General features: G+C 36.7%; 1 protein-coding gene across 1 annotated transcript; it reads right to left on the reverse strand.

Moving 5' to 3' along the window:
• Positions 1–681: 681 nt before the first annotated feature.
• On the reverse strand, positions 682–108,772 carry STT3B (STT3 oligosaccharyltransferase complex catalytic subunit B). The gene is made up of 16 exons (XM_055321360.1): positions 108,039–108,772; positions 62,567–62,675; positions 57,981–58,268; positions 38,479–38,544; positions 36,621–36,720; positions 21,231–21,329; positions 19,589–19,735; positions 18,614–18,662; positions 17,062–17,216; positions 14,875–15,086; positions 13,057–13,244; positions 12,468–12,639; positions 11,462–11,635; positions 7,921–8,034; positions 5,481–5,693; positions 682–2,305 (listed from the first exon to the last, which is right to left on the reverse strand). Exons 1-16 carry the CDS (start codon positions 108,350–108,352, stop codon positions 2,225–2,227), a joined length of 2,481 nt encoding a protein of 826 aa, XP_055177335.1. The 5' UTR covers positions 108,353–108,772; the 3' UTR covers positions 682–2,224.
• Positions 108,773–144,179: the final 35,407 nt, after the last annotated feature.

Below are 144,179 nucleotides of genomic sequence, written 5' to 3' on the forward strand. Positions count from 1 at the left end.
CTTGGCTACATATTTCCATCCCCTGCCCTCCCTTCACTCATTCATAAAAAATATCAAATGAGATTTTAATTCTCGAGTAGAAAGAAGGAAAAATAAAATAGTATGTCTAGGTTGAAGTAATCTAGCACTTCAGTCCTCACAATTGTCCTCCCCTTATCTGTGTGGGGACATGTTCTAAGACCCCCAGTGGATACAGACAGTACCCATGCAGACAGTACCCAACCCTATATATTCTATATTTTCCTATACATAATATATAATAAAGTTTACTTTATAAATTAGGCACAGTGATTAACATAAAACAGAATGACAAAAATCTACTGTAATAAAAGTTAATGTGAATGTGGTCTCTTTCAATATCTTATTATATTATACTCACCTTTCTTCCTGTGATGATGTGAGATAATAAAATACCTATGCGATGAAGTGAGGTGAATGACGTAGGCATTGTGATATGTGTTAGGCTACTACTGACCTTCTAAAGATGCATCATAAGGAGAATCATTTGCTTCTGGATCACGGTTTACTGTGGGAAACTGAAACTAAGGAAAGCCAAACTACAAACAAGGAGAGAGGACTACTATTCTACATATTCTCTAAAATCTTTGTAAAAGTGAACAAGGAAGGAATTATGTGTTCAGTACTCTAACTCCTTTCAAAAATATTTATAAAAGACAACACTTAACACAAAATTTGAATTAACTTTATTTCCCCTACAGTCAATAACTTCTCTGCATTGAAGTTTAAAGCAACAAAGTAAAATAAAATCCCCCAAATGACAAGGTATCAGAAATCCAGATTTAGTTACACTTTATTTGTGAAAATGTTCAGCCATTTTATTGGTCTGTAAAAGAACCATCATCTGGGTCAAAATGAATTCTATAAATCAAAGAATATTCTACACTTTGGAAAAGAAAATCAGCAGTAACATTCTCACTGAATATTGTAAATTACACTCTTCTTCATAAAAGGTACATACTATTCTGCACTTTTCCACCAAAAGCAGTGGTAAGTTATGCTTGTTTATATAAAAAAAAGTTATATCCTGTGGCAGGAAAAACCCTTTCTCTTTCACTTTTACTAAACAACTGGAGAAAATTTTCAAGTCTATATAAAGTTGCCTATAAGCTGGAAAATGAACATGTTCAATCTCCATTTATATTTTAGTGCATTTTTTGACAATTGTCACATTTTTAATAAAAGTAAGAAAATGCATATAGCATTAAAGAGTGTTTCATCAAATGCTTCAGGGATTTAAAAAAATGGAGCAGAGGATAAAATCATTGTGATGAATGAAACTATTAAAAAATGAGAGAAATCCAGGCAAAGTTTACAAATCCTTTGTCATTTTGAAGAGTCACAGATAAGGAACTTTGGATACCTGTCCACTTTAAGGGTTTTTTTCCTTAATCTTTTGCATGTAAACGTAGTGCTAATCTCAGTGATACCAAAACTTATCCTGGTAAGCAACATTCTGTGCAGTTGCCATGCCTTCCAAAGGATATAAATTTAGCCCTTGAATGAACAATGCATGAGATCTGCTCTGTAAGTACCTAGTGAAAACAACTGCTAACAGCAGCAATGCGTCAACATAAAAAAAACTATTTGCATCAATTAGTTACTCAGAGGTCCATCTTTGAAACAGCAGCTTTTTCTTTGACAGAGCAAGTAGTAAGCAATAGAAGATGTACATTTGATGAAACATTCTATGCATTGGAGAAACATGAAAATAAATATAGTTCAAGGAAGTATAATTATTTTTCTAATACCTCTTTCTCAGACCTGTACTAGTTTACTGGATCAAGAAACATCACATTTGTCATTTGTATTTTACATATTGCTATTTGGGTAATTCAAATAAAATGTAGGTCTTGTAAAAAATAAAAACATTGACAAGTATGCATGTGCCAGGGACCAAATTAGAGGGTTCTTTGGTGCAATTAGTCCAAATTCTCAGATTTGAAGGATAATATGTACCAATAAAAAAAATCTGCTGTTAGTCATTTACAGCAGTGCTCTGTCTTGCTTCACATTACAAATAGAAAATAGCTGTTCTCAATAAGCCAATTTTATTTTTTAAATCAGGCATTGCCAGAGAATTTTGTACATTAATCTGGACCAGTGATGGTTCTGTACCCTCTGTTGTGAAACATGACATGAGCTAAAGGCAAAGACCGGTTCTCACAAAGACAACTGCTTCAAGTTAGGAACCAGAACAGTATATTTAAACAGTCTTCTTAGATATTTTCTTGCCTTTCTTAAAAACTAGCTTATTTTTAATGTAGCCACGCTTCCTCTTTGTAGTCTAAAAAAGAAAACAGAACACATGAGATTAGTGTAGGTTTACCATAGATTAAAAAATATATACACACATGGTTTAAAGCATTGTGATGAGAACTGTCGTTAACAAGCCTTTAGAGTGCTTCCTATGGCTGGACTGCTTGAACAATCAATGAGGCCCAATAATCGTTCTATGTTAAGTATGCTGAGAGATCCAAGGTAAATTGAACTAGGTCCCTAACTAAGATGAAAACAATACCGGAGCATTCCTTAAAAGCCTTTCATATATTCCTCACCACCAGGTAAATGAACTCCTACCTTCCTTCCCTCTCAGCCACTAAATGCTTAGCTGCAATAATTACTCACATTTCCAGCATGACAATATAACACTAGACTAAGGAATCAGGAAATGTTAATGCGGCTCTTGATTTAGCCTCCGAGAATTAGTATCAGAAATACTGATTTAATAGTATCAGAAGTACAAATTAAAACTCAGTAACTTTTGTTACATGTAAATTGAGGGTGACTGTACCTATCTATAAAAATGAAAGGAAATAAAATTACTTGGCACATTTTCCCAATTTAGGTAGAAAAATAAGAACTTAAAAAATGAAAAACAAAACAAAAACCAAACACCGAAAAAAAGAAAAAGCTGTAACATTCTTTGAGTTTCATAGATCTTTTAAAAAAAATAACATTTTTCTGAACACTTCAGGATCCCACTAAAATACTTTCAACAGATGTTTTTTGGTCTAAGATAAATCACTACAAATGTGGTGGTAGAACTTACTGCAAAAATGTTTGCTATTTTAGCATCTTAGAAGACAAATCATATAGACACATGTGTCTGACACTCTAACACATCCACAGATACTGAAAACAGCAAATATTTTTTGCAAACAAGTAATTTAAAGCACTTAGAAGTCAGAAGAGGTTGAAGACAAATACAACTGGAGATGGTTTCAGAAACTTATTAGAGTAAATGCTCTATCATGTAATTTATATTAGGTTTAAAACAATTTATAGTTTTTTCTAACAGGCACAAGAATACAAGGCAAAATGCAGTCCTTTTTAAGTTACAAAAATTAGCTACTGCTAACTTGCCCATAATTTATTTTACATTATTACTGATTTACAAGGGCAGAAAAGTAAAAAAAACCAGAGGGCATAATTAAAAAAAATTCAAACCAGGTCAAGGAGTTAGTTTCCTTATTATCTGAAGATTCTAACATGAAACCTCTTCTATAAGATCATGTAAAATGCCCCAGGTTTGTCAAGTATGTAACTAGACCCTCAGTGAACCATGCCAAAAAGTCTTTTCTCCAGCCCTGAACTACAATTCCTAGTGCCTCAGCCTTGTCAGCTTTGTAGTGGCAGGAGTAAGTTCTCAAATGACTGACTACACAGCCCCAGAAGTAAAAACTAGGGTAGGGAGAGGAAAGCAAATATTCCTCTAGTGCTGGTATAAAACAGAACATAAAGACATGGAAACTTGAAATTCAAAACTCCATGTTGGCTACTAGAACATGTTTTGGGCACACAAGGCAGACTAATATTTATCCACTTATTTATTGATTTGGGGGAAATGATGGTTTGACAGAAGAGGTCAGATTAAGAAAATTCACTATCAGTTAGACAGCAAGTTCAATGGACTTCTCAGGGTAGACTTTAACTGGGCTTAGATGTCTCAGGATTGACTGCCTTGAGACTAGCAGCATCTGTTCTCTTACACTGATGTAACTCACCAGTTTCTCCTCCCACATAGTAATGAAAAATTAGGTCATTTGATTTGCCATTTGATGTAAATAAAGGCTGTTAAGTGAATTTGATATGACTAACACATGCATGTCAGCTCCATGTAACACATTTAAATATATCAGTCTACAGTCTAGATATGGTGATCTATTTCTGAAAGTATTAATTTAAAAAGTTCCTAATAATTTTATAATACACATTGAAATAATCTTTACTTTGAATATATTTAAGTAATGCAAAGGGAAAGACAACTGCTTTAGTGATTTTAAAATACTCATCCGAGCAATGTAAACCTAAGCATCTTTCAAGACTTAAGACTGAAATGAGTCTAATAGTTAGTATTATAAGAATAGTACCTTAAAATACAATCCTAGTATTTTACCTGACTGCTCATTATTTCCCATTTCCAAAAGAGAGAAACCTATATAAATACTCATTTTTAGTTGCCTATTATAGTAAAGATTAGATCTATTTGGCTTAAGTGAGCAATAATGACCTTCAATAAAATACTTCATATCTTATTAAATATTTATTACAAAGGACTAGAATAGTCTCATCTTCATAATTCCTGTCTACAAGCTTTGTCATGATAATTACACTTAAAAATAATTGTCTTAAGATAAATGATTTTTATTTATTTATTTAAAGATTTTATTTATTTATTCGAGAGAGAGAGAGGCAGAGACACAGGCAGAGGGAAAAGCAGGCTCCACGCAGGGAGCCCGACGTGGGACTTGATCCTGGGTCTCCAGGATCATGCCCTGGGCTGAAGGCGTGCTAAACCACTGAGCCATCTGGGCTGCCCTAAATGATTTTTTTAAATTCAAGACTCTACCAATCAAATTCAAACTTAGTTGTTGTTTTTAAAGATGTTTATTTATTTATTTGAGATAGAAAGAGAACACAAGCGGGGACCCCAATATCATGACCTGAGCTGAAGGCAGATGCTTAACTAACTGAGACACCCAGGTGCCCCCTCAACTTTGGTTTTTACTTAATAAATAATAAAGTAGCAACATACTGAGAATGGAACATGAAAGTGCAATAAAAACGTGCTTTAACCAAAAGATGAAAAATCAATCACATTTTTACTTTCACAAAAGTTCAGAAAGTGATGGCCTCAGACATATCTTACCTTCAATAAGTCTTACTAATGGGAATGACCCAAACTAAAAAGCCAGAATGACTCTGGAAAATCCCAGCTTGGTTCACTGATAACCACATGCTATGCATTAAAGACTGTTGCTTGAGATATTTCAAGTGCTCAGTTTGAAAGGAATGGCCCTAGTTGGCTAGCTTGATTCTTAACTTTGTATTTAAGCTAGTCTACACAGATGGGGCAAATGAAAATTTATTAGTAATCTTTAGTAACTTTTTCAGATCAACCAACCAACTACCAACTCTGAGCTACACTTTTCATAGATATGACTTCCCTTGGCACCCACCTTCTTTGACAAATACTTCTGTTTTGGGAAAATGTTGGTGACTCGAGGTTTATGGTCTAGTGTCTCCCTGTTATCAGGTGCTTTCACTTTATATATCCTCACAAGCCAGTGTTCTGATGTAAAGGCTTCCTCCAAATGTTTGAACTTAATGTCTTTGTTTCCAATCTCAGCATTACGTGTTCGATCAAAACCTGGGGGTGTACGAAAATCCAGCTGCAAAAGTGACAGTAGTAGATGTTAACTATTTTGGAAAACATTCAGTATTAGAAGATAGTAAATGGTATAATCAGAGTGCAACTTTCTCCCTTTAAACTAGGAAACAGAATCAGAGCAATAAATCGTAACATTTCTCATATGCCGCTAACTAGATAGGAAGAAATCAGGAAGAGAGAAATTAAATACAGCAGAATTAGAATTTCACTAAACCCTTAGGAGTAGATGAGCAGACTGCGGGCATAAAAAAACCAAAACAGCCAACCAAAGGAAATCCATCAAATCCCTTTTTCTAGGTATATAGAGAAACACACAGAAGGGACGTCTTTTCTGTTTCAGGGCCTTGCACTATCTATTCTCTCAGCCCGAAAGTTCTTCATTCAGCTCTTCCGCTAGGCTGTCTCCTTTCTATCCTTTGGTCTTAGCCCAAACACTATCTATTCAAGGAATTATTTTCTTGAAATTGGTGGTTGAGAAGTCTCCTCCACTGTTTCCTTATCTTTTACTCTATAGCATTCACTGCTAACATTTTTTATTTATTTTTAAAATTACCTGTATCCTCCACCAGGAGGTAAGCTGCATGATGACTTTATCTTATTCAGAGTGTGGCTTTATCTCCCCAGTGTTATTTCTTAAATAAATGCACAAGTAAGCAGTGATACTACAACCAGAAAGTGGAAACTATAAAGGAAGTTAGAAAAGCCAAACCACGGGAGGATTTATGAGGAACGAAAAAAGGAAAAAATGGGGGGAGGGGAGAAGATTTTAAGAAGTTCTCTCAGACTATGTTTATGTTCACATAGAGCATAAGCATATTCAACTTTAAAACAAAACCATAATAAACACTAATGAGGGAATAACTTGTTCTCACATATCTACAACAATAGAAAAGTTGTATTCGTGTCTTAAACATTTATTATTCTTGAATAGGGAAGGTGTCAAAATGAACGCATGCCAGAAGCATGACTTGAAACTCTTAATAAATTTTAAGGACACACACATGAAAAAGTCTTTTGATGCTATCATTAATGACCAGAGAAACTCATCTTTGATTCATTTTCTGAGATAATTATTTAAGTGCTTTTTCTTATGAGCTTAGAGACCATGCAGTTGCCTTTAAAGAAAATCAAAACACAAAACCTTAAATCTTGTAGTAAAATTATTGTCTATTTTTAAAAAATTATTGTCACCTACAGAATATAGATAATATAGTCAATGGTTATTACAATAGCATTATATGGTGACAGATGGTAGCTATACTTGTAAACACAATGTCTAAACTTGTGGAATTACTACCTTGTACACCTGACACTAATGTAATAGTGTTGCCAACTGCACACAAAAAAGAGCCACCTATAGAGTAATTCCAAATGAATAATAATGAAACATTATCTTGACCTGTTTAAGTTCAACAAGCAATTTTTCCTCTGCCTTCTAGTATCAACCAGAAAGCAACATGAAATCAGACAGTCTTCATGAAATCTTAGTAAGAAGGTATAACTTGGTACTACAGTCTGTAATTGAAGAGCTATAAAGAACGCCAGAAACTATCAGTCCAATATCATTATATACAGATAAGGACAAAAATGAGTCCAGGGAGGATGTGACTTGTCCAAGGGTTACATACTCTGACAAAGCCAGACATAAAATCCAGGTATTATGGCAGGAAGTCCACTGTTTTCTTTTTGTCACGTGTCTGCACGTTCACTCACTAGGTGGATCCTTAAACTTTTGTACGCACATCATTCTACTATTCTAGCAAACTCTTACCCTGATAGTCCCTGTGAAACAGAACAGGGAGAGAGAATATCTGAAGTGACTATATAACTCGACTCTTCAATTTCAGGCTTTCCCTCACTGAACAGCAAAGTAGCCTACCCACTTAAGATCACATGGATTCCTCCCTAGAAGACCTCTTCCCTGCAGAAAAATATCTTCCAAAAGCATGAGGTCAAAAGGTAACATGGCAAGCAAAGGTTGAATTTGAGCCTAGTGCTAATTAGTATTTTGGAAAGAAATTTTGTTCTAAAAATATTTCCCCCTAACTTTTTACATAGTGTTCCAGAAATCTAAATTTAAGGAGGTGGGGAATATGTGGAATCTTCAGATAATGTATTTTTCTTCACAGCACAACTAAAACATTCATTATCCTGCTTTTAGAGGCAAACAAGACTGCTTTAAAAATATTACTTTGAATAAAGATTATAGGAAAACTGATGTAACCAACCTGCATTTCTCCAAATCTGTAGTATGACATTTTATACATAAGGCAATTCAACAATGTGGGGGATCCTGCTTTGTCTACACGGAATTCTCCTTGTGGGGTGAAATAGTCACTTTCCTACAAGAAAAGAAATCAAGTTTCTGTGTCAGTTCAATCCAACACATTTAAAGCTACCAGCTTTCCCCCCATTCATTTCCCCCTAAGAAGTAGCTTTTGAGGTATCTTCAAAAAGCCATTATTTAGTTATCTCAAAAAAATATGGTATTGAAAATATATATATATGGTATTAGAAGATTAATTTATAAATTTAACATGATCCCTAAAAGAAACCTGCAAAAACTATCATGGGTATTTTTTTTTTAAAGCTGAGTCTAGAAATCATTTATAAATAAGAAACAAAGAGCATCTAAGAACACACAAGAAATGGGATGTCTGGGTGGCTCAGCGGTTGAGCACCTGCCTTCGGCTCAGGGCATGATCCTGGAATCCCAGGATCAAGTCCCACATCGGGCTTCCTGCATGGAGCCTGCTTCTCCCTCTGCCTATGTCTCTGCCTCTCTGTGTGTTGTCTCTTATGAATAAATAAATAAAATCTAAAAGAAAAGAAAAGAAAACACAAGAAAAGAACAAGTTGGATGAGGGAGGGCAGATTTTAAACCACGTTATAAAATCTCATTATTTAAAAGGAATGGTCCCAACACCATGGTTTAACACCCAGGTAAGCTAGCCCCTTCCAACTGCTCCATCCTCAACTCCATTACACCTTTTCAGTTTTCCTAAAAGTTATTTATTATTCCATTTGAACTCTAAATAATCAGTTCTTTGGCTGGGGAGGAGAAATGTCTAAAAAAACTGGTAGTTTTGGGGATCCCTGGGTGGCACAGCGATTTAGCGCCTGCCTTTGGCCCAGGGCGCGATCCTGGAGACCCGGGATCGAGTCCCACGTCGGGCTCCCAGTGCATGGAGCCTGCTTCTCCCTCTGCCTGTGTCTCTGCCTCTCTCTCTCTCTCTCTCTCTCTCTGTGTGTGTGTGTGACTATCATAAATAAATAAAAAAAAATTAAAAAAAAAAACCTGGTAGTTTTTATTGGGATTATGTAAAATTTATAAATTACCCTCTAAGAGGGCCAATGTGGCAATATAGATAGAAATTTGTCTAGGAATTTATCCTATAGAGATATTTATATAAGGGCAAAATAATGAGTGTAGAAAGTTATTACACCACTATTTATAAGACTACAAACCTAAATATCCATCAAGAAGAAAAGGTTAAAAAATCACGGTACACACACACACACACACACACACACAACCAACCAACCACTGTGCAGATATGCAATAAAGGAACGAAGAAGGCTCTCCATATATTCTAAGACCGGAAGATCTCCAAGATATTGTATGAAGTGAATAAAGCAAAAACAAAGTGTATGTTTTGCTACTAGTTACCTGCTCGAATAAGAATTATAAGAATATAAAACATGGGCCTTTTTTATTCTTTTCTTGGGGAATGGGGTAAATTTTTACTGTGTATCTCTTTTTATATTTATATTTACTTTTTTAAAAAGATTTTATTTAGGGATGCTTGGGTGGCTCAGCTGGTTAAGTATCTGCCTAAGTATCTGATCCCAGGGTCCTGGATCAAGCCCCTCATCGGGCTCCCTGCTCAGCAGGAAGCCTGCTTCTTTTTCTCCCCCTCCCCAATGTTCACTCATGCTGTCTCTCTCAAATAATTTAAAAACCTTAAAAAACAAACAAGCAGATTTATTAGAGAGAGAGAGACAGAGAGAGAGAATAGTGGGAGGAGCCAGACAGGGAGAAACAGACTTCCCACTCAGCAGGGAGCCAGATGCAGGGCTTGACTGCAGGACCCTGAGAACAAAACCTGGGCAGAAAGGCAGATGCTAACCTGACTAAGCAACCCAGGCGCCCCTGTATCTTATTTTTTGAACCATGTGAATGCATTATCTATTCTCAAAGTGCAAAGAATACTTAATTTAAAAAGCATGGTAACTAGATCTATATGTCACAATTTTAACACTGTGAAAGCAAATCCACAAATGAAAATCACATACTGGAAAAATTAAATTAAGATTAATTTAATATAATGAAGTAGTGTTTTAAAATCATAGTTAAAGGAAAACATCACAGCATTACATGTGAACAGAAAGTTGGGAACTTTACTTCATCCCTATCACAGGACACACATTTTCCCCAAAGTTTCTTTTATTCTGGTTGTGATGAATTTTACTCTTATCTTTTGTCCTTTTGTGGTTACCATGTAACCACAATGCTGGCTGGGTGCCCATCCTCTATGAGCTTATAACTCAGGGGAAGAGATATCCTAGAATCTATTAACAAAACAGGCTGCATGTGATTTGATGATGAATAAAACACACAGGTGCACCAGAAGAGCTTCTGGAAAGTGGATAAATCTGTGGTAGGGAAAGTATTCCAAGAAAGAGAAGAGTATATAAACACAGGTAACACATAAGTAAAAGAAAGAAACCACAAGGTAAATTTCATGGGCTAGAGTAGATTGACAGATGGAAAAAAACTGACAGAGAGACAAGAGGTCAGTAAAGAAAAATAAAGTATGAAGGGGTTTATACTCCAAGCTAAGGAGTTTGGAAAATATACCACTACTTCATTAGAGAGATTATTTCATATCAACTCTTAGGTTGAGCTTCATCTATATCACTAACAAATTTTCATAACAGCACCACAAATCAATTATTCCTGGCCTCCCCATTAGTGACAATTTTATGCTACCTTAATCACCATTATAACACCAGAACCAAGAATCAAACCTAGTGTTTCAATCAGGTAGCCGACTGGCCAAAAACAAGCTGCCCACTGCACCAAGCTGATAGAGGCAGGGTTTTAGTTCTAACTCCTGTCTCTCTGACTTCAAGGCCGTTTATCTACTGAAGGCTTTTAAGCTGGAAAATGACATAATTAATGTCATGTTAGAGAAGGATAGGAAACAAGATTAAGGCAAAGACAGCAATCTGGTTAGCAATACTGTCCTATTTTAGGTTTACAATCATAAGGGTTAGTGTCAGAGTAGAAGCAATATAAATGGAAAGAAAGGGCAGAACTGAAAGGCTGTAATGGAGAAAAAAGAGTCTTGAGAGGGAACAGTTTCACAGGGGAGAACAGAAGTATCAATGAACTTCATAATTTTTATTTTTTTTTTTTAAGATTTTATTTATTCATGAGAGACAGAGAGAATGAGAGGCAGAGACATAGGTAGAGGGAGAAGCAGGCTCTCTGCAGGAGCCCAATGTGGGACTTGATCCCAGACCCCAGGATCATGCCCTGAGTCAAAAGCAGATGCTCAACCGCTGAGCCACCCAGCTGTCCCAAACTTCAAAAATTTTAAACCGGGAAAAATGCTCATAGTATATCTTTAATAAATAGTAAAGTCGGAGTGAGGGACTAATTTAGGGGAAAAGATGATGAGAAAAACATGATACAATTAGCAAGATAAGAAAATTCCTCGGACACTGGAACTTTTATACGTGTAGAATGACCTCGTTTCTTACCCGAATGTCTTTTGGATGTTCTCCTTCAGCTATCCTAACCATCCAGAGAAACTTGTTGATGTCATCACCAGAATAGCCAATAACTCCTCCAAAAATAACCAAAACATAATCTACATCCAGACTCCTCATGATTTTATAGGCTGCTGATTCATTTGAAGACATAGCTTTTCCCACCTATAGAATAAAAAATGACAAAGTGTGTACTCATTCCCACGGTACATTAAAAATAAAAATGAATGTATATCGGACAGAATGTACCTCAAGAGTTTGATTTACATTGGAATTCTTTCTAAAGAGATGATTTGCTACGAATTCAACAAATTTACCAGGATCTAGAACCACCTCACTTACTATAACCAATTATAGCAGAAATGTCACCATCTGAATACATGTTCTAATATTGTGCTACTAATTAAGTTCCAAAGCAGGCAAGAAAAGAAACGCAATTTCTCATAACCTCAAGGCCAGGAATGACCAGTGATATAGCTGGTACAAATATATTCTTCTCAGTCTACCAGATGATTAGCTACAACACTAATACAAATAGAACTCATTTGGTTAATATCCATTATCTATTTAAAATCTTTAATAGAGACATGATTACCTTAATTTATGCAAATTACTTACTTAATAGAGTGAACATAATTTACATGCCCATAAAATGCAGTACATTTGGCTTTATATACTTACAAAAAATTTTTAATTTAATAATGGAAAATACAAGTTAAACAATACTTTAAAAGTTTCAGATTTTGCCTAATTCTTCAGTGAGCTAAATTTATCATGTGATGTGCCAGAAATCAGCCTACGATTCTGAATATTTCAACAAGTATATACCATTCTTAAAAACAAAGTATATAAGCATAGCTTGCGTTTACTTTATTGAATGTGTGAAATACCATTTTGAGAATTCAGCAAACAGTACTTTTACCCACATTTCCAAAGTGAAACCTGCTTACTAAGTAAATAAAAATTTATAATTTTTAATCTTTTATCAAATTCTTACCAGTGCTATGTGGCTGTTATTCCAGGTGTTATTATCCACCAAAGTAGTTCTATTAGCCATTCCAGCTATCTGATATCCATAATCCCACCAAGACATTACTCGGGCATGTTCATCTGTATTTTGCCTTAGCCAAAAGTAAGCTTCTCTAAAATCATCTAAGATATTCCTGGTGCTGAAAGGAATCAGAATATTTTTAAAAATAAGATCTTAAATGTGAAGAGGATCACTTAAAACCTTGAGGGGATAAAACCATTAAATAATTTCACATTTTAGAAGCCTCAACAGTAGGGAGGAGGAAGACATCCAAAAAGAGCTAGGTTAGTAATTTTTTATTAAACTGTAATATGCACACAAATCACCTATCTTGAAAAAAAAGCAGATTCTGGTTTAGTAGTTCTGGGGTGGGGTCTGATATTCTCCGCAAGTATAACAAGTATTCAAGTGAAGTGGAAGCTGGGGAAGAAGTGTCATTGGGGAGGTAAAAGAAAAACATGGTGGATTCAAATGTAGAGCCTCACAAATATCATTCTATCTTTTCAGAAAGAAAAAAAGGTTGGTAAAAAATCTTATAGCTAAGTTACTTTCTTACCCATCATGATTATAAGAGGCCAGGACCACACTTGGACTGGAGTAGGCATTGCTTGTGACCCAGGTACAGTGAACTGCAAACATCATCAGCAGCATCAGCATCAACATGGTGACAATGCTTTTTATATTAGGACCTAATCCTTCTTCAGTTTTTTCCTGTTCAGTTACATGTTTCCTCACTTTACCTGCCTGAAGATAGAAAAACTGGTTAAACAAACTCATTATTTCACTTCCTTCACTAAGACATTCAGGAAAAATGTGAGAATGTTAAATAAATTTAATTCTTTAAGAAGGAAAATGTATAACCATAGGTATTCTTGTGTGAGTGATACAATGTTTTCTAAAAATTATCAAGGTAGATTCTAAAATCAAATGTGAATAAGAAGGATTTCTGGAACTATATCCAATTCAGGAGCTGATCACAGAGCATAGTATCTTTAGTAAGAAACTTTCAAACCCAGGTACCCTTAGGTTTTATTTAAATACAAAGGGAAAAAAAAACCAAAACAAAGACAAAGGAGATAACCAAATTGTCTCATTTTGGCAACCTTTCTTATATAAAATCTACATTTGTCATCCTGAAAATGGCAATGTCCATCTATAATTCAGACCTGGACTTTAGTATAGGAAAAACCTCCATTATCATAATCTTCTAATTACCAAAGCCTCAAAATAACAGATTGGTTAAGATTACATTTTTGTAAACAGCAATAACAAAATCCCACCCAAAACTAAAAAAACAGAGCCACAGGTTCTAAACTGCAAGACTCGTTTAAAAAACCACATAACAAAACATAACCACCACAAAAGCAAGAACATGCTTTATTAACACAAAGATGTATGAATTCTCTTGGACTTGTAATAAGGAAAGGAAGAATTTCAAAGTTGATATTTATACCAGGAATTTCATTGCTTATTGGTTGGTATTTTAAAACCTAGTTAATACTCAAATAGTGAAGTTTAATATGTCCCCTACACAAGGATGATATGCAATTTTGTGACATATTTTATATTTTTTCATAAAAGGTTGCCCCCTCCATGAAAATAAAAAACAACATAGGATTAAAAAATATATCACTCAAGACATGTGCTGTTAACAAGTCTTTTCTATACCTGCACCAAATATTACCTTGCTGTGGTAGGTGAGCGGTTAAAAGTAAATTACAGTAATATTGGCCAGCTATCTGTTGCTAAGGCTTTTTTTTTTTTTTCTAAGAGAGAGACATTGTATGTGCACACTCACATAAGTGAAGGAGAGAGAGAATCTTAATCACTCTTCACCAGTGTGGAGCCTGAGGGAGGGCTCAATCTCATGACCCTGAGATCATGATCTGAGCCAAATCAAGAGTCAGATGCTTAATCAACTTATCACTCACATCACCAAGAGGCTTGTTTTTTTAAAGGTACTTTATTCCCTTTATTTTTAAATCAACCAAATATTTAAAAAGTTTACACTGAATATGGACCTAAAGGATTAGTATGCTTGTGCACATCGTTTCAAAAGGGCTTATAGTGCTAAATTTTGCATAATTAAGTAGAGCACAAGGTTGTTACTCTCAAAAGTAGAGAGGTTTCAGATAAAACTTGACCAATAAGAAATGAGAATCCCTTCTCTGATTACATTATATTTTCTTATTCTAAGCTAAAAGACCAAAAGACCAAATAGGACCCAAATTTTGAGGCAAACAATAAAGACCAACTAGAAATGTCACAGGTGGTCTAAATCCCTGTTTAATCATTTTTCTTAATATGTATAGTTCTTACCATGGTAGAAAAATAAAGCACATAAAAATGTTAAAGGTCTTACTTAGATTCCCACCTTATCATACAAATTTCCTGGGTTTCTTTTATCATCCTCATCACTGCTGTCTTCCACAGGTGGGTTTTCCCTTTTCATGTCATCCCCCAAATAGTGCTCAAAAACATTTGAGAACGCAATTGCTGACAGCATACAGACGACCGGAGTCAAAGTCAACATCAGCCGCACCATCACTCCAGCAAAATAGACAGCACTGATTGCATACAGAGCAACTGCAAAGACAAGTTCTCTTATAACACTTCAGAAAATGTCCACAGAAAACTGGGCTTAATGTTTAATACTACATTATAAACCAAAGCTAAAAAGAAACAAACATCTCATAAAAGAGCTAATTGTTTTAAATTGATAATACAGACCAACTGACTTAATAGTCATATTTAGAAATTATAAGTTGACTAAATACTACATATCAAAGGTTTTAGGTAAATGTATCATGATTCAAACTTAATTATTATGGAAAAAATGACAATTTAGCATTTGTCAATAGCATCACATATTAGGAAATCCATAGCTGACAGACTAAACATATTGGGTGAATTATATTATTAGGCACAGTAAGTTTACAGAATCAAACAGTCTATGAAAAGTCAATGCAAACATCTGGTATAAAGCCTGCTTTAAAGTAAGAATGGGATGAGAAGAATATAATTTATTAACCAAAGGGGGAACTTGTAAACTTACTGCCAAGAAACTTAAAATTTTTTGAAGTAATTTTTAATACTAAAGGCTCCACCAATTCTGGCTGAAGGCTGTATGACTTTACAAAGTCAATGGTCATCAGAGCTCTTCTCTCATTTGAAACTAATTTTTTTTTTCTTCACCGTAGATTATACCATATTCTTAGATGATCAGTCAATGAATTTTTACATAATACAGATCTATGTAATTACCACCCATATCAAAATATAGAACATTTGTATATCTCCCTCAGAAGGAAACTTCATGCCTTTTCCCAGTCAACAGCTATCTCTGCTCCTCTCTATTAAAAGAAGGTAATCACTATTTGAACTTCTAAAGCATTAATTTGTTTTTTTTTTCTTGAACTTCTTAAAATGAAATTATATCAAAGTGTTCTCTTTTGTACTGGCTTATTTACTCATGCTATTCTCTTATTAAATGCTGTGTTTTATATACTACATTATACACATACATCAAAATTTATTATATTGCTGATAACCTCTGGAATGTTTCTATTTAGGGGCTATTACGGATAAAGTTGCTATGTATATTCTTAAACATGTCCCTTTTTGAACGTACACACTCACCTCTCTTGGGTATATATCTGGGATTGGGAATCTGCCTAATGAGGTGGGCAAAACGTTTAAGCTAAATCCTTCTGAATAACAGAATATTAACACAACCCTATCCAAATTCCATTGATCTATATCAACAGAACGAGAATGATTATCATCCCTGGCTATAACTCATGCAGGTGCTATTTTTCTCCCCTGACTTTACTCTGGAATAGTAACTTGAGTGTTACTAATGGTTCATGCATCATACTTAAAGAAGTTCAGTCCTGGTACTACAAATTATTTGGTTATATGACCCTGTGCATGTTACAAACCTTTTTAAAGTTTCAGGTTTTAACACCTGCAAAACAGCCACAGTATACTTCTTGCGATGACTTTATGATGTAAAGGTCTTTAGTCTGCTTATTTTGTCTACTTGTATCATGAATGTAAAATCCTAACCACTTGGCTTTAAAATAGTTTGTCTCATCACCTTTTTAGGTGGAAATATACATACACAAATCTATCAGTGAAGCGGGTGTTAACTTAAAGGTGATTCTTACTCCATTACAAAATAACTTTATACTGAAATCTGGACAATGATTGCCGCTACAAACTTCTTCCTACTTAATAAAGCTAATTCAGAAAATGAAGACAATATAGTCAACAAGTTATAATTTCCAATTCTCAGCCACAAACTATAACATTAATCTCTCAAAAAATCTCTACCCAATTGAAAATTTATATAATAGTTCTAAATTAATTTAAAACAGTTTAATATGAGTATATATAATGCAAATTCACTGAATTTTTCTTGGCTAAACACACAAATTGAGAGAGGAAATTTATCTTGAATATGCAACGACTCCAGCAAAGAAAAACAAAACTTTTTTAAAGTGATAGCCTCAATTAAGAAAATTGTTTCAAATCAAAGTATTTATTAAAAATCTCTTACCAAATACTCTTTCATCGTTGATATTTTTAATGCAGAACCATAGGCCTGCTGGGAAGGTACACACAAGAATATGTAGATCAAAGAAGAAAGATACCCAAGTCGTAGGTTGATGTTCAGACACTGATGCAATAATTGGAATGTGTATTTTTGCATACCTAGTATTTAAAAAGTTAATATTGTTTAAAATTTAATAAAACAGGAGGAGTTCCTTTTAGATGAAGAAATTTCCTTTGACTGTAAATATAGTTCCTATCCCCTCACCCCTTCTTGCTTAAAAGTATATTCCAATGTAACTTAGAAACTGGAAATAAATCTGGTCCACACTGGTAAAACTAAAACCAATATACCACTTCTAAAATTGGAAGACTTATCTAAAGCCAGTTATAAAAGTGTTGGCTCTGACTTTTAATACAAAAATCTTTGCTCAAATAGCATTTTCTGCAGTTTTGCTTAGCATCTCGTTGTTTGTATCAACAAGCTACACATATTTTGGACTTATTAATAGTAGAAATACCCTATCCAGTAAGATATCATATTGCCATACCTTTCTTAACAAGATGACACAAAGGCAGGTGAGGGAAGAGGAAAGGATAGGACAAATAGCTCTTGAAATGCCCTGAGATTCTAAAACAGTCAATTAAGCATGACTTCTAAAAATATGACCTAGTATTTTAACCTCATCAGAATAACGGTCTACAACCAGGGTTTTCTTTCCCTCAAACTTTTTGGTGATCCACAGGCTGATCTCTTAAAACATGTCTAAATGTTAGTTTCATTCATTTATACATCATTTGCTTATGCCTTTAATTAGATCTGGGCCTGAGCCCTTTTCATATTATATCAAAAGGCAGGCCCAATCAATAAATTGTTTATTGGTAGGTTTACTGGGCCATATAGGAAGTAACAAAAAAGACAAACAATGGGGAAGAGGGAAGAGAAACAAATTATCATCAACAGATTATAGTCTATCCTTAGGAAAACATTTTAGAGACAAAAAGTTTTACTGAACTAGTTGTCTAATTTAAAACCAAAATTTTTTATTAATTCATTTTATAATAGCACTCTTTAAAAAATGTAAAAATACCCTCAAGTGTATTTGATAGATTAAAAATATCAAGGAACTTAGATAATGTGGTATTAGGAAAAAAGTTAGTTTTTTTCTTCACAACTCTAGCATATGGGTTTATAACACAGCATTTTAAGAATTAAAAATTAAGTATTACTAAAAGATGGAAACTAAACATAATTGTTAAAAAACAAAAATCAATCATTAAAAGGGCACACATGTGTTACTGCAATGTTTTTTGACAAACAGAACTAAAATAAGGATTTGACCATGTAGAACAGAAATGTATGACTTACATATATCATACTAAAGGTGCATTCTAAACAGGAATTTTAAACAAAGATAAATTACACGGGATGATTCAACATTTACTAAACTAGCATAAGCTGGGTACTTCAGAAACGTTGCCAAGTTACTGAAATAGAGCAAAAGAGAAAAAATGGTATTTTAAAATAGTATTAGGGCAAATAACTTATCCGCACTTACCCAGTGTCCCACAATGAGTAAAACCTGCCACTCCATGGTGCAATGTAACCTTGGAAGAAAAAATGTAGAGGAAATCAATCTGCCTTTTTATTGTTTATTTTTACTGATTGTTATGGGTTAATATAAGTTAATATTAAATAATTTCAGGGTTTTTTTTTTTTTGTAAGTGACAACGTATTTCATGCAGCTGGCAGTCAGATAAAATAAGGTTAGTAATCATATAACAACAAATATCCATGGAGATCACATTCTCAGAGAAATAAAAGTTGGGAGATAAAAATCATAAAAAATTTTCACATTCTCCTTTAAACTTCTAGTTGATTAGTAAAGTAAAATAAAGCTAAAACATTAAGATAGCATTTGATAATTTAAAAAGGGGGAAAACATCTAAATTATCTAATCCAGTATGCCAAATTTAGATAAATGCAAAGATGATTTTAAACATTCCTGCCTTTACTCTTGTAATAAATCCTTCTTGATTTTGAGCTAGGCTAGTATTTTAATTTGACAGATGGAATACCTTTAGAGAGAACTGGATTTGTTTATAGAGACAATTGAAGTCAGGATTAGAAAGTCACTTAGAATCTAGAAGCAGATGGAAACTGATTTGGTTTGAGTGTTCAAAAGCTGGAAAGACAAAGTGTATGCAAACAAAAATGGCAAGCCTGCAGTAAGTAACACTGGAAACTCTGAATTTTATACACTTTGGGGCTATTCATTTATCAAGAGAAATATGCTTGAAAGTTATCTATGTGGGGCTAAAGCACTAAAATTAAGATAGAGTTTTAAAAAAAATCACATTTGTAGTATTATTCAGATTTTAGTAACTTGACTATTATTTTTTATTGTTTAGACAGAATACAACTGTGGTTGTATTTTGTAGGACCAAATAGAAAATGTACAAAATTTTTAAAGTAATTACCTTTTTGAATAATCTAAAGACAAGATTCACAATCTACAGGTGATGACACTTACCTGTATAAGTCAAATAGATGACACTAAGGAACACAGCACCTGCAGCTAGTGATACACCCAAAAAGAAAAGAGTCTGGAACTCTTGTTTTGTTAATCGGTCTCTCAGATACTGCAAGAAAGCATAAGCTTGCAGCAATGCAAAGACACCTAATTAAAGAAAGGGATGATATAAATAATCAAAAGTACTTTCCCAAAGATATTTAAAAATGTTAATTTAGAAGAGCTTCTTAGAATACCCTGTACCACACATATCAAAGACTAGTCATTTCATCTAATCAACATTTCCTTTGTCAAATGACAGTTAACCAATTAAAGCATTTAAAAAATTGGTATACTTATTTTAAAAATTATCAGACTCCCCATACATGGACCAGATAAGAAAAATCTTATTTCAATAACTAGAGCCTGTTTACCACATTAAACTGCTTCCTTGTCCCATATTTTAGTGATATGCTTTCTAGGGGCTAAAAAAATAGAATCATCATTATAAAAATAGTCCTAAAGTTTACTGAAGGATACAAGTGAAAGTGACTTGGATCAGGAGAATCTGAGTAGTTATCATTTATAGATGAGTGACAGGCTGTAACCTTAGTTACAGACTTATATATAATTCTAAATTACTACGTATAAATTGAATATAAGATAAAATTAAAGCAGTAACAGCAAAAAAGTACTTTTGTTAAAATATACAAAATTATTAAAATATACAAAACACTATACAAAAGCACTAGGTGTAAAACTAATAGGCACAAGAGAACCCTAAACCCATATAGCATATTGATTTTTCTTTTAAAAAATTTATCATAAGAGTTGTTTTTCAGAATTTTAGAATTTTAACCATTTTAGAATGATTAAGTAAGTATAGTAAAATATTTACATTTTAGGAAATATAAGAACCCATTAACAAAAAGCCAGGTGATTGTGTATCTTCACACATACTGCTATAAAGGATTATATGGTCAAAACTGGATATGAGAATCTGATAAAAGCTAGGGAATATCATGTCAGAGAGTTAAATATTTATAAAATGTTGCAAATAAAATAACTACCCACGGACTGCCTGTGGGTGACACAGACTTTGTGTTAAGAATCTGTTAAAGTTTTATTCAAATATTTCCCATTATCTTGTTAATTGTGACCTAGATTAATAATGGCAAAATAGTCTGCTCATACGGAGAAGAATTAAATTACTTCATAATCAATATAAAAGCCATTTAATTTCAGTTAAAATATATTTTAGGGAGATGTAAAGGACATAAAATGTTCCATCTAAATTGCTGAAATGCAAAGTTGGTAGTACAGTAAACTCAGTATACAAATACACTGTTTAATATTTGTTTAAACAAAGCAAATGTTATTTACTGTTTGCAAATAACATGGATTGTGAAAAGGGAATATTTTCCCTTTTCAACACAACAGTAACTGGGAAAATAGGCTCATTTGGAACACAGTATCACAAAGTCTTAATAAAACTCTGTAAGACATTCAATATTTATAAAATATTACTGGCAATGTTTCAGAACCAATATAATGTAAACTTAAAGAAACTCAAAACTCTGAAAGAACTTAATTCCCTTCAGGACTGGCTGGTTATACATTCACATATTCTTTAGAAAAAGGAAAGCAAATATTTTTTTCATACCAGCAGCTGCCATGTGTTCACTTGTCCTGATTGGCTGGAATCCCACAAAGGGTATCTGCATGGATAATATTAAACCCACAATGTAGAAAGTGCTATATGCTATAAAGACAAAATAGGAAACAAGGATAATTTACTACTGCCATTAAGTACTTCAAACATAAATGTATACAATAACTCATATTTTTAAGCAAATTTTTAGCTGACCTTATTTTAAGAACAGTATCTTGAAATGACCGCTCTACTTGATATTCTATTTGCTGATTAATTATAAATCATGAAAATTCTTTCTGCTGATCTTTAAAAAACTTTTTAAGTACTTTATTTTGCAAAATATCATTTAGAACAGTTTAGGAGACTGGTGCTACTTTCCTTTTCCTAAAATGGAATCAAGTTTTCAATCTATCATTAATAATAATTGACATGCCCCCAGAAACTATTTAATATATAAACACTATTCTTACTGGCATTACTCTGAAGCATGACTTAAAGAATACTGATCCTCATCATATACAAATAGCTGCTCCTGCCTCAAAAGTTAAGTATTCCACATCCTTTTTATAGTCTAACACTTCGTCCACATCCTTTTTATAGTCTAACACTTAGTACCTCTTAGTGAGAACCAAAAAAACCTGTCTACTAAGTTTTATGTCATAAAAGAAGAGATTAAGTATACAAAAGTCAAGCCAAAACACACTAGTTGTGTTTAGGTGTTCACAGATCACTATTTTCAGTTCATTACAGAGAAAGTTAGAATTGGGAATCATTGTAATTGGAAGTTTATCTAGAAATGAAGATAAAATCCAACTGAAATAATACGAAAATTGTTCCATTTATAAAGCTTATTCACATCATCTTATGTAGCATAGTCCATAGTTGTTGGCAAATAAAGTATTCTATTAGGAAAAAAGACTGGAGTGTATTTAGGAAGAGAACTGTTATAGTATATATATTCATGTTCTACACTCTGTGTAGCACAGCCTTCAGCATACACTTCTTTTCCCCTGCTCAGTTGAGAAGGAATGTTTATTTGCTTTCAAAAGAAAGCCATCTATGGAAGGTAAACCATGGGCTAATGGTTCAAATGTTGTCTCCTGAGCTGTATGATAAGAGATGACTACAGTGTTAGGAAAAGGATAAGAAGCTCAAGTAAATTTAATAGGAAGAATCAGTATATGTGAATAAAGTTTCCAATATCCTCAAGATAATAGAGAACTGACTGTCTAGAGACTATAGAAGTCATCCACTTAATAATGTATTTTCCAGGCATATTAATAATGGAATGGAATTACCTTCAGTGAGGTACTTGAACATAAATACATTAAGAATTAAGTAAACCAGAATTTCTATATTATGTGACATAAACTATCAATCAATTTGATTGATGGGATTTCTAGTATCAGTATGTTTCTGTCAGTATTGTGCAGATGCCCTGGCAAACAGTCAGAGGCAGAATCAGGAAAAAAATGGGAAGAAGTGATCTTGATCTTGAACAACTACGTAACAAAAATTTCAGTTTCCTCTCTATAGAATGAGGTTTAGATAAAAATATTTGTAGATCCCCTTCCCACCAACAAAAAACCCTAAGGCTCTATGACCAACTGGCTTTTTACTAGACACCTTCTGCTGAGAAATCAAACCCTAGACAAATACTGAACACAGAAATGCACAACTAGAAAGGCCAGGCCTGGGATTAAACTTATGTCATTTATGTATTTTAATTATAGGTAAGTCTACTTCTGTCTAAACAGCACCATCATCTCTTAGGCTAGATTTCTCTTTCTTACAAACACTAATGAACACTGAATCTTAATACTGTGTCACAGAATTTGGATTAAATATGGCAAGTGGCACATATGAATAAAAAAATACTTAAAAAAACTTGAGGTGAAGTTTATGTATAATCATCTAAAAGTGAACATTTTAGATGTATTTAGTACACTGACAATGTTATGCAACTACCACTGCTCTCTAGTCCCAAAACATTTTCATCACCCCAAAGAAAACTCACACTCATTAAGCAGTTGTTCCCCATTCCCCTCATCCCAGTGCAAAGTAAACATGAATCTTCATTTGTCTCTATAGGTTACTAGTTTGGCTTAATTGTAAAGGTAATACGTTTTTTGTTTTAGAAAAAAACAAAAAGTAAAAAGTCTGTAGTCATTTACTTCCCTAAGTCATATTTTCCAGAAATAATCACTAAAAGGTATGGTGAGCACACACAAACCTATTCATATTCATATTCTCTCTCTTCAAATCGAGCTATTATTATCATTCTTGGCAATGTAAAAAAGTTCAGCAACCACTTGCTTGGGAACTATCGAAGTTTCCTCTCAGTGGTTTGCTCAAGTTCATCCAGACTTATTCAAAAAGAAGAATAAACCTCATAATATTCTCAATTCAGTGGTTTTATGCAAGTTCACAGAGACACTGTTATTGGTAAAGAAAAAAAGTCTTTATTATAGAAACAGATGCACTAGAATCCAAGTTATTTAGTAAGAGTGATGGGAGAGTTGTTCAAGAAAAAGAAACTCCATCTCAGAAAACATAAAAAGACCAGATGGGACTTCAGTTTGTATTAGTTTGTAAACATAGGTTAATGCCAAATAAAACTGAATAGAAATACGTTCAACAATATTTTACCTTTGAATACTCTTATCCATATCAGATATGCACCAATGATACAAAGTAATGAATAATATATGCAATAATCCAAAGATCACCATTTTCTTCTAAGAGAACTGGATTCATGTTTTCCTTATTTTTATATTTTTTGGATCACTGATCCTGTGATGTTTACACAGGGGGGCAGATGTTCCTCCTAACAGCACTTCTTACTACACAGACAAGTATTTCCATTAAATAAAAGTCAGGATTGCTTGCCAGGTAATATAAAATATCACAAACTCCTCTTGCTTAATATTGTCCTTCTCCTTTACTCTGTAAAATTAGATAGACATTTCTGTATCTCAATTTAAATCCCATTTACAAAGCCATGTTTTAAAACATAGAAAATAAGAATTAGATAATACTCAAATAGAAAGAGAGAAGTAACTCTCAATTCTTAAAAATAAACACAATCTTTACTACAAAGTAAAAACATATTTTCCTCCGTGCTTTGTACAATAGCATCTGTGTTTAAAATTTACCTAATTAATTCATTCAAATATAAACTTTATATCATTATGGTCAAGGCACTCTAAGAATACAAAAAACCAAAAACCAAAAAAACCCAAACCATCATTAAGATCAATTCCATCCTCTAAGAGTTAGATATCTAATTGGGAAAATCAGAGATGTATGTAACTACGATACAATGAATCAAGTACCTGTCACATCAGTGAAAAATCCCTGGCTCTACAAAAGCTTCAAGGAGAGATCTCTTCTGACATGAGAACTAGAGGCAGTGGACAACATCTCTACCATTCTCAGAAGACCTCAACAACACAAAAACCCACAGACAGCAATCATTCCCTCCTAAGTCGTCCTATGAACTCTCTAGGACTCTTGAACAAATTACTTAATACCCATATCTAACACAACTTTCTACCCATCCATGTTAACTTACAATTCTTACCTATAAACCAGAAGAACAAAGCTTTCCATCAAAGTAGTGAACTCTTAAGAAAATGCACAATACCAATAATGTTGTAAATCATTTATTACATCATGAAAATGTTACCACACTGCCATCCTGTGGAAGCACAGTTACAGGCATTCACTGCTGCATATAATATTCCCAAAGTGCTCAAAGAATTCCAGAAAAAATTGCCATTAGATATTTACAAGGTCTACTATTGTTTGACTATTTACAGCCAAAGAAAATCTCTTTGACTTGGGTCAAATACTAATCTTCTACACAGACCCTAAACATCTTTCACTGTTAAAATACTTTTATTTTTTATCCAAAGGTATATATGGAGAAGAGCCAAATTAATTCAGAAAACTACTGTCCTTGACTTAAGGCACACAAACAAGTTGTTCTAAATAAAAGGCACTGAAACTTCTGATTCAAGCTCCATTTAAGTTTTTTCAAGAAGCTCCTGCTGTTATTCAAACTAACCTTTAAGTACCTTCTCCCAGACAAAGCCAAGACTTATGTTCATAGTATTCATTATACTTATAAAATACTGTGTACTGTGACTCTTGGGTGGCTCAGCGGTTGAGCGTCTGCCTTCAGCTCAGGGCGTGATCCCCAGGTTTGGGGATGAGTCCCACATCAGATTCCCTGCGGGGAGCCTGCTTCTTCCTCTGCCTGTGTCTCTGCCTCTCTCCGTAGGTCTCTCATGAATAAATAAATAAAATCTTAAAAAAAAAATACTGCGTACATCCTTTACTTCAAGTTGGAAAAGGTTTTATGAATATTACATTTCCATTAACTATGATCTACCATTAAATCACCTTAGCATTTCTGAGTTGCTTCATATCCTGGTTTATATATTTAATGGAAAGGGCTAACAAAATATTCCTTTGCCATCCCTCTGCTCTCTCAACCAAAACAGTATTAACCAAAAGAAAAACTGTGGAGAAATATCTTAAAATTCAAGCAATTCTGCCTCATTGTTAACAAATATGATTAAAGGACTTTAAGACTGTTGAAGCCTTTGATTAACAAAGATACTTTCACTACTTGATTACTGTGCATCCTGGGTAAATAAGATGAAGAATGCTAAGAAACTTATAGGATACGAATTAAAGCTTAAAAACAAAAAAAGAACCATAAAAATATGGATTATTCTTTTTTTTAAGATTTTATTTATTTATTCATGAGAATACACAGAGAGGGAGAGAGAGAGAGAGAGAGGCAGAAACACAGGCAGAGGGAGAAGCAGGCTTCATGCAGGGAGCCCGACCTGGGACTGGATCCCAGGTCTCCAGGATCACACCTTGGGCTGAAAGTGGTGCTAAACCGCTGAGCTACCAGGCCTGCCCTGGACAATTCTTCTTCTTTAACAATTAACAGACATATATAGTAAATACTTTCTTTTCCAAATACATTGTTCATCATTAACTACATAGAGGATCAGTCTTTGAAACAGGTATTTAATTTGTATAAAGAAGCAATGACTTAAAAAAAAAAAAGAAGCAATGACTTGTTCAAAAACACTTGAGAGACAATTATAACTTTTAAAAACAGCATATGTATTTCATACTGATACCTAAAATGACATCAAAGATAGTAGGGCAGAAAATAAAGAGAAATATATCTGGGTTTGAATTTTATTTCTATCATATGAAAAGCATTCATTATTCACTTAATTTCTGACAGTGGTTAATGAGTTATCAAAGTACATTAAAATATAAATAGTGTGTGTTTTGAAGACTATAGGAAAAAAGTCATGAAATACAATTTTTTTTTAGATTTTTATTGATTTATTCATGAGAAACAGAGAGTGGGGGGGAGAGAGGGAGAGGGGCAGAGACACAGGCAGAGGGAGAAGCAAGCTCCTTGCTGCGAGCCCAATGTGGGACTTGATCCCGGGACTCTAAGATCAGGCCCTGGGCTGAAGGCGGCGCTAAACCGCTGAGCCACCTGCTGAGGCTACCCCATGAAATATAATCTTTACATAACTTCTAAGTGTTAGATAATACTCCTAGATAATTAACTCCTTTACAACTGAGATCAGTTACTAAATTTAATATGCAAAGAAGCAGTAACAATTACCAGCAACTTTAATGCACTCATACACTAAGATAAAACAAAGAATTTAAACCATGCAGAATCATAAATCATATTACCACTAAAAATTAATTTGCTTAGGTTCTTCTTAACATATCTCTTTCTTAATGTCAACTACTATGGATAACTAGGTTTCTAAATTCATTTAACTAATACTACTAAGAATCTGTTAATTTATACTACACAAAAGCAAGTCTTCCGGACTATGAGACAAAATTCTCAGTAAGAACAGACTCTTAAGAAATCTCAAATCTATTCTTCTAGACAGAGGATCAAATGATTTACTCCTGTTTAGCTTGTGGAACATGAACATGCATTGTTTCTATTCACTGAAGAAACCTTTTTGATTAAGCTAATGATTACTGCTAAATCATAGGTGACACTCTTATTCTGTATATCCTGGGTCTTAAAGCAAGAAAATAGAAGACTAATCCTTCGCAACCTACCTAATGAGTCCTATTAACAACATAGATGGCAGAAGCAAGAGCATCTTCAAGTGTACACCTGAGGTAAAAAATTCTCCCCCAAAGTAACTTTTTATTTTTATTTTTTTTATTTATTTATGATAGTCACACAGAATGAGAGAGAGAGGCAGAGACATAGGCAGAGGGAGAAGCAGGCTCCATGCACCGGGAGCCCGACGTGGGATTCGATCCTGGGTCTCCAGGATCGCGCTCTGGGCCAAAGGCAGGCACTAAACCGCTGCGCCACCCAGGGATCCCCCAAAGTAACTTTAAAGTACCCACTGAGAAAGGCACTGTACAGTACCCACTATAAAAGGAATCCTTAAGTATTATAAACAAGTCTAAGGAAAATTTCCTCAACCCTTTCCTCCAATAATTATGGGATATGTTAATAAGGATAGGTATGAGTACAGATAGTTAATGTCATAAATAGTTTACCAACTAAACTTCATGTGAACAAATGGGAGCCGTTTCTGATCTTGAGCCCACAAAATTAAAGCCCATCATAGTGTTTTTCAAGGGACATTTACCAAAACAAAGAATTCTATGTATTTCAAATTTTTTTTTATTTTATTTATTTATGATAGTCACAGAGAGAGAGAGAGAGAGAGGCAGAGACATAGGCAGAGGGAGAAGCAGGCTCCATGCACCGGGAGCCCGACGTGGGATTCGATCCCGGGTCTCCAGGATCGCGCCCTGGGCCAAAGGCAGGCGCTAAACCACTGCACCACCCAGGGATCCCGAATTCTATGTATTTCAAAAAATAAAATTGGTAGTCTTCCCTATTTAAGCAGATATCAGATTTTATTTTTAAAAAGTGCATTTAGAAGCAGAGATAGGAAATATCTGAGTATAAATACATGGATGACAGCTAAATCTTAAAAGGGGAGAAATAATAGATGATCAACAGATAGCATCGAAAATTGAAAAATAAAAATCAAGAAATAGGAGTTTCAAGTTGTGCTACTGTGCTTCGTATTAAGAAATATGTATTTAGTCTCCATCCACTGTTCCTGGCACAGAGCTCCTAAAACCCTGGGAATTTCCTAAGTGATGAGAACGGAAGGTGTCTTTTATAATGTTAATGAGGTGACCTTTTGCATTTCACCTAAGAATAAAGGCTGGTTGCTGGAGGGAACCAACCACAAGATTAGTGGGTTAGGAATTTCAATCCCACCTCCCTGACCTCCAGGGATGGGAGAGAGGTTAAAGACTGAATTCAATCATCAATGGCCAACGGTTTAACCAATCATGACCCTGTAATAAAGTCTCCTAAAACCTCAAAAGGACAGGGCTCCAAAAACCTTCAGGTTGAATAAATGGAGATTTGGGGAAAGTGAAGTGCCTGGCGAGAGCATGGAAGCTCCATGTTCTTTCCCCATACTTGGCCCAATGCATCTCTTCCATTTGGCTGCTCGTGAATTACATCCCTTTATAATAAACCTGTAATCCTGTAATTATTCCAGCAAAGTAATCAAACCAAGGAGGGGGTCATGGGAACCTCTGATATACAGCCATATGGTTACACAGGTTACAACCCAGACCTGTGACTGGCATACAAAGCAGAGGCCAGTCTTGTGGGACTGAAGCCTTAACTGAACCCGGCTTCAGATGCCTACCTAAGGATTGATGGTATCAGAATTGAGTTGAATGGTAGGACACTCAGCTGGTGTCAGAGAACTGTTTGATGATGTGGGAAAACCACTCCCACAAGTTGGAATTGGTGGTCAGAACCCTTTAGAAGTTTATTAGTTTTTAACAAACCAAAAGAAACAACTGAAAGAACTAAGAAAGTGGTTGGCTCAACATAAGAATTTAGGGAGTGAGCCAATTAAGGAAAAGATGGAAAAAAGACCTGCTGATTTTGCTTATAAACTTTGTAGAAGGGGGAGGCACACCGACCGGCTGGGCCAGGTGCAGCCCCGTGGTGCCTGGGGGCGGCAGCGCCCCCGGAGGACTGTCACGGCCGTGGGTGACCCCTGGAGCCCAGTTGACACATCTGTGCCCTTGGCGATGAAAGAAAGTACTCTCAAGAGTTGGACTGGAAAGGTGCCCACCACCACCGAGGGATCTTGACATCCTTATTCACTTGCGGCAGTTCGATGCTTTCTAAATCAGCGAGCACATCCATAATCCCATGTGCTTTTCCAGACTGCCTGGTTTCTGTCTCCTAAACCTGGCTGTTCGAGGTGCTTAAGAGCTGCCTTGGGAAGAATGTTCAGGTCACACAGAAGGGCAGCTCCTCGGCTGAGCAGACGGCCACCAACACAGGATGATTTGAGAGAGCCAAGGAGAAGGGCTCCCCATTAGACCCCATCGCTAAAAGAAAACTCGCAGTGCTGCTCTCCAAAGGTGGGCAGTTCCTCGGTTAGTGGTGAACACAGTGCCCCTTTCCCAGGACACTGGAGAACCAATGTCAGGCCCCCGGACAGCCCTGGGGGAAAGGATGGAGCTACAGATCACTGGGCCAGGGATAACAAACCAGGCTGAGAAGGTGTGACCAGCTGTGTGGGCCCGGAAGAGTGAAGACATTATTCCGCCCAAGATTCTGGCGGAAGGAAGCTTGGGGCTCTGAGGCCTCCTAGGAATCTGATAAGAGTGATTTCCTTGCAGGACCCAAGAACTACACAGGTGTAGGGATAAGCAGGGTGGAGAAACTCTCGAGGGTGGGGGTAGAGAAGAGGTCCAGAAATGGTCTGCCATAGAAGCTGGAACTTTCCATGTGATCAAAAGTATGGGACACGCCTAGGCAGGCACCAAGCGGCTTCAGCCCCCACCCCCTCCCCCATCTTTCATCCAGCTGCCCTCTTTTCAGCAAAGGAATTTTATTTGTGTTTTAAGGCAAAAGTCTGGGACCCTATGGGGTCATCTGGAGAAGAGATGTGGCAAGAAGACTCTCCAAGGCATCTGGCAAGGGTGTAGGTGGGAGGTGGGACATTTCCTCACACTCAGGGGAAATGTAGCTCCTGCCTTCTTTCCTGACTGCTGGGAGGGGGATGTTTACATTTGTAATGCTGATAATGAGCACTCCATAATCATTAGCTGGTTGCCAGGCACAACCACCCAGCAGGCCACACAGATGGAGAGTCCTGAGGCCAGGATGGCGGGCAGGCGTGCCACTCACAGAGGAAGCTCCCCTTGTACAGTCCCACACAGTGGATTCGTGGGGAGCTTTGACTACTTCCCCACGCCCTGCTCCTGACTCCCAAATCCTTGCCCGTTGTCTTTGTGGTTTGCCAAGTTAAGAGTGGGAATGACCCTGGGCCTTGGTGTTGGGGGGAGACACCCAGAAATTGTGCCTCTAAGGATGTATAGGAGTTTACTGGCTGCTTGGAAAAATTGGGGAGGGAGGGGATAGGGAGGCGGAGGGAACACATATAACACTTGTCGGAAGCCAGAAATAAATAAATAAATAAATAAATAAATAAATAAATAAATAAACTTTGTAGAATATCTGACTTTCTCAATTATATACATTATCTTTAATTTGAAAATTATAAATAAAAATAAACACACCACTCCATTATTAGTTGTGTTTTAGTTGCTATTTGGTACTTTATGTAAGTACAAGTGTTATTTCTCTGCTATTCTTCTCATAATCAAAAACAGCTGTAGTGAAAGTACATCTTCATTAAAAAAAAAAAAAAAAAAAAAAAGGAACAATCTTTAGGTATCCCCAGTCTTTATAATCACATCTCAGCCTCTGGAACTATTTCTTCTTGTCTAGTTATTCCTTCATAATTTTAACACAAACAACAAAGCAAACACTTAAGTAGCACTTTTTATTTAATAACCTTAATATTCTGCAAGGTGGGAATTCTCTCTATTTGATTCATAAGAACACTAAGGCGTAAGGAAATTAAGTAATCCGCCCAAAGTTGCATCACTAGTAAGTGACTAGCCCAGGAACTGCTCTGCAGTTCACATTCCATTATAGCACCTCTCATTTAGGGTTACATCATCACAAACCTTCTATCTCTATTTTTTTTTCTATCTCTATTTCTATACTATTTTCTCCTCTCAAAATTTATTTCCAAAATTTCAGAAGGACAGTCAGCTGGAAAGCCTAACAAGACTTTCCTGAAACTCAAAAGTCAAAACTGGTTTTCATAAACTCCTTCCCATTTCCATTTTATTCATATGCTGTAATTACATTGTAATAATTTTTATTTAAAGATTTTATTTATTTATTCACAAGAGACACACACACAGAGAGAGAAAAAGAGAGACAGAGACACAGGCCGAGGGAGAAGCAGGCTCCATGCAGGGAGCCCAACGTGGTACTCGATCCCGGGTCTCCAGGATCACGCCCCGAGCCCAAGGCAGCACTAAACCGCTGAGCCACCTGGGCTTCCCTACACTGCAATAATTAATTATGTTGTACATTATAAGTTCCCTAGAAAGAGACCATCTTTTGATCATCTGTGCCTTCCTATTGGCTGCTAGCATATAACTATCTATTAAACATTTAATTCTCTAGTGAACCGATTTGAATTACCTAAAAAAAAAAAAAGGTAAAATTAGACAAACTAAATTCTAGTGCTTCCAGTTTTTGTATCCTAGAATTTTTACATGCAATTTTTCCTTTTAATTTTTTTTTCAAAATTTTATTTATTTATTTGACAGAGATAGAGCACAAGGAGAAGGAGTAATAGGCAGAGGAAGAGGGAGAAGCAGGGAGCCCAATGTGGGGCTTGATCCCAGGACCCTGGGATCATGACCTGAGCTGAAGTTAGAGGCCCAACCAACTAAGCCACTCGGGTGTCCTTTTTTTTTTTTTTTTTTTTTTTTTAAGATTTAATTTATATTCATGAGAGACACAGAGAGAGAGGCAGAGACATAGGCATTCATGAGAGACACAGAGATATAGGCAGAGTCCTCACAGTGAGCCTGATGTGGGACTCAATCCCAGAACCCTGGGAATCACAACCTGAGCCAAAGACAGATGCTCAATCACTGAGCCACCCAGGTGCCCTCAAGTGCCCTTCTTTTAATTTTTTGATGTTTAGCATTAGGTATGTTTCGTTTATATATTGCCAAGTACAAATACGATGCTTAAATATTTTTATTTTTTGGTTTTAATTTTAATTAAAAAAACTTTTAAGTAAGCTCTATGCCCAATGTGGAACTTGGACTCATGATGTCAAGATCAAGAGTTACATGCTCTGCCAATTGAGCCAGCCAGGCACCCCTCTGATTTTATTTTTAATTCACTCAACAGCAAGATTATCTTTCTCCACTCACAAACTCTAAACTCCTAGAATAATTTGTACGGAAATAAAGTATGTGGTAGGTCTATAATATCTAATTTTTTATATGATGATTTCACCAGAAAATATTACCATAAATAAAAATACATTTTAGATATAAAAATTGTTTAAAAAAAAAAAGGGTGACTGTTACTTTTCTTACTCTACCTCACTAAAGAAAACAAAGACAATAAGTGAATTCCCCAGTGACATTTAAAAATCATTTATCAATACTAGAAACAAATTTCTTCCTTCTCCTTAGATTATTATTCCAATTTAATGAGACCCTTATAAGTCATCAGATAAAATTCATATTTCTGTAAATGAAAAAGTCTCATTTATTATAAATTTAGTACACGCTCATTGTAGAAAATGTGAAAAGCAGATTAAAGTATGAAGGAGAAATATCAGTAGTAATCCTTGCTATCTGCCTGCTTTTTATTCAGATTTTCCTATATCATCAAATACTAACTTTAATGATACCATAGTATTTCTTATGATATGGCAACACTACAATTTAAATGGAACAAACTATTTTCGCAATTATAACTTACACCATAGTGAACACCCCCTAAACATATTTTCATATCTTTAATAAAGTGTGATAAACTTTTATAAAGGTTAAGTAATTTTACATCTCATTAGTGTTATGTGATATCTGCAGACTAGTCTTTCTATAAATGCAAAATAAGACATGAGTGTTCTTTTATCTTGTTAATACATCAGAATCCTATTTGTAACATAACTTTGTATAATTCACATTTGAATATAGTGACATATACCATGTCTAGAATATTTCTTCATGAAATAATTTAACTTTATACAATTCCTCCCCACCCAAATTTCAAGTAGTAGGAGCTTTTCTTCTCCCTTGCCCTCACGCCCTCCTGTGCCATATCTACCCTACATCCATATTCTCTTCCAGTGCCCCCCTTTCCACATGTGAACAAACTGAGTCTCCCCTGACTTACCAATGGATTATAAAGACATATGCAAAAAATTTACTAAAAGGGAAAACCACTTTTCAAAAACCACTTTTCATAATTATTTCAAATGATTCATTTTTATTTCATTTAATTTGATAATGAAAACCCAATCAAACACATGGTTAAGAGTTTGGCATTTATCAATCATTATTTCTTTACCTAAATGTTTCTGCTCACCTGGAGAGAAAACTACAAAGGATGGTATGTGGTAAAAGGAGAGGACAATCTATATCTATATCTATATCTATATCTATATCTATATCTATATCTGTATCTATATCTATATCCACACTTTATAATGTTTTCATATTTTCCAGGACAATTAAGCTAGGTTAAATTGAACTTAAATCTTGATACATTAGGATACAGAAAGAGAATTGACTGTTTTATACCATCACTTTCCATCCATTTAGAAGTCAACTATAAAAGAGCATAAAACTCACCTCAAATACTCTTAGTTATATGAATGGAATAAGTGATTAAGGAACAAGGAAGGTGGGGTAGAGAGTCTGAACACTATGAAATTATCTGAGGCATTTACTAATCTAACTTCACATACATGTATAATACCATCACACTATTTTATTTTTCTTCCCTGTGAAAAGAAGGAACATTTTCAAGAGCCAAATAAACAGTATTAATTTCATACTTTTGTAAAATTACAAGATAAATCTTATTATCAAATACAAAGTCTTTTCTTAATTTTTACCCTACTAGATTTTAGTGCTAACACTCAAAAGAAGTTGGACACTGCTCATGTCTTATACTTTCAGGTAGAAAATCCTTTCATTTGACCTTTTTAAATATATTTATCTGGCTACTTCTGACTACTTTGGCTCTCTTCCTCCTCCTGATTCAAGGATATTTAATAAATCTATCCCTCAATCTACTCCCTACCCTATTCGCCTAACCATTACATTTTCAAGACCTGGGGCACTGGGTGGCTTAGTTGGTTGAGCATCTGACTCTTGATTTTGGCTCAGGTGGCGATCTTGGGGTCATTGGATCGAGCTCCATTGGACTCTGTGCTCAACGGGGAGTCTGCCTGAGATTCCTCTCTTTCCTCTGCCCCCAGCCCCTTTGAAATAAATATATAAGTCTTTGGGAGAAAAATAATTTCAAGACCCAAAAGTTTTTAAATTAAACAACCTCTTAGTTCCTCCCCTATTACCATTTAACTTAAAAAACAATTCCTTTATAGATTTCTAAAACAAAAAGTTGAGACTTAAAATCTATCATCCTCCTTTCTGGATCCCAAAGACTGTTTACAGTGTGTTCAGAGTAGAGATATATCACAGATTGATGTATTTCAATAGTAAGGTATTTATTTATATGGTAGGCACACAGTTAACAGTAAGTTTTAGCATCATGGATTGTGCAGCTAAAACATGTTAAGTTCAGGCTACAACCAAATGATCTTGAATGAATTACATCCTTTCTTGTTTCCTCATCTGTAAAATGAGGATAGGATAGTAATAGTACCTACTACTCACTCACAGTGTGGTTTATGAAAGTTAAGTACATGTAAAAAACTCAGGATCATTTGTAGTGTAAAATTATTTCAGTGATGCCCCATACCCATTAGCAGTCACTCTTCCACTCCCCAAGCCCCTAGTAACTGCTAAACCTACTCTGTCTCTAAGGATTAGTCTATTCTGAACATTTCATACAAAAAGAGTCCTATAATATATGGCTTTATGTGTATGGGTTATTTTACTTTTCATGATGTATCAGTACTTCATTCCTTTTTGTGGCTAAATATTCCACTGTATGAATATACCATACTTCATTTATTCATTCATTAGTTTATGGATATTAGGTTGTCTTCACCTTTTTGGCTATTAGGAATAATGAATACTGCTATGAACATTAGTGTACAACTTTTTGTGTGAATAATTACTTTCAATTCTCTTGGTTATATATGTATACCTAGGAGTTGAACTGCTGGGTCATATGGTAACTCTATGATTAAGTTTTTGAAGAACTGCCAAACTACTATTTTTTTTTCTTTAATTAAGAAAATAAGCTTTGTATCTTAGTGTTACTGCTTACCAACAACATTATCATAATGGGATTGTATTATTTTATTAAGACATTGGGTTCAGACCACAACTTCTCTCTGATTAATTCAATCCATAAAAGTTCAGCCTTCATAGAAAATGAGCTTTAAGATTTGAGACAACATCTATCACTAGGCATCTTATTCAGAAGACATATTTTAAAACCTAGAGAGAAAATAAAGATTTCATAGGAAAAAGACTCAGTCTATGCTATTGTCTGTGTCCCTCCAAAATTATTAAGTTTAAAACCTAATGCCCAAGGTGACAGTATTAGGAAGTAGCCTTTGGGAGGTAATAAGGTAGTGTGGGTTCACGGACTAGTACCCTTTCAAAAGCTGTCTGGAGAACTAGATCATCCCTTTCACCATGTAAGGACAAAGCAAAAAGGTTATCAGCTATGCACCAGGAAGGGAGCCCTCATAAGAACGTCTGACCATTCTGGAACCTTAGTCTTGGGACTTTACAGCCTCCAAAGCTGTGAGAAATTTCTGTTGTTTATATGCTACAAATTCTGTAGTATTTTGTTTTAGCAGCCCAAATGGACTAAGATTACCATATATTACACAGAGAGAGCTTTCAAAGGTTTATTAAACTGTTTATTTTGAGAATATTCAATCTCCTGACTATGCTGAATTTGAATAATACGTATATGTGAATGATTTTCATAATAGAAGCCCATTCTACCAAAAAAAAAAAAAAAAAAGGCTGGGCTGACAAATATTATGTAGACTAATTTCTACAAAAACCAAGCAAAAACTCATCAAGGAAAAATTGGTAACAATGCACTTGGGTAAAAATACGTGACCAACCTTATTAATACAGAAAAAGCAAAACATATATAAAATTATTTTTACCTTCTTATGGGTAACCCAGCCAAACAGAATTGGCTGCTCAATGAAAAGAATGTATAGGAAACATCTCTTAGAAGATGAAATTTCAAGTCAAATCACTTACCTATGTAGACTCTTTTGCTGTATCTCTGCATCAGTAACAACACAAATACATGCAGTGGAATAAGGTTGATAATAAACACATAGCCACCCCAAGCAGAGACCTAGGAGTTAAGGAGTGCAAAGTTAAATAATTTAAGATATCTGCCTTTAAAAATAGGTAAGTCTTGTCATGACAATCTAAACGTATAATGAACAAACATAAACACTAGGATTCTCAGCAGTTGTGAGATATACTAAAAATTGATTTACATAACCTAACAAAAACCTATCTCTACTTATCTTTATTGATTATTAAAATAACACAATCCCATAAATCCAATATGCTTTTCTATATTCACTGGAGAAATGGTCAAATTAAACTAAATAAGAACACTGAGAACATTATAATTTGTGAGTTGATAGTAAAAAGTCTTTCATGAAGATAAAGATTCTTAGGATATAGTTCATAAATTTTTAAAAGAAAAAAAAAGGGGGGTTTTATTTCACCCATTTTTGAAAGTACATTTCAAGAAGCTTAACCGAGAATAAGAACAATGAATGTTAGCACCAGTCAACAACTGAACTACAAGGAACACTCATATAATCTTGATATGCTTTGAGATACTCAAAATAAAAGGTGCTACCTTGAGTATAAATTATTCCCTACTAACGGATTACAAATCAAGATTCCATTTTAATGTTTAACATGTATCTTAAATATAGAATATTCTACTTAATCAGAATAGCTGAGTATGATCTGGTCTAATTTTTTATGTGATTATTATTTTTTTAAAGTAAGCTATATGCCTAAAGTGGGGCTTGAACTCAAGACCCTGAAATCAAGAGTCACGTGTTCTACCAACTGAGTCAGCCAGCCACCACTATTCTGGTCTAAATTAACAAAGATTCTAAAGATGTTTGTTCTCAACCAAGAGTATTATGTTTTTGAGTATATTCAATAGGCAATAAACTCTTTTGAAGATCAAAGTTTTAGATGTGCTCTAATAATTAAAAGCTTAAAAGAACCATTTTACCAATAGTCACATTAAGAGACTAAATGTTAACATATATATTGTAACTATGCTGCCCTTGCCTGAAATAATCTCATGACCATTTTGTAATTAGAAGTTCATTTTGTAATGAACTACCTGCACTGTACAATGCATATAAGAAAATCAGTTTATTGCTTCAGTCACATGCTATTTTGCACCAAAAATAACGTTACTCGGATTGAGCACCAGTCCTACCTGAAGGATTTCCAAATTACCTTCAAAATTTAAATGCAAGCTTCAAAGAGAATGAGTTTGCTACTACTTGGGAAAACTGCACAGAATGTGTCCCAGGCTTTAACCATTTTAAAAGGGGCATGGAATTTGGATGCATAAATTCCATGAAATTTATTTAAAAACAGAAAAAAAGCTTACCTAAAATTATCACTAATTTTCAGCACAAGATTACTCTATAGGCTGTGGTACGGGGAAAAAGGCAGGAGAATGAAAAAGTAATTCTGAACGCCAATCTGAAGTAATCTAATGAAAAAAGTATGTAGGTAGTTTATCTGGAGGATAGGAACATTATTCAGGTAAAGTTATACATCCGAAAAAAAAATTTTGTTTCACTTGTTGCAAATATTGTATTTGAGGGGTTGAGATTAGCCCTCCCCATTAAAACAAGAGTTGATACACACCCCAAGGATACGGGTAAAGAAGAGAATGGCTGTAATGAATGGGAATACATTAAACAAAATTAAGATCCTAAAGATTTCAGGGGAAAAGAAGTGGAGAACGAGCCCAAATGAGAGGAAAATGATGAAGAAGAGGAATTGGTCTAACTACCAAAGAGTTGCTAGACCTCATAGAATTTAAAATATGACTTCTTACCATATAGAAATACGACAAGCAGCAGCACATTGTCCAAAAAACTGACCCAGTTTTTACAGATTTTACCTAAAAAACAAACAAGCAAATGTTTATAAATGTGCCTGCCAAATTTAAAAAAAAAATAAGTGTTTAGTACACTTGTACTACAAAAATCCAAAGTTATAAATTAAAAAAAGAAATACAGCAGTTGTGGTTGTTATTCAGATATTCAGATTCACTTAATATATGGATTTAGAACACTGGGCAACAGTCAGGCATTTTATAAACAGCCCTGATTTTTCTGTTATACAGTTTTCAGTAAAAAGGATCATCTTTCTAACAGAAGTAAAATTATATTTTCTATTTTATTTTCTATTTTAAAATAATAACAAATTGAGATTTTAACTAAATAAACTTGTTCAGCAAATTTACATTTTTACATTTGGTTGGTTTTCTTAGGCATAACACCTTAATCTAATTTTTCTTCATTTGACTATATACATCTCACAGATAATTAAAATTATGAGCATCCATTTTTGAAAACCTATCATCTACGAATTTTTATGTGCCATAACCAATATCAATAATAATCAATAAATAATAATCTATATCAAGAAATTGGTAGCCCTAAAATAATTTCTTGGATATGTCAGCAAAATTCTCAATTACTCCAAACCAGAAAGGGAATTTGCAATCAATGAAACATTAAAAAAAATGACAAATCCCAAATCCCTACTGTCTTAAAAAAAAAAAAAAAAAAAACCAAAGAAATAATTCCCAGATAAGTTTATATGTTCCTCTAAAAATAATCATTTGGTTCAGAAAAAAACACAAGTTCTAAATACTTATTTATGCCAAGAACAAAAGGTCATCTTTATTTAAAACATATATACCTGATTTCAAGAAATTTACTTTAAAAATGAGCCTCCTCTGGTACATTAAAACAAACTACAGGTGACATGTAATCTTTGGGGGAACTGTAAAGCAAACACACACACACACCCCACAGCAATGAAAGGAGGGGGAGAGCAAGGAAACAGAAAACATTCCTAGTTTATAGCACTTAAAGATACTATCAGGCTGACTTCTATTAGACTAGTGAAAGACTGTTTTGAATTCAACATCAAAGTATATATATGTGTGACAAAACAAAGTATATATATGCGTGACAAAACACAACCACCTTCCCTCACTGAAACCAGTTTGATCCATGCTAAAATGTGAATAGGGAAGGCAGTGTATTAAAATACTGACCTTTTAAAACATGAAAAAAATTTCCAGGGCTGATTAGAAATTATTCCTATTATACCCAATCTCTAGAGAGAGGTGAGAGTTGGAACCAAGTGCCAATGCCAAAATCACAGGGACCAGAAGACAAATTAGAGAGATCAAAGATGATTTTTAGAAAGGAAAGTAGCTACCAGGAAAATGGGAAAGAAAAGAATCTTCAAAAAGGCCTAATTCTTTTTTTTTAAAGATTTTCTTTATTTATTTGAGAGAGAGACAGAACGTGAGTGGGGGGCAGAGGTAGAAGCAGGTTCCCTGTCAGGCAAGAAGCCCTAGGACATGGGGCTCCTTAACTCCAGGACCTGGAATTGTGACCTGAACTGAAGGCAGCCACTTAACTGACTGAACAACCCAGGTGCCCCAGAAAGGCCTAATTCTAAATGGAAAGACTAGAAGACATAGTGTCCTCAGAGAATGAGATGCACCAGAAACAAAAAGGAATCCCAAGAAAGGGGTCACAGAAGACTATGGCAGGTAGATCAATAGAAAAGAAAAGAAAAAAAATGATTCTACCTAGTAACTGAGGAAAAAAACAACAGGCTAACCAGTGAACTGAAGGTAGAAAAGACAAAACGTTAGCAGGAAAAGCTTGCAAATGACCATTCAGTGCTTTATATTTGTGAGTCGGTTCCCATTTTATTGCCTCTTAGCTCCGAATGCACCCTTCAATATATATGTTCTATGGTAAACCAAAGCATTTCTAAGTACTTCTCCTTTAAAGTGAGTATGATGTTTCCTCGGTAGAGGGGTGCTGAAGGAACACTCCAGAAGAGCCTCCCCAATCATTTCCAATATAAGCTGGCGGTAGTGGTATGGGTGTGAGAACATCTGGTGGTGCTGACCCTAGCCATGGGCCCAGAACACAGTCCTGTGACTTTGCAGTCTTGGTCTAGCAATAACTTTTCTACAGTCCTCTTGACATGGTACCCAAAGCCCCATACACAGTCTAAAAGCTTCCTGCCCCTGCTGTACGTAGACTCCCACTGTACACCAGGCTTCAGGTCACCAGCTCCCCACTCCTAAATGCCTCAACTCTGGAGAGTGGTCAATTGCCTATCAGGCAGGTCCAAAGCAGCTCTAGGCTAGCCTAATCATCAAACTTCACTGGTATCTGTGGGCTGAATCACACCCTCTTGAATGAAATCTGAATTCTTTCTATAAGTTCTGCTTCCTTAGGTATTTTCCCTCAGCCATAACATATCATATAGTTTCCTTCTGTATTACTCTTCTACCACAGTTAATACTTGTTTTTATAAGACTCCTCTTATTTACTGTAAATGATTGGGCCCAGTCCTGCTACAATCTATTAACAAAAAACAAAATATACTTATAATCGTTAAATATAGTCCACACCCTGAAATTTCCTCACACTCTAAAACCAATTATAAAGGCTGCAAGAGAATGAGGAAAGAATTTATACTCTGAATCAAACAAATTCTGCTGTTTACTAATATATATAAAACTCTACGAGGATATATTGGACACACAAATTAGAACTCAGTCATGCCCAACTAGAAAGGTACGACACTAAAGCAAGGACTACAGTCAAAGCACAATATGACAGAGACCACAGACACTGAGTGGCATAATGTCCTTACAGATCCTGATGCCGTTGGTAACAGAAATACAAGTCCAAAAGCTGGTATATGACGGAGGGTTGAGTCCAAACTTACAATAGTATGAATGTCAATATAAAGGAGAGGCTATGTTCAAGGGCCAAATCAACCTTTTTTTGGTGAACTACTAAAATTTGAGAGTAATGCAGAAAAAGAAGCTGAGAACTCCTAGTTTCCTACCTTGAGGTACTACCTACCCATCAGTGGGGAGGAGGAAGGCCAACAGATGGTAGGTAGGTTTGGATAGAGGGCTTTTTAACTCAGTCTTTGACATGTTAATATTAAAACTCCTAAATTAGAATTCTTCAACAATGGAACTAGAAATCAAGAGAAAAAAATGCCTGAGAAATTCCCAAATATTAAGAAATTAAACTACATATTTCTAAAGAACCCATGGGTCAAAGAAGAAATCAAGAATTAGAAAAAAATTTTAACTCCATAACAGTGAGAATATAACGTACTGAAATATACAGAGTATAGCTAAAGCAATGATGAAAGTATAATTTAAATTTCATATCAGAAAAACAGAAATAGCTAAAGTAACTTGGGCTTCAACCTCAAGAAGCTATAAAGGAGCAAACCAGATACAAAGTAGATAATAAAAGTCAAGAATTCAATGAAATAGAAAACAAACACGGAGAAATATAAATGAAACCAAAAGATGGATAAACTTTAACTAGACTGACCAAGAAAAATGATATAAATGACCAATACTAGGGTAAGAGAGGTAACATCACTATAGATTGCACAAAAATTCAAATTATAAAGGAGTATGATGAATAGTTTGTGCCAACAAATCAGATCATTTACATAAAATGAAAAATTTCAATAAATACTTCACCAAATTACTCATAAAGAAACAAAATCAGAACAGAACTATGTCAATAAAAATTGAATTCGTATTTAAAAATAATCCCAGGTTGAGACACAATACCAAATCCTATAAAAATTCTTTCAGAAAACAAAGGAGAAGGAAACACTTCCCTAAACTTATTTTAGGAGCTCAGCATAACCCTCATATCAAAGCTAGACCAGAGCACTTGGGTGGCTCACTTGGTTAAGCGGCTATCTTCAGCTCAGGTTGTGATCCTAGGGTCCTGCCATTGAGCCCCTATCATTGGGGCTCCCTCATCAGTAGGAAATCTGCTTCTCTTTCTCCTTCTGCCCCTCCCCTGCTTGTGCTCTTGCGAGAACATACTCTCTCAAATAAATAAAATCTTTAAAAAAAGATAAAAAAACAAAAACAAAAACAAAAGCCAGACAAATGCATCACAAGAAAACATGAGTTAATATCCCTCATAGATATAGATAAAAAAAGTCTTAAGAAAATATAAACAACACAAAACCACCAATAGAAAAAAAGGATTATGTGTCACAAGTGGAATTGATTGCATGAATTCAAAGTTGTTTTAACATCTGAAAAAAAAATTAATGCAATGGTTCCCAACTGAGGAATAGGGAGAATTTACTCCTGGCATCTAGAGTGTAGAGGAGTAAGGGATGCTGCTAGATACTCTATAACAAATAGTAGTACCGCCAAATGTCAATAGTATTGAAGTAGAGAAACTTGAATATAATTAAGAATGAAACCATATAATCATCTCAATAGACACAAAAAACTACTGACAAAATCTAACACTGATTGATAATAAAAATTCTTAAACTGAAAATACAAGAAAACTTCCTTAAGCCATGATAAAGGACATCAATTAAAAAAATATAACTAACATCATACTTAATGGTGAAAGCCTGAATGCTTTCCCTTTAAAAACGGGAAGGAAAGGATGTGCATTTTTAATGCTTCTACTGAACACTATGTTAGAAGTTCCAAACAATATCATCAGGCAAGAAAACAATATTTTAATTTCTGTTCATAGAAAGATATTGTTAAAAAAAAAATAAGACAAGCTACAGACTAGCAGCAAATGTTTGCTCAACACACATCTAATAGAGAACTTATTTCCAACATATACAAAGAACTCTTAGAACCCAATAATAAGAATACAACCCAACCAAAACAGGCAAAAGGTCTGAAGAGAGCCATTTCACCAGAGAAGAATCAGAATTGGGAAATAAGCATATGAAAATATGCTCAATTGTTTGTCATTGGAGAAAAGCAAATTAAAATCATGAGATACCACTATATACCTACTAGAATGGCTAAAATTTAAAAATCTGAACATATCACATGCTGGTAAATGCAATGCCTCACATTTTGGTTGAGAGAATGAAAAATAACATAGCCACTTTGGAAAACTGTTTGGCAGTTGTTATAAAATTAAACATGTACTTATCTTACAAACTAGCAACCCCACACACCTAGGCATTTGTCCAAAAGGAATACTAATATATGCCCATATGCTGAACTGTATGCAAATATTTATAACCACTTTATTCATAAATGCCAAAAATTGAAAAATAAAATAAGCTATAGTAAACTCATATAGTACACACATACTACTCAGCAATAAAAAGTAACAAACTAGTAAAAAATGCAACAACATGGATGACTGTCTAAAGTCTTATGCTAAGTGAAGTAAGCCATACATAAAGGGTCACCCCCCTTACTGTATGTTTCTACAACACAGCATTATGGAAAACAAACTCCCAAAGATATGTAAGATAGAAATCAGATCTGTGGTTGCAAGAAATATGGGTTAAGGAGAGGAATGATTGCAAAGACAGAGGAGAAATCCTTAAAAAAATTCTATCCTTAAAAAAATTCTATAGGAGGCAATGATACATACTGTTCCCAGTACTATTTTATCTGTATCGGCTCTATTGTTGGTGAGTGGTAACAACAGCACAAACAGGTACTCATCAATTTCTGTGTTCCTACAATGTTTTATACATTAACTTACTTAAACCACATAAGATAGGTACCTTTATAACTTCCATTTTATAGTTGATGTAATAGTCATCACAATATTTAACAACTGGTGGTTTAAACAACTCCTCACAATAGAAACTGAAATCCAGGAAAGAGGAAGCCAGACCTTGGCAGTTTGGCTCCAAAGACTCTACTTTTAACCACTTGATCCTGACAAAAAAAGATTAGAAACTACAGAACACAAATCTAAAAGCATATTCAAAAATGTCTGGAAACAGTGCTTTGAAAACAGAGTACTTTATCTTAAAAAATTTAAAGACCTAACTTGTAAAAGGCATTAAGCAATCGGTTTAAAAATAAATACACCAGATGAGGAATTAGTAGACAAGTTACATTTACGTTTTAGAGATTACACAGAAAATGTTTTCAACTTCATAAAGTCATTTGGGTACAAAAAACTTTTCATAGTAGTCAGAGCTGTTATTTTTACTTTCAATTGGTAAAGATCAAACTTGAAGTAAATGTAATTATCTACTGCAACTCTGTAGCTAAAACATTTTTTATATTTATAAGAATAGTGAATGAGATTAAGTGTCAAAAACCTTACCACAAATCAGAAAATGAATCTTTATGCCAGAACTCCAAACCAACTCCTCATTTCAAATACTGGAGCTGCTTTTACTTTAAACCTAACTTATTTTAAATATGTTGGTTTAAAAAACAGAACAAAGGAAAAACTCACAAAATAATCTTTTAGTCCTTAGTGAGGATGCTTTATTATTCTGTTATGCTATCATTCTGAAAAGCAATGGGATACTGATAATTCCCCTAACTGCTCATCAACTTCATTTAACTCTGTATAATCAACATACAAAACAGCACCAGTACCACACCGTGTTCTACAAAAATATGTTGAATTAATAAAAAAAAATTATGGCACTTAAAAAAAATGTTGTAATGGAGAACTAATGGAATTCATAGAGAAATACAAAAGACCCCAAGTATCCAAACAAACCAAAATTACTAGTGTTTAAAAGCTAACTAGCATTATTTTAACTTTGATTTATAACTCTAAATTTAGTCTTCTACATACTTAAACTAATACAATTAAAATTATTAGTTTACATTTCTGCACACACACACGTATAAAAATCTAATTCTGTGACATCAACAATCAAAAAGGTAAGAACAGAGTTCTAAGGAAGATTTTTTATGTACTATTGAAGATGAGCTAGGATAAACTGAAGTAAGAGCATTATAATAGAATGCTAAATGTAACCTGCATGGTAACCACAAAGAAAACAGCAATACAATATAGACCAAAAGGAAATGAGAAAGGCATTTAAACATTTCACTACAAAAAAATCAACTAAACACAAAAGACAGTAATAAAGGAGATAAGGGGCAGAAAAGCTACTAGGCATATAGAAAATAAATGCAAAGTGACAGAAATAAGATCTTTCTTATCAGGAATCACTTTAAATGTAAATGGCTTTAAGTTAAACTCTCCAATCAAAAGACAGAGACTGGTAGATTGGATAAAAACACATGGTCCAATTATATGCTCAGGCATTCACTTTAGATCTAAAGACACAAATATATTCAAAGTTAAAGGATGGAAAAAGATATTCCATGCAAACAGTAACTAAAAGAGAACAGTTAACTATACTGATGTCAGACACAAGAAACTTTAACTCAAAAAACTTTTGCAAGACAAAACAGGACAATATATATTAATAAAACTTTCAATACTACAAGTACAACAATTATAACATTTAGACACTTAATGACAGACTATCAAAATATATGAAGCAAAACTGACAGAAATTAAGAAAGAAACAATTCTATATTAGAGACTTCAGTACCCCACTCTGAATAACTGGTAGAACTAGACATAAGTAAAGAAGACTTCAGAGGACTTCACAAAATAGACTAACTAGACACAATAAGATCAGGATACGCATTCTTCTCAAGTGCACATGGACATTTTCTAGGATAGATCATATGTTATAGGCCACAAATTAATTCTAAAGAGACAGATATCATAGAAAGTATATTCTCTGACCACAATGGGAAGAAATTTGATTATCAATAACATAAGTGAAAATAAAAGAATTGTAAGAGTGCTATGAGTAACTGTATTCCAATAAATTAAATAACCTAGATGACATGAGACAAATTCCTATAAATATAAAACCTATCAATACTAAATTCATGCAGAAACAGAAAATCTCAACAGACCTGTAACCAATAAAGAGACTGGATCAGTAATCAAAACTTTCAACAAGGAAAAGCCTGGGACCTGATGGCTTCATTGGTAAATTCTATAAAATATTAACAGAATGTATATCAATTCTCAAACTTTTCTTTAAAAACTGAAGAATATGAAAGCGTTCCTAATTCATTCTATCAAGCCAGCATTACCCTGATATCAAAGTCAGATGAAAACACTACAAGAAAACCTACTGATCAGTAACCACCTATGAACATTGATGCAAAAATCCACAACAGAATTCTAAAAACTAAATTCAGCAGCATGTTATGAGAAATGAAAACACCTGAGAGAAAGGAAAAGGATCATAAAATGATATAGAAGACACTTAGAAAATCCAAGGAAATCCAAGAAAAACAGTGAGACAAAATGATATTTAAAACTACAATTAAGAATAACTTCTCAGGTGCACATTATATGCCACAGAGCACTGCTTTTGGCAAGGTAATGGTAGGAAGAGAAGGAGCTTCCTGTGAATTGCCATAAAAGGCTCAGTAAAGAGCTATAGCACTTCTTTCCCACCACTTCCTTTGCATCACTGATTCCCATCTCTGAGAAACCCTCCTCCCCTGATACTCACCTGCTGAGTTAGTGACCCTGTATAGTACTGCCTCAGCAACATCTAACACCCCATCATCCTAATAACCTCAAAGAATTGAATCCTACTATTAACGTTCTTTCTCATTAGTCTGTGAGTTCACTGAAATAGTGATGATTCTATTTTTGATGATGAGTTACAGTCATAAGGAGTTGACATATTTGTAGGACTCAGACTTAAAACGAAAACTTTAAACTCCATTTATTCAACTAATGATGACATAAACTTTGTATTCAAAATGCTTTGTTATTATAAGCAAGAAATGTAAATTATTGAGAACTTTGTTGCTTCATATTCCTTCTCTGGAAGAACTTTTATTAAGAAACAATATTTGACAAGGGCACCTGGGTGGCTCATTGGTTGAGTGTCTCCCTTTGGCTCAGGTTGTGATCCTGGGGTCCTGGCATTGAGTCCCGCATCAGGTTCCCTGTAGGGGCCCTGTTTCTCCCTCTGCCTGTGTCTCTGCCTCTCTGTGTCTCTCATGAATAAATAAATAAAAATTAAAAAAAAAAAAAGAGTAACTTCTCAGAGGGGTACTTGGATGGCTTAGTCCTGGGAATGATGGAGCTCAGCAGGGAGTCTGCTTCTCCCTCTCCCTTTGCACCCCACCCCCACTTATATGTACCTGCAAACTCTCAAATAAAATCTTAAAAACAAACAACAAACACAACTTCTCAGAAATAGTATCAATCTACATGTTGAAAAGGATGAACATAACCAGAAAGGTCAGCTTTTGGACACACCTAGGAAATTTATTACTTTACTGATATAGAAAAAAAAAATCTCTATTACTTCAGGAAAAAAAGACCACATTTCTCCGCGCCCTCCCCCCACCAACCAAGGAGATTTAATTTTTTTAAAAGATTATTTATTTGACAGAGTGCGTGTACATGTGTGCATGAGTAGAGGGGGAGCAGAAAGAGAAGTAGACTTCCTCCCTCAGGGAGCTCAATCCCAGGACCCTGAGATCATGACCTGAGCTGAAGGCAGATGCTTAACTAACTGAATCACCCAAGCACCTCCATGTTTCTTTTTACTTTTTTAAAGATTTATTCCATATTGGGCTGCCTGGGGAGAGCTTGCTTCTCCCTCTGCCTATGTCTCTGCCTCTCTCTCTCAATCTCATGAATAAATAAATCTTTTTAAAAAAGGATAAATAAAATCTTTAAAATAAATCTTTAAAAATACATTTTAAAATATTAATATACAAAATATTACACAATAATATATATTACATATTTAGTAACATTATGTTAATATACAATACATAATATAAAGGCTATATGTGAAAAAGCCACAGCAAATATACTCAGTGGTGAAAGACTGACATTTTTCCTGTAAGATCAGAGATACAAGACAAGGTTCACTTTTCCAACTTCTATTCAACACAGTATAGTTGGCCCTTAATAGTGCAGAGGTTAGGGGCACTGATCCCCACACAGGTGCAAATCTGCATATAACTTCAGACTCCCAAAAACTTAACTACTAATAGCCTGCTGTAGACTGGAACCTCACCCCTAACATAATCAGTTGATTGACACATATTTTGTATGTTTCATGTATTTTATAATGTATTCTTAAAATAAAGCCAAAGAAAATATTTTAAAAATTGTAAGGAAGACAAAATACATTTATATTGTACTGTATACCTTGAAAAAAATCCACCTAAGGTGGATCCATACAGTTCAGATCTGTGTTGTTCAAGAGTCAAATCAGTCAAGAAAAAGAAAAGGCACCCAAATTACAAAGAAGTAAAACGATTCCTGTTTGCAGATAACATGATCTTACATGTAGAAAACCCTAGATTCCATACACATATACAAAAACTATCAGACCTAATAAATGAATTCAGCTAAGTAGCAGGATACAAAGTCAATAAACAAATATCAGGTGTATTTCTATATGCCAACAATAAACAATCTGAAAAGGAGATTTTTGAAAAAATTTCAATTTCAATAACATCGAAAAGAATACTACTTATGAATTAACCACTGAGGTAAGAGTCTTACAACAATGAAAACTAAAATACTGCTGTAAAAAGTTTAAACACATAAATAAAAGCACATCCCATGTTTGTTCATGAATTGGAAGACAGTATTAAGATGCCTATCGTACTCAAAGTGATCTACGAAATCATTAAAATTGGTTTCAAAATCCCAATGACATTTTTTGCAGAAAAACCCATTCTAAAATTCATACAGAATTTCAAAAGACCCCTAATACCCAGAAGTATCTTGAAAAAGATTAAAGCCAGACACATTTCCTGATTTTCAACAAGGGTGCCAAGATCATTCAATGAAGGACAATCTTCAATAAATGATATTGGGAAAGCTGGACATCTGTGCAAAATAATGAAGCTGAACCGTTACCTAACATCATATACAAGATTAACTTAAAAACATTTAAACATGAGACCTAAAACCCTTAGAAGAAAACACAGGGTAAAAGTTTCATCACATTAAATTTGGCAATGATTTCTCAGATAAGACACAAAAGGAACAGCAACAAAAGAAAGACAAATTTGACTTTATGGAAAATTTAAAATTGTCAAAAGACATTATCATAGAGTAAAAAAAGGCAACTCACAGAATGGGAGAAAACATTCAGAAGTCATGCATTTTATAATAGATTGATATTGAGAATAGAGATCTACTAAAACTGATCAACAACAACAAAAACCTGACTCAAAAATGGGCAAAGGATTTTATAAACATTTCGCTAGATATACAAATGGTCTTTTAACCGCAAAGATGTTCAACATCATTAGATACCAGGGAAGTACAAATCAAAACTACAATGAGATACCATCTCATACCCATTAAGATGGCTACTATCCAAAAAGAAAAAGAAAAGAAAGGAAAAAGAAAGAAAAAACAGGTACTGACAAGGATGTGGAAAACCTGGAACTTGTACTGCTATAGGAATGTAAATTGGTACAGTGGCAATGGAAAACAGAATAGCATTTCTTTAAAAAAATGGAAATAGAATTATCACATGATCTGGCATTTCACTTCTGGGCACATACCCCAAAGAACTGAGAACACAATCTCATAGATATCTGTACACCCATGTTCACAGCAACATTATTCACAATAGTTAAAATACAAAAGCAACCCACATGACCATCAACAGATGAATGGATAAACAAAATGTGGTATATTAACAGAATGGAATATTATTCAGCCTTAAAAAAAAGAAGGAAATTCTGACATGCTACAACACATATGAACCCTGAGGACATAAGTGAAACAAGCCAGTAACAAAAAAACAAAAACTATGTAATTCCACTTATAGGAGATACTTAGAGTAATCAAAAGCACAGAGCCAAAAGTAGAATGGTGGTTATCAGGGGATGGGAGAGGGAAGAATGGGGAGTTATTGTTTAATGGATATAGTTTCAAGTATCATTAAGGTGAAAAGCTATGGAGTTGGATAGTAGTGATGGTGAGTGTATTTAACATCACTGAACTCTATACTTACAATGGTTAAGTTTTATGTGTGTTTTACCACAATAAAAAGAAACCATGAGTTGACCTCATACCTTAGGTGATATATTAAAAACACACACATACAGGAAAAAGGTAAGTATTGGCAAGAATTCATAAAAATTAAAACCTTCCTACATTGTTGGTAGGAATGTAAAATGGCGCAATCCTGTGGCAAACAGTCTTGGGGTTTCTCAGAAAGCCTACACAGAGTTACCATATGAACCAACAATTTCACTCTTAGATATATACTAAAGAGAAATGAAAACATACATCCACACAAATACTTGTACACAATGTTGTTAGCAGGGCTATTCATAATAACATGTGAGAACAACTCAAATGTCCCATCAACTTATGATGCCTAAAAAAAATTCAGTATACTCATATAATGATTCAGCCAGTTAAAAGGAATGAAATATTTATGCAGGTCAACATGAATGATTATGCTACATGAATGGAAGCCATATGTAAAAGGTCACATATTTTATGTGGGTTTTACTTATATGAAAAAGTCCGGAACAGGTTTAGTCTGTAGAGGCAGAAATTAAAATTAATGGAGAGACAGGGAATTGGGAAAACACAGAGTTTCTTCAGGGAATGATAAAATATTCTGTATATAAATAGAAGATACTTAAAAACACTAATTTGTACACTTTAAAATGGCTGAAATGGTGATTTTATTTTGTTATGTGAGTTTGTCTCAATTTTTAAAAGTTAGATTTTTAAAATATTGAAAGGTAATTAAGATATCAGTTATGGCACTCCTGCAACGGCTCAGACTCATGGTACGCTTTAAAAGGAACTAAACGCCTATGTGGTGCTCAGTCCGTTGAGCGATCGACTCTTGATTTCAGCTCAAGTCATGATCTCAGGTCCTGAGATCATGCCCCATTACCAGGCTCTACATTGAGTGTGGAGCCTGCTTAAGATTCTCTCTTCCCCCTTCCCTCTGACCCTTCCTGCCTCCGCTTGTGTGCGTGCATATTCTCTCTAAAAAACAAAAAAAATAAAAATACCTTTGTATACAGACAATATCACTTTTGCGTTTCTTAAAAGCATAAAAAAATAGGTAAGTGATAAAAAGCAAATGGTAATAATATCCGGATGATGGTTTCTGTACATCATTTCTGCTTTCAAATTTCTGACAAACAGGATATATTTATTTATTTATTTGAGAGAGAGGGTGCATGTGGCGGGGGTTAGGGGGAGTGCAGAAGGAGAGTCAGTCTTAGGCTGACTCCGCAGTGAGTATGGAGCCCAGGGCAGGGCTCGATCTAACATCCCCAAGATCACAATCTAAACTGAAACCAATAGTCAGATGATTCTAACCAACAGTGCTACCCAGGCACCCCAGGATATAGTGTTTTTTAAATTACAAAATATAGTAGAAGAGTAAAGAACAGCCATCCAGACTTCTAAATGAGAATGCTTATGTGCTTCAGATGATTTTATTTATTTTATATATATTTATTTTTTATTGGTGTTCAATTTGCCAACATACAGAATACACCCAGTGCTCATCCCATCAAGTGCCCCCCTCAGTGCCCGTCATCCAGTCACCCCCCCCCCCACCTCCCTTTCTAGCACCCCTTGTTCGTTTCCCAGAGTTAGGAGTCTCTCATGTTCTGTCTCTCTTTCTGATATTTCCCACACATTTTTTCTCCTTTCCCCTTTATTCCCTTTCACGATGTTTTATATTCCCCAAATGAATGAGAACATACACTGTTTGTCCTTCTCCAACTGACTTATTTCACTCAGCATAGTACCCTCCAGTTCCACCCACGTCGAAGCAAATGGTGGGTATTTGTCATTTCTAATGGCTGAGTAATATTCCATTGTATACATAAACCACATCTTCTTTATCCATCATCTTTCGATGGAGACCGAGGCTCCTTCCACAGTTTGGCTATCGTGGGCACTGCTGCTATAAACATCGGGGTGCAGGTGTCCCAGCGTTTCACTGCATCTGTATCTTTGGGGTAAATCCCCAGCAGTTCAATTGCTGCGTCAGGGCAGGTCTATTTTGAACTCTTTGAGGAACCTCCACACAGTTTTCCAGAGTGGCTGCACCAGTTCACATTCCCACCAACAGTGCAAGAGGGTTCCCCTTTCCCCACATCCCCTCCAACATTTGTGGTTTCCTGCCTTGTTAATTTCCCCCATTCTCACTGGTGTGAGGTGGTATCTCATTGTGGTTTTGATTTGTATTTCCCTGATGGCAAGGGATGTGGAGCATGTTCTCATGTGCTTGTTGGCCATGTCTGTCTTCCTCTGTGAGATTTCTGTTCATGTCTTTTGCCCGTTTCATGATTGGATTGTTTGTTTCTTTGCTGTTGAGTTTAATAAGTTCTTTGTAGATCTTGGATACTAGCCCTTTATCTGATACGTCATTTGCAAATATCTTCTCCCATTCTGTCGGTTGTCTTTTAGTTTTGATTTCATTGATTTTTTTTTATCAATACAGTTGAACCTCTCTTTAAACTCCTTCCTCAAAATGAATCATACTATACTGAGAATAACCACTACCATGAAGTTGTTGTACATGATGGATATATGACCTATATTTTTGTATACAACATATGGTATGATCTGTACTGTGTAAAATTTAAATAAAGATATATACTCTACATATTCTACCTTAACTTAGTTTTCAACTTGGCATTACATTATCAGATGTCAGCATCCATACGTACTTTTAAAATATTAAAAATTATACATTAAAAGGCCTCAAACATGTTCCAAATTTTGTGGGTTTTTCCCTCATATGCATGAAATAAAGACTGTTTTTAAACATTTTTGGATGATTACAGCAGCATTAGCAGCATTCTACTGCTTGTCATCATCTTCATCTCCATGGGTGCTTTCTTCTGAAACTCAAAAATCAAGCAACAATCTACACTGTTGACATTTTCCTCTGAGATTTCTTGCCAAAGTATAAATTTCCACGAGCTAAGTAATTTTAAAAGATGTAATTATTAAAGAGAAAAATAATGCTCCCATTTACCTAGATACCTAAAAATATACTTAAAATATAAAGAAGTATTCACATGTAAAAATTTTGGCACTTTTCAACACTGAAGAAGCATGAACATAGGCTACAGATAATAAACAAACAAATGCAAGTTTTAAGTTGAAGCCAATACTAAGTAACATCCTTTTACATGTTAAAAAGAACATAAGTTTAGAATAACTTGACAAAATACTTCTGGTTCCAAATGTAAGGAACAATTCTATCCTAACAAAAAGTAAAAAGCTGAACAGACTGAAAAATCAACAACTCTTCTTGGATTTGTGAGGAATGACAGAGGACAAATTGCTGCCTTCAAGATTAGAAGGCAAAAACAGAGTGACACCAGTGGGAACTGATAAGGGAAAACAGTGGGAAATCTGAATTGTTTAAGGAATGGCTAGAAGCTCAATGTGAATGATTCAGTGTGGGAACTTAAAAAGTCCAGGGTGGACCCAGTCATACAAGGACCCCACAATTCTGTGGGATTTACCTCCGAGGTTCTTATATAGATATGAGACAAATCCTCTGGTTTCCAGCACAAAAAAGGGAAAAAGGAACCATTCTGAAATATGCCTGAGCATTCTATTCTTAACAAGGCCTGTCCTTGGAGAAACTGACATGGGGGAGAGGAAATATACAACTCTGATCAGCTTTAGCTAACCACCCTATTGACTTCAGTAAGGCAGGAGGAGGAGGGTAACACAAGGTTTACAGTCCAGCTTACTAAAAGACTCAAACCTAATCATACTAGAGAATGCTTTCCCTCTCCACACACCGTAACTCCACATTACTAAAGGCTTATTTACCACAATTCCTTTTACTTAGTACATCAGAAGAAGAGAGAGAAATAATAGAGTATTCAAAACAATAATGACAGAAAGTTTTGCCAAACTAATGTCAGACACCAAACCACAGATCTAGGAAACTAAAGCGCTAAAGAAAAAAATGACAAAAAATCAAACTACACTGTACCAGGCACATCTCTGTCGAACTACAGAAAATTAAAAATAAAAAAGCCTGAAAGAATCCAGAGGAAAAACACTTTGCCTAAAGAGGAACAAAGACAAGAATTATATGACATCTACTCAGACACCAAGCAAGCAAGAATAGAATAGAATAAGATATTTCATGTACTGAGAGCAAAAACACCAACCTAGAATTCTGTACCCTGTAAAATTATACTTCAAAAGTTAAGGAGAAATAAGGACTTTTCCAGACAAAAAAAAAAATTGAGAGAACTTGTTGACTGTACATCTGCCTTACAATAAACATAAAGTTGTTTAGAGAAGAAAAATAATACAGATCAGAAACTAAGACCTACATAAAGAACAGAAGAGCACTGAAGATGGAATAAGTTAAAATAAAAACTATTTCAAGTGCCTGGGTGGCTCAGTTATGCATCTGCCTTCAGTTCAGATCATGATACCAGGGTCCTGGGATTGAGCCTCTCATCCAGCTACCTGCTCAGTGGGGAGTCTGCTTTTCCTTCTCCTTCTGCCCCTCCCCAGCTCATGTTCATGCTCTCTCTCTCTCTCTCTCTCCTCTCTCAAATAAAATCTTTAAAAAAATCCATTTCTTTTAATTGATCTGACACATTAAGTTTTTTGAAAATAATACTGTGTTCTATTCTGTACGCTAATGAGTATACCTTACATATATATATGATTATATATGCATGACATGAATGACAGTAATGATACAAGGAACAAGAGGGAAGAATCAGGATTATTTTGTTATTAAAAAGTACTCCCAATACTTGTGAAGTAGTATAGTTTTCTTTGAAAGACAATTTTGAATAGTTGTAAATGTCTGCTGCAAACTCTATGAGAACTACTAAAACAGCAAAAAATAAAACAAAAACTGATATGCTAAGAAAAGAGAGAAAATGGAATCCTATAAAAAATGTTAAGGTTAAAACCATAAGAGGCAGAAAAAGAGAAAGGGCAAAACAAGAAACAGAGCAGGGTAACAAACAGAAAACAGTGACACATATAGTATAAATATTAATCAAATTATATCAATAATCACTCTGAATGTCAACAGTCTAAATGTACCTATTAAAAAATGAATTGAGAGGGTGGATCAAAAAACAAGACCCAACTATATATTGTCTGCAAGAGACACAGAGATTAAAAATAAACAGATGGCAAAAAAAAATGTACCGTACTAACACTAATTGAAGCTAACACTAATCAAAAGAAAGCAGAAATAGCTATACTAATTTCAGATTAGATGTCAAAGCAAGTAGGATATTAGGGATAAGAAAAGCTATTACATCATGGTAAGGGGATTAATTCGCCAGGAGGACAGAACAATCCTTAAATTCTATGCACCTAACAACAGAGCATCAAACTAAGGGAGGAAAAAACTGACAGAAATTTAAGGAGAAATGGATGAATCCACTACTGTAACTGGAGACTTCAAAACCTCTCTCAGAAATAGACAGAAGCAGCAGGTAGATAATCAGTAAGGACATAGCTAAACTCAAAATCATCAATAAAATACAAACTATTTCATCCACAACTAGGAAAATATACATTCTTCTCAAGGCCACATGGAATATTCGCCAAGATAAACGACATTCTGGGCCATAAAATGTATCTTAACAAATTTAGAGAATATGTCACATAATGTGTGTTCTTAGCCCAGAAAGGAATCAAACGAAAAATCAGTAACAAAAAGATAACTAAAAAACCAGGAGTAAATAATATACTTCTAAATAACACATCGGTCACAGAATAACTGCCAAGAAAAAATCAAAAATATTAACTAAATAAAAATTAAAACATAATATTAAAATTTAGAAATAGTAGTGCTTATAGGGAAATTTATAGTACCGAATGCATATATGAAAAAAGATCTAAATCAGTAATCTAAGTTTCTACCTTAAGAAACTAGAAAAAAAAAAAGACAATTTAAATCCAAAGGAAGGAGATGAAAAAAGAATCACAACAGAAATCAGTAAAACTGAGAAGAGAAAAATCAACGAAACCAAAAACTCCTTTGAAAGATCAACAAAATCAATAAGGCTTTAACATACTAAGAAAAAAAGAGGACACAAATTACTACTAGAAAGGAAAGAAGTGATGTGACTACAGATCCCACGGACAATTTATTAAAAGGATAATAAATAGTAGGAACAACCTTATGCCCAAAATTGAATAACCCAAATGAAACGGACCAATTCCTTAAAAGATAAAATCTGCCAAAATTTACACCAGAAGGAGACAATCTAAATAAATCTGTATCTATTAAAGAAATTCAATAATAGTTAATAATAACCATAGTTAATAATAACCTTCCAAAAGAGAAAATACCAGGCCAAGCTGGTACTTGAGTACCAGGTTCATGAGTGAATTCTACCAAACATTTAAGGAAGAAATTATACCAATTCTCCAGAATTTTTCAGAAAATAGAAGTGAAGGGATTACTTTCCTATAGAAGTGAAGGGATTACTTTCCTAACTCATTCATGAGATCAGAATTATTCTAATATTAAAACCAGACAAAGACATTACAAGAAAACTACAGACCAAAATGTATCAGATGTAAAAATCCTCAACAAAATATTACCAAATCAAACCCAGCAATATATCATAAGAATTATATACCATGACCAAGTGAGATTTAGCCCCTGGTATGAAAAGCAGGTTCAACAATTTGAAAATTAATGTATTACATCAAATTAAAAAAAATCAAGGGAAAATGATCAACAGATACACAAAAAACATTTGACACAATCCATCCATTCATGATAAAATCAGCAAGCCAATTAATAGGCTAGAACTGCTTCAAATTGATAAATATCTACCAAAAATCTATAGTTAACATCATACTTAATACTGAGAAGCTCAAAGCTTTACCACTAAGATCAGTAACAAGGCATAGATGTCCCCTCCCACCACACCTTTTGAACATTATACTGGAAGTACTAACTAATGTGATAAGACAAGAAAAGGTATATAGATCAGGAAGAAATAACTTGGCAACAGCAAAATAATGCTAGTTTTGCAACAGAATTCAAAATCCCAAGCCACTAAATCACATTTCAACTTTCTGAAGTATTTTTGACCCCTTTCCCCACTCAAAAAGAAACAAACAAAATTAGTAGGTGGCTTTTTGACAGCCTCTTTTTTAGAGCTATGACATATAAAGTAAGGATATTATCATCATCTGTAAAATAGGCATAACAGGATTGTTGTAAATGATCATATACACATGGCTGGCAGGCAGGGAGTGGGAGAGCATGCACAGGAGAGATACATGACATTTTAAAATGTTATTCATTATTAAGTTTACCATAAATAGTAATAGGTCCCTGTGTGGAACTATAATTTATACAGGACAAATGTGTACAACCTACAGCATTTCCAAACAAAGTTCATGAGTATTAAGTAGTAGCAAATCATGGAGTGCTACTTACCCACAAATAGTATGTGAACTGAAGTGCAAAAATAGCAATGCCTTCATTATCAAAGGAGCCAGCTACTGACCGAGAAATGTAACCTGGTACAATAGCAATAAAACAAGCAGCTAAAAGTCCTGCTCCTTGGTTCCAAAGTTCTCTGGTAAGCAGGAAAGTAGATATAGATGTAAGGCCGCTAAAAGTTGGTGCAAGAAACACACATACATCTCTTATATGAACTGTTATGTTCAATGTATTTAAAATCCAATGGATAAGGCCAGCTGTTATCATCAACCCTGGGTAAACCTAGGAAGACAAAAATGGAAAATCTAATTACATATAAAATAAGGTAGCTTAAATAAACACTAAAGTTCTTTTACTATTACACAATGTTATAGTAAGTTTGAGAGTAAGATCTCAATACAGTTTGCCTTCTTGACTACGGTTCTACACTACAAAATTAAACGTTCTTTTATATTGGATGCAAAACAGAAGCTCAGACATGGAGCAATAGATATTCAAATAAAAAAAGGTCAGAAAGAATAAATCATCATAAATGAAAGTGTTTAGAAATGAAAAACCAGGCAACTTATTGACTCCACTACTTTTTCACTATAAAACAAAGTCCTAGTCTAACTTACTCTTAAGTTTGGGGTTTTAACATGTTTCAACTTTGCCCAACTTTTATATATATGAGGGAATGAGAAAAAGGAGAAGAAAAGTTATGTTCAATATTATGAGTCTTCCTTCCTTTCAAAGCCAAGATTTAGAATATAAACAATTCTAGCTAGGTATAAAAACCTAGTCAGTTGATTAATTCAAAGATATCATGGGACTCTTGGAACGTTGAACATTTTTACATCACTTAAGGTGATGTAAGGATGGAAGAGAATATGGGGCATCCAGGTGGCTCAATTGGTTAAGTGTCTGCCTTCAACTCAGGTCATGATCTCAGGGTGCTGGAATTGAGTCCTACGATGGGCTCCCTGCTCAGCAGGGAGTCTGCTTTTCCCTCTCCCTCTGCTCCTCCCCCCCCTCATATTCTCTTTCTCTCTCAAATGAATAAATAAAATCTTAAAAAAAAAAGGAGAGATAGAAGAGAATAATAATGAACTAGAAGAGGCTAGTTAACAGTTATATTCTTTACCCTCACTATAAAAGAGGAAGATGAAACATTAGGAGGACCCAGAGAAAAATAAGTAGAATATTGTTTTTAAGCTACTCATGCAATTAAAATGTGTATTGACATTTCCATACTTACCTAAATCCTAAAAGATTCCTTCCTTTCTCCATTATAGAAACTACCAAAAAAAAGTTATGAATTTCTTCCCTAGCTATATTATGTAAAACTGTAAATTCTCTATGATCTTTACCTCTTCCCTTGCTTTTTTCTCCTTCATATTTATCACCATTTCACGTACCTTTTATGTCACTTACTTTATTCATTGTGTATTAACTCAACACCCTCACAAAGTAAGCTCTAGAAGAGCAGGAAAATTTTCCTTAGCACCCAGAACAATGATTGGCACAAAATGACACACAATACCTGTTGAGTTACATATGGAAGGAGAATGGGATTAAAGTAGAGTGTAAAGTGTGGCAATCATCACAATTCTTAAAAACTAAAATTTTGTTCCTTTTCAAAGCATAGGTTCCAGTGTATGATTTTGACAGCTCTATTCAAAGAAAATGAAAATAAATCTGAAAATACCTCTAAAGGTAGTCAATATATCCATGATAATAAAGCAAACTAAATGGACAAAATATAGCCAAAACACATACAAGTATAGGATCTAAAAACCTTAAAAACAAACCAAACAAACAAAAAAATCTCATATTTAAGTTCAAAAGAAAGGGAACCCTCTAGATACCAAAAATAAAGAGGGAATTCAAAGTAGATACAGAAGCCAAGGGAGCCCAAAAAAGAATACAAACCACTCCAGGCCAGATATACACCTTAGGGACTGGAGGTTGGCAGGGTTACTGTTCAATACAGGTATCAGAGAAAATGCCTAATTCCCAGCACAAACCAAACTTCTGTTTATGAAACTGGACTAGATAAATTATACCCATCCATCAAGGGATTCAGTAAGAAACTTTGTGCCTTACTTCCAAACCTCAGAATACAAACAAAATGAGAAACTCATTCAATACATGTGTGAATATGGGTTCCATGTTTATAACAACTTCAGATGTGAGAAACCTCAAGCTAAGAAATAACCTCTAAAAACTGTCCTAGAACCAATGAATTCAGCCCCTATGGGCTCTAGTGAAAGCAAGTAAGAAAGATTATTACAGAAATGGTCCTAAAAAAAAAAAAAAGAAAGAAAGAAATGGTCCTAAATACTAGGACACCAAAAGTCTCAGAAAACAAACTCCCAGTAAGGATTAATTCAAAATAAAAAGTTAGGGCAGCCCGGGTGGCTCAGCGATTTACTACCGCCACTTGCTTTCAGCCCAGGGCATGATCTTGGAGACCCGGGATCGAGTCCCACATCAGATTCCCCACATGGAGCCCGCTTCTCCTTCTGCCTATGTGTGTGTGTGTGTGTGTGTGTGTGTGTCTACCCTGTGTCTCTCATGAATAAAGAAAATCTTTAAAAAATTTTTTTAAATAAAAAAATAAAAAGTTATAAACATACCCAGAAACAAACTATAGTCATCAAATATTACAATATGGTAATTAGTACCATGAAGTACAGATAATCGCCATCTAACTCATCTCTAACCACTCAATACCTTCCTAATTTGCTCTGGAGACCATGACTCCTCTCTTTGTTTGGGTATCTCTGTTTACATCAAGGATAAGAAAATGCCCCAGATTAGAAACAACACCTTATTATCATGGACAACATATTCTTTCCAAACAGGGAGGGAACATTTATAAAATGTGGCTATATGCTAGGCCACAAATCAAGTCTCAATAATTTCAAAGGACTGAAATTACAGGATTTGTTCTCTAACCATAATATAAGTATATTATGTATACTTATATTATATTATATATATATATTATATATAAGCAAATATAAGTATAAAGCAAAAAAAGATAACTATGAGGTCCCCTTATGTTTACAAGTTAAATACAATTCTAAATAACACATGAAACAGCATATGAAACAGCAATTTCCACATGATAATGGAAATTGAAATAAATTTCAACTTGAATGACAATAAAAGTACTATGGATCAAAACTTAGGCATTATAAATGTAGCTAAAACAGTGATATTTGGGAAATTTATAGCTTTAAAATAAATACATTAATAACAAAGAACGGTTATTGAACCAACTATATCAAGAAGTCAGAAAAACATCAAAATACACCCAAGAAAATAGAGGAAGGAAATAAATTGAAATGAAATAAAAGACTAAAATAATCAAAAAAGTCAAAGTTTCTTTGGGTTAAAAGATCTAATAAACTGATAAACCTTTGACAAAACAGATCAAGAAAAAAATAAGACTAAACACATCTTTAGGGACGCCTGGGTGGCTCAGCTATTGGGCGTCTGCCTTCAGCTCAGGGCATGATCCTGGAATCCGGGATCGAGTCCCACACATCAGGCTCCCTGCATGGAGCCTACTTCTCCCTCTGCCTGTGTCTCTGTCCCTCCGTGTCTCTCATGAATAAATAAATAAATCTTTTAAAAAATTAATTAATTAATTAACACATCTTTCCCCAAAGATGTTTATCTTGCACTATCTCTTCAACATTCTTACATTCCAGATCATAAAAATATTTCCCTTATGTCACATTCTGAATGTAATAGCTCCCCGTGAGCTATGATAAGTACTGAATTACCTGAAGTAACTTAAGGCAGCTTTAGGGCCTAAAAATTAAAATGATCTGGGGGCGCCTGGGTGGTTCAGTCGGTTAAGTGTCTGATCTTGATTTCAGCTCAGGTCATGATCTCAGAGTTGTGACATCAAATGACAAGTCGGGCTCTGCACTGGGTGTGGAGCCTGCTTTAAGATTCTTTCTCTTCCCTTTCCTCTGCACCTCCACCCCCAAAAATAAATAAAATTATCTGGGCAGCCCAGGTGGCTCAGCGGTTTAGCACCACCTTCAGCCCAGGGCGTGATCCGGGGGTCCCGGGATTGAGTCCCACGCCAGGCTCCTTGCATGGAGCCTGCTTCTCCCTCTGCCTGTGTCTGTTCCTCTCTCTCTCTCTGTGGCTCTCATGAATAAATAAATAAAACCTTTAAAAAATAAAAATAAAAAATAAAAAAATAAAATTATCTGATTCTTCTAAATTTCTATTTCTTTCCAAAAAAAATTTTCAATTAAGTTGCTATAGAACAAAACAAAAACACAAATAACCTGAACTTAAGATGTAGTATGACAAGAAATCCTCCTTTCCAGTCTCCACTTGTCAGAAATAGCGGCTAGTGTGAGGTAACCCAAATGTGTGCAGAAAAGGTGGGGAAGCAAAGGGGGGAAAGGGAATGTCAAGAAGAGATTTAGTGTATTAAATGCTAGATAATCAGCCACAGAAAATTGTATTAGTTAACTATACAAAGGTTTCAAGGATCTCCATCACCTTAACAACTAATGATTTATTTATAAAACTTTATGATTAACATAAATAACTGCAGATATACTTACAGTACCACCTACTATTCTTCCTAGTGGATACCATGCTCTTTCATCAAACCAATTTAAAAATTCATAGAACCCATGGGATGCAAGATGATGTGTTGATCTATAGTTAAACCTAGAGAAAAGAGGAAAAAAGGAAATGTTATGAAAGTGTACTTACCAGAAAGAAATAGCCCTATCTTGTTAATACTATAAATGTAAATATATGGCTACATACTTATTTCTTTCATAGAAATTGAATAATATTATTCTCCAAGGAATAGGCTTATACTACTTGTATATGACTAAAAACAAAGGACCCCCCCCTTCAAAAAACCACACTTACAAAATAAATAATGCTCAAATTAACATTTGGCCATTGCTTAGATACAGGTGGCAGTACACAGCTACATATTTGAACAAAAAAGGTGAGGGTACATGGAATTCACCACATGGTCCAAGTCAATGATTCTCAAAAGATAAAGAATCACTGACGGAAGACAGCAACAAAACGAAAGAAGCATACCTGACATGATCACCTTCAATTCTACAACCCTAAAAACTACAGGAATAAAGAATAAATTATAATTGCACTAGAACCATAAGAGAATACTATTCGAGCACTGTAAAACGAGAATATGACCTTAAGGAATGAGAAATTTAATCAATGAAAGACAAAAGACAAATGAGAAGAAATGCACTGCAGCATTTTTAGACAAATTTCAACAAATACAAAACTAAGCACATCTAAAAAAATTTGAGAAAAGTAAGCAATATGAAAGCTATGCATCACATACAATTGGAATGCCACAGGAAGCAGAAATGAGCCTATCTGAAGAGACTAAGAAGCCACAGCAGCCTGAAAGGATCTAACAACTGTAAATATGTATAACCCTCAACATCCAAGCACCTAAATATATTAAGCAAATGTAGCAGATCCAAAAGCAGAAACAGACAGCAATACAATAGTATTAGGGGACTTCAATATCTACTTTCAATACTGGACACATCATGCAAAGAGAGTATCAGTAAGTGATATCAGGCTTGAACTACACTCAAACCAAATGAATCTAACAAATTAATACAGAACATCGTATATGACAGTGGCAGAGCCCATATTATTCTCAGGCACATACAGAATTTTCTCCAGAATATATCATATGTTAGGTCACAAAAACAAGTCTTAACAAATTTTAAAAGACTGAAATTATATCAAGTGTCTTTTACAACCATCATAAGACTCTAGAAATCAATAAGAAAACTGGAGAATTCAAAAACATGTGGAAATTGAAAATATGGTCCTGAACAATCAATAAGCCAAAGGAGAAAAAAAAAAGGACAATTAAAAACTCTCTTGAGACAAACACAAATGGAAATACAATACAGTAAAACTTAGAGAATGCATCAAAAACGATTTAAGAGGGAGGTTTAGAGCAATAAACATGTACATTAATATAAAAACAGATTTCAAACAACAAAACTTTACATCTCAAGGAACTAGGAAAATAACAAAGATCAGAGCAAAGACAAATGAAATAAAGACTAGAAAAACGAAAGATCAACAAAACAAAGAACTGGTGATTTTGAAAAGATAAACTGACAGAACCTTTAGCTAGACCAGGAAAAGAGAGACAACTCAGATAAATAAAATCAGAAATGATACTACAAAAATGCAAAGGATCATAGGAGACTACTATGAACATTTATATATCAACAAATTGGACAACTAGAAGAAATGAACAATTAAAAAACATATAACCTACATCAAGATTGAACCAGGAAGAAATAGAAAATCTAAACAGACCAGTAATAACTAAGAAGATTGAATCAGTAATCAAAAATTTCCCATGAAAGAAAACCCCAACAAGATGGCATCAATGGCAAATTCTATCAAACATTTAAAGAATAATTAATGCCAATCCTTCTCAAACTCTTCCAAAAAATCAGACAATACTTCCAAAACTCAATTTATGAGACCAGATTTACACTATCAAAGCCAAACAAGGGCACTAGAAGATAAAATTATAAGCCAATGTCCCTGATGAGCATACATGTAAAAATCAAGAAAATACTAACAAATCAAATTCAATAGCACATTCTTCAATACAACATGATCATAATCATACAGCATGATCAACAGGTATTTATCCCTAGGAGTCAAGGATGGCTCAACATATGGCAATCAATAAATGTAATATACCACGTATTAATAAAAATGATGAAAAAATCATATGGTCATTTCAATAGATGCAGAAAAGACATCTGGCAAAATTCAACATCCTTTCATGACAAAAAATTCTCAACAAATTGGGTATAGAAGGAAGGGTACCTCAACATAGTAAAAGTCACACATGACAAGCCCACAGCTAAGTCATACTCCATGGTGAAAATTTAAAAGATTTTCTTCTAAGATCAGGAACAAGACAAGGGTGCCCACTGTAAACACTTCTATTCAACATAAAACTAAAATCCTAGCCAGAGCAGTTTGGGCAGGTGGGGTGGGGAAGGCATCCAAGTTAGAAAAGAAGAAGCAAAACCGCAGCAGACATGATCTTATATACAGAAAAACCTACAGACTCCATCAAATAACTGTGAGAATAACAAAAAAGATTCAGTAAAGGTGCAGGTTACAAAATCATCATTCAAAACTCCGCTGCATTTCTATGTACTAACTGAAATATCTCAAAGAGAAATCAGGAGTGCAATCCCATTTACAATAGTATTAAAGTCAATAAAAGGGCAGCCTGGGGATCCCTGGGTGGCACAGCGGTTTAGCGCCTGCCTTTGGCGCAGGGCACGATCCTGGAGACCCGGGATCGAATCCCACGTCGGGCTCCCTGCGTGAAGCCTGCTTCTCCCTCTGCCTTTGTCTCTGCCTCTCTCTCTCTCTCTGTGTGACTATCATGAATAAATAAATAAAATCTTTAAAAAAAATAAATAAATAAAAAATTAAAAAAAAAAAAAAGGGCAGCCTGGGTGGCTCAGCAGTTTAGCGCCGGCCTTCAGCCCAGGGCCTGACCCTGGAGACCTGGGACCGAGTCCCCCATCAGGCTCCGTGTATGGAACCTGCTTCTCCCTCTGCCTAGGTCTCTGCCTCTCTTTCTCTGTCTCTCTCTCTCTCTGTGTATCTCTCATGAATGAATAAATAAAATCTTTAAAAAATAAATAAAGTCAATAAAGTACTTAGGAATTAATTTAACCAAAGTGAAAAACATGCACACTGAAAACTACATGATGAAAGACCTAAGTAAATGGAAAAGATACACCATGTTCTTGAATCCATTAATTACATTACATTGTTACATTAATACATTAATATTGTTACATTAATATTGTTAAAATGACCACAGTACCCAAAGCAGTCTATATATTCTAAGCAATCGCTATAAAAATTACAATAATATTTTTCACAGAAATAAAAAAATAATCCAACAACGTGTATGGTACCACAAAAGACTTTGATTACCCAAGGCAATCTTAAAAAGAAGGCGGTATCACAAAGGTGGAGGACTTCAAACACTATTACAAAGTTATAGTAAACGAAACAGTATGGTACTAGCATAAAAAAAAGAAATAGACCATTGGAACAGAATATGGGGCCAAGAAATAAAATCACACATGCATGGAGTCAATTAATCTTCGACAAGGGTGCCAAGTATAAGCAATGGGGAAAGAATAATCTCTTTAATGGTGTTGGGAAAACTGGATATTACATGTGAAAAAGAATAAAAGTGTACTCCTATCTTATACCACACACACAAATTTTTTTTTAAGATTTTATTTATTTATTCATGAGCAACACACAAAATGAGAGAGAGAGGCAGAGACACAGGCAGAGGGAGAACCAGGCTCCATGCAGGGAGACCGATGTGGGACTCAATCCTGGAGTCCAGGATCACACCCTGGGCCGAAGGCAGGCACGAAACCACTGAGCCACCCAGAGATCCCACACACACAAAAATTAACTCAAAATACATTATAGAGTTATATTAACACCTAAAACCATAAAACTCTAGAAAGCAAAACAAAAAAACAGAAAAAGTTCCTTGACATTGTCCTTGGCAATGATGGGGGGCAGGGCATCAAAAACACAACCAACACAAACAACAAAATATTTTTAGTATATGTGCTGCCGAAGCAAGCACTACAAACAAAATAAAGTGAGACTGTATCAAACAAAAAGTTGGTGCAATGAAAAAAATAATATGAAAAGGCAGTCAATGCAATGAGAAAAAATATTTGCAAACCATATACCTAATAAGAAGTTAATATCTAAAATATATGAGGAACTGAGGCCACTCAAAAACCTCCCCAAGGGTGCCTGGGTAGCTTGGTTGGTTAAGCGTCTGCCTTCGGCTCAAGTCCTGGGATGGAGCCCCAAGTCGGGCTCCTTGCTCAGCAGGGAGTCTAGTCTGCTTCTCCCTCTCCACCACTTATTCTCTCTCTCTTTCTCACCCTGTGTCTCTCTCTTTCAATAAATCTTTAAACATACACACACACACACACACACACATACACATACACACACCTCCCCAAAACAAAAACTAATCTGGAGGGTATTATACTATGAAGAAATAAGCCAGACAGAGAAAGAAAAATATATGGTATCACTTGGAAGTGGACTACCTTAAAAAAAAAAAAAAAAAAAAAAAAAAAAAGTTTAACTTAGAGTGGTGGTAGCCAGGGGATGTGGGATTGGGACAAATGGGGAGATGATGGTCAAAAGGTACAAACTTTCAGTTACAATATGAATAAATTCTAAGGATTTACCATACACCATCATGGTGACTATAGTTAATAATACCACTTTATACACTTGAAATTTGTTGAATTAGATCTTAAGGGTCCTCATCAAAAAAAAAAAAAAAGCAACATGTGAGACAATACATATGATTAAATTATGTGATTATTTCACAATTTAGGTCTATCAAATCATCAGTGTATTTAAATATATGCAACTTTGTCAATTATATTTCAATAAAGCTGGAAAAAGGATTATGAGAAAAATTAAGAAATTTAAAGATAAATCCAGAAGGTTTTACATTTCTCTTACCTGGGAAAAAGAAACCTCATATATATCTCAATAGATTTCAAAATGCCACTGATAACTACAAGTCTCTGGATTTTTACCCCATAATCTCCAGTCCTCTCCCTGTTTCCTGTGCAGGCAGCCTCCTCTACCCAAGATCCTCTCATTATCACTCTAACTCTCCCCAAGAGATGTCAATCACTCTTGGGTCTCTTTAATAATTATTACCAGCAAGCCCAAGAATCTACCTGCCTACATCTGGTTTTTTTGTTTGGGCTTGGTTTTGTCCTTGAATGTCACAGAGGCATCTCCAACTCAATATCCAACTAAACTCATGATCAGACTCCTATCTACCCCCAACACATATAAACATACTCTGCCTGCTTTTACGATATTCTACCACCTAAGTTAAAGACAAAAATTTAGAGGTCATCCTTGACCTCCATCCTTCTCCTTCACATCCTACACACAAATCATAATCAAGTTGTCATTTACTCCTTAAATATCTCTGAAATTTGTCCACTATAACCGCTATCACAAAAATACAAAAGATCATAAGAGACTACTATGAACAGTTATACACCAACAAATTGGACAGTTTGTCCCCTCCTTCCCTACTCTGATACCAGCACTCTAACCCAGGCTATCATCCTAACCAAACTCCTGCAGTAGTCTCCAACTCATCTCCTAGATATCCAATCTGTACACATCTCAACAAAGAACATCTTTTCAGAATGCAAATGTGATCATACTGTAATTTTCTACTAATATTCAAAGGCTTCCCCTATTAAAAATTAAAAAAAAAAACACAAGTATTTAAAAAGGAAGGAACCTCCACTTATTATAAAGCCATACACACTTTAGCTCTTAAATAATGCTACAGTCTCATTTCATACCTTACTATATTCCTACTACCCAGATATAGTAGCCCCCTTTAACTGTGAGGGATAACATTCCAAGCCCCCCAATGAATATCTGAAATTGTAAATGGAACAGAATCCTTTACATACTGCATTTTTTTCATATACATACCTATGATGATTAAGTTTAACTTTATAAATTAGGCACAGAGAGTAACAATCATAATAAAATAGAATTATAACAATATAGTGTAATAAAAGTAATGTGAATATGGTCTCTCAAAATATTTTACTGTATGGTACTCATCCTTCTTATGATGATATGAGATGATAAACTGCCCACATGATGAGATAAAATGAGGTGAATGATATAGGCATTATGATGTAGCATTAGGCTACTGCTGACCTTCTGACAGGAGGATCATGTGCTTCAGGACTACAGTTAACTGAAACCACAGAAAGCAAAAGCAGATAAAGAGGGGATTACTGTACCCATCTTTCAGTTCTCCAGACTCACTTTGTTCCTTCCTAGGATCTTCAGACTGCTAATTCCCTCTCTCTGGATCACTAATATCTCCCACTCATCCTAAATAACTCACGCTTCAAATTTCAGCACATTTCTAAGGATGATATTGTGAAAAGGTATAGTGTGCTTTTTTCTTCCTAACACTTGCCAAAGATGTAATTTCACATCAGTTCACTTAATATTTACCTCACTAGATAAACACTCCCATCAGGATACCACTGTCTCCAGCATCCAGGACACCACGTAACACAAGTAGCCCTCAAATATTTAAATGAATAACTGATTTCATAAGTATGTTTTTCAGTAGGGGTGAGATACAATCAAGCTACTTTGATAGGTACCTAATGCCAGTTTGAAATAGTATCCCCAAATTAAAGACAAGGAACAAATTTTAACTACACTTCCTGGGATCTAAGCCTAAAGGCATAATTAAAAAGTTAGGATAAACAAGAAAGCTCATTAAGATTCTATTAAAAACCTAGTCAAGGTACCTAAAAACTAAACATAAATATAAGCAGAATGTGTTTAGTCCCATTTTATCCCCAGGATCAAGTGACTCCTGGTATGCGAGACTCCCAGAATTCCCTGATGGAATCTTACATACCCATTCTCTTTGATTTTCAGTTAGCTTCCTCCTGTCTAAATTATCATTTGTTTTTCTATCCATTTTCTGGCTGTTTCCAACCCATCACAATGAACAATCTTCTGAATGCCCTTATCGCTTTCATTGTTTTTTACTTCCTGGAAGTGAAACAACAGGACTATAAAAGGCAGTACATCCAATTCACAGGGTACTTTTAGTGTTATAGTAGTCACTATTTTTTTTAGACCCATAATATAGTACCACATCCTCATCCTCCCCTACCATAAGACACACTACTTAAGTAATCTAAGTGTCCTGTGTGATAGCTAAATTAACTGTGACTGTAGGGGTAAATAAATAAAAAGTGGACACTCTATCCAAGAGTTCTTTCTTGTTGCTTAGTAATATTACTAATATAGGATTACCAAATTTGGTTCTTGCCAACAATGGTAACTATATGTTGATATTTCTATGGTAACTCCTGATGTTGAGTACTTTTCATATATTTACTGGCCATTAAAATTTCCTCTTGGGTAAAAGTGTATGTTGAAATACTTCGCACATTTTTTTTTCTAGGTGATTTAAGTTCTTTATAAGCTGTAAAAACCTCTTTCATTCCGTGGCCTCTCTTTTCATCACAATGGTATTTAAAAGAATAGAAATTCTTCACTTACACACCTAAATTTACCAACATTCTGCTATAGGCTCGTGTTTTACTCCTAGGTAAAAATAAAGTCCTAACCCACCCTAAAGTCATAAGGATATTGTTTAATTGTCTTCTTCATAACAGTTTACAATTTCAACTTATTTATTTAGGTCTTTAATATACCTAGAATGGGTTATTTTACATGGTGTGAAATAGGGATTGAATTTTATTTTTATTTTCTCTTTTTAAATAATCGTTCCACCATCATTTTTTAAAACAACTAGGGGCGCCTGGGTGGCTTAGTCGGTTGGGCATCTGCCTTTGGCTCAGGCCATGATCCTGGGATCCCCGTATCAAACCCCGCATGGTGCTCCCCACTCAGTGGGGAGCCTGCTTCTCCCTCTCCCTCTGCCTGCTGCTCCCACTGTTTGTGCTCTCTGTCAAATAAATAAATAAAATCTTCAAAACAATCCTATCTTTTCTCCACTCCTCTGAAGTTCCACCTCCATCATATATTAAGGATTTGTTAATGTGCAGATCTGTTTCTGGATTGTCTTGTTCAAGTGATCTTTATTTCTATCCTTGTATCAGTAATATGTAATCTTCATTACTGGAGCTTTAAATTATATCTTGACACCTGGAAGAACTTTCTTATTAATTGTGCCTTTTATTTTGTCCTTTTGCATTTTTATATAAATTTTAAAATAAAGCTTGTCAATTCCACCAAAAAAAGAAAATGTGAGGCTTTGATTAGAGGTCCATTAACTCCACAAACCACTTTGGGGAGAATTAACATCCTTAAAATACTTGACAAATCCATAAATATAGTATATCTTCTTCATTTAAAACTTTAACGTCTCTCCAGAAAATGTGTAGTTTCACTTTACAGGTCTTGCACATCTTTGCTTAGATTTATTCCCATCTTTAATGGTATATTCATTTAATTTTTTAAAATTCTGCTTGACATTGACAGGAAATCTCTTTATATTTTTATATTGATTTTCTAACCAGAAATATTGCAAATGCTTATTAATTTCAATAATTTATCATTAGATCCCTTCAGACTTTAAATTTGAAAATCAATAAACATCCCCGTGACTGTTAAAAACATATAGATGTGCCAAAGACACTTTAGGTTTTGAAAGCTCTGTTAGAATAAGTAGTTTTTTCCTATTTCAGTCTATTCAAAATATCAGTCCTTACAACTGACAATCTTTTCAATTAGCAGAAAAATAGAAGAATATTAATTTCAAAGTAAACAAAGTTAATCAAAATAGTTAAGACATACAGTATGAAATTCCAAAATGGAATAAGCTACAGCATTTCAAACTTTTAAGGGCATACAAACTTTATTCAAACAAAATCGTTATGAAAAATAAAAGATAAAGTATACTTTTCAAAAGAAATTTAAGTTGAAATTTATAATATTTACTTATAAAGCCAAACAGGAAGAACAATTAGATGCTTTCAGTGAATACAGAATCTTAAACTTGAGGTTACATATCATAGTTGCAATGATGTTAACCATGTCATCTAATTTATTTCAGCATTTTGGTTCACAAAATTGATATTTGTCTATCAGTTAAAATTTTTACAAGGGAGAATTTTTAAATGTTTTCCTTGTTGTTAAAGATACTGTACAATTAGATGGAGAAATCGGTATGGAGCCTAACAGAAAATTGATTGAAGACTAACTACAAAATTTTTGTATTTCTCATCATGTGTGTGTATGTGTACACATACATATAAACTATATTTGTAAAATTAAACCAGAAGCATGCAAATCCAAATTTATAAAATATCATGACATTGTGCCGCCAATTCAGTTTCTAGTATAGTTTGATTATTTTCTTTTATGTGAATTCCCAGGATACCTCTGTGGAAGCATTAAACATCCAATCCAAACTAATCTTTTTTTTCCAAAGACATACAAATGGCAACAGATATATGAAAAGATGTTCAACATCACTCATCACCAGGGAAATGCAAATCAAAACCACAATGAGATACTACCTCACACCTGTTAGAACGACTATTTTTTAAAAAGACAAGAAATGACAAGTATTGGCAAAGATGTGGAGAAAACGGCTCCCTCATACACACTGTCATAGGGATGGCGCAGCCACTATGGAAAGTAGCATGTAAGTTACTCAAAAAAACTAAAAATAGAACTAGCATATCATCCAGTAATTCCATCTCAAAAAGATATCTGCACCCCAAGGTTCACTGCAGCACAGTTGAGATATGGAGACAATTTATCAACTAATGAGTAAAGAAAATGTGGCATGTACACACAACTCAAATATTATTCAGCCATTAAAAAGAAGGAAACCCTGCCATTTGTGGCAACAAGGATGGACCCTGAAGGTATGCTAAGTAAAATAAAACAGAGAAAGACAGATACTATATGATCCTAAAAAAAACCCCTCATAATCAGAGAGCACACTGGTTGGTGGTTGCCAGAGGTAGGGAATGGGGGAGGGTGAAATGGGTGAAGGTGGTCAAAAGGTATAAACTTCCAATTATATGATAAATAAGTCCTCTGACATAATGTATAGCATGATAACTATAATTAACAATACTGTACTGTACGTTTGAAAGTTGCTAAGGGAGTAGATCTTAAAAATTCTCATCACAAAAATAAAATATATAATTAAATTTACTGTATTAATCATTTTGCAGCATCTATATATATCAAATAATTATGTTGTACACCTAAAACTAATAGATTGTTATATGTTAAATAATCTAAATTTAAAAAAAGGTTTTTTATTTTTTTTTAAAAGGAACCCAGGGGGGAAACGTTAGTAACTTAGGAGAAAAAACAAATATCTCAATCGAAACAAATATAAAAAGCATTTGGACTGACAACACAAATACACTTGATTCTATTATTAAGGAACTGAAACATAAATTTATCAATTTTTAGTTTCACCTTCATATTGTTCAATTTTAGCATGGTCATTCTCAGGCCTTTGTTCCATCTACATAGAAACCCACCACAGCCATACATTATATTCTTCCTCATGCAATCCTCTCAAACCTGAAATTCACTCTTGAAGAATCTTCTCTAATATTCCATCCCCCCACACTCCCGAGTCCTTTCACTTGTGCCTTGAAAACATCATTTTGGAACCTCTACTGTAGTTCACCTCATAATGAAATATCTTTTCTCTGTGATTTTTGTATCCTTGGAGGTATCTTATAGTTCCTGGCACTTCATTCACGAGGTTCAACTAATGTTTAGTTAATTCTCCTTTTTTGGAACACCAGTAATTAGAACATTGACTTAAATTTTTATCTTCTATTCTCTTCTTCATTAAACCCATGCAGCTGTGTGCACAAAAGCAGTCAATTTTAGCATGTCCAATTTACATATTAAAAAAATTTTTAAGTAGCGAGAATAGGAGGTTACAGAGAAAACAAGAGGACCATAAAGTGGTAACTATTGAAGCTGAGTGATGTATGCCTAGAGGTTCATTATATTATTAGATCTACTTTTGTGTATGTTTGAAAATGTGTGGATAAATATATAGTTTACATATATACACGTATGTATATATGAAATTGTAATAACATTTATATAGATACACATATTATTTACATAATTATACATATAAGGAACATGATACATATATATTAATAAAACAAACAGGTATGTGGCTTCTAGAAGCAAGTTCTTTATTCCTATGTTCTTACTTTTCTTTGTTTTCTATAGATACATGGAAAGGCAGTTATAAAATACAGTGTCTCTGAAGAGTCAGATGTATGTATATATGTAAACTTTATTATGGAAAGTATCACAAATACACTCACTCTCATACATACAAATTAGTTTTCCCCAAGTAAAACTAGGTAAACAGACTGAAAAATGATGCATTAAAGGTTAGAAATCACCAAAATAAAATGGAAATAAAAGAAAAAAGTGGTAAAATAACATCTATCTTAAAATAGTCTGAGAACACTATCAGATTTTACATATATCCATTCTTTTATTCATATTGTCAAGTAACTTTCAGTATTTTAACTTCAATAATGTAATGTTTTGAAACAAATATGACAAAAGATAATTATTAATACAGATGGTAGCTACATGAGGTTCTTTATCGTTCTATCTACATTTGGTTTATATAACGTTTTCATGAGTTTTTTTTTTTTTTAAATAATGAATGCCTCTACCAAATTCTCTCAACTCAATGTCGGAAGCCGTTCTGCAATTCCAATAATGTGTGGAAAAATGACTTCATTAAGACAGACAAAATAATTTTCACATGGACATTTTTACTTTCTGAAAGGGGCATATCAATAATTCCACTACTTCCTGGTAACAAGCAAACTGGCAGCTCAAAGATACAAGGAAAAAAAGTGAGGATAAAAGAGCACAGTGTGATTTTTAAATTTGATAAAGAAAGTGCAATAGCCACATTACAAATTAAAAGAGGTCTTAAGAGATCCAATTTTACGCAGAAGCTAAGATACGTTAATTTTGCTTTCTTCTGCAATGTATATTTAGGTAAGACCTAAATGTTCTTTGGCTATTCAAAGACACTGCATTTTATAACTGCTTTTCCCTGTATCTATAGGAAACAATGAAAAGAAAATAGGAATAAAGAACTTACTTCTGGAAGCCATCCATCTGTTTTGTTTTTTTAATCCTTGCAAATCCCACAGTTCATTATTTCTTCATTACAATAAACCCATCAGAAGTTAAGAAAGGGGGCAGCCCGGGTGGTTTGGCGGTTTAGCGCCGCCTTCAGCCCAGGGCGTGATCCTGGGGACCCAGAATCGAGTCCCACGTCGGGCTCCCTGCATGGAGCCTGCTTCTCCCTCTCTCTCTCTCTCTGTCTGTCTCTCATGAATAAATGAATAAAATGTTTAAAAAAAAAGAGAAGTTAAGAAAGGTTTATGTACTTGATTTAGGGAGAAGAGACTACCTCCTCAAGTAGCAACATGCGATTAAATGATGAAATCTTATTTATGGAAAAAAGGTTATATTTCTTGGGTTCTAGTACAATCCTGTATTCAAACCATTACAGCTTAGAACTTTACAAGCTGATTTAAAGTTTATCCAGCATATACTGTATTGTTTCTTTATGAAAACAAATGCTAAATTCCATCTCATTTATAAATCAGTACTGTATCTTTATGAAAGAGAAGAAAAAGCCATTAACAGCTAAATTTTTCCTTCTGTAAATCTTGTTGGATGTAACCACTTGTACATTTGATTTTGGATTTATTTCATCTTATATGAAATAACCTAAAGTACACTCTAGACAGTAACAACAAAAACAAACTCTTATGATTATGAAGCAAAATACCACAATATACCCTTAATCTTAAAGGTTAAAAAAAAAAAAATTATGCCTCAGCCCTAAAATTAACCTACAGCTTTTCAACCTTCAAGAAGAAACCTCTGGGGGGAAAAAAAAGAAGAAACCTCTGAGGTGGGAAAGTGTTTTATTTATTTAATTAACATTTCCAATTCTCTACAAAAATATGGCAGTACGTCAGAAAAAATATTAACATAATTAGAAAATGCCTAAGAATAAATGAAGTGGAAAAACAGTATATTGTTATCCTTAATGCCATGATGAACCTTAAGGCATCTAATACCCTATGACTAGCTTTTGAAACATAATATATAGTATGTGTAGAATCCGAATTGGCAAAGCTAAGAAATAAAAGCTTCACTAATTTACAGGAGGAAGTAAAAGACAAAGTTCTAGCCCAAAAACAAGAGCTAAAGGCAGCACTGAAAGTAAAACCTTGACAAGTTTTCCAAGGGCCAGTTCTGTCATTTTCCCTAAATCACGTTACTTCTCTAAAACTGTCTACCAAATACATACAAGTAATTATATCTTCAACTAATGTTTCCTATTGGACATTTCTGGGGAAGGGAGGTGTGGGCGGGTGATGTTGCTTTTTTGTAACACTGGCATTAAATTGTCTCAAATAAGTGCCTGTTATAACAATTTCTACCTTTTTTCTATACAGATACAAGATTAATAGTTTTAGATAAATCTAAATTTTTATTTATTTATGATAGTCACACACACACATACACACACACAGAGAGAGAGAGAGAGAGAGAGAGAGAGAGACAGAGACATAGGCAGAGGGAGAAGCAGGCTCCATGCACCGGGAGCCCGACGTGGGATTCGATCCCAGGTCTCTAGGATCGCGCCCTGGGCCAAAGGCAGGCGCCAAACCGCTGAGCCACCCAGGGATCCCAGTTTTAGAAAAATTTAGAAACAAGATTTATGGAATAGATTCAAACTATAAGTAACCAGTCTAAATACAGAGGTAATGAGACACAAACATGTTCACATCCCCAAAGTGTTCTATCCACAATCTGATTTTAAGACAACACAAGTCTAGTTTAGCTCAGCCTTTGCAAATAAAAATCTAAGGAACAGAAGAGTCGATCAGAAACAGAAAAGAAGGGATCCCTGGGTGGCGCAGCGGTTTGGCGCCTGCCTTTGGCCCAGGGCGCGATCCTGGAGACCCGGGATCTAATCCCACATCGGGCTCCCGGTGCATGGAGCCTGCTTCTCCCTCTGCCTGTGTCTCTGCCTCTCTCTCTCTCTCTCTCTGTGACTATCATAAGTAAATAAAAATTTAAAAAAAAAAAAAAAAAGAAACAGAAAAGAAGAAAGAAACAAAAGGGAAGTAACAAATACAAGTAGCAAATGAGGGTTAGGAGAGGAGGGAGGGCAAATGGAGAGTGAGGGGCGGGGTACTGTACCAAGTATTACCACATCCCAACCTAGTCCCCTTAAGAGGGAAGTCTTGAATCACCCTAGTATTTTAATTTGCCTTGAGATGAGAAACCAGATTAACTAAACTTAGGTTTCTATGAAAGATAAGGATATATGGACTCCAAGTGAGGCCTCAAGGTTGTCCTCTTCGGAAAAACAACTTATCTCAATTTGACTGCTATGTCCTTCAAAACTTTCCCAAAACTCTTGCCTGTCAAAACATTAGAATAGTATATGCCTCTAAGGGTGGTTAATCTATACTGGGCATTAATATGGTTTTCATTTTTGAAAGATAAAAATCTTCTTTTCAAATTCTTGAGCAAGAAATATGCACCAGGTTTCTGTTAGGCCCTAAGAACAGAGCACTGGCAAAGTCACAGCTCTCCTGGAGTTTAAGTGCAATAAACACAAACCAGGTAATTACAGATTGAAAAAAAAAGCTTTGGAAGAAATGAAAGGGATGAAACCAAAGAGTAAAATAAGAAGAAGAGAAAGAGGGAGGAAGAAGGGGTAAATACTTCTTTAAACAAGGTAGAAGTAGAGTCTTATAATATTTGTGAGACCTTTAAGGATGGGAGTAACCGGTCATCCCAAAAGGGGAAAAGAGCTGTCTCTAGATAGAGAAACTAGCAAAGGCAAAGACCTTAAGATGGGAGTGTTCAGCATGTTTAAAAAGGAAGAGTAAGATGTTTAAGGGGAGTGGTGAAGAGACAAGTTTTGAGCTCTATTTATTAACAATTATTTTTAAAAATTGTTAACTGTCAGGTACTTTATAAGAACAGCTTTCATTTAATCGTCACACACAAAAATAAAACCTTTCAGGTAGTATACAATTTTATGCCCAGTCTACAGATGATTATACTAAGGCACAAAGATGTCAAATAACTTATCCAAAGTCGTAACAGCCATTAAGTCGTCAAGCTGGGATTTGAACTAGAGGGCTCTGACTCTGGTGGGTATGGTGAACCTTCTAAGTGGATTTCAAAGTTCTTTATACCACGGGGATTTGAAAATGTCCATCTAGAAATACATTTCTGACATGAGTCAGGTATAAACTTTGAAGGGAGTGGGAAACACACTTTTGAACAGAAAAGGGCACCATTCTATTTTACATACTTTTACCTGTTTATATATTAGATTCTTGTGTAAAGTCATTTGAAGAAAGCGTTCAAAAGCTAAAACAAGTGTTTGAAAAACACTGGTATATGTTTAAAATTATATAAGTAAGGGGCACCTAGGTGGCGTAGTCAGTTAAGCCTCTCTGCCTTTGGCTTAGGTCATGATCCCAAGAGTTCTGGGATCAAGCCTGCATCTAGCTCCCTGTTCAGCAGAAGCCTGCTTCCCCCTCTCCTCCCAGCTCATGCTCTGTCACTATCTCGTCTTCCTGTCAAATAAATAAAATCTTTTTTAAAAGTTATATAAGCAAAAAAAAAAAAACATTAGCACAGTTCTCTTAAGATGAAACTCTGAATCCTGAAGTCTATGCCCTTTCTTAAGTCACTTTGGAAACAAAAGGACAGAGAAGTCCAATATATCTCATTATAGATTTTAACTCTTTGGTACATACTACCTTTTAAACAGTCACATCCAGAATACCCATTACCTTGTATGTTACAATCATTGTGTCAGATAGACAACTTTGGAAGATGGAGCACAATAAATTCTCAGCTGGGAAGAAATACATATCATTTACACTCTGAATTCAATAGCCACTTCTAGTCACATGGCCCCCACCCTTGTGCTCAGGAGAGAGGGAAGGCAGCATTAATGGCTACCATATACGTCATGCTGCTTTGTAGATGAAGCAAAATTCATTGGTATATATGACATAATCCTATGTATGCCAATAACTTAAAGATTACATATGCATGTATATGTACATAGGTATTTCTTTTTTTTAATTTTATTTATTTACTCATGAGACACACGAGAGAGAGAGAGAGAGAGAGAGAGAGAGAGAGAGAGAGAGAGAGGCAGAGACACAGGCAGAGGGAGAAGCAGGCTCCATGCAGGGAGCCCAACGTGGGACTCGATCCCGTGTCTCCAGGATCAGGCCCTGGGCTGAAGGCGGCGCTAAACCGCTGAGCCACCCAGGCTGCCTCAGTACATAGATATTTCAAAGATCGAGTATCCCTCGAAGAAATCCTAGGAAGCTACATAACAAGTTGTCAATAGATTGTGCCTCATTCTTTTGACTTTTTTTGAAACAATGAGCAACTGTTAAAGAAAAAAATTAAAAAGAAAAAAGAACACACAAAAAAAGCCTAGATAAAGAAAACCGCAGTCAGAAAATGTTATTAGGGGATCCCTGGGTGGCTCAGCGGTTTAGTGCCTGCCTTCAGTCCAGGACATGATCCTGGAGTCCTGGGATCAAGTCCCACATCAGGCTCCCTGCATGGAACCAGCTTCTCCCTCTGTCTGTGTCTCTGCCTCTCTCTCTCTCTCTCTCTCATGAATAAATAAATAAAATCTTAAAAAAAAAAAGAAAATGTTATTAAGTACTGCTTGAGCAGTATTAATCATCACCATCTTATTTCCATCAGACACAATCTATAAAATGCTTATTCCAAACCCTTCAGCAAACCTTACTCTCACAAAGGAGATAGAAAGCAAGTGATCCCCTTCTCTGCTTCAAATTTCTCTCCTTCTTGGCAGCTTTCTTATACTTCATATATTAAATCAATTCAACCAGTGTGTGTCTCCAGATAACCATACTCTACTTAGTATGCTATAATTTTTTAAGTTTTTTTTTTTAAAGATTTTATTTATTTATTCATGAGAGAGACAGAGAGGCAGAGATACAGGCAGAGGGAGAAGCAGACTCCTTACAGGGAATTCCACGCAGGACTCAATCCCCAGACCCTGGGATCACAACCTAAGCCAAAGGCAGATGCTCAACCACTGAGCCACCAAGACATCCCTTTTTTTGAAGGTTTTATTATTTATTGGAGGTGGTGGTGGGGTGCATGCAAACAAGCAGGGAAAAGGAGCTGGGGAGGGCGAGGGAGGGGTAAAGAATCTCAAGCTGATTCCGGGTTGAGCACAGAGCCCAATTCTGAGCTGGATCCCAGGACCCAGGATCATGACCTGAGCCAAAACCATGCTTAACTGACTGAGTCACCCACATGCCACAGTACACAGTAATTTCTAATCTTTACTCTCTCAAAACTTCTCATCCAGAAAGTCATGTGTAAGCATGTGTGTACATAATTTTCCAAAAGTCTTGCAATCCCTCCTTCCTCTTCCACTATTAACACAGGCTTGTTTTTCCCCAATTCTTCCTCCCTTATAAACAACTTGCCCCGTAAATGTTAAGAAACTACTCTAGGACAATGTCTAATGATAACATGAAAATAATGTCTGCTATCATTTGCATATTCAATATATCAAAAAGAAATGAGAAAAGGACAGGTAAGTATTTTTTTCTCATTCAGTTTTCTCCTTCACGTTTTTTTTTTAAGGATTTTTTATTTATTTATGACAGAGGGGGGGGGCAGAGACACAGGCAGAGGGAGAAGCAGGCTCCATGAAGGGAGCCCGACGTGGGACTCAATCCCGGGTCTCCAGGATCACACCCCAGGCTGAAGGTGGCGCTAAGCTGCTGGGCCACCGGGGCTGCCCTCCTTCATGGTTTTAAAACCGTTTACAAGGTACAAAACAGAGAATTAAGAATTCCTATTTGACCTAAAAAGACTGTTTCACTTTTATAATATACATGGATCAAAAACTGATTGGATATAAAGCAAAGTCTCAGTTCTCATGAAGAAGAAAGAAAATGAGAGACAGACATGGGAAGTTAATTCTATTATTTCTATTGCCCATTACAGTATCTCCCAAGAGATACACAACTTCCACTATTATCACCATAATCATCTACCAGTATTTTGACTTGAACAAACTTATGAGATTTAAAGTTTATTTTTTAAAAGATTTTATTTATTTATTCATGAGAGAGACAAAGTGAGGCAGAGACACAGGCAGAGGGAGAAGCAGGCTCCATGCAGGGAGCCCGACGTGGGTCTCGATCCCCAGACCCTGGGATCACGACCTGAGCCAAAGGCAGACGCTCAACCGCTGAGCCACCCACGCATCCCAAGATTCAAAGTTTAAACAATTCATTTAGAATTTCTTCCTCTTTTCCCTGTTATCAAGTATTTTCTAGTTCCATAGGAATTTCAAGTATGGTTGTTTCTCACCCTTTCTAAATTTAAAAATCCTTACTTTACTCATTATGCCATTTTTCATTAAATCTTTAAATAATCTTGTTACTAACATGTCAGAAAATTATTCATATACCCATTTCAGAAATGAAGTCTATAAACCATTTGTCTTAGTTCCGTCTCCCTCTTTCTGAAGAAGAAAAGTGCCAAAAATTTGCAGGAGTGGCTAATTTGCAGTTCCTTTTGGCTTTCATTCTTATTGTAATATATTACTTGAATAATCTATCTAGAAGTACAATCTCTACCCTAAGTGAAGCACTGGAAGCTCACCTTCTCCATTACCTATGTCTATGACTTAACTATTTCAATTTGTCCATTTTCTTTCTAGCATTAGTCTAGGTCTTCCATAAGGGGGAAAAAAAAACTTTTTCTATTTCTTCAACTACTGTAGCAAAAACTGCAGTATGAATGAAAACACAAGAAGAAAAAGTACTGTCCTTTAAAGAAGGTACTGTTTTTAATAGAAAAGACCTATTTTTCTAATTTTGGAATTCTAAATTTGCTTCTCTAAAGTATCGCAGGATTTGTATCATAATTTCTATCCCTGAAATGACTTCTGTTCATTTTTCTCTTCTCATGTAATACTGACTTTTCTGCTTTACTTCATGCTTTAGAATTAGTAATCTTTAGTAATCTTATAATTTTCTCGACTTGCCCTCATAAACATCTCAGAATATCTATTAGTCCGTATCATAGTGATAAATTTGCTATGTTTGAGCTCTAAGGACTATGATTCAACAAATAAACTTCTAACAACTGAAAATGTCAGAAAGAATCATAAAGTTGTTTCAGTAACATGTATTTCACTTGTTCTCTTTAGAGAAAGCATGGTATTTCCACACCAACACTGGAATTGTGCCTTCATTTGAAACCCTAGATTTTCACATCTCAGGGCAACATAAAGAACAGGTGAGTGATTATGCTTTCCTTTTGTAAATGGATGATGGATGACTGTGCAGTAACACATGGAAGAAAAAAAAAATCAGTTTGATGCCTAAACTTCAGTTTTAAGTATGTAAAGAACCATGCCCCTAAATCTCTTGGAAGAAAAAACTGAGCACCATACACAGATATTTCCTTAGACACAATATTCCAAATATTGATGTCATACCTTGGTCTTTATTGTTCTCTTTTCACTGTTATTTCTCCTTTCTCCTCTTTCCTTTGTCTATTTCCTAAACTTTGACTATGATGTATGATTCCTAAGTATGCAATTCTTTTTTCTAAACTCTGAATCTATATATTGAAGAGGCTACTTGAGTGTCTTCACAGATATAATACTCAACAAACCTAAAATTGAACTCATTATTTACTCTGCTCCCTACTATTTTTTTTTAAATTTTTATTTATTTATGATAGTCATACAGAGAGAGAGAGAGAGAGGCAGAGACACAGGCAGAGGGAGAAGCAGGCTCCATGCACCGGGAGCCTGATGTGGGATTCGATCCCGGGTCTCCAGGATCGCGCCCTGGGCCAAAGGCAGGCGCCAAACCGCTGCGCCACCCAGGGATCCCTCTGCTCCCTACTATTAAAGTAGCTCTTGGGGCTCCTGCGTGGCTCACTCAATTAAATGTCCAACTCCTGATTTCAGCTCAGGTCATGATCTCAGGGTAGTGAGATTGAGCACACCCAGCATGGAGCCTTACATGGAGCAGGGTAAGATTCTTTCTCTCTCCCCACTACTCTAAAAAAATTATCTAAAAAAAAAAAAAAAAAAAAGTTGCTATCTTAGTTAAAATGTTACCATTATCACTGGTATTTATCTGGTAATCATTATAAAATCCTCACTCCCTATACTCAGCTCTTAAACTCCCCTAATTAAAGCTCTCTTCATATTTTATCTAGACTATTTCACTTGCCTCCTTACAGACTTTCTAGCTTCTGGTATTTCCTTCCAACTTCCCAATCCACCAACACAACAGAAAAATCTCTAAGATGATTATACCAACCCTTCACCTGTTTCCCAAAATGTACAAGATGAAGTCCTAATGTTTTTAAGACTCCCTACCCTATCCTTACACTGAAATGGCTCCTTCCTATTTCTTGCTCACCTTATATACCTCACCTTCTGGTTTTTCACTAAACATGTACTATTCATGATTTTTCATACTTCCCTACCTTTGCACAAGGTGTTCTTGTTACTTGAAGAGCAAATCCTCCTTTAATATCCTCCCACATCTATCTTTCAAGATCTAACTCAAAAGATACCTCTTTTTAAGCCCTAACTATCCTTTTTGGATAAGAGCTGGTACTTCCCCCTTTATTCTTCGATCTTGAGCTTTTCATTTTACCATTTTCTTTTTTTTTTTTAATTTATGATAGTCACAGAGAGAGAGAGAGAGAGAGAGAGAGAGAGAGAGAGGCAGAGACACAGGCAGAGGGAGAAGCAGGCTCCATGCACCGGGCGCCCGACATGGGATTCGATCCCGGGTCTCCAGGATCGCGCCCTGGGCCAAAGGCAGGCGCTAAACCGCTGCGCCACCCAGGGATCCCAATTTTACCATTTTCTAATGCAACATACTAAACAGCATTAATTTACTATTAGTAGGTTCCCAACGTAAGTAAATAATAACAGCGAACATTTAATGAGTGATTATGAATTATACACTGTTCTAAGTACCTTCATTTGTATTAATTTAATCTTCATGACAACTTATTGATACAGATACTACTGTCATTCCCAATTCACAGAGAAGACAAATGCAGAGGTTAAGTAACTTACTCAAGGTCATTCAACCAATAAATAGCAAAGCCCAGAGTCTATTTCACTTGATCTGATCTCTAGGCAAAGATAAATGAATTGATCTTCCTACCCCTAGCACCAAGCACAGTACCTGGCATGTAATAAGTTCAATAACTGCTGTTAAAGTGCCTCTGAACATTTTATATATGATCCAATTTTAAAACATTTTCCACAAATGTTCCGAGTTGAGTGATTTAGTGCTAGTATGAGAGGTTATGAGTTGTAGAAAATACTTTAACTCCCACTCTAAGGTAAACTATTCTATAAAAATACACTATTCAGGTAGAAGGTAATAAAAATAGTGTAATTGATTTAATTAAATTTTCATGTGTGAACACTCCATATACCTGAGTTAGTGCACTTGGGTCCCTTTTTATGCTCTGGGCTCTAAAGCCTTTCATCAATCCTCTATATCATTCTCAAGACTATTTAGTATTGTTATATAGAAATGGAAAACATCTACTGCAACCAAAAGAATTTCTGTTCCCTTATTCTTTAAAAAAAAAAAAAAATTCCGATTAAGAGTTTAACTTCCATAATTACCACCTCAGTGCTTGATCTGGCCCTATCCTAATACTACCCATACCATGTTTCTCACTATATCCTAGCCATGGGGGCTTTATTTTGTCCCTTCAACATGCCAAGGTGTTCCTGCTTGGAGGGATGCTCTTAATTCAGATCTTCCTTGTCATTTTGATCTTAACTTAAATATCACCTCAAAAAGGCCTCTTCACTTCCATATCTACAGTGGTAGTCCCATGGCCACATTCCAGACATTCCATACCATATTATTTTAGTATTTTCATAGCCTTTATTACAACTGAAATGATTTGGATCTTTGTTTACACATTTACCTGCCAGAAAATAAGTTCCACTACAACAGAGACCCCTGTATATAATCCTAATCCTTAGTACTGTGCCTGGCACAGTTAACACTCACTAAATATTTGTTAAAATGACTTGAATGTTGAATGTACCATCAGTACTAAAAGCTTTTGCAATAAAAGCCTATTTAAAAAATTATTTTTAAGATCCAAAGATCTGTAAGATGTCTTAATTCCACAAAATTCCACCATCTTATTCCACAAAAATAATGAAATAGAGGCAACACAGAAAGATAAGGGACAAGAGAAGTATAGATACAAAAGTTCAAGACTACATAAAAACACACAAAAATGTAGGCCATGAGAGGGCCTTGGGGGTTAAAAACTAAATCTGACTTCATTTCCCAGAAATCAAAGCCAAATAGGAGGGGTTGCCTGGGCTGGCTCAGCGAACAGATCATGTGACTATTGGTGTCAAGGTCCTGAGGTCAAGCTCCACATTGGGCACATAGCTTACTTAAAAAAAAAAAAAAAAAAAAAAAATCGATGGTCTTTACCTACAATACTAAATTCTATTTGTTAGACTAAAATAGAATACAGAGCTCAAAATGCAGTGACTTTAACATGAATTTTCTTAATTTTTGCAATTATGCTATTTTATCCTTTTACAGATTTTCATAGCTAAGCACCAACTCAAGGATAAAAGCAACAATATTAGAAATAGAGTCAGGACAGAATAAGTTATCAGGTGACAGGTATGTATGCAACCACACAGTTTCAGATTTTGACATTCCTAAAAATCTTGCCAAGTATGCATTCCCCTCCCCCAAAACTGGTGTTTTTAAGTGAGAGAGAACAAGCACTTCTGACCAGAGTTTCCATAAAATTAAAAAATTAAAATAAAAATAAAAAAAATCAGGTTTACTGAAGGAAATATTTCTTCTTCTTTTTTTTAAAGGTTTTATTTATTTATTCATAGAGACACAGAGAGAGAGAGAGGGGCAGAGATACAGGCAGAGGGAGAAGCAGGCGCCACGCAGAGGGCCTGACGTGGGACTCAATCCTGGGTCTCCAGGATCACACCCTGGGCTGCAGGCGGCGCTAAACCGCTGCGCCACCAGGGCTGCCCGGAAATATTTCTTCTTCATCATTCATATACTCGTGTCTATAATGATTTAGAACACAAAGAGGGCAGTTATGATTTAGTTCTGCAACCAAAAAAGGTCATAAAAACAGTCAAAACAACAAAAAATGAAGAGAATCAACAGACATCAAATACACTTTCACTGTGTTCAGTACAGGAAACACTCAGTATAAGTAATTAGTTGCCGACCTTAGAGTTGGTTGTTTCTGAGAAGTTGGCAAAACCATGGACTGGCAATGAAAACCACCCAAAAAAAATTAAAGGGAGAAATAGGCTTTTTAATCTTTCTGGGTGAGGGACTCTGAGAATATGATAAAAATACGGATCCTCTCCCCAGAAGAATGTGCATAAAAATTTTGCAGAATTTTAAACTTAATTTTAGAAGACCTCCAACACACATATTAGAAAGGCATTTCTTCCCAGCACTGAAAAATCTGCTGTGAGTTTGGAAAGAACCACACCTTCAATAGTTTGGAAAGAACTACACCTGAGATCTACTGAGGCAGTTCTGGGAAATCAAGACTATATTTATTTTTCAGCCATTAGATCATTCAAAACTTAATATCATTTTAATCAAGGGAAAAAATAATACCACCACCATTAAGGATAGTATCTTCAAACTGCTATGTAATCGCCTGGTTCTTTTTCAAATCACTGTGGTGCTTAAGGGCTTTCTGTATCAAAAAGCAAAATAACAGGTTATCCTTTTTATGTCCAATCTCAAAAAACTAAGGAGAGATGACAAAGATTCTGGAGAAAACAGAATTAATATTTAATTTTCATTTAGAAGAATAAAATAAACTTCACATTTATAAAAAAGATTGCATTTTAAAATTTTGGTATATAAATATAGCATTATGCTATCTCAAACTGTGGTTGGCAAAGCTGTAATTGGAGCAAGATTACTCTACCAACACTTAAACAGATGTCTTTTGTGCATCCTAGAGCAGAAAAAGCTAGAAGCTACATAAGGAAAAACACTGAATACAAGATTCCATAATAATGCAAATATTTTTCTTGAAAATGCAACAACCATAAAGTATAGATACCAACTATGAAGAAATTAGAGTTCACAAATAACTTTTCCCCTCAGAGCCAATAAACCTGGGCATTATACACACAAGTTCACAGTTCTAAGAACCAAAGGCAAATCTGGTCCATGACCTCATAAAGCTGACAATCTTTGACAATCTGGCAGGAGGGACAGGCAACAAGCAAATACAATCAAGCAGAGAAGGGAACCTATCGGATACTAAAGGACACTTAAAATATACTGACCTTACATATTTGATTCAGTGAATTTTGACAATTTTATACAATACCATCAACCGTTAACTATCACCCAAAACCATCACCCAGAAAGTTCCCATGTGAATCTTTCCAGTCACTTCTCCCTCCCAAACACTGAGTTCTTTCATAATAGATTTATTTTGTTCTTAGATTTCATATAGAGCATAGGGGCGCGTGGGTGGCTCAGTCAATTGAGTGGCCAACTTTTTAGTTTCAGTTCACATCACGGTCTCAGAGTTATGAGATCCAGCCCCAGGTCAGAGACACTGTGCTCAGCGGGGAGCCTGCTTGAGATTCTCTCCCTCTCCCTCACTCTACCCACCCCCGCCCCGCCCATGCTCACGCACGCTTAAATAAACAAATCTTAAAATAAAGTTAATAAATATAGATCACAGATTCTACTCTAGAAGCGTCTGGGTTTTTTTCACCCAACATAATGTTTTTGAGATTTAATCATGTAGCAGCAATTTGTTCTTTTTATTGCTGAGTAGTATTCCATTTCATAAATACTACAATTAATTCTGTCTTTTTTAAGGACATGTGTTTTTCTTCAGATAGATATTTAGCAATTCCAATCACATATATTTAAAAATATTAAATGGTTCTCCAAAGTTATATCAATACTTCTACCAGTAATGTATACTCCGTATCAAAGTGTGGGTGTTTTGTTTTGCTTTGTTTTTGTTTTTAATGGGCCCACCTGCACTGTGCTAGGTGAGAAACAGAATTGACCTGAACTCACAAAGCTCCCTCATGGAACTTAACTGACATCTAACTTATATCTGGATGGATTACAGAGCAAAATGGCAGGAAAGAAGCGTTTTAGAAAGAAGAAAGAGCATGTGTGCAAGGGCTAAAAAATACACCTAAGTTATTTTCGTAATACTAACAGGAAATAAAGCTAGACCAAGTTTTGTGATGTCAAGATTATGCTAAAAAATGAGAAAACAACCCAGGAAGAATAAGTTTTTAAAAGATCAATTAAGTTCTAAAGAGATACTATGGTTTATTAGATGCTCTCATGGCATCATAAGTCTTCCCAGTATTTGTTATTCTTAATGGTTTCAAGATGATCTCTCCCTCAGACTAGAATCATGTCTATTTGGGCTCACACCATTGTATCCACAACGCCTGTCAAATAGGTAACATTCAGAGATGTGAAAGGTTTATCAAGGGTATTTGTATTAATTTTCTATTGCTATATAACAAGTTACAACAAAATCAATAGCTAAGAACAACACATATTACCTCATGGCTTCATGGGTCACAAGTCTTGGCACAGCTTAACTGGATTCCCTGCTTAGGGTCTCAAGGTGAAATCAAGGAGTTAACAGGGTTGGGTTCTCATCTGGAGGAGACTCATTCACGGAATGAACTGACTTCCAAGCTCACTTAGGTTTGCTGGCAGAATTCATTTTCTTGAGGCTATGGGACCAAGGGCCCTGGTTTCTTATTGGCTGTTGGTTGGAGCCTCTTAAAAGGCTGTGTGCAGTGCCTCGCGCACGGGCTTCCCCAACAAGGCTGCTGACTTCGTAAGTCAGCAAGGAGTCTCTGGTACAAGTCTACTAGCAACACAGTCTTACATAACAAAACAATCATGGAAGCTACATTCCTATCACCTTAGACTTTATCCATTACTACTTTTTAAAGGCTTTCATCAACAGGCTACTTTGAAAATAATACATTCTGTGAAAAGCTTCACACAGTCCATCATAATTTTGAGTTTGTTTACAAAGTGTAGTATAAGCTTTACAAAATTGACCAAGTTAATATGTATTCACCTAGTAAATGAGAAGGCAACTCGTTCCACCAACAGAAATGACCAATTATGCATAACAACGTAAATGTAAGAGAATCAAGAAATAAAGGATAGAATTCCACAGAGAAAAAAATAAAAATAGAAGTAAAAAGCAAAGTATTAGAACACCAATGATTATATTGAGGATTAAAGGTTTTCTGTTCCTTCTCCTTTACCCTGTCACGCCAAGCATGTTACAAGGTACAAGTTCAACCTATAAATCCCCCTAGAGGAAAGACTTCATAAATACCCTAAATTCAGCACTAATAGGAATAGAGAACAACCAAGGTAAAGATAAAGTACAAAGCAGCTAAGGCCACCAGCTCAAACCGGCATTTCAATCTACCATTTATTATTCCTGCCATCTAGTGGCAGGAACCAAAACAAAAGCACGCCAGATTGACACAAACACCAGTTTACTAGAACTACTAAAACTAACATCTAAACCCAGTCCTACCATATCTACACATGACCACCATCTCGGTAAGATATTAAACAAGCAGCCAATTTTATTACTTAAACTACAGAAACTTATGTGAGGATATATTCAAGCCTCGTAGGGTAACAGATTCATTGGTGTTTAACAAACAGCAAACAAAATTTCAAATGATACAGAAAGTCTTTTTTTTTAATTTTTTAATTTATTTATTCGAGAGAGAGAGAGAGAGAGAGAGAGAGAGGCAGGCAGAGACACAGGCAGAGGGAAGAGCAGGCTCCATGCAGGGAGCCCGATGCGGGACCTGATCCTAGAGCTCCGGAATCATGCCCTGAGCCAAAGGCAGATGCTCAACCACTGAGCCACGGAGGCGTTCCCCCCCCCCTTTTTTTTTACTGTTTTACTTTTACTAGGTCAATTCTGAAGTTTGTAAAGACCCATAAATATACAGATTGACCACTGCCACCCCACCAAATCACCACTACTCATTTAATATACAAGCAGTTGCAACTGGGTCTTAAGACTACTCTAACTTCTCTGCTCTTAAAACTGATGGATGAGTCATAATGATTCAAAATCTTCCCTAAACGGAGTTCAGGCTGTATTTATCAGTTATACAAACTATTTTTCAATTTGAGTAACACATGGCAAAAAAACAGGTTGTTCAAAAGCTGAAACTGTCGTGCAAAGTTTTTTTGGACTTCTCTATACCTTCTCACTTAAGATGAGATTCACTACAAATCAAAAAGGTATCAGAATTCTTAAGAACAAACAGCAAGACTGCTTCCAAACACATTAATTGGAAACAAGATCCATGTTACAGTCCTGTCTTCTAACTTCTGCCTTAACTGACCATGAACTATCAGTTATCCTAAGTATTCATTTGAAAAAGGAGGGTCTGTTCTGCTTTATAAGGCGCACTTAATAAACTAATTGGAAAAAAAGGAAAGGACAATGACAAGTTGGCACCAAAAAATTGTATCAAAATAACAGGCTGATAAAAGTACTTTAATGCCATTCAAAAAAAAAAAAAAACTTGAAAAAAACTCTAGCATCACATAGAAAATAGTGGATTTGGGGGTACCTGGGTGGCTCGGTCAGTTGAACATTAGACTCTTGATTTTGGCTCAGGTCATGATCTCAGTGTCCTGAGATCGATTAAGCCACACACTGGGCTCTGCACTCAGCAGTGTCTGCTGGAGATCTTTTTTTTTCTCCTCACTGCCACTCCATCCACTGGTGCACTCCACCCACTGATGCACGTGCTCTCTCACGCTCTCTCTCTCTCTAAAATAAATAAATCTTTAAAAATAATCAAATAGTGAATCTGACAAATTAAAACTATCCAATGACAGTTTTTGCTCAGTTAAATCCAATATACACTGAAATCTAAAAAACCGGGGCAAAAGGCAAAGAGTTGCACACACATGTATGTATTTTCTTTCTCTCCGCATAGCACACATACATATGTGTGTAATACATATTTAGGTCAGACACACACATTCATTTATTATAGAAAAAAAGACCTCCAACAAACATAATATATATATAAACATGCCATATTTACCCTTATCTTTTGTTATTAAATATCTACTTATTGATATTATGTAATTATTACATATTATACAATATAAATAAGATTTCCAAATAAGCATTAAAAATATAAATATGTATTATATTACACATATTTAAGTCAGGGCATATATTCATATTCTACAGAAATAAGATTTCCAACTAATAAGCATCAAATATGCATTCCATGGAATATCAATTTTCTAAAAAATCCTATATAAATTCCTAAATATGGTAAACACTAGATTAAAAAAATTAACACTGTATTCAAGAATGTCTCAGTCTTTAACATGCTAACATGTATTATAAGTAAGTGGATGGGATAAGCAGTTTTTCCAAATTTAAAGTATCAGAGGTTATTTTGTTTTGAAATACAATTCCTGGGATATTCTGCGGAAAACATTTTGGCAAGCACTCTAACAAATGACTTCTGTATTTTCTTCTAGGTATGAAGTTCATTCTATAGTCCAGAGAAACCAAAAGAGATCCCATTTACCTAGCTGTTAATCAGAAACTTTTCAAACAAAGTATCAGCAAACATAACTCAAGAAGGGGCTAAGAAAGAATAAGCAGAGAGTTTTCTCCTCCTGTTTGAAATGGGTTGAAAGAGACTGAAAATACTGAGCTACATGAAAACTTTAGTATCCTTCCCATATCTAATGTAATTTTACTCATTTCTGTAAAATAACAACATGTATTAAACTCCTGAGATTAGACCTATTTGGGGTATACCCTATTTTAACATGTGTTTATTCTGAGAATTACAAATGTTGCAAATGCATTTACTGAATTTTAAATGGACTTAACTTCTGCTCCCCTGCCCTTTTTTACAAATGGGTTACACTATGTTCAACCTGGTAGAATCTGGCATTTTACGTTCTTTGCCAAATTACTGCACTTAATGCTTACATTTCATCATGGTAGCATTATATCAATACTATAGCAAATACCTTATAATTCACTTTATTTCTTGAGAAAGGTAACTAATTCTAATGCATGACACTGAAAGTGGAAGAATCTAGGGCAGGAAAGAATAAAAATGAGTAAAAGGCTTGGTCATACAACGGCTGGTATCTCTGGCGGAAAATGTTTCTCAAAGTCTAAAGATGCTCTGTATTCCATTACATGTCAAAGAATTCCTCCAATAAGCAGAAGTATTATAGACTTTCATTTCTGCCTTTGAATCTTAGATCCAAGAAATCTGAAGGGACATGAAAATAAGTCATGCTCCCTGAAGCACTGCTTTTACACTGGAGAGCTGTACTGGAGAAACTGTCTGCAACATACAGAATTGTAATGATGGGAAACTACTCTTACACAGAACAATCTTCCTAATTTAAGAGCTGGGATGTATCTACAAGTTCAGTTCATTTCTGTGTATTTTGTATTTGTTTAAGCATGACAGAAAGTTGTCTCATTTAAAGTCTTGCGTTGTGGAATTCAGAATTGCTCTGTAGTACTTTCACTTTTAAAACAACTCACTGCATTCAATGCCTAAAACTGTGTTTTTAAAATATCTGGATACTGGTTGTAAATCTCTGGCTTTTATAATTTCGAAAAAATATTCTGACCACAACACTTGAGAAACTTAAGTCCTATTGATAAAGTTTGGAGGTGGGATCAGTCAAGAAAATCTCAAATATCTGCCAATTCCTTACCACTGGCTTCTGAAAACTCCAGCATACCCTCAAAGTGGGAAAATAGTTCTCATAGCAGAACTAGTCTGGCTATCAAAAACATAAGTTTTGAAATGTGTTGGCAGATAGTGACTGAGCCAACCGAACAATATAGTGGGGGAAAAAAACACTAAAGTATGGGTACAGGCGAGACAGTTAAGACCAGAGAAAACTTGGAGATGTACTGGTTCTAATTCTGTCACTCTGGCCAAGTCACTTAGCACTTTACCCAGAATATAACAGACCATAAGCAAATAAAAAATACTTGTAAATTTTTCCAAACCTCAGTCCTTTGGAAGTGGAGGGGTGTAATAAGTAGACTGATGGAAGCATCATGCCATTTCATAATTGTTCACATTTACACATGCTATTTTTTTTAAAGATTTTTTATTTATTTATTAGAGACACAGAGAGAGCGAGAGAGAGAGCGCGCGCCAGAGACACAGGCAGTGGGAGAAGCAGGCTCCATGCATGCAGCCTGATGTGGGACTCGATCCGGGGTCTCCAGGATCAGGCCCTGGGCTGAAGGCGGCGCTAAACCGCTAAGCCGCAAGGGCTGCCCGCACATGCTATTTTTAATACCAAAAGTATTACCAGAGGCTTCTGACTTCACATAGTATTCTCTCAACACACTAAACAGTACAACTTTTCTTGTCTGTAAAATGGGGGTAATAAAATATCTATCTTATAGTGCTTAAGAATAAGCCACAAAATTTGCAACGATTTGGGACGCCTGGGTGGCTCAGCGGTTGAGCATCTGCCTTCAGCTCAGGGTGTGATCCTAGAGTCCCTGCGTGGAGCCTACTCCTCCCTCAGCCTGTGCATCTCTGCGCCTCTCTCTCTCTCTCTCTCTCTCTCTCTGTCTCTCATGTATAAATAAATAAAATCTTTTTAAAAAATTGCAACAAATTTAACCCAGACTTAATATCCCTCCCCTCAAAATACAAAATAATCAAGTTAAAAAACTGACCAAAGACACAAGTATAAAACATAAAAACACAAAGTTGGGATCCCTGGGTGGCTCAGCAGTTTAGTGCCTGCTTTTGGCTCAGGGCATGATCCTGAAGTCCTGGGATCCAGTCCCACATCAGGCTCCCTGCATGGGGCCTGCTTCTCCCTCTGCCTGTGTCTCTGCCTCTCTCTTTCCGTGTGTCTCTCGTGAATAAGTAAATGAAATCTTAAAAAAAATGATAAATGCACTATGGTAACCAGTCTCCAAAACTGTTCCTAAATAATTCTGTTCCTACCAGTATGACTGATAAGCCTGTGTCTATTTTGAATAAAATATAGAGGAAGTGACACTGATCATTCCACGCCTATCTCTTAGTTGGACAAGCAGCTTTCTTGTTTTTGGAATGCTCTTTCTTAGAAACCAGATGCTGCGATGCCTGGGTGGCTCAGTGGTTGAGCATCTGCCTTATTTAGGCCAGGAGAGTGATCATAGGGTCCAGAATTGAGTCCTACATCGAGCTCCCTGTGAGGATCCTGCTTCTCCATCCGCCTATGTCTCTGCCTCTGTCTGTCTCTCATGAATAAATAAATAAAATCTTAAAAAAAAAAAAAAGAAAATCCAGTTGCCATGCTGTGAGGCAGCCTAAGCAGTCACATGAAGGAACTAAGAATCACAGCTGAGCTCCCATCAAGACTCCAGATGACTCCAATCTTAGGCTGCACAGCATCCTAGCACTTCCAGCCCCAGCTGACTGCAGCCTGTTGACACTCCAGATTACTATAATCATCCCAGCACCATAGTTGACATCATGAAGCATAAAAAATTCCCACTACACCCACAGAATTATGAAACAATGCAATACTTTTTGTCACCAAGTTTTGGGGTGCTATATATTTTTGTGAATTTAAACAAAAATTATCACAAAATTCCCAGGTATCTACTCTAGCAACCATCCATACATATACATTAGAAAATAGTTTTTAGTGTTCACAATAGCATTATTTATAAAAGCAAAAAATAGGAACCTCAAATATTCATCAACCAGGAAATGTATAAATACAAATCAAAGAAAATTATATATAGAATAATACTATTTTTAGAGCTCCAAAGCAAAACAGCAATACACTGTCCAGACACACACACACACACACACACACACACACACATATTTTTTTTAAATAATGATGAAGGAGATTGAGGCCTCTGAGAGGGCACCAAAAAAAAAAAAAAAAAAGACAAAGGAGATGTTAAAACTATAATAATGGTTTGTTAGTGCTCAGACGAAAATGAGGAGGACAGGCTAAAGAAAAAATATGGATAGATGTGAAATTGGTAATGCCCTAGTTCTGTAGTTGGGTAGGGGTTTCACATAGGTGTTTATCATTATGTTCATAATTACATATGTAGCATATACATTTTATATGTAATATGCTTTCTCAATAGTTTGATTTATAAAGATTTACATCTTTTTATTATGTTGCAATTCATATCCAACAATTCTAACATGTACTTACTACAATCTTTTTAAAGGTCTAGAATTATTTTTACTTCAAAAGGAAAATTTTTTGTTTTAAATGCTGTTTATATTATACCTTATTTAAATGCGGTAAATTTTAAACAACCAAAATAAAGTGTATTGAATAAAAAGAAAAGATCCCCCTTTCTAAGTGAGCCACTCATTTTAACAACCTTCAAAAAATATTTAAAAATATTTTAGTTGCAGGGTGCCTGGGTGGCTCAGTCCATTAAGCATTGGACTCTTGGTTTCGGGTGGCATGATCTCATGGGTCATGGGTTGGAGCCCTGCATGGTTTGTAGCTCTGTGCCAGCAGTGGAGTTGGCTTGGGGATTCTCTCCCTCTGCCTTTCCCCCTGCATGTGTGCACTATCAAATTAATAAATATATCTTGGGAAAAAAAAAAGCTTTTAGTTGCTTCTCAAGCTAATTTTTCTATTTTGAATGAATAACTGGCCTTTATATTTAAGATTAGATTTATCTCATTTCTCACATATTGTTTCATTATCCTGTTCCTTCTAATGCCAGAAAGCTGCTTATTAGCCTATTAAATAAGTTTTCTTTAGCTATGGTGTAGAGTAAAAATGATTTTAAAATTAAACTTCCATGAATCTTATTTTTTTTTCAGTTAAGAACATATGCAATATTTTGTCAGTATGTTCAACAAATCCTGTTCACTATAACAGACTTAAAGGCACAATGATGGATAACAGTTTTAAGAAGTACACAAAAACATCCGGTGAGATCATTACAACATATCAGTTTTAGGATTCACAGGAATGTTACTACTATTACATGGAATAGTATAAAGAGCTGACAGTCATTTTGTTAGAGTTTGATCCATAGTTTAAAAAAAAAATAAAAAATAAAAGGTAAAGGCTTGGGCACCAAGCTGGCTCAACTGGAGAAGCACAGGACTCTTGATCTCAGGGTCATGTGTTCCAGCCCCACAAAGGGTACAGAGATGTTTTAAATAAACCAAGAAAAGAAAAAAAGGTAAAGACTTTATATTTTGGCTTATTTAACTCTCAGGATCTACAATATTCAATGATCCTCCCAGTAATTAGACACAACAAAGCTATTTCTATTGCAGGCACTTTAGAGACAAGCAATTCATTCCATCCCTAATGAGTATTTTTGTTTAGTACCCTTTAACCTCTTGTGGTAAGTTTAAATGAAATCAGTCAGAGCTGTGATGGCTTCCTAAGGTGTTAACTTCCATATTAATTACCAGTACAGGTATCCCCAGCTTTTTGAAAGTTCCTCTACCGCCACTTTGCCTTCAACTTTACCACACCAATCTACATGAGTACCTACTCTCGATAAGAATTTTCACTTTATGGAAAATGGTAAAAAGGAAAAACAGTGTTCAGTGTTTATTTTGTAGCATGCCATTAAGGAGGCAGCCTGCATCCTAAGTAGCAAGAATGGCACCATCAATGAGCTCCATCCCTTGGGAACAACACTCAGCATCAAGCCACCATAGCTTTGAACTTCATCTGTGAGCAACTGTCTATTTCTCATTTTGTGCATCCTTTAAGCCTATGCCTCTTGTGCATCAGAAAAATGTGGGGTTATTTTTTGGGTCTGGGAACCCCCCCAAAAATTTTCCACATAGATTTATGGTTCCTTTATGCATTTTTGGCTCATAAAAGATTTCATTGGAATGCTGTACTTTTGGGTGGGGCATGTTATAATCAGAGTTAAATAAATCAAGAGCCAAGAAACTAAATGGATCATTAATCCAACCCCACCCAAACTCATCATTTGTATGAATTTAATGCCTACATACCCAATGATCATTTGTATTCTCACTACTCCTCCACATCAAGATATATTTCTCAGGACGCCTGGATGGCTCAGCGGTTAAGCGTCTGCCTTAGGCTCAGGAAGTGGTCCCCCAGGTCCCGGGATTCCAGGATGGAGTCCCACGTCGGGCTTCCTGCATGGGGCCTGCTTCTCCCTCTCTGCCTATGTCTCTGCTTCTCTATGTGTGTGTCTCTCATGAATAAAAATATAAAATCTTAAAAAAAAAAAAGATATATTTCTCAACAAGCTCAAACAAAATGCCATCTTGTAAACTTTACTTTTATTGCTGACATGTCTTTTCTCAACTCAAAAGTTAAAAGCATTAACTGGTCGCTCTTTTCTTATTCCATATTCCTTAACAGTGAGTTAAAACTTGAGACACTTACCTGCATTGGAAAAAATACTCATTGAACTAAAATCTCCCTCCCCTAACGTTCTCCTAAGATATTCAGCCAGCCAGCCATTTCCCAATTGCTGATGGCAATCACTCACGCTCACAAATTATTTTTCCATTAGCATTATCACCTCCTTTCTGCATCATCAACTTTCTCTATAAGATTAAAACACCACCTTTATTGAGGGTGAGATTATGACATTCACTACTAGGAGGTTCATCAAAAATTCCAAGGAGGGAGTGGTGAGTTTCCCTACCAACAGTTCTCCAACACCTTTGTCCTACAAATCATCTTAATTCTGACATTAAGATAGTGTTAGATCCCAAAAGGCTCAGTGCTACAAGACTGATATCCCTAGCCCCCCCAAATCCCACTTTACATACCAATCACAAGTCCAAGTTGTCACCAGTGCTTCTAACCAACTAGCTATAGACCAAAAGTTCCAGTGACTCCCTCCTTAGGTTCAACTACTTTGGTAGAGCTGTTCACAGAACTAAGAGAAAATATTTAACTTACTAGATTACCTATTTATTATAAAAGGATAGAACTCAGGAACAGCCAGACAAAAGAGATTCATAGGACAAGATCTGTGGGAAGCGGCATAAGGCTACCACGCCCTTTCTGAGTACAGTACCCTCTCCAAATCTCGTATTTACAAATGTGGAAATTCTCCAAACTGTCTTTTGGAGGTTTTTATGAAGACTCCATTATATTGGTATGACTGATTAAATTATATTGGCCACTGGTGATTCAATCTCCAGCCCTTCCCCCCTATCCAGGGATCAAGGGGTAAGGACTCTTAGTTCCAACTCTCCTAATCACATAGTAGGTAGGTTTCACTGGCAACCAACCAGTCACCATCCTTAGGTGACCTAAGGGCTTTCCAAAGTCACTGCATTAATAACATAACAAAAGATACCATTTTTCCACTCTCATCACTTCGAAAATTACAGAGGTTTCAGGAGCTCTGTGCCAGAAATGAAGATGAAGACCAAATATGTATTTCTTACTATGAATCACAGTATCACTACACATGATTATACTGATACCACAATCAAATCCAAGGTTTATCAAGGTATTACACAATAGAGACTGCCTGGGTTATTACTATCAAATGTGGTTATCTTAAAGGATAAGAATCCATGTTAACATAAATTGAACACCCACTATGTTCCTAATACAGTGTAGGATATTCTAGGATGATTAGAAATGATGTTCTTACCCTAAAGGATCTTACCTCTCTATGGTAAATTACTAAAAATATTATTCATTAGAGACGAAAATAAGAACCTTAACACCATAACAGTATTTTACCACTTTAGGCAAAGAACAAATAACAACTTAAATCTCCTTCAGTGTTTTTACATTGTACAGATGTTAAAATTTTCAAAATGGCTCTCGCCTATTTGGTTAAATGAACAGCCCTGAACAAAATTTAACCAAAGTAAGTTTGTTCTATATTGATCAATAAAATATGTATCCATACCTCTCACACAAGGCAAATTAAACTATATTAGATTGTTATTGCTGAAAGAAGTATGCCTGACATGTTTCCTAACAGTTAACACATTTCAAAAAATTATCCCTACTTCTCTGGGGAATTCAAACAAGACAAATACTAGAGATGTTAAAGAAGCTTAAATCATTAGGGTTGGACCATTATCCAAAAACAGCCTAAATCAAAGTCATTCATATTTCTCTCTGCCATTTATTATTACAAGGGATATAGGTGAGAAGGGATAATAAGCATGTGTATACTTTTCTTATGATACTGGGTTTAAATTTTAAGTTTGAATTCTGTAGAAAAACTAGCTGACTAAATTGGGAGTTTGAAGAAAGGCAGTCCTAGATTTAAATTCTTCAAAAATGCATTACCTATGGTAAACAAGCCTTTATTTGTTTACAGAAGAGATCAACTGTTACCCATTCATGTAGTATGGATTACTTACTAATGGACAGCAGATAAAATACCAAATTTTATGAAAATCATTCCAATAAACAGACATGCATTAGAGAGCATTCATGTTTACTATTTCACTTAAGAACTGCTTTCTAATTAAAAGAAAAGCTTACAGGCTAAAATGCATTTCCAATATCCTTTATCGTTTGCTACCATATAGAGCCAAATTTCCACACTCACTACAACAGATTTCAAGTTCCTAGATAAAGAATCATGACCTTCTCTTTACTATTCTTTTTTTTAACTGAAGACTTCCGTTATGAAGGTTCATACAATGCTGTATTAGTTTCAGGTGTACAACGTAGTGATTCAACAATTGTATATATTACTCAATGCCTGACCTTTACTATTCTTTGAATAAAACTTTTTATCCCCTGAGAACAGTTTCTGAAAGGATCCTACTATCATACCTCCCCTATTCTCCCTGAAGACCAAGACAGTTACTAAATCAATAAAGGAAATAAAGATATGGGAAAGAAAAATAAGGTAGCCATGGAAGACTGGAAGAAGAATACAGAGTAATCCTTTACAAAGATACCAACATACTGAACAACCCATTCTTGGAGTTCTCAATTCCTTTCAGCTCAGATCCCTTTTCAAGATTCTTTCCTTCTTTCTTTCAAGAACTACTCCCTACCTTATATAAAATTCAATATATAAACCTTAAAGTAAACAATAGTTGGCAAAAGCCATAGTTTAAAAAGCAATACTTTTGCATTTATCTGATTATCATTTGTCTCTTCAAAGACAGCGATGTCTCCTCTTTTACCCTCTCTTTCTTTTCTTGTAGTCTCAGTGTTAGTTAAAAGACTGAATCTCTCTGGCCACTTAGTACTTTTTGAAAAGTAGTCAAGGTTATCTGGAGACAAGGTTGACTCCAGCTCAAAAGATCAATCTTGAGATAATTTTTGATCTCAAGTGAAGAGAAGGATGCTTTCCCTTTCCTACAGGTATTTCCTGCTGCAAAAGAGCAGGCAACCTCCTCAGGGGGGTAAGAAGCCTGGTTAATCAAATTATTGCTAAATCTTATTGCCACATATTCTCCACAACCCTTTGATCAATGAAGATGGATCTTAAATACAATGTGGAGCAAAAAAAACAAGACACAAAGGCTGTAAGTGCATTTATCTCAAGTTTTAAAATAGGCAAAACTAAATTATATTATTTAGGAATGCACACAAAACTGTACCATCTATGAAGAAAAGTATGTAATTACTATATAAGGGAGAAGGGAAGGCAAGCACACATCAAGGCTTCTGAGGTGGTGGCCAAGTATTTTCTATTGCTTGATCTGGGTGATGATCACATGAGTGTTTATCTTATAATTAGTCATTACATTGTACATTAGGTTTATATACTTTTCAGAATGTGTTACATTTCACCATAAAAGAAAAAAATTTTTTAAAGACTGAAACCAAACACTTTCTCACCAAAAGCCTTTGCAGAACATTTTTCTCATGCTTATGTAAACATTTAAGACATTTTCAAAGAGTATCTCAAAAACTTCAAGAGTGCTGCCTTCCAATAATTCTGCGCTCCATTATTGTTCCTGTGGATTATACAAGTAGTAAGATGGTTTAATAATTTACCTTAATAATAAAACCTACTTAAATAGAATTTATTCTACTTTAAGGAGTTACTGGTATTTTAAGAATAGGCATGAAACCACTAAGAAAGTAGATCTTAAAAGTTCTCATCACAAGAAAAAAAATTTTTGTAACTTTTATAAGGTGACAAATTTTAACATCTTACTATCACTTCAAAATGTATACAAATACTGAGTCATTATGCCATACACTTGAAATTAATATAATGTTACATCACTTATACTTCAATTTAAAAAAAAAAAGGCATGAAATAAACATGGCAGTCACAAGGGAGTTTTCCTTGATTCTTTTCACCAATGCCACTCCACACATTTGGCCAGCAATAAACAATTATTTAAGCTGTGCATATATGAGAACTTTAGAACTTAATTATGAATTACTACATTTTAAGATAGTACAGAACATAGCATATGCTACAATATTATCTATCCATGGATATCTATGTATGGAGAGAAAGACCCAATTTAAGTTCAAAAACCAAATTCATCGGAAGTCATGCGTAGAAAGATTGCTAGATATCACTGAAGGAAAGAACACTGCCCTGTGAAGAAAAATCTTTACGGGAGAATAGCTGATAAACCTGTAAGGCATAAAAAAGTAGCTAAAAGAAAACCTCAAAAGAAACATTATCAATTTAGTTATCAAGTAATCACTTATACTTTACTAATATAAACATAATTTTTCTTTATGTCTTTATAATTTTTCTCTTTAGATAGGAATGAAGAAAAAAAGTAAAAAAATATTTGAAAACTTAAAGCATGGAAACCATTAAACCCAATGAAATTACAGGTAACTGAAGCACACAATCTTTCTATGTCACCATTTCTAAAAAAAAAAAAAAAGTCAAACTTCACATAAAAACGACTTCATAGCTAAACTTGAATTGCCAACATTTCCAATATTGTCAATTTAAAGTGAGTGGTAGAAACTAACTTCCCTTCATCTTCTCAAGTAACAATTTTCAAACAACTTCTCACAAAACTCCAATACAAAGGTGCAAAGAAAATAGAAAAGTATCTAACCAAACTACAACCTTAAAAAAAGTACTTCACTCCTTTGATGTTCAGCTACTTTGAAGCCCTGAAAACAAACCAAGCCAACATATACTCTGGAAGTCCTGTAGGCTATAGAATTCTGGGTCTATGCTGAACTTCCACCCCATAATTCTCTTAACTGGAATGGTTTAATATTTCCAAACTTCGTATAGTGAACTTTTTACAGACCAAATAAATATGAATAAAAATAATATTCACTTGGATTCATTCATCTTTTCTTCTCATTCAGCTATTCGCCTTTAAAAGCTCCATCTCTGAAAACTCCCTAGTCATTCAGGTTTAAAAACTTGAAGTCATCATCAACTCTTCTCTCTGCTCTGCATCAAAACAAATTAGCCATCATCCAACTAGTAAGCTTAGTTAGCTAGGCATGGATTGTGCCCAAGCACTTTGATAGGCCAATATGTTAAGACTTAAATCAGGGCAGCTGATTAAAAAACATAAATTAAATGCAGGACACTTTCATTTAAGCCTGCCTTGAAGGCAGAGGATGCAGTAAAAAGGACATAGACTTTGGAGACAAGCAGACCTGTGTTATTCAATTCTTAGGGGAATACTTTAGTATCTTTTATCTACAGAAATAAAAGATGTTACCTTATCTCCTCAATTCTAGGATCTAAAATCAAGTTGTTTAGAATGTATATTAAAGTTATCCTGCAATACTAAGTTCCACAGAACAGAAAAAGAAAAAATGTTCACAGATGATATAGTCAATTTAATTACTGCAGCAGTCACAATTCTATAGAAAAGTATATTTCTAAAAATAGCATAAACTTGACCAACACAAAGGCATTCACCAACTTATGTACAGGCTATATTCCAAAGTATGTTTAGATGCCTTTCATTTGAAACTCTGAAGAGTTTCTTTTTACAAAGAAATAAAATTTCAGTCTACACATGCCAGTTTATCAATATTTACCTAAAAATGAAAGCCTGTGGCAATTGCTTCTATCTCTTCCAACCCTTACCTCCATCTAACACTTTTTTTTTAATCCCATGGTATTGTATTGACACCTTCTGTATCAATTTCTATATCTCTGGAAATTATTCATGTCATAAGTAGGTCCAGTGAGGATACAGAAACTTCCTCAGAAAAGAGTAAGTGATTTACAAACAAAAAATATCTACCAGAATCAGTAAAGGAGTGAAGATGGGGTAGCAGGTTAACCATTTACATTTTTTTTCCCTTTCAACATTATTAATTTGGCCCATGCATGTATTTGTGGGTCCTGTATTATTTGAAAATGCTTCCACTTTTTCCTATTTATTGTAGGGACTAAAATAAGTCACTTTTGCATTATCATCTGGACAAAACATGGCAAAAAAAAAAAAAAAAAGCATAAATATGACTCAGAGTAAGCAACAGTCTGACCAGTAAGAGGCTTCTAATAACCCAAAAAGAATTTAGGTGCTCCACAATAAATTAAGTCTAATAAAACCAACATCATACCATTCTAACAACTTTAAGAGTTTCTTCTGAAACATCAGATTTGGCAAAGTCAAGTCATTTAACAGACATGCATTAACTTATGATGTACTCAGGTAAGTAAGTTATTAAGCAAAATCTAGAAAGATTAAATCTTGATTCTAACCTGCAGTCCAATTGAGGATGATACAGAAACAGTATTTATACTCATTATGTTCAAGTAATCTAGAAAACAAATGTTGTCCAGAAATAAGAGATCCTCTTAATCATGGAGTTGGAGAACAAAGAGAACACTCTTCATATTACAGTGAACGATGTACTATCAGTGTCTACAAGCAGAATTTAAAAGCAGTATTAGAAAGATATGACAGCAAATAAAGTAAAACATGAACTACAGAATCTAGGTGCTGAGAAGTGTTCACTATAAAATTCTTTCAACTTTACTGTATGCTCGAAAATTTTTAGAATTTAACAATTTAACAATATACTAATCTGCTGAGTTGTGGGATGCTTTATACTTTGGGTTAACAGTAGTATGGTCCCTAAGAGCATTAGGTTTTCAAAGTAAGTAAAAATATGATTGTCACTCTAGAATATTAATCTTGCCAATATTTCTGAGAGCACATATGCACTGACAAATACTAAGATATTAAAATGAAGATAACTTAACATTTTCTCATATCCCAAAATACTCGTAACCTACAGGGAGCATAAAAATCAGAAATAGATTAAGTATAGATAGGCTATTAAGTTCCCCCATATTCGTTAACAACGAGGTCAGAGCCCATAAGGAGCTTCTAATGCTTGGTCTACAACCAGTGTTATCTTTAGGCAAACTACTCCCTGAACCTCCACCCTAAGTGTTCTTGTAACTTACAATGATCTTAAGCTCAAGGCTAGAAAAATTGTAAGTTACAATGAATCCAGTGACTGTATACCTGTTCTGAACTGCAGGTGGACTGCTGTTGCTAATGATGCCACAGTCCAAGTAACTTTTTAAAAAAGATTTGAGATGTTTTTTTCTAGAGCTGGTTTTGTTACCCCTTTTGTCTTCTTCAGAACTGAGGTCGATAGCCTCTTTTTTTCATCTGCAAAAGTGAAGAAAAACATGGAGACCTCAAAGTGTAGGAACTAGTTGTCAGCTCACTAACAGCTTATGTTCCATAGGTTTATCAATCCTCTGAAAACATGTTTGCACTAATTAATCTATTTATATCATAGTTTCTTCGAAAAACTATATTCCAAGCTTCAATTCTAAACTGCAGCTTTCTGCCCTGCAAAAAGACGTCTGCCGCCCTTTTACAGCTAACAGCAGCCAAAACTCAAGAGAGGCTCAGAGAATTCTCTCTCAAGGGCTCTAAGGAGAACCCACTGCAACTTGTGCAGGCAGGGAAAAGGCAGCTCTCCCTACATAGCGAGCTATGGGCAAAGCTACCACAATTGAACAAGATCACAGTTATGGAAAAGGTAATTGGTTAATATAATGTAAAAGTATTAATAGTCACAACAAAAGTAAGTAGAAATTACATTTTGCTCCAGATAAAAAGAAGATAAAATTAGGCGCTGTTAAACTAGTTGCTCAACCAAATGTTTGGCAAGTACAGACAACATATTCTCAAACTGCTTCCTCATGTCTGATAAACTCAACTGATAAGGGGGGGGGGGAATTACTAAAGTGGTGAGGAGATCATACCACAAATGTTGCTAAGTTCTAAAAAAAAAGGGGGGGTAGTGTACTTTAAAATTCAGTAAATATATAATATCCAATGTTATATATCACCCCTTATAAAACTGTAAGATTTATAAAATAAATGGAGTGACAAATTTAAAAAACAATTTTGTGACAATGAGTCACCTCTGGCAGCTAACTAGAGTCTTACGCAATTTGAGAACTACTGTAAATTATAGAAATAACTCACAATCAAACTGAAAAAGTAAACTTTTCACTAAAAAGACTTCAGAAATGAAGCCAGTAACAGAGATATGAAAAAAGGGAAGAGAAGGCCAGAATAAATTGGTTTGTTGATATAAAATGTGAAACAAATGTTTAAATATTATTGAAAGTTCATGTCATTGCTGTATGTTAAAATAGTAATCTGAGAGACTCCAAAGGTAGTGTAACACTAGAGTATTAGGATTAAAGATCAAACTGTTGGTACTCCTAGTAGCTTTGAAGAAAAATTGCTTTAAAAATCCAAAGTAATAACGATAGGCAATCTAACCCTTTTCAAAATTTTTCAAAAGAATGGATTATAAGAATGAGATACCTAACTACTTGAGATCTTCAAAAGACATGAAAAAAACAAAAGTGAGCAAACAAGGGATTTTTTTTTTTTTTTGGTCTGAAAACTAATTTTCTCATTAAGTCAACCCAAATTATACCTAGACATTAAATTTATAATGGCAAATCTCTGTTCACAGTAAGAGATAGGGACAATTCCTTTATTGTAAAAAAAGACTGTTTAATACTAACGACAATTATCTAACATCATGAGCAGGAGCATCTAATCAAGAATATAATAAAACGTAAATATCAAAACTACCAGTAAGCAGAAGACCTAAATTAAGTAGATCTTTAAGAACGAACAGGTGCATATACACCTTTAAATTAGTGTATATGAATAAAGTTCATATTTCATACCTTTAGCTAAAGGACAGTATTTCTGAAATGTGTTTCTATACATGAAAACATAGAAGTGAAAGAAATTTTCACATGGATTAAAAAAAGGTTATGCTCTCCAAGCATATTCTTGAAACTTGAAAAAGATCGACTTTTATAATTCTCTGCCATACTTTAAAAAAAATAGAAAGGAATACTATCTGTGAAGCAACCTGATTAAGACTTCATAATTACAATCCTCAATTTCAATAGTAATTTTTGGCTGACTTGATGCAGATTTCTAATCTTCCTTCAAAATAAGGGAAAATAAAAATCACCTTATATCATTCAGTTGTGAATTTTTCTGCAATCTTTAATTTCAGCCTCAAAGTTCTTACTAAACAATATCCGGCCTTTACAAAAAAGATATTCTCTGCAGAAATAACTATTCACAATTTTTGCTACCCTTCATGTTGGGTCACCATGCACTTCTGCTGCTGTAATCTAAAACTTTCTCTTTTTACACTGTTCAGTAAAATATTAGCAGTTTTCATTTTCCGGTTCCAATTTCATTTTTATCTAATTTGCTTAAATGTTTCAAACCTAGACTCAGAACACTGTATCTCGTTCCTAAGGCTTCACAGTATTTTCTTCTATGATTTCAAACAACATAAAAGTCATTTTTTTTTTTAAGTGTCAGAAAAAAATTAAAACCTCTTCAAGGATAATGTCCCAGTGATCAACTGTTGACCTAAACCGAATTCTCCATGAGTGGGCCTCTGTTGTATTCAATAGATGATGCATTACCAATTTCTCTATCTATAATAGAACTTCTTTCTATCTGGTATTTTAATACATAGGTAATTCACTTTCCCAAATATTTATAATCCATATATTAATGGCTCAAGAAGATTCTCTCTGTATTCAAATGAAAAAAGAGATATCCTAAAGTTTAGTTATATCTACTTGTAAGGATATATGACTGACTCAAGGCTGACAAGGGGGTCAACACGAATCAAGTTAGTTCAAAAGGCATAGGCTCAGGTATAAAACAAAAACAAACAAAACCCAAACAGGCTGGCAAAGCTGGGGAAAAATTCAAAGCCATCTTCCTATCTATAGAGTTCACAGACCAGCGCAGTGCCTAAATTAGCTAGTGCTCTTTATAGGTTAGTCTCCTAACACATTCAGGTCACTCCGGCTGTTCTGTGCAACTTCTGGATTATAACCTAAGGCTCCCCATCACTGTGGCAGTCTGTTCTCTTATCCACAAACCTTCCTGCAGAGACCAATAAAGGGACCGATGCCATGCTTTCGGGTATCGTGCCTAACACACCTAGGGTGACAGCTGGGCTACCAGAGTGATGTTCTTGCTCTCAACAGCAACACAACACGATCGTGCAGCAGCGAGGGGCTTACTGAGTGCACTTAGGGGCCTTGGGAAAAAGCCACTCCTGAAAACACCTAATGTTGAATAAATAAGAGTCCCTACCTTTCAGGTCACTTTCGGGGATATTATTTCCCTTCCTACAGCACCGCGCTCGCTCTCTTTTCCCCTTCTTGTGTAGGAGAGCAAAAAAGGAGGCACCGTAAAGGCGTAACACTGCGAGGCTGAGCAGACGGGCTCCGGCACCCCTGGAGTCACCTCCAGCCGCCACAGGGCAACCCCCTGGGCGATCCCACCTCCGGCAGCAGAAACGCGCCGGTAAAAAGGAGAGAACGCGAGAGGCGCGGGCGGGGAGGCGCGGAGTCCGCCCCGAGTCGGCCGAGGGGAGACCCGCGGGCTGCCCGCGCGGCCGCCCCGGACTCAGCCAGCCAAGACCGCGGCGAGGGACTCGGCTCGCCGTCCCGGGGGGGCCTCTCGGGGGACCCCGACGCCCCGCGCCCGGCTGCGCGGGGGAAACTTCGGCCCCGGGCGGGGGGCGCGCCGGGAGCCCCGGGACCCTGGCGGCGGCGCGGGGCCGCGTCCCGGACGAGACGAGCCCGGCGGGCCGCGGGCCGCGGGCCGGGGGGGGGGGGGGGGGGGGGGGGAGGGGAGGGGAGGGGAGGGGAGGGGACGGGCGGCGGGGCACTCACCACGGGTCGAACTCGTGAATGATGCTTTCGAAGCGGATGACCGCGAAGAGGCGCGAGCTGAAGCCGGCCAGCCAGGCCAGGAAGAGGATGGTGAAGGAGAGCAGCGACTGCCAGCCGGCCGGCTGCGACAGCCCCCCGGACAGCCCCGCGGGGGCCGGCTTCGGCGGCGCCACGCCGCCCGCCGCCTTGTGCGCGCACTGGGCCCCGGGCCCGTGGTGGCCGTGCCGGCTGTTCCCCAGGGCCATGAGGCCGCTCCACGGGGACGAGTTGAGGGACGACTTGTGCTTGCTCTCCGGGGCCGAGGGCTCCGCCATGTTGTGCCCCGGCGGCGGGTCTCGCTCCTCGCCCTCGCCGCCGCCGCCGCCGCCGCCGCCGCCGCCGCCTGGTGCGAGGGGTGCTGGGCGGGGACCCGGAGGAGGAGGAGGAGGAGGAGGAGGAAGAAAAAAGGAGGAGGGAAGAGCGCCGCGCGCTCCCGCCCTCAGCGCCGCGAGGCCGGGGGACAGGGGGTGGAGGCGGCGGCGGCGGGGAGTCTCCGCCTCAGCAGCGGCCGCGACCGCCGCGCTCTCAACTCGGATGGCCCTTGCGCCCCACCAGCCATCCGTGTCCCCCGTGCAGCTGCGGCAGCGGCGAAAGCCGACGGGACGAGGGCGCCAGAGAAGAAGCAGCAGACGGAGGCGGCACCACCGCGCCGCGCAGCAATGACATTCCCCCTCACACCCGCCGCCCGCCCCGCGGAGAAGAGCAGGAGGAGGGGCCCCCCGGAGCCCGGGCGGAGCTGGGCCGCCCCTGACTCCGCCCCCGACCCAACAGGAACTGGCCCTTCCACCTGTCACAATGCGACAGGTCCGTTAGGGGGCGGGCCCAGCGCCGCGGCGCCAGCCAATGGGGGCGCGAGCCGGGGCGGGGCTTCGCCCAACCGCTCTCCCCGCCCCCCGCCCCCCGCCCCTCCCGCCTCGCGCCCGTGCGCCCGGAGCGGCGGAGCTGCGCGGCTACGGCTTCATTGTCAGTTGAAAGACGCGGTTTCGCGCGCCTGTGGTGTCGGCTAGGAAGGGTGCTAGGCGGCCCCGCTCGCCGCATGAAGCTGAGCCGGGACGCGGGGTCGGAGGGTGGTCGACAACAGCGGAGGCGGCTCCGTCAGAATCGGCTTGAGGGAGGCGAGCGGCGCCGCGCCGACCAACCGGGCGCCCGCGGGCTCGCGGCGGTCGTGACTTTTAACCCGCTTTGCGCGGAGCGCCCACCACGTGACGGAGCGCGCAGGCGCGTTGCGCTCGTCTTGCGCGCGTGGGGCTGGCCGGCGGGGCTCGGCCGGCGGGGCGCCCAGCGCAGCCTGCGAGAGCCGCCGCCGCCGCCGCCGCCGCCGCCGCCGCCCGGGCCCGGGCCCGCCCTGCCCGCCCTGCCCGCCTCCCCGGTGTCCTGCTTCCGAGGTTGCGAGCGGAGGCAACTCTGCCGGCGCTGAAAACTCTCCGGAGCCAGACGACGAGCTCCTAAGAGACCTAGGGGGCAGATGAAGTGCGACTTTTCTTTGGCTCTTTTCACCTCTTGCATTTTCCAGATTGTTAAGGTCGTGTGTGTTCGCTGGAAACAGGAGCAGATGCAGGCTTCACTGTGAACGGGCTGCGTGCAATCCACGAAACCGGTGAAACTTCGTGTCCGCTCTCCCTGGATTCTCTTGAGTAGATCACAACGGATTGAAGACGCCTGTCCGCAAATTTCGGCACGTCCTTTGTATTTTTAGACCTTCCTCCCCTTTCTTCCCTCCCCCCCCCCACCACCACCCCAAGAAAGTGCCACCGCAGAGACTGAATTCAAGGCAGAATGAGTTTAGACGTAAGTGGCGTAGTGAGCCTCGGATTACCCTAAGATACACCCCGCCAAGGGCACGGAGCTTTGGTGCCCTAAATACCCGATTCATTTTCCGGGTAAAGTCCTTGTCCGTGTCATTTGGGTGAATAGCGTGAGCTTAGAAGCCCGTGTTCGCGTGATGTTATAAAAGAACTCAATTATTAAGTCATCTAAAAATGTGACACGTGTAGCGATTGTGTTTGAGCGGTAGGTCTTTTCAAGACGTCAGATAAATATGAACGAGTACGCTACTTAGTTTGGGGTCGGTCTTTGAAACTCATGGATCCTTTTAACCTGCTAAGTGATGGACTTTTCTCTGGTCTCCTTACAAAAATAAATGGATCGTTTCATTAAGGAAAGGACTGAAAAGGTTTCCAGAAGTAGTCTTTGCCAGTAACTCATTTAAGAGCTGATAAATGTGTGGAACATCTACATTATAGTGAGAATTATCCTAGAGTATTGACTGAGCCCTGTCGTGGAAGGGTCACATGCTCTTTCTCAGAGCCCAAATGGAATAGGCTAAAATGCCAGCATTTAGAGTACTGATGCCCATATTCCATGGACCAAAGTTCTATCAATCTAAAATAAACTTTATATTTTTATTTTGGTGTTTCTATTTTACTATCTTTTGTATAGATACTATTAAGCTATATATACACTATCTTGCTTCCTTTTTTGGTGGTTTTTTTTTTTTTTTAAGATTTTATTTATTCATTCATGAGAGACAGAGAGCGAGAGGCAGAGACACCCCTGCAGGGAGCCCGAGGTGGGACTCCTCCCGGGTCTCGGGTCTCCAGGATGAGGCCCTGGGCCGAAGGCAGCGCTAAACCGCTGAGCCCCCCGGGCTGCCCTCTTTTTGGTGGTCTAATCGCCAAAGTCTTGGTCTGAAAAGCGACAAGACTCCGTTCCAGTTGCATATTTTTGCTTACAAGCCATGTAGCATTGGCCAAGTCACCTACATGGGTTACCCCTTATACTCATAATGTCAGTTGTTAATATCACATGAGATAGCTTATCTGAAAATACTTTGAAAAATTGTTAAGAATCACAAGCAAATGCAGCTTAGCTGTGAGTATTAAAGCGGTAGGGGAAAAAAAACCCTGTTATTCTTGGTCTTTATTCGCTTACTAATACATTCAGCAAGTGTTTATTGAGCTCCTTTATGCCAAGCACTATGTGGACACGGGATGCAGTAGGGAACATGAGAAATGTGGTTCCTTCCTCACAGAGCTCACCCCCAGCCCTAGGGAAATGGGCATTGAGTAAACCACCACCTTCCTAAGTACCAAAATGAGACGCGACAAACATTATCAAGAGAAACACATGGAAATTTGATCTGCACAAGACGAGACTGTTACCCACAGAAGCAGCACTGGGAATGGGGATAAAATGACCAGGGGAAGAAGAAAGGAAAGAATTACCTAGACAGAGAAGCACAAAGGCTCTGCTTTGGCTCCTGGGAGGCAGGTTCAAGTAACCCAGAAAATGGCCAATATGGCTGCAACTCAGTGGAACTACGTGAGATAGGAGTTGAATAAATGGCCAAAGAGTGTAGGTCATGTTAAAGAGATGTTTTCGTTTTGTTTTAACCAGAGACTAATAGGGAGCCATAAAGAGATTTAAGCAGAATTTGGTATGTATGAGATGGAGTGAGAGAATTCATCAGCTGTGTGTTTTGAAAAGATTGAAAAGAGTGCAATGTGAAAAGCACGTTGCAGAGGGGACCAATAAGAGATCTCCTCAGTCCGTCTGTGCCAAATCTGAGATTTCAGATATTTTGTAAGGAATGAATTACAAGGAACCACTAAGGAATCCATAAAAATAAATTGCAACATGGTGAATTCTCAATTTCCAACCCATCAACATAGAAAAGTGACTCAGTTCATGCTTGAAGCTTGAATGTGTTGTTGTGACTCTGCACTTGAGCTTCTTGATCCTGCTAAGTGTTTTGGATGCTGAAACTGGGACAGGAGGGCCCAGAGAGGAACGGATTTTTAGGGGCGGTAACAAAAGAATGGAATCTGGAAAGGGACATAAAGTAAGGACAGGAGTGACACAGAGTGCAGAGAAAAGTGATGTATGATACAATCGAAAAGTGTGCCTGGCATTGGCAATCAGGGTTTCACCAATTACTTTGGCAAGGTCAATTTTAGTGAAGTGGTAGGGAGCAGGAACCAGATGGCAGCAGGTGAGGAGGGTTTGGAAGCTAAGGATGTGGAGGCCAACCTTTTTAGAAGTCTGGCCTTTAAAGCACACAAAGAAAAGACAAAATGACTGATGCTCAGTTCCTGGCTTTTCCCAATAAGGTCAAGAAAAGATTTCAGTGCAGATAATGTGCCTCAGAAATGGCACAGGTCTAAGAGAAAGTTTCATTCTCTTAGAAACAACATGACACATGTTCTTGCACTGGGCACTGGGCATGGTAGGGAGCTCCCAGAGTCTGGCATATGACTGGCATTTGTAAATATTTGGTGACTGAAGGACTTCTCTACCATGAAGTCCAGAGAAAGATAGTTGCTGGTATTGATTCCATTGCTCAAACATGTCTTTGGGGTTTCCATCTTTCCACTCTATGCTGGATTGTCTGTTGTCAACTCATCTTCACCCCCTTCTGTGGTCTCCTTTGCATTGCTTGGGAGAAGCTGAGAACAGTATTTCCCAGGTCCTCTTCTCTGTATGGTTCCATGTTAGAGTTTGAGAGGAACCCAGTCAAGATTTGGAAGACAGAAAAGAGGGGGAGGTGGCTTCAGACAAATGGAAAAGAATGAGTAAATGTGCGATTCACAACATCTTTTTAGCTGCTGTGAGAACCACTTACACCATTGTCATTGAGTAAGACAGACATAGAGTAAGGGAGGTTTTTTTTTTTTTTTTTTTGAAATGTTTGGAAAGTTTTTGAAAAGTACCTGTTTCAGCCCTTTAGGTTGAAGTTTTCAAGGTTGGCTTCCCTGACCCTGACTTTTAGGCAGCAACTTCACTGATCTTAGTTTCCCTCAGTCTTCCAACATTCATACAAGAAATCATCCCTAAACCCTTTATTCCCGAAATACCTAGAATAGCTCTGTTTTACCAGTTGAACCTAATAATACACATTCAGTTCTCTTAGTGTGTTGGTTTTCATTCCTTTGATTGTTGCCTGAAATTTTTCATTCCTTTTTATGGCTTTATGGTATTCCAAAGGATGGTTGTACCATACTCACTTAATCAATAGCCAATTCGTGGGTGTTTGGGCTGTTTCCAATCTTGTGCAACTACAAATATGGATACAATGAATAGATTTATAAAGAAGTGATTGTTCCCAAGTGTAAGAGTGTTGGTTGGAGAAACTACTGTAAGGGAAATTTGATATAAGCATATTTGGAATTTCAATAGATAAATTGTCCTCCATGTAGGCTTGTATCAATCGCATTCCCACAATGTGTGAGAGGCAGAGTGTGTAAAGAAACTGTGGGCTTTTTGCCAACAAGTGAGGTGTAAATTGGCAGTTTTAATCTGCATTTCTCTTACGAGTAAATAAGGCCAAGGGTATTTGATTTTATATTTAAGGCAGTCTTTTCACATCCTCAATGAAGCAGAGTTGGCATCACTGATTGTGTATCTTTAAGCATAATTATTGGAGTAGTATGCTCCAATGTTATGGAAACCATTAACATGTATAGTTTTATTTGCCAGTTGCTCAGAAAACGAGGTCATCTATATTGAATTCATGCAAATCTGTTCTTAAAAAAAAAAAAAAACCCTTCCGTTCTATTTAGCATATCCCCTAGATTATCTATTCTAGATCATGTACTTCATGAAAGTACTTTTGAAGTAATGAAAGGATTTTTTTTTTATGCTTCATTAAGAAATTCAAGTAGAAATTTTCTAAAGATAGTCACTGTTAGCAAAGGCATCCCCTGATAGAAAGGTGATTCTTCATTTTGTTTTAATATCATGAAATTCTGTGCCTTCCTGATATGTAGCTAAACTGTCCATTTCTTCCTAAAAACCTTATAGGAATAAATGAGTAAATAGTTACTTTAGCAAATAATATTTTCTTTCAATGTGTTTCCATTACAATTATAGTGATTCTGATACAGTATTATCACCCATCCCCATACATTTGGGATATTTTTTATGTTAACCCAAGTAGTCACAATAACTGCCTTATATTTATAAGAGAAATTTTTAAATTATGTTCTTATGAAATAAGAATAACGCTCAAAAAAGGTCATAAAATATGAAGATACTATTATTTCACCCTAAAGGTGTCAGAAAAACAGGAAACTTGAGCTACGGGCTCCATCTTGCTTAACAAGAGAATTTGATATATACTGAGCTTCAGAATTTGCGTATACGTTTTTTTAAAAATCTCCTCACTTCTTTCTATTATAAATCATTGATATTTCAAATGTTTAATTTAAACTCAGGTACAATAAATACAATGCTGAAGCAATGTATTCCACTTAATTACAACAAATTCATTTACTAGGGAATTAGAAGAGATTTTGTTGGTTATTAAATTAGTGACACAATGGAGAATGGAGGGCACATTAGCTGGAAGGTATAAAATTGAAAACTACATTATAATTTTGAGAATAAAAACAAAATTAAAAGGAGCTGAAGGGACATATTAATTAAAAATAGTTGAAGCATCTAAAGCATTGTAAATGCATTTATGATTGGGGTGTTGATTTTATTTCTGAAAGTGTGGGTTTCTTAGGCTTTCAGTTTTCAACAAACATTCAACAAATGGATTGGAGGTACCGGGTAATAGATGTATTGAATGGATTCACGGAGGGATAAGGGAGACCAGAAGACATCTCTACAGCTGCACAGCCAGACCTCACAGCAAACAAGAAGTTATTTGACAACACACAGCTTTTGTGGTGTATCAACAAAACTCTGCTAGGCCAATGGAGTGACCTGTCTGACATCTTCCTTGCACTCAGCAGCAACCTACACCATGCCCTCTCCATATGCTGACTTCACTGTTCTGTGTTGGTTTCCATTGTGACCACCTCTCTTGTCTTTACCCTCTAATTCATTCACTATTCTTGTTCTCGGAAACTCTTTATGCATGCTTCCTTTTAACTCCTACAGCTTTGGGACTTATACTTACAGCCGTCTGTTGAAAAATTCTGTCTTCTCATGAAATCTTTGCACATCTGCCTTAGATCGGTTTCCTCTGAAGCAGACCCTTAGATGAGCCTTTGTGTTATTTTTTGGTAGTGCTCTCAGGATTAAGTGGTAAGGGAAGAAGCCAATCAAGGATGCACTATCAGCAAAGTCCAAGGAGGGTCCTTCAGGATAACCCCTGGATAGGTCCCAGGGAGCTTGGGAGTGTAAGTTATGCCTCTGACATCTAAACAAGAGGCAAAGACCTGAGGCGCTGCAACTTCCACACCTGTGGCTTGCTGGGAAATGAGCCAAGGCGATGCGTGAGCTTCTAGGCACTTCTGGCTCTCTGGTTATTTGAAGGGAAAGCTTGGGACAGAAACACAGGCACATGGTAGAGGAGGACCTGCAGGTCTTGGATATGGATGAAGCACTGCTTCAGCGCCCCTCTCACATTCAAATGTGGCTCAGATTGCAGTTCCCTGAAAGAGACAACCTGCTGGGTAAAGAAGTTATCCTCCCTTGTAGGATGCTCCTATTGGACTGCTCTACAGGCTCACTCACTCCATAGACTGTTGGTTACATCTAGACCAGTCACATTTCTCTGGTCTTGTCAGTTGCAGCTCAGGTAGGAGGGCCACATGCTACAGTGCCTGGTCACCTAGGTACACAGTCACCTCCAATAGGTGGCTATGACTGACAGTTATGCCAAGGCTCTTAAAAGAGAGCAGAGTAACTGGCCTGCATCTTGTACCTTGCATGGTCTGTTCCAATACAGACTGGTTCATCTTGTTTGAGTTTATCTGCACCTAAGTGCATACTTGTTACTTTAATTTTTGTGTTTTGTGGGGGTTGTTTTTTGTTGTTTGTTTTTTGTTGTTTGTTTGGTTGGGTTTTTTTTTTTTTTTTTGATCAAGTGTATCTTGAAAGCAAACCACCATTTCTTAATCTCAGATTTGATTTTTTTGGATGAGTAGGAGTTCTAAGTAGTAATTACTACTCATGTGCAGGAACAGGAACAGGTGCTTGGTATTTTCTTATTTAATTTAGTTCTGACAATATTTCTCAAAGCAAGACCCCACAATACATATATTATAACCACCTGGAGCGCTTATTATAAATGCAGATTCTTGTACCCTATACCCGGTATATCTGGGGCATGACCTATGAGTCTGCATTTTCAATAAACATCCCAAGTAATTTGATTCACTTTGAAGTCTGATTACCACTGCTTCATAGGTATTATTCACACCATTTTACTTTTAAGGAAACTGAGGTTTTATATTTTTTTAAGATTTTATTTATTTATTTGACAGAGAGCACAAACCTTCTCCAGGGAGAAGGAGAGGGAGAAGGAGGCCTGCTCCTAGGAGCTCAATCCCAGGACGCCGGGATCATGACCTGAGCCAAAGGTAGACACTTAACCGACTGAGCCACCCAGGTGCCCAAAATTGAGGTTTTAAAAGGCTAAGAAATTTATCTGAGGTCATATACAACTAACACAGAAAGTGTCTTGAAAGTTCTTTTCCATAAAAGGAAGTCTTCACTGATGCTACGTTTGCAATGTGAAGGTTTACTTGCTTGCAAAAATGTTTACTATCAAGGCAAATTTCAATTGTAGTCAATACAAAATTATGATTTGAATATTTTTATATTCCTATCAGGAAAACAAACAAACATCTGAGTGCAAAGGAAGTAGTCAAGCAAATCTGTGAAGCTAAATGCGAAGGAGTTGGTAAAAGAACATCATCAAGAGATTGAAGTGGTAGTTCAGCAACTTTGTTCCAGACATAGTGATAGTGTATGTTTGGTGGGATGCTGGGAAGGTTCAACACCTCATATTTGAGCCAGGAATGCTGTACTTTACGTAAGATAACCTGAGCATGCACATGGAATTTTGAAATGTTCTTTTGACCCAGGTAAGAATGCAGGAGTTGGATGCGGTGGAAGTTCTTCCTATTTAAAACATAGCTGTAGACTTTGCATGCCAGGCCTTGACCATGTACAGAAGTGGCCACATTTCTTGGTGAAGTGTGGTTTAAAACATTTGGCAGAGTAATAGCAATCAAGGATTGGCTTGCTTGTAGAAAGATGGAAGGTAGTAAAAATCTGATTTCCTTGTGTTTCATTGCCCATGAGGCATTCTTCTATGGAAACCAACTTAGAGATACCCTAGGAGGTAACAGGCTCTGGTCCTAAACTTTGCATATTGAAGCCAAAAACTGCTCTTTCTACTAAATTCTTCTTTTTCACTATATGTGTTGTTATGGACTGAATATGTCATCCCCATATTCATATGTTGAAGCCTTAACTCCCAATGGGATTATATTTGGAGACAGGGCCTTTCAGGAAGTGATTAAGGTTAAATGAAGTCATAAGGGTGGGTCTGGTGTCCTTAAACCAAGAGGAGGAGATGTTAGAGATCTCTCTCTCTTGTGCAGACCACATAGAGAGAAAGCAGCTTTCTGTAACCTAAGGAGAGAGATCTCACCACAAACCCACACTTCTAGCACCATGATCTTAGACTTCCAGTCTCCAGAACTGTGTTGAAAATGAATTGCTATTGTTTTAGCAATCCAGTTTTGGAAACTGTGGGAGCTAAATAGGATGTGTACTGAGCACAACCTAGATGATCAATATATTTTTCTTTAGGTGACTTTCTCTACTCTAGAGTAGTCACAAACATTTTTGAAATAACAGAATCTTAAACTTATAAGATTCAACCAGATTGTATAAGGAAGTCGCTAACATATACACAGTCATTTCACCTTACCCTCCGGAAATATGTTCCAAGACCCCCAGTGGATGCATGAAACTGAGGGTGGTTCCAAACCCTATATATGCTATGTATTTTCCTATGCATACATACTTATGATAAAGTTCAGTTTGTAAATTAGACACAGTAAGAAATTAGCAACTAGTTATAAAATACAATTATCACAATATACTATAATAAAAGTTATGTGAATGTGGTATTTCTCACTCAAAATATCTTATTGTATGGAACTCACCCTCCTTCTTAGGAGGGTGATGTGAGATGACAAACTGCCCATGTGATGAGATGCAGTGAAGTGAATGATGCGGGAACGTAATGTAGTGTTGGGCTATTGTTGACCTTCTGACCATATGTTAGAAGGAATATCATCTTCTTTCAGACCCCAGGTGACTGTGAGCAGGTGAAATGACAAAAAAAAAAAAACTGTAGATAAGGGAGAACTATTGTATCTCATTTATTTAGGAAACTTAGGACCTTTACAAATACCCAGAATTCTTTATGGTTTGAATCCTCACTTTACTTATATTCCAAAATCTATTAGCATATAAAAGAAGCATTACAGATAATTTTTTTGTAAATACTTCATACAAATTTGAAGACCACAACCCTAACATTTTTTCCTATAAAGAATCTAATTCAACACTCATTTTATAGGTAACTGAGAGGTCCTAGAAAGGCAAAGTGACTTGTGAAAGATACAACTTATTAGTGGCCAAGCCAGGATTACCACCCAGTTTTAGTGATTGCTAGTATATCATGAATGCCTTCCAGTTCAATGCACTAAGTGCTATATTACAAATGCAATAAGTTTTGATTACAAAATATGCTTCAGATTTGTAAGATAATACATTTGAGAGGGAAGTGTTATTTTGAATGTTACTTCTTTCTTTCTTTCTTTCTTTTTCTTTCTTTTCTTTCTCTTTCTTTTATTTTTTTTAGATTATTTATTTATTTATTCATGAGAGACACACAGAGAGAGAGAGAGAGAGGCAGAGATATAGGCAGAGAGAGAAGCAGGCTTCCAAGAGGGAGCTTGATGTGGGACTTGATCCTAGGACCCTGGGATCACAACCTGTGTTGCAGGCAGACACTCAACCACTGAGCCACCCAGGTGCCCCTAAACATTACTTTTAATAATAATTTGGGTAATAATAATTAGTCTGCTACTGATACAATAATGCGGCATAACAAACAACTCCAAAATTTAGTGACTTATGACTAGTATTTATTTTCACTCATGGACCTGTGACTAGTCTGTGATTCTGTTGGGCTTAGCTGATGTCAGTTGAGCTTAGCATCAGATATGAGGAAGGATGAGGTCTTCTCCATTTATCTCTTCAGTTTCCTTGGACTCAGTTGCTTTTCAGTTCTCAGGGCAGATGTCAGAAGCTCAAAAACCAAACCAAATCATCATATTTAATCCACTGTGTAAAAAAAAAAAAAATCCACTGTGTAAGGTCTGCTGTTGTTTCATTAACCAAAATAAGTCCTACAGCCAAGTCCAACATCAATGAGTTGGGCCTGGATGTATGACCATCTCTCCTGAGATCATTGCAAAACCTCAATGGCAAAGTACATGGAAGTATAATTATATTACAGAAGAAAGATGAATTGAAAATAATAATCTAACCTATGAAAAATAACACTTGTGGTTTCTGGTATTACAATATAGCTTATAAAATGTACTTTATATAATTCTGTGCATCAAATTTATGAGCCAAAAGTGAAAATAAATTTCAATATGCTGTACATAACCTCTTCTTTAAGATAAGGAAACATAGAATTGATGAAAAGTTCTATATTTCTTCAACAAAATATATGTCTCCTCTAAAGAGTGTCTGCTTTACCTATATGCACGGCTTTGTTTAAATGACAAAAAAAAATATTTTGATTGTAAACTTGTCATTTTGGAAAAATTTTAATTTTATGAGGAGTTTTAATGTTTAGGGTGTGTAAACCTAAACTTCATTTAATCTTGCTTTAAAATTAATTTAATCATTAACACAAGAATTAGGTAAAGAAGAGTTCTGAATCCAAGAATATGGAATTTAGAGGCAGTAAAATAAAGAGGCCAATACAGAATCCAGAAAGAATGATAGAGAAAAAGCTCTGTAGAACTCCAAGAATGGGAAGGAACACCATATAAAGTCATGTGACCCAAATTTTAACACCATCTAGCCAGAATTAGACACTTTCCTTTTGGGCTACCCAAATGTCACTTCTAAAAAAATTCTATTTTTAAACTGGATTAAGAATAAAGATAACTTATGAACTCACTATAGTGAAAAACCCAAAGTTTGTTTGGGTTTCAGGTGCAGCTTGATCAAGGGCTTTGAACAATGTCACTAGACCCCAATTTCTCCATCACTACCATCCACTTGGTACCATTCACTTCCACGTTGGTTCCATTCCCAGACATGCTCTTCCCTTGTAGTTCAAAATAGCTGCCACCTCTCCAACCACATCTTACATTCAGATGAGAATAGAATGTTATAATCTTTTTTTTTTTTTTCAAAATTCCCAGTGTTCTCATTGCATCTGCTCATTGGCTCTGAGAAGACAGTATTCCTATCCTTGAACCAATCACTATGGCCAGGAAACTGATATTTGCCTTATTGGCCTCAAGTCCATGCTCCATTCTTGACTCTGGAACTTTATTCTGGAGCCTCACCAGAAGCATGCTTGGTTGAAAATGGGAAAAGATTTCCCTTAAGTTATAGTTAATAAAAGACAGGAGTGTGGATGCTGGGTGTACATTACAATCCTGTGATGTGTTGTACTGAAAATATTCTTCAGTTGTTTTATAGTTATAAGCAATTTATAGGAATCCAGTGATAAGCCCTGCTACGAAAATGTCCTTCACATTCTTTACACAATATGTCACTTGAGCTTTTCTGTGACTTCTATGTAATATAATACTGAATAATGACAATAGCAACCATTTATTGAATAAGTCCTATTTATCAAGCATGCCAGGAGCTCTCACTTAATCCTCATGTCAGCTCCTCCAAAAAAAAGCATTAGTGTTTATATTTTAAAAAATAAAGAAATGATGCTTGGAGAGGTTAGCCACCTTTTCCATGAATACGTAGAAAACCTGGTAAAACTTGTGGACTATATTAGTTAGATAATATCAAAGACAAATAGTCTGAACTCTCAGTGGCTTAACACAATGAGGGTTTATTTCTTACTCATGATTCACATCCAAGTGGGCTTCTGAGGGCCTCTGCTTTGTGTGATTACTCACAGACCTAGGCTAACTGAGGCTTTACTTTCACAGGACTACAGCATCTGGACCAACTGGCTTTCTCCATCACCATGGCACCATGGCAGTTGAACAGCCTGGAGAGTCACACACTGGACTGAAGAATTAAATTTTTCAGTCCAGAAGCGGCCTGCATTATTCTCACTCGCAACCAATAGTCAGAACCAGTCACAAGGCCTTAACTATTACTATGGGCATAGAAAGTGAAGGAGAGCATGTGGATATTCAGCAAGCAGCAAGTATCCCTACTCCAGAGACAATCCCAGATCTTTCTGACTATAGAATGGGTATTTTGTCCATTAGACCGTAATTTCTCTTGCGTCTAGCTACCTATTATTTCATTGTTTTAAAATACCAATTGTTAAAGATTTTCCTTATAGAAAATGTAGAAAACAACACAATGGTGACAGTGGTATAGTGATCAAGAGCATGGGCCTTAGAACCAGACTTCTTGAGATCATATCCTGGCTCTCTTTACTTGCTGCATGCCCTTAGATGAGTTATTCATCTTTTCTGTGTTATCAGTGTTGTCCATCTGTTAAAGGGAATAATAATGATGTTTACAATAGGGTCTACATAACAGGGTTATAAAGATTAAATGAGTTGATTGAAATAAAGCGTGAGTACAGCACTCCATAGCATGAGTGCTCGGGTAAATTGCTATTCACTTTGTAAAACTGTTTCCCAGCTGCGAGATGTAACTTCAGCCAGAAAATTTGGAAACGGGGCCCTGGGTCACAAAGGCAACCACATGAGAGGGAATAACAGAGCAAACCTCAAACTGCGATTGAAAAAAACAACTCAAAGGTCAAGTTCAGTTGAAAGGGGGTAAGCAGGTGGTCTTTTTTGGCAAAAGCAAGTGCATGTGTGCACATTTGTGTGCAAGGCACAAAATGTAAAGCAGCAAGTATGACAAGCCAAGTATGAAATTCTAGCTTGATAATCCCTCGTCATGTATCCTGTAGATAATATAATATATTTGGACATGGTTTCATATGTTTATGAATCAAGAAATAAAGCCAAGATTAGAAATACAGACTTTATTTAACCTGCTCTCATTTCACACACATGCACAAGAAATATATTTCAATCTCTCCTTGGCTACTAAGCCCTGAAAACAGTCCAGAGAAGCTTGATACTTCTTGAACTCATTCCTTCTTTCCTAGACCATCTCTCTGGGGAATGTGACTTCTCAGTGGCTCTGCACAAAATTCAGGAGCACCATGAACTCTTAACTCTGTCCCCTAGGGGTATAGGATTGAAAACCAACAATCAGCATTTTGCCCAACTGGTCAGAGTAGCCTTCTACCACCTGTTAGCATCTGTTGGACACACGGGACTCCCTTTCATGTCAACGTTGAGAACACAACCAAACATTGGTGAGAATAAAATCTTTCCCAGGTATGCTAACAAATCTGAAGCATTAACTTTAAATTAAATTCATTTCTGCTTGAATTCAGTTTTTGTCTCTCTAAATCTCAAGCACTCAGTGAGGTTCATGAGTTCTCAAGCTTACTACGAAGCATAGATAAGAAAGCCCTTAAGACTCTGAGTGCACTTTAAAATTTACTTTAAAAAAGTAAGTACTTTTGAAACCAGAAATTCAAATCTTTCCATGTACATTATTTAACAAAAATAATGACCAGTTAATAGTAACTTCTATGAGTATAGTAAGGACCTTAATTTAGTTTTCCTCTATTTTTCCCTATTCATCTTTGTGTCCTTTAAATAAAAGAGATTTATTTCATACTCTACACATAATTATGGCTTTGTGCCTTAGCTTTAGTACTAGTAAATGCCTTCTTCCATCTCCACTTGAAAAGAAGGATCTATAATTTCAGAGGAATAGTTAAGGATCTTGAAGGCAAAGCGCTTAAGTATAGATTATATAGTAGACACTGACCAAATATTGTTGACATTAAGATGTATACAAGAATTCATAATGCTCAGACTAAGTAGGAAGAAAAAGCCCTGAAAGCTCCCAATAAGTCTAAGAGGTTTTTAATTAACTTTACAGACCAGGATTAAAAGTAAGGAATTTATTCAATTAATATTCATGCCCGTCTAAACCAGATATGGGACATTTTCACCAAGTCAATGGCACATTTATTATTCTAGTTTTGTTTGGGATGCAGGTTGAGCTATTTATTTTCCAAACAATAGCCTGTAAAAATGAACTCTGTCTTTTAATAACTGTTGCTGGCTCTCCACATTCATTTCCTTTGCCAAGTTGTATACCTGATATACATTTTAAACCCCGGGTCACAAACCTCCTTTGAAGTCATAAACCCACTTGAGGTCAAGAGGGTACATAGCTCAGGCCCATTTCACCCAGGGGCTGAGATGCTGTTGTAACGATGCAAGTAGACAAAAGCGATGGATTTTACATGGGAATCTCAGCAACGCACAACTAAAATTTTGGCTTCTGTGTGTTGCTGTCCCGAGTATAAAAAAACAGTAATATACCAGGCCTCCTTGTTTCTCTTATGTTTATGGTTCCCATTCATCTTCCTTAGAGATTCCAAGCCACTTGAGGAAGAGATGGTGAAGAGAAGGAAAAGAGGTATGGCAGGGGAAGAAATAAGGTGATATAATTATGGAAGAAACATTCAGAAAGACAGAAGCAAGAGAGAACTCTAGGGAGCAGGAAAAGTTGGGGGAAGGAATTTTCTATAAATACTGTTTCCAAATAATCGTAGTAACTAAGAACAAAACTAACTAACTATAGCTGTGAGATATCAAATGCTCGAAAACAAGAGATTTATGTGCCAAGGGGAGAAATGCTGCCCATGTATTGACATTAGCAGAGGAGTTTTTTGCAAGAGCAAAATCTGGGAATCGGACAGCTATATGTAGTGTCAAATTGTCATTTCTTTTCTACCTTGATGAACATTTTGTTATTTTTACACGATTGCTAACCAACAGAACCCAGGCTTATTTTTTTTTTTTGCAAGTTTTATAGCTGATTTCTGTACTTTTACATTTACTTGTATTTACTTTCTAACTTTTTATCTGGAGAATCTAAATATGTAGTAAAGAGCTCCCATGTACTCGTAACTCGGCTTCCTATATAAGGCTAGCATCTTATATAATCATACTATAATGAGTAAATTATTTTATAGTTACTGTAGGTTAGGAGTTTGGGCACAGGCTTCATCAGATCCTCTGCTTAGGGTCTCACAAGGCTGCATTTAGGTGTCAGCGAGGCTGCAGTCGTGTTTGGAGGCTAGACTGGGATGAATTCGCTTTCAAGCTCTTCTAGTGTTGGCAGAGTTAATTTCCTTGAGACAGTAGGACTGAAGACCCTGGCTTCTAGCTGGATGTTGCCTGGATGCTGCCTTCAGCTCTTGCATGTGGGCCTTCTGAAAGGGCCACTTAATTCTTCAAGGGCAGCGAGGAAGAGAGATCTTGTGAGTGAGCAATGTGAAGTCTTATATGATGTGTCAGGGTCACAGAAATGACATCCCATCATCTTTGCCATAGTCTACTAGTTATAAACAAGTCAAGGGCATGGGATTGGACAAGGGCATGACCAGTTGGGTTGGGGACCATGAACTAGCCACCATGGACTCTGTCCCCCAAAATCGTCATGTCTCCTTAATCTCCTCTAATCTGTGGCAGTTACTCAGTCTTCTTGTCCTTCATAACCTTGACACTTTTGAAAAATAACAATCAGTTATTTTATTGGTTTTGTGTACTTTTGACCATTGCATTCATGATAGTTTTTAAAACATTTTTCTCAGTGGGGGCCTGGTTAGCTCAGTCAGTGGAGCTTGCAACTCTTGATCTCAGGTTGTGAGTTTGAGCCCCACTTTAGGCATAGAGCTTCCTGAAAAAATAAAATAAATTAATGTTTTCCTCATAGAATCATGATCACACACTTATATTTTACCCCCCCCCCCAAAGATGACACCATCACCTAATAATGTGACTCTTTGCTTTTGTTTCTTGGGAGATGTTGGGGAACAGATTATACCAAAAGTAATGGATTATGTATAAAGTGTTGTGAGCCTAGACAAATGATCATATCTTTGATAGAAATCAGAAAGTTAGGGAAAAAATCTAGTTGGGAAACAGAGTGAACATTTGTTGTTTCCCCTCTGGGAAACCTCCCTGATTTTCAGTCTATGCAGTTCAGATGGAGAGAACTACACTCAGCTCCAGCAGTGGGCACATCTGTTACACCTGTCAGAGCCCCACGCCACAGTGATTGGTTCAGGGATTGGCGCATGAACCAATAAGAGCTATAGAAATGTTCAAATGAAGCTCTAGGGCTATTGAGAAAGAGACAGGCATAGTAAGCTACGGGGCTTCACATCATAGGATATATACCTGGAACTGCAGTAAAGCATTCTGCTATGTGTATTAATTAATATTAGGTTTTGCTGTGAGAGAGAAAATCCAAATATACAATCATTTAAACAAGATAGAAATATATTTTCTCTAAAAAAAATGGAAGTCTGGAGGTAAGCATTTCAGGGTTACATGTGACTCCAAGGTCATCAGAAAATTGTTTCTTTCTCACTCTAATTCTTGATAGCGTGGCTCTACCTGATGGTCCCAGATGGCTGTTTGAGCTTCCAGGCTGTGAAGAGGAGGAAGGGTAAAGAGGGATCCTTCAAGGACATTTTCTAAAAACTGCTCATGACACTTCTACTTATATCCCATTGGCCAGAACTTAGTCAGACTGCTATGTTTAACTGCATTAGAGACATGGAAATATAGTCTTCATCTCAGGAGGCGGTGCGCTCAGCCACATATTAGAGTTTTTATTACAAAAGAGTAAGAGGGAAACACCTAAGGGAGGAAATGAGCTTTCTTTGCTCTATCACTACAAAAGGAGAGCCTGACTGAGAGTAGAGTCCATCCTGAAAGAGCAGAGTTGAAAAATGAAAATAAATCAGTGTTGCCCTAATGATTAACTTTCAACCTCTTGATCAAGCTATACCTGAAGCCAATACCCTGCTACTTAAGTTAATAACTTTCCTTCCTCCTTCCCTCCCTCCCTTCCCTTCTCTTCTCTTCTCTTCTCTTCTCTTCTCTTCTCTTCTCTTCTCTTCTCTTCTCTTCTCTTCTCTTTTCTTCTTCTCTCTTCCTTTTTCTTTCTTTCTTCCTTTCTTTCTTCCTTCCTTCCTTTCTTTCTTTCTTTCTTTCTTTCTTTCTTTCTTTCTTTCTTTCCTCCCTCCTCCTTTATTCCTTTCTCTTTTTTTCTGCAACTGAAAACAATCTTGATTGGTACCGAAAGGAAGGTTTCCTAAAGAACTATAAGGTCACCTTCATTCCTTTGTCCTCTCAAACTCTCCATTGCCCTCACAGTTGCTCAGAATGGCAAACTTAGAATGAGTTTTCCCTTAGATCTCCTACAGGCCAAATTATGCATCTCCATGCTCCATTTACTTTCAGCCTAAAGGAAAGGGAACTTCCTCTGTTTCTTAGAATTTGCCTTCTTGGATTTGGTTACAGTTTTTAAAATATGTTGGCTTGTAAATGAGAAATCTCAGCACTACCTATTCTAGATTATTTATTTATCTTTAGCAAATGCTTCTTGGAATTCTTTTGCTATTCAATAAAAATTCTTCTATCAGATAGCTTGGCTGCATACCCACCTCCTTTTTCTTGATTATGATTTTTATTAACATTAATAATATTTGTGGGAATTAGAGCTTAATGGATTTTTTTCCTGTTTGTCTGAGAGTCTTTCCATAATAGGTCTCATTTTAAAGGTTTTTAAACAGTTGGTCAACGAGACAGCTTTTTTTTCTTTCCTCTTTTAAGTAACTTTACTAATAGTTTCAATTTGTCTAGACTGTTCCCTTGGCATCTTTTTTTTCTGGGTCTTCTCTTTGGAGCAGAAGATACAAAACATTAGCTTTAGAGGTTTTCCTATCTGATTCTGAAAACATGGTTTTCACTTAAATTATCATGCTTCTCTGTACCTACTTATATCAGGAAAGTGATTAGAAGTGTCTACCAACTGCAATTCTCAGGCTATGAAATTCGGCTTTTTGAATTTAAATTATATGGCAGCACCATATGGCCAAGGAAAAAGGAGTGCTTAATTTCTTATCTAACAGAGAGTGCCTCTCAAGCAAGGGAAATTGCCGTCACAGTCCAAGCTTCACAGGCTCTCTGAGGCTTAGCATTACCTGCTGCCTCCCAAAGTACACACATACAGGATTTTCTTATGCAACTGTGAGAAAAGTTACTACAGCCCAGCAGAGTTGAGGAGAACCCCTCTGAGTCAGCTAGTGCCCATCTTCCCACAACTGGATGCTGAGGTAGCCATGAGTACAAAGTTCTGGAAGTGGGAGAACTCTGGGCATCTTTCACTTACATGTATTTTTTAAAAATATATATTTAACCTGGGGTAGAGCCATGTTGCAGAATATCACTCATTTCCCCCAGGGCATTATATGCAGTTGCTACCAGCCTAATGCAGTTATGCTTGGGAACACCATGGAGATTCCTAAAGCTTCTAAAACACAAGGTCAAATTCTACAAATGTCCAAGTATGAAGGGGAGATGCTGCTAATTTATGATTATGGGGACTCTTCTCTTTGGGTCTGTCACAAATTAATTGAACTGAGGGAACCACACATCCTCTTTAGAATTATAAATGGGATCCTAACATTTTAGAGTCTCTGCCATTGCAATGACTGAGTATTCTTTCTCTCACATGACATTAGGGGACATCTTATTGCCTGATGAGATGGTGAACTCCTACTTACCACTTCTTAAGTTGGTGTCAGGACAATTCAGGTATTAAGGGGTGGTGATCTCTCTCATCTAGCTTGCATATGAATTCGGCGAATTCTTCTCTTCTAAGAGGTACTGGCTATCTCCTTTTGCCCTCCAGATCTACCTCCCACCATGCCTTCTCTTCCTGGCGATTGACCTGGATGGGTGAATTCACATGGTCCCTGACCCGTGGCTTCTGGTTGGAGTTGTCCCATGGCGAATACTGGCAGGTGAGGTTGGGCTACTTATTCCCCTGGCATCCTCTCTGTGGGGTCACTAGTGTTGACCCACAGACGCAGCTCCTGCCAGGTCATAATTCTCTCTCTCTCTCTGATTTCTGGTAATTTCTCTCCCCCTGCCCCTTCAGGCTCTGAACCTCCTCCCTGTTGTTATTAGTTATAAATATTACACTAGCCATTGTGGTTTCCCTTGTCCTGCCCACACTTTCATAAATAATCCGTTCTTTAAATTCCCCTCAAATTACTCATTTTCAGTGTACCTTGTTTTTCTTGTTGGAATCCTAAGTGATAAAACAGCTTTTTCTTGATTTGCCCATTTTCCCTTCTGACTTTTTCACATGAGCAGACTATTATAGTCTTTCCTTTTAAGTGCCTATGAGAGACCACTATATTTGTTTGCTTATATTTACTTACCTTTATGCATGGTTGCCCTTCTCATTTCCAGAAGATTGTGATGATGCTGTGTATTTGCTGGGTTTACCCTAGTCTGGACTTGACTCTACCCATTTAAAATGTTACCCACACAAGAAATTGGAGAAAACCTTCAAACTGGCTATTCCCCATCATGAAGACAATCTTTAAAAATAGATTTTGTGGAATTTAGTCTCTTAAAATTTAATTTGATTGAACCTGTGTGCCATGGATAAAACCTCAGAAATGTAATATGCATTTGCTTGGTGACATTAAAATATCTACTGTTTTGGTTAGCACAGATTAAACTGTGATTCTTTTGAAATAATTGTCTTCTTTTTCTTTAAATGCTTCCTTTGAAGATTTTATTTATTTATTTATTTATTTATTTATTTATTTGAGAGAGAGAGAGTGTGTAAACAGGGGGAGGGAGAAGAGGAGGGAGATAGTGGGGGAAAGAATCTAAGTAGACTCCATGCACTGACCTTGGAGCCCATCATAGGACTTGATCCCACAACCCTGAGATCATGACCTCAGCCGAAACCAAGACCCAGATGCGTAACTGACTGAACTATGCAGGCACCCTAGAATAATAATCTTCTTATATAAGATAGATCATTTCTTCTCTTAGGTACCCATTGCCCTATATGAAAAAAAAAAACCGACAACAACAAAATACCAATGTACTACACTTGTGATAAAAAATGATCCAGGGGTGCCTGGATGTCTCAGTTGCTTAAGTGACTGACTTGATTTTGGCTCAGGTCGTGATCACAAGTTCGTGAGATGGAGTCCCGCATTGGGTTCTGCATTTAGTGTGGAGTCTTCTTGGGATGCTCTCTCTTCCTCTTCCTCTGCCCCTCCCCCCACTCGTACTCTCTCCCTCTCTTTCTATCTCAAAATAAATAAATAAAATCCTAAAAAAGTGATCCAGATATGGGTGTTAATTTATAGGCTATTCAGAATTGGGATAGATTATTCAAGACTGAATTTTTACTACATAATTTTTAGTATAACTAAAGTACATGGTGCTTTAAAGTAGTGGTAAAAATGTTTTGAAACCTAGGTATTCTGATGTTAGCTTTGGGCCAGGATTAACTTTTACCCACAAAGAACAAAACAGCTTCTCCTCTACTGCATCTTTCTGCCAATGAGATTGTTCTGGGCGAGGAGATGCCCACTGTGCCTGGGATTTAATGTCCCAATAGCAACCCTCATCCATGTAAGGACAAATATCCACATTTCCTCACCCCTTTTGGAGAAAGGACAATTCTAAGACATTTTCAATGCAGGTGTTTGGCAGGTCACCAGCAGGATTGAGCCCCTGTTGCCCAAGGAAGTAACATACTCACTAACGCACCATTAATTGGTTTCCTCCCTTCCTGTCTCACTTCCACACTCACTGTGCTTCCTGTGATCACCTCCCAGATAAACTATTTATATCCAAATTCCTGTCTCAGAGGCTTTTGGGAGAACCTATTCAGGATAGGAGACTCTAAAAGAACAATGGGAGAGGAGAAATACCGAATGATAGATCATGCCATCCTTCGCTTCAGCACAGTGTCTTTTATATTCTTCTGAATCATCTCCGTCTTTAGATTGTAAACTATTAAGAACACTGGCTGTTTCTAATCAACTCTATAAATCTCTGCAATCTATGCATGCAATGAAGGAGGACTCGATAAATATTTGATAATGACAATTTTAAGATTATGCTATTTATGGGTAACCATTACCATAGTGAAGGGGTATAATTATTGCAAAACAGCAAATAAAGTCCTGACTTTTTTTTTTTTTAGGGTAAGTGCCATTTTAGTCATCTCTAAAGGCTCAAAAAGAAATAAGGTCTTACTTACATGAGCACTATTAGGGAAAGATAAGTTTATACAACTGTGTTCAATACAAACCAAATTTCTTCTAAGGTATCTTGTAAGGAATTTTTCACATTCCTTACTCATGTGAAAGGCCTAAGCAAAGAAAATGCTACATGTCTGCGTGGTTCCATTAGACCACAACACAGTTTCACCAAATGCACATTGGGGGTGTGTTTTGCATGTACAGCTCAGTCTTGTCTGGGGACTTTTATAAAACTCACTGAAAGAGACCAGTCCAAAAATAAGTGGCAGATAATTCAGTGAAGAAAACAATAATGAAATAGAAATTATATGCATTATTTAACTCTGAGCAACACTCCAAATCTTGACCCTTATTCTTTGACTTATCATCCATCCACTATTCAGTGAGAAGAATAATGTTTTCAGCATGTTGTTTTAGGAATCCCCCCCTCCCCAAATAACTCACTAGCATTTATCATATAGTAGAATGGTGAAAAGTCACACCCAGGATAATACCAGACAATTTCTTCATCTAGCTAATGTTAATGAAATTGAATAGGCTTGTTCCAAAATTCATTGGGAGTCATTATTCACTGTCCTAGAATGCATTTAATCATATTCAGTTGTCCAGAGGTTGCATTACACATCTCTGAGGAAGGAAAGTTATGGTATAAAAAGAATCTTCAAGGCTGTACACAGTAGGACAAAATATGTGATGATTGCTCCTGGAAACCAAAGCAAGTCAGCTTTAATTTAAAAACTTCAAGCTTAATTTAAAAACATCAGGCTAAAATGTAGCATATCTTAGCAAGACAAGGTAAAGTGCTCTTTCAAATTATCACACATTTCATCCTTCAAAATATATTCTTTATTCATTTTCGAAATCGTCATCCTAACCACATTTAGGCATCACTTGCAAATAAGCTAATGGTACAGCAGTACAAAATGCCAAGACAACTACAATTATCTCTTAATTACACACAGCAGGCTTCCAGTGTGTGTGTCCCCCCCCCCCTTCTGAGGATACTTAACAAGAAACAAAGAAAAGTCAAGCAAACCAGTTAGAGATCCCACGCAGGCTTCTTGATGGCAGGTTTACTCTGAAAGGCTGTAGAGCAGATACCCCGTAGCAGCAAACTGTCACCAGGAAGAGCTTCCCCAGCTCAAAAAAATAATCGGCCTGAATCTGATTATTCTGTCCACACTGAAGGATCTGAAGAAGTAGGAAACAAAACAATGGAGATAATCTGATCCCCCAAATCAATGGTTTACAAGGAGTTCCAGCCCTCTACATATGAAATAAGGAAATTTCAAGCAATTCACCCTAGGGCGATTTTATATCTTCTTTGAGAAAGAATCAATATCTCCTTGTTACTGTGAGATCATATATTTAGTAGGGGAAATGGTCTAAGACCAGAAATATGTCAAACAACTCCAAACAACTCATCTCCAGGGGAGATTAATGTGATTGGGTAAAGCCTATCAATTAATTAGTCAATACAAGTTTATATAGCATGACTATTAGTTGCCAGCTATGTCCAAAGTATGGCTAATAAAAACTTTGCATGTACTCGGTGCTTTTTCACACATTCTGTGACACACCTGCCAGGAGAAGTAACCCTCAGACATATATGGATTATGTGAATGCACGAATAGATCTACTGACTGAGGGTGATAATAATTATTCTGTGTGTGTAAATCACTTGCCAGACAACAAAGGATATTTGTAGACTTTCTTTCTCTGATGCATACCACCAACCTGTAAAATGGATAGGGACACGCATTAGCCCCTTTCTACAAATGAGAAAGTCTCTTGATCAGTGATCTAGAAATTTCCAAGAGCTATGGGAATTTGAGTGTATAATACACACCATTATTACACTTGCCAGAGTTGGATACCAGAGTGGATATGGAGGTTTCCAAAACCAGATCTGAAGACAGGTGTTTTACTCACGGATCCAGTTCCACTCGAGAGATTTTAATTAGCCCCACCTGAGGTTTCCCAGCCTCTGTCTTCACAGAATATTTTCATATCTTGAATTTGGCATGACATATTGTTCCTCTTTCTTGGTTTTCTCTTTCTTCTGCTGGAACAGTGGCCTCAAACCAGGCTTTATTTTAGTTGCCTGCTGAGTTTATTATCAGTTCAGTTTTCTGGGCTCTACCACAAACCACCTGAATCAGAGATCCTGGATATAGTCTGGTACCAGACCTGGCTTTTGTTACTCTGAACCACTGGGCCAGAACTTGCCCAGCTTCTCTGGGCATTTGCTTTGTCTTCTTCATTTTTATGACCCCAGTCTAATATAGTGTAAGCAATATTCCAATCAATAAAAGTTAACTGGTGAGCCTAAGTGAAGGGGATGTACGTGCTCATTTGGTCATTCTTGCAACCTTTCTGTGAGCTTGGCATTTTTTAGTAATGAAAAGTTGGAGAGAGGAAAACAAGATGTGACTGGTTAAATAACTATTAATATAATTGTAAATAGTTTAAAAACCAAAGTAATTGTGCTTCAATAATTAGTGTTTGATGAATGAATGAATGAATGAATGATCTCATCTCTCACCTTTTGTTTGCGAGAAGATATTAGAAGCGAGAACTATCAGATTGAGTATTCAGTTAAATCAGAGGGAGGTAAAAGGTACCAGGAAGATCCTAGAAAGTGAGAGAGTTAAAGGCTTAAAAGAAGTTTCCCAGTTGCATTGCTGGAGCTCACAACCATTTATTTTCCAAAAATTTTCCCATAACATATCCTCTAAATAGACATCTGTTTCTATTTTCACTTCCAGCTAACCCTCTCTTGTCTGTAGAACAGACAGGAAGCAACGGTGTGGATCAGTGGGAGCAGCAGCAAGGGATCAGGTCAAAAAAGATACTGGCTGGTGATATTATTCCTTTTGGAGAAGCCTTGGAGTGCTTGCCACACCCACAATCTCTTTCTACAGAGGCCTCTACACATTGGACACCATGCTTTGTACAATGCACCTTCCCACCATCCAGATCATACTTGACTGGAGTAGTGATGGAGTCCACCTTCAAAGATGGTCAAAGATCATCAGTCTTAGAGGTAGACTGGTTCTATCCTGGTTCATGGCTGCTTTCTCTGAGGATGTTGGAGTATGAGACATGTAGACATACAGCAAGAGCTGGGCAGCATGGAAACAGAGGGTAACAGAGATGGCTCTAGTGTGGAGGCTATGATGGAAGGATGAAGAGAGTCAATTGACCATGGCCACAGCAGTAGAAGCAAAAGCAGAAAAATGTTTGTCAGGATTCTTGGCTTCAACAGACAAAAACCCAGCTTAAACTTGCTTAGGCAAAAGAAGGAATTTATTGGCTAATACTGCCAGGATGATTGAGTATGTAATGAGGTAGGATGAGAAGCAAGATTTGGATCCCCTCAGAAGTTACTATCTTAGGGGTGCCTAGTGGCTCGGTCCGTTGACAATCCGACTCTTGATTTCAGCTCAGGTCATGATCCCATGGTCGTGGGATTGAGCCCTGCGTAGCTGGGCTCTGTGCTTGGTACAAACTCTGCTTGTCTGTCTCCTTCCCCCTCTACCCCTCGGCCCTTCTCCCCACTGGTCACTCTCTCTCTCTCTTTCTCTCTCAAATAAATAAATATATTTAATTTTTTTAACTTAAAGATTATTTATTTATTTATTTTTAAAAAGAGCACAGAGGGAGAGGTAGAACCAGACTCCCCGCTGAGCAGAAAGCCTGACCTAGGGTCTCATCCCAGGACCTCAAGATCTTGACCTGAGCCAAAGACAGATGCTCAACCAACCGAGCCACCCAAGCACCCCATAAATCTCTCTCTTTTTTAAAAAAATACATTACTATCTTTATTTTGTACTTTTGTTTCCCTCAGAAAGTTTGCTTCATTCTCTTTTATTGTCAGTGCAGGGAGAGGGGCCAAGGACACCTGCAGCTCTGACATTAAAAAATCCTGGAGAAAGGCTCTGATTGTTCCTGCTTAGGTCACATAACCATCACTGGACTAATCAGTGTGGCCCGGAGGGCTGGGAACTATGGTCGTCAGTCTCTAGTAGAACCTCACAATTTGCACGGAAGACAAAGAACAAACCTCTGAGAGAGAGAATGGATTTCCCTGAAGAAGAGGGAGAAACTCTGGGTAGAGTAAACCATTGATATTTACTCCAGTTGCCATAAAATCAGAATGTGAGAGACAGTAGACACCTACTTCTGAGCACATTCCCACTTAAGATTTGGTTTCATCATCAGAGCAGCTGCTGCTTTCCTAGGGCTACAATTTTTCAAGTGTACTAGCCAGCTATTACTGTAATGAGCTGGATAACAAACAATCCAAAGATCTCATGGCTTGCGACAACAAATATTTATTTCTCATTCATGGGTCAGTATGCTCTTTGGGATGCTCTTTGGGATGCTCTTTGGGATATGGGTTGGATTCTGGTCTCTCTACACATCTTCTCATTTTGGGACAAGTGTTATCTGAGACATGCTCTCCATATCCATAGTAAAGATCAAGAGCACAAAGAGCAAGCCAAATTGTGAAAGGATATTTTTAAGTGTCTGTGTTTCCACTTGTATCGTGCCTACTAACATTCCATTATTCATATCCACCATCGATAGGCTAGAGGAGTTCCAGTGAGGTAGGGAAGAGAAAATGAATACCTGCTGGAAAACAAAAAAAATCTGGGCAGCCAGGGTGGCTCAGTGGTTTAGTGCTGCCTTCAGCTCAGGGCCTTGTCCTGGAGACCTGGGATCGAGTCCCACGTCAGGCTCCTTGCATGGAGCCTGCTTCTCCCTCTGCCTGTGTCTCTGCCTGTATCCCTCTCTCTCTGTGTCTCTCATGAATGAATAAATAAATAAATAAATAAATAAATAAATAAATAAATAAAATCTTAAAAAAATAAATAAAAATAAAATAAAATAAGTGAAAAAATCTACCATGATACTCAATGGCATTAAAGGACCTTCTAAAAGGTCTGCTGAAATTGCTTCTTATTGTTTTACTGTTTTCCTATACATGTATTTAGTGGATATATATCTTAGTTCAGAAATTCTGCTGTGCATGGTATAGAACTTTGTTTCCTGTAATGCAACTTAATTCTATTTTGAACCCCCATTCAGCTAAGTGGCTGAAACTTAACCTCATTTAATTCAGAATTATCTCTCTCCATCTTTTTCAAGATTGCATCTAAATCCTGGGGGCTTACATATTGCCAAAATACACCTGGAGAGCATCTGGTCTTTGAGTCATCTATCTGCACAGACATCCAATGAAATGTTCATCATTCTGTCTTAGAAGTCAATCAACACAAATGACCACTGAGATGTCACTTCTTTCTATGGCTGCTTTACTCCTTCAGTACTACATTTTGGAGCATGAGAATCATTCAGCTGCTTCTGTGCTATGGTGGGCTCTCTAAAGTCAGGTATGATCAAAGTTCTTCCTGTCTTGATGCGTGTAACTCTCCCTAGATCTCTGTCTGATGCAGGGTCACCGCAGATTATTGTGTAGGCCATGCCACATCTCTAGGCAGTGTCAATCACATGGGCAGCAGAGAGCAGGTATTTATCCCCTGGTCCTAAAATCTATCTTAAGTTTTGCTGCCTGACCAGGGTCTCTGATCAGGAAAAAGAGTACAAGGCCACAATCTTAAGGACTTGCTATTTTCCAAATATTTAATGTGTCCCCTAGATTTTTTCCCTTTGGACTTACCAGGAAGAATTTTCCAAGTCTGAGGGAAACCCTAATTAGCTCAACAACCTCCCTCTACCTCTTGCCTTTTCCCAACCATGAAATTTCTCTGTCTATGCTGAAGATGGTCTCCATCTATCCTCTCATCCCTCAAAACAGAGCCTAGGATTTTGGAAACCTACAACAAGAAAGCTTAATTGTTTCAGTTTTCCATCAGAGTTCATCCCTTCCTTGAGGCAATGAGCCTAAACCAACCTAACTGCTTGGAAAGAAAAGGATGTAGGAAAGAAATGTGCTACTTGGGGGGTGAAATCTCAAAAATGTTATCTTTATTACATTTACAGACTGAGATGCACTGATCATGCTTCAGTTATTTGAAATATGAAGGAAATAAAAATCCAACAACACACTTTCATAAGTCATATTTGTTTGGCTTTACATGGATTTTGATACTTCTATTAAAATGTTTTGTTTGACACCATGGAAAATCAGAATATTTCAGACTAAATAGCAAATCCATTTACATTATGAGAATAAGGTTCAAGAAGAACTAGAAAGCTGTCCCAAATCCTCATTATTTTCCTACGACAAGGGTCCCTTTCAGAATGATGTGGAACACTGGTCTAAAGCATTCCTCACTTTTCACTCCAGTTGCCAAACTTTCTACAGCACTCCTTCTATGGGATAACAAAATGTTGGATAATTTGGTATGATTTTTTTTGTTTTTATTTTTAAACAAGATGATATTCTTTGGCGGACTCTTTTGGGGCTGTCTGAGCAGCCAATGAGATAACAACTCACTGTTTTCCTGTGACCGACTCCCATCTTAAAACTCGGTCCTCCAGTCGCTACAGCTCTTCTGCGTGAGCCCATCTCTGGCCATGGCCACCTAGACTGGGCTGGATATCTGATCCAAATTAATCAGTCTCCCCAGGTACTTGGGATCGAGACTGAAGAGAGAGTCTGTCTCTTGGCTGAGCTTGCAGCTCCTGGGAAGCCGACCAAACTGGTTTGTGGAGAGAGAATGTGGAAGATACCTTTGCTGAATCTGTCCTCCTGGTTTTGTAATTCCCAGATTCTTCTCTCCTAAGACCACATATCTTGCTACTTTGATGTCCTCCAGGATTTTGAGATGGCACAAACTTACAATAAAGCCCTCTCCTTGATGAGTTTGAGCTCATCTAATTGCATTTCTCTTGCTTGCAACTAAAGTACTTTAACAAACACACTTTTCCTTTTGCTGAGCTCAGTTAAACCAAAACCTTATTTATATCAACAAAGGACTTAATTAAGCTGTGTGGGTAACAGAAGAACTTGGATAAATATGAGTAGCTGATAGTAGTGACTTTAAGGGAAAGGGGAACATAGGCTACCCAGTGAGTTGCAAAGCCCCCATCTATAATCTGTGCACATCAAACTGCCAGTGCAAAGTTTTGGGTTTTTTATATGAGAGCAGAATTGGTAACAGTTATGCCCTTAGTTAATGAACAGCCTGGAACAAAGGAAGGGGAACTTTTACAGCCTGCATGAAGCAGCTGAGCGTTTAGAGGTGGAGGGAATGCACAAGAGCAAAGTTTCCACTTCAAACATGGGAGGTTTTTGTAGTGCTTATTATTTTAGGCTACCAGACTGCCTGCTTTCATGTATTGATATATTGACTCTGTAAAAAAAGAAATCATTAAAAATATAAGTTTGATCACATGTTCATAGCCATCTGCTCTGGTGACTAAGTTGGGGTGCGGAATGCCAAGAAAGGATGTACCATCTTTTGTCAACGGAGGCAAAAATAAAAATCACAGATCAAAAATCGGAACTTGGGGGAAGCATCCGGATTTCTCAAATAAGTCAAGAAATATGCAAACCGCAGACCTCTTTTAAACTCTGCAATAATCTAACTTTTTGGGTGAGTTTTGTCTGCTTGGTAAATGAATTCAGATTGATGGATGAGGATGCAATAGGAAGTGAGGTCTCAGGGCCCAGATCCAAGCTCTCTGACATCACTTGAAAAGAATCTCCCCTGCCCCTGCATCTCCTCTGGTAGGGGATGAAAATTTTAAAAGTGAGCCTATTTGAGAACCCTTGAAATTTTGCCTGATATAATTTGTTAAGCATTCCATTTAAAGTCCCCAGTTTCCTGGTACAAGCCCCAAGAAAACACTTGCTCTGAAAAGAACCTTATACCATGATCTCACCTCACATTATTGGTCAATAAGAGTCTAGCAATTAGCTTTTTGTAGAGTAAGGAGACAATCTTCTTCTGAACCATATTTCTGGTTCTTTAAATTAATGAAACTTACTTTTCTTGAGGATGTTTTTAGAGTGTAGTAGAACATGTATTCTTCATTCTTCAGCTTCAGAATTTAACTTCTAATTCCACTAAGTCTGCCCTTGGCCCTTGACCTCACTTCCAGCTGTTAAATTTAGCTCTCTGTGATTGCCATGGACAAGATGAGCTCTAGACAAAATTGGATGAAGGTAACATTTGTCATTGGCTCTTTTTCATCTTCCACATTAGCACGATATCTCCTTTTCTCCCCCATCCCCACCAAGCCATTCATGTTGCCTGGGTTAAACAGGCTCAACTTTCTCTGTAGTGTCCAGAAATCCCACTTCTGTACTTACCCATGAATAAAACTATATTCATTTATTTTTGTTAACTTAAAATACATGATTATTGAACATATATTATGTGCCAGCCTATGTGTTAGACATATGGACACAAAAGCAAATTCCATGGGCTCCTGTTTTCAAAGAACTCATCATCTAAGCAAGAAGATAGAACATACCAAGTACACATGGACAAAAGCAAAAGCCAGCAACTATCAGAACAATGATTACATAGATAATAGTAATGTGACATGATAGAAGTTGGTGAAAGCCCTTGGGAGTTAGGGGGAAAGAGAATTGGAAGTGAGGGGAGATTCAGGAAGGATTCGGGTTGTCTGAATCAAATTCATTTCTGAAAAAGTGTGAGATAACACATGTTCAGATTGGGGGCATTTGTATTTCATTATTTTAAATGGGAAAAATAAGAAAGCATTTTCAGGCATAGAGGTGAACCACACAACAGGACCCAAGGATTACAATTGAAAAACATTTGAAATCGATTGACTCTGGAAGAGCTGGGCTATATGGTCATTATATCCACATTTCTTACAAGATTAGGGGGCTGGATCATAGCCTAAAATGTAAAGTGTTGATCATTTCTTCTTATAAAAATAGTGTGCAATGAGATAGATATCTATTTTGAAGTTAGAACCGGAGAAAACTGGAATTGAGATGAACCACACTGGCATATTTATTGATCTGCTTTGGCTTAGGAGTTCATCCTTTGCAATATAGGTTTTCATAAAGAAGGATAGTAATATGATAGGTCTCTTCAAAAGTCTATTATGAATATAGAAAATGACATTTTCTTCCTGTGTAGATTTAGCCTGATCCTGCCAAATCTGTCAGGACATAGCTTTGTATACCATTCTTATTGAAGAACTCAATAGATGCCATCATTGGTGTCAGCCCATAATCGGGGGTGAGCCTGGAGTAGCACCAAAGGTCAAAGCAGTGAACATTTGCCTGTTTAATTTATGTGCAAAAAGGCCATCAAGGAAAAACACAAATGATATGAAGTCTCTAAATTATGATATTTTTTAAATGTTTTATTTATTTATTTATTTGAGAGAGAGAGAGAGCATGAGCACAAGCAAGGGGAGAAGCAGAGGGAGAGAGGGGGTGGGGGGAGAAGTGGACTCTCTGCTGAGCAGGAAGCCTGATGTGGGGCTTGATCCCAGGCTCCTGGAACCATGATATGAGCCGAAGGCAGACGCTTAACTGACTGAGCCACCCAGGTGCCCCTAAATTATGGTATTTTAATTCTCTATATCTATATCTATCTATCTATCTATCTATCTATCTATCTATCTATCTATCCTACTAATTTGGGGTGTAGAATCTGGTTGTATTAGTTAGTTTATACATTTCAGCTACTGTCATTGAAAGACTTCCAAGTAACTGGCTTAAGTAAGAATTTCTGTGCATGCAGCACAGGGCTGATAGGGCAGCTCCCTTAGGTCAGGAACGTAGGTTCCTTTTCTTTTGCATTCAGATTCTTTGAACTTCATGTCTTCATCAGTAGGATAGGAGTGATGGCACCTTATTTTCCTTGTGAGGGTGATGAGAGGTAATGCATGCAGATGCCTGGAACATAGTAGGACCTCCCAATGTGTTCCTAATATTCACTCCCAGTCCTGCTGACTTGTACTGTCAATCCTGAGGGCCGCTTTTAAATAAGTGTATCATAGGGGTGCCTGGGTGGTTCAGTTGGTTAAGCATCCAGCTCTTGAATTTGGCTCAGGTCATAATCTCAGGGTCCTGAGATTGAGCCCTGCATCAGGCTCCCTGCTCAGCAGGGAGTCTGCTTATTTCCCTCTCCCTCTGCCCTCCCCTCCATTTGCTCTCTCAAATAAATAAATAAATCTTAAAAAAAATAAGTGTATCATAAAACCGCACTACTCTCTCTCTTAAATCTTAAGGCATCTCTCTTTCTCTCTCCTTTGCTGGAACTATTCTGTTTTTCACTTGATGTCACCTGCCTGTTTTGAGGGGAAGGTGTGATTCTTTGGGGTAAAAGAGTACCAAGAGGGAGTTCTGTTGATGAACACCAGAGAAGGAGGCATCTGTGGATTTTAACCTAGGGAGGTTCTTCCAAATTTTCTTCCCTGCCATCAATACTCTAAAGACATTTGACCTTGAAAGGCTAAGACACCAAAAGAAGCTCCAGGTAGTACACATCTCTAACCTTCTGTGTCGGATGGAACCACTCACTTAAAAGGTTCCAGAGATAGGCAGAGCTGTGTCTCTACATCCACAGGCCCAGGATTGTCCCATCCTACATTTCTAGATGGCTGGATAATGCACAAACTTTCTATATGGATTGGTAATTGTGTCTTTTATTTAAAAGGCTCTCTTTGTACCCTAACCTGGAAGGAGATCCAAACTTTCTTCCTTTCCAGTCTGCTGGGCCAGTAGGCATCTAATCTAGGTAGCTGCTGGAGGCTTGGACTTATTTGGGTATATCTGAAGTCCTATGGGTGCCACTGGCAGCTATTTGCATGAGGTAATTTGTCTGTAGGGAGAGAGTTTATAACCAGGAAGAGGACCTTCATGTGGAATTAGTTTCATTGCTCCTGGATTGGCCCAGCCCCTGGAAAGGTATTTCTCAGTCTTCTAAGATAAGGGCTACAGCAATGAGATGTTTCTCAGTGTGTGGACTCTGAACTACCTAGAGAGAGTTGTTGAAAATATGGGTTCCACTTAAACCCTCTGAATCATAATCTCTGGTAGCAGGGTGTAGGAATCTGTACCCCACATGATTCTTATACCTACTAAAACCTGTTGCTTCAAGTGCAGTCCAGGGCTATTCTCACTTGGGAGCTCGTAAGCAATGCAGCATCTTGGGCCCCATCCCAGATCTCCTGAATCAGGGTCTGCCTTTTAATGAGATCTCTCAGGTGATGTTTGTTTGTTTGTTTTTATATTTTATTTATTTGAGAGAGAAAGAACATGCACTCATGAATGGGGGCAGGTCGGGGCAGAGGGAAAGGGAGAAGCAAACTCCTCACTGAACAGGGACTCCCCCTCCCCCAACTTGGGGCTTGATCCAAGGACCCTGAGATCATGACCTGAGCCAGAGGTAGGAACTTAACAAACAGAGCCCCCCAGGTGTCCCTCTCAGGTGATTCTTAACGCACACTAACTTGAAAAGCACTCAAGCACGCGCCTAATAGTTTCGGATCCATTGAGCCCAAAGGATTCTTTTCCTGACAGATTCTGTGAGATGGGAGGAGGAAGGTAAGGCACAAATAGCATTCTTTGGATGCCCAGGTGATGTACCATGGCTCATAGCATCTCACTTCCAGGGAGCCCAGGATGATTCTGGCCCAGTGAGCACTCCAAAGAAGATGGTATCAGTCTGCCATCTGCAGGGCTGGTGTCTTTGAATGTTACCAAAGGCAGCATGAACAGGGAGGAAGTGTCCTCAAATGGCTTCCTAAGGGGCAGATGCCTGGCACAGGGGTAGAGGGTAGTGAGGCTGGGGCAGATGAGGAAAGAATGGCAAGCACCACGTGTTAACTGACAGTGGTGCTCCTTCAAGCATGACTTTGGGACAACACCTGCTGATTCCCAGGGGGAGCAATCTGAGGCTCTGAGGCTTTGCGGAGGGCTGACTCTCTGTGTGACAGCAGTGCAGGCGAGGCCTCCTGAGTACATACTCAAGAGGCTGAAAGAAAGAAGATCATATTATAGTTTGTTACAGCAAATATATATGTAATTAGAGGAAGTGCCTGAGAGGTTTGCAATCAGGGGCAATTTTTAGAGTCCCAGGGGGACATTTGGCAATGTGTGAAGACATTGATATCTAGCAGGTAGAAGCCAGGTATACTGCTAAACATCTTTAATGCATAGGGCAGCCTCAGTAACAAGGATTATCTGGGCCAAAATGTCAATAGTGCCCAGGTTGAGAGACACTATATTGTATCCCAAAGATAGATTTACAAAAAATCCCAGTATTTTCTATGGACTTTTACAACCACCCTGGGTGATAGTTAAAGGTTGACCATACAGGGTTAAACTAGCAAAGTGAGTACTCTCCTGGCTGGCAATCATTTCAAATTGACTATTTTTTCTAGGACCTTTTCAGATACTGAAGATAACTGATCAATCTCAAAAAGCCAGGGGAGTCTTCTGGCCTTTTAAAAATAATAGGCACTGTATTTGTCCTATTCCCTCATTTTTCAGGTATTTCTCTCACAACTATCAGTTCTGAAAAATAATGACATGTGACTCAGCAGTAACGCCACCAATTCCTGCCGAGTGAGCGCTGAGGACTGTGTTATCAGAGCCCGCCACTCTGAATACTCCCACTTTATCATGCACTGCGCCTCCAGGTTAGAAGAGGAGAGGAAATGATTATCCATCACTTATGTACTTGCACCCAGCACTTGCTCTTCATATCTGATCAATCCTAAGCTTAAAAACAAATTACATGCATATAAAAATTACATTTTTGGAATAACCTGTTATTAGGTTTTTATTCCTGTTATCAGAGGGCTACACTGAGAACTCATAGAATAAAGGAGAAATATGATTCTGGGAAGTCGAATTTCTGGGCAGGAGAATGAAGACACTTTTCTGGGGGTGGGGCTACTGATCTCAGTAAAAATCATCTGAGAGACACTGGAAAGTAAAAATCAAATTTATTTTGATTTATGGAAAGAGGAATATAAAGTTGAAAGGAGAAGCATGTTGTAGGTAAAGGAACACTGGATTCTCAATCAGACAGATTTTGGTGTGAATCCTGCCTCTGCAGGATACTAGCTGTGTGACTATGGGCTTGTTTCTTACTCTGTTTCCATTTTGGTTAAAAAGGGATAATACTATTTACCTCATGGAATTGTGTATTGGTTAGCTATTGCTCTGTAACAAAAGCCACAAAAATCCCAGTGCCACAATACGATAATCCTTTATTAAGGTCCTGCATCTGTGGAGCACCAGGGTCAGTTGGGAGTCAGCTAATGTAAGTTGGAGTAGTTTTGTTCTCTGAGAGCCTGGGACCAGAGAGGTATGCCTGAGACTATTTTTCCTTATATTTCAAGTTTCTGCTTGTATCACATCTACTAACACTCTACTGGCCAAAGTTGTCACATGACTGAGACCAAACCCAAGGGTAGAGGAAGTACACCTCCCCAATATGAAGCCAAAGAAAGTCATATTGGCAAACCCACAGTCATCAGAGAAGGAAATATATAATTCCCATGGGAGTGAGGGGGTGAGGAGTGAATATTTTTGGACAATAAACTAATCTACCACAGGCTGTTAAAATGATTAAATTAATTTATGTCTTCAAAGCACCTTGCATAATATCTGGCACTAAAGTATTTCATAAATGTTAGTTCATTTATCCTTCTCCAAACCCAGATCTTACAGTGAAGAATGGGGAACATAAACTTAATTTCAGAGACACCGTAATTATTTTAAAATAAACTTGACTTCTGTATTATGATCGGTTGGGAGAGACAGAATAAAAGGAAAAAGCAGAGATATTTAAGAAAGTAATAAAACAGAAGAAGAATAAGAGAAGAAAGAAACAATACCTCTTCAAATTTTGAGAGGGTAAAGTATGGGATAAAGAAGTAATACTTCTTGTAGCATCTGGGTGGTTCAGCTAGTTGAGTGTCTGACTCTTGATTTTGTC

The sequence above is a fragment of the Nyctereutes procyonoides genome, unplaced genomic scaffold, assembly GCF_905146905.1.
Source record: "Nyctereutes procyonoides isolate TBG_1078 unplaced genomic scaffold, NYPRO_anot_genome, whole genome shotgun sequence".
Taxonomy (NCBI): domain Eukaryota; kingdom Metazoa; phylum Chordata; class Mammalia; order Carnivora; family Canidae; genus Nyctereutes; species Nyctereutes procyonoides.

What these genes read in the sequence shown, in the direction of transcription:
- STT3B (XM_055321360.1), bottom strand. Translation starts at nt 108,352, where the DNA reads ATGGCGGAGCCCTCGGCCCCGGAGAGCAAGCACAAGTCGTCCCTCAAC. An exon ending in TGAACACATGGCAGCTGCTG is followed by an intron (nt 19,736 to 21,230) that starts GTATGAAAAAAA and finishes TTCTTTAATTAG; the next exon opens with GTGTCTTTGCATTGCTGCAA. An exon ending in ACAGATTTGGAGAAATGCAG is followed by an intron (nt 5,694 to 7,920) that starts GTTGGTTACATC and finishes TCACTTTTGCAG; the next exon opens with CTGGATTTTCGTACACCCCC.